Source organism: Ambystoma mexicanum, chromosome 10 (genome assembly GCF_040938575.1).
Source record: "Ambystoma mexicanum isolate Mex_15411 chromosome 10, UKY_AmexF1_1, whole genome shotgun sequence".
In the NCBI taxonomy this organism is placed as follows: domain Eukaryota; kingdom Metazoa; phylum Chordata; class Amphibia; order Caudata; family Ambystomatidae; genus Ambystoma; species Ambystoma mexicanum.
Genome location: NC_090932.1, coordinates 133,938,775 through 134,082,953, shown reverse-complemented (window position 1 = coordinate 134,082,953; position 144,179 = coordinate 133,938,775).

Here is a 144,179-nt window from a genome sequence, read left to right as displayed (position 1 = left end):
GAAGGTTTTGAATGAATCATAACCACGGGCAAAGCTCTGGGCAACCCTCCAGACCATCGTTTTTCAGCCTGCCAAGCCATTACAGAAGGGGAAAAACCTTATGCAAATCAGGCTTGGTCCTATCCCAAAAGGGGCAGTCCAGCCCGAACTGCTAGGTCACATCCCTTCTGCACGAGACCACAAGCATCCCCAGACATGTTTCAGCCTTGTTGGGCGTCATCAGTGAGGAGTAGCTTGGGTCTCTAGGCCCGGCAGACTCGGGACCCACGTCTGGGCATACCCGTCCCACTCGGGGTGACTTTAGCAAAACAGAAAGTTGATGGCTGGAAGGTTTTGAATGAATCATAACCACGGGCAAAGCTCTGGGCAACCCTCCAGACCATCGTTTTTCAGCCTGCCAAGCCATTACAGAAGGGGAAAAACCTTATGCAAATCAGGCTTGGTCCTATCCCAAAAGGGGCAGTCCAGCCCGAACTGCTAGGTCACATCCCTTCTGCACGAGACCACAAGCATCCCCAGACATGTTTCAGCCTTGTTGGGCGTCATCAGTGAGGAGTAGCTTGGGTCTCTAGGCCCGGCAGACTCGGGACCCACGTCTGGGCATACCCGTCCCACTCGGGGTGACTTTAGCAAAACAGAAAGTTGATGGCTGGAAGGTTTTGAATGAATCATAACCACGGGCAAAGCTCTGGGCAACCCTCCAGACCATCGTTTTTCAGCCTGCCAAGCCATTACAGAAGGGGAAAAACCTTATGCAAATCAGGCTTGGTCCTACCCCAAAAGGGGCAGTCCAGCCCGAACTGCTAGGTCACATCCCTTCTGCACGAGACCACCAGCATCCCCAGACATGTTTCAGCCTTGTTGGGCGTCATCAGTGAGGAGTAGCTTCGGGCTGGACTGCCCCTTTTGGGGTGGGGCCAAGCCTGATTTGCATATGGTCTTTCCCCTTCTGTAATGGCTTGGCAGGCGAAGAACGATGGTCTGGAGGGTTGCCCCGAGCAATGCCAGTGGTTAAGATTCAGTCTAAACCTTCCAGCCATCACCTCTTTGTTTTTGCTTTGTCACCCCGAGTGGGACGGGTATGCCCAGACGTGGGTCCCGTGCCTGCTGGGCCTAGAGACCCAAGCTACTCCTCACTGATGAGCCCCAACAAGGGTGAAACATGTTTGGGGATGCTTGTGGTCTCGTGCAGAAGGGATGTGACCGAGCAGTTCGGGCTGGACTGCCCCTTTTGGGGTGGGGCCAAGCCTGATTTGCATATGGTCTTTCCCCTTCTGTAATGGCTTGGCAGGCGAAGAACGATGGTCTGGAGGGCTGCCCCGAGCAATGTCAGTGGTTAAGATTCAGTCTAAACCTTCCAGCCATCACCTCTTTGTTTTTGCTTTGTCACCCCGAGTGGGACGGGTATGCCCAGACGTGGGTCCCGTGCCTGCTGGGCCTAGAGACCCAAGCTACTCCTCACTGATGAGCCCCAACAAGGGTGAAACATGTTTGGGGATGCTTGTGGTCTCGTGCAGAAGGGATGTGACCTAGCAGTTCGGGCTGGACTGCCCCTTTTGGGGTGGGGCCAAGCCTGATTTGCATATGGTCTTTCCCCTTCTGTTATGGCTTGGCAGGCGAAGAACGATGGTCTGGAGGGTTGCCCCGAGCAATGCCAGTGGTTAAGATTCAGTCTAAACCTTCCAGCCATCACCTCTTTGTTTTTGCTTTGTCACCCCGAGTGGGACGGGTATGCCCAGACGTGGGTCCCGTGCCTGCTGGGCCTAGAGACCCAAGCTACTCCTCACTGATGAGCCCCAACAAGGGTGAAACATGTTTGGGGATGCTTGTGGTCTCGTGCAGAAGGGATGTGACCTAGCAGTTGGGCTGGACTGCCCCTTTTGGGCTGGGGCCAAGCCTGATTTGCATATGGTCTTTCCCCTTCTGTAATGGCTTGGCAGGCGAAGAACGATGGTCTGGAGGGTTGCCCCGAGCAATGCCAGTGGTTAAGATTCAGTCTAAACCTTCCAGCCATCACCTCTTTGTTTTTGCTTTGTCACCCCGAGTGGGACGGGTATGCCCAGACGTGGGTCCCGTGCCTGCTGGGCCTAGAGACCCAAGCTACTCCTCACTGATCAGCCCCAACAAGGGTGAAACATGTTTGGGGATGCTTGTGGTCTCGTGCAGAAGGGATGTGACCTAGCAGTTCGGGCTGGACTGCCCCTTTTGGGGTGGGGCCAAGCCTGATTTGCATATGGTCTTTCCCCTTCTGTAATGGCTTGGCAGGCGAAGAACGATGGTCTGGAGGGTTGCCCCGAGCAATGCCAGTGGTTAAGATTCAGTCTAAACCTTCCAGCCATCACCTCTTTGTTTTTGCTTTGTCACCCCGAGTGGGACGGGTATGCCCAGACGTGGGTCCCGTGCCTGCTGGGCCTAGAGGCCCAAGCTACTCCTCACTGATGAGCCCCAACAAGGGTGAAACATGTTTGGGGATGCTTGTGGTCTCGTGCAGAAGGGATGTGACCTAGCAGTTCGGGCTGGACTGCCCCTTTTGGGGTGGGGCCAAGCCTGATTTGCATATGGTCTTTCCCCTTCTGTAATGGCTTGGCAGGCGAAGAACGATGGTCTGGAGGGTTGCCCCGAGCAAAGCCAGTGGTTAAGATTCAGTCTAAACCTTCCAGCCATCACCTCTTTGTTTTTGCTTTGTCACCCCGAGTGGGACGGGTATGCCCAGACGTGGGTCCCGTGCCTGCTGGGCCTAGAGACCCAAGCTACTCCTCACTGATGAGCCCCAACAAGGGTGAAACATGTTTGGGGATGCTTGTGGTCTCGTGCAGAAGGGATGTGACCTAGCAGTTCGGGCTGGACTGCCCCTTTTGGGGTGGGGCCAAGCCTGATTTGCATATGGTCTTTCCCCTTCTGTAATGGCTTGGCAGGCGAAGAACGATGGTCTGGAGGGTTGCCCCGAGCAATGCCAGTGGTTAAGATTCAGTCTAAACCTTCCAGCCATCACCTCTTTGTTTTTGCTTTGTCACCCCGAGTGGGACGGGTATGCCCAGACGTGGGTCCCGTGCCTGCTGGGCCTAGAGACCCAAGCTACTCCTCACTGATGAGCCCCAACAAGGGTGAAACATGTTTGGGGATGCTTGTGGTCTCGTGCAGAAGGGATGTGACCTAGCAGTTGGGCTGGACTGCCCCTTTTGGGGTGGGGCCAAGCCTGATTTGCATATGGTCTTTCCCCTTCTGTAATGGCTTGGCAGGCGAAGAACGATGGTCTGGAGGGTTGCCCCGAGCAATGCCAGTGGTTAAGATTCAGTCTAAACCTTCCAGCCATCACCTCTTTGTTTTTGCTTTGTCACCCCGAGTGGGACGGGTATGCCCAGACGTGGGTCCCGTGCCTGCTGGGCCTAGAGACCCAAGCTACTCCTCACTGATGAGCCCCAACAAGGGTGAAACATGTTTGGGGATGCTTGTGGTCTCGTGCAGAAGGGATGTGACCTAGCAGTTCGGGCTGGACTGCCCCTTTTGGGGTGGGGCCAAGCCTGATTTGCATATGGTCTTTCCCCTTCTGTAATGGCTTGGCAGGCGAAGAACGATGGTCTGGAGGGTTGCCCCGAGCAAAGCCAGTGGTTAAGATTCAGTCTAAACCTTCCAGCCATCACCTCTTTGTTTTTGCTTTGTCACCCCGAGTGGGACGGGTATGCCCAGACGTGGGTCCCGTGCCTGCTGGGCCTAGAGACCCAAGCTACTCCTCACTGATGAGCCCCAACAAGGGTGAAACATGTTTGGGGATGCTTGTGGTCTCGTGCAGAAGGGATGTGACCTAGCAGTTCGGGCTGGACTGCCCCTTTTGGGGTGGGGCCAAGCCTGATTTGCATATGGTCTTTCCCCTTCTGTAATGGCTTGGCAGGCGAAGAACGATGGTCTGGAGGGTTGCCCCGAGCAATGCCAGTGGTTAAGATTCAGTCTAAACCTTCCAGCCATCACCTCTTTGTTTTTGCTTTGTCACCCCGAGTGGGACGGGTATGCCCAGACGTGGGTCCCGTGCCTGCTGGGCCTAGAGACCCAAGCTACTCCTCACTGATGAGCCCCAACAAGGGTGAAACATGTTTGGGGATGCTTGTGGTCTCGTGCAGAAGGGATGTGACCTAGCAGTTGGGCTGGACTGCCCCTTTTGGGGTGGGGCCAAGCCTGATTTGCATATGGTCTTTCCCCTTCTGTAATGGCTTGGCAGGCGAAGAACGATGGTCTGGAGGGTTGCCCCGAGCAATGCCAGTGGTTAAGATTCAGTCTAAACCTTCCAGCCATCACCTCTTTGTTTTTGCTTTGTCACCCCGAGTGGGACGGGTATGCCCAGACGTGGGTCCCGTGCCTGCTGGGCCTAGAGACCCAAGCTACTCCTCACTGATGAGCCCCAACAAGGGTGAAACATGTTTGGGGATGCTTGTGGTCTCGTGCAGAAGGGATGTGACCTAGCAGTTCGGGCTGGACTGCCCCTTTTGGGGTGGGGCCAAGCCTGATTTGCATATGGTCTTTCCCCTTCTGTAATGGCTTGGCAGGCGAAGAACGATGGTCTGGAGGGTTGCCCCGAGCAATGCCAGTGGTTAAGATTCAGTCTAAACCTTCCAGCCATCACCTCTTTGTTTTTGCCAACTAGAAGACTTGCAGTATTCTCACGGTATTTTAGGAAACAATGCCCAATAAATAATGCTAGCAAGAGTTTGATATAGTGCAAGAGACAGAATTGACAAATTGTTTGAGGATGAGTGATTGGATACTGTAGGGTGCATCTCACTTTGAATGTTTGGAGGTTTGTTTCTTGGGCTCTGGAAGGAAGGAAGAGCCATTACCCAGGAGTTCTCACTGCATTGATCAAGTGCAGGGTTTTGTTGCAGTTTATTACTCGGTCACACCCAAATCAGGGAGCTCCTTTCCTCACAATGACACAATGAATGTGGCACACAATAAAGCACTTTTGGTTTTTGTCTGGTTCACTTGGTAAGGCCTCCAACCCATCTCACACCCAACCCCAACAAGTACCCTGTACCACAATGGACTAGGAAACAGGCCAGTGTGTATTAAAAAAATATATATTTATTGATTTATTTCAACCAAATATCACAAATAGATTAACATAAGCAACCAGTGCTGTGGCAACACAAGAACAAAATGACTTTTGCAAAGTACCAACACAGAGATATGCAGTCACAATTAATTCCTTTTAAATCACCCACCAATACAGAAAAGAACAGTTAAAGACACACCGTGATTTCTGATTTAAAACACAATGTTATGATACCTTTCCCCAGCAACCCTCACCCTCCAAACATCAACTAGACTTGACTCCTCTGAATGGAAGGCAGTGGCAGAGAGTGGGAACAAAATGGGAAAATCGGATTTGGGGTTTGAATCACAGAGACAATATTAAAGAAAGAAAAGTAATGGGAAATTTGTTTTGCCACATCTATAAAGAACATGCAGGGCTTTGGGGTTTTGGTCAGAGCACAATGGGTACACAGGGGCAATTTTGTTTTGCACCTTGCATATGCAAATGCACTACCAGGCTTTCACTTCTGATTTAAAATGAAGGGAATCAGTGGGGAATTTAGTTTTTGCACCCTGCGCACACTTGTGGAAGCAGGTCTTTGGGGTTAATTCTTTTGGCAAATCTGTATGTCTATACCGGCTCACAACACACTGGGAAGAGTTTGTTAGTTTCGTATGCCAACAAACACCACCCGTGATTTCAATAGAGGAATTAATTGATTTACTTTGGTTAAATATTCTAGGGATCTACACAGACAAACAAGATATTTTTCTATGGGGTTATAACTGAAACAATGCTTGAAAAATATAGGGCGTTCACAATCTATGGCTTTGGGTGGGCTTACTTACAGGAGAGACCTGCAACTAGGCATCAGACAGCATCAGGGCACTGCTGGGACAGCAATGTAGTCAATCAAGGATCTTCTCTATTTGCTCCAAGGGGTTCTAGTCAGCTTTTACATCTCCTGGCTCCACTGCAAGAAGTATGCCTCTCTGCTGGGATGTTTCTCTCCAGATTTCGGCAGCAGGTTGCCTCTTGGAATTAGTGGAAGAGGTTCAGCTCTAATGCAAACTGATCTACTTATAGGGCAGATGACATCACTAACTTGTCATGATTCTCGCGAAAGGGATTGGCTGGTTTTCACTACCCACCTCCCCCCTGTGTACTGATAGGACAAGGAGATGGGGAGTGATTTGGGACAGCTGTGGGAGAAGAAAGCTTCATTATACCACTTTGACAAGTGGGCTCACCATGCCGTGGGCTCACAAAATCTCTCAACATGACAAGTACCCTACATTTTAAAATCTTTCCGTATATGAATATATTTTTAAGAACTACATTTTACGGCAAATCAGATAAGGCTAGTCTGAAGTCAGCATGCCCCTCCTATGCAGAGATACAGTTTTTCTTCATTTACTCAGGAACATATCAGTGAAAAATATGTCACTTTATAGTTGTCATGTTAATTATTACCGGCGTGCTCATTCCAACTTTCACATCTCTCAGAATCAAGGGAAGGCCCAAATCACATTTTCATTAATAACTTTAGTTATGTTTATCACCCCAAAATCGTTTTAGCATGGTTAAAAGGGGGTGACTGTCACCTTCAATAAAAGTCTGGAATGAACATTGTGGCATGTATGCTGTCTATTTTATGTGATAAAATGTATTTCTTCCATTTAATCAAACTGCAGTTTCACCTCCTCCTTCACTTGGCTCCCACCCTTGCTCTCCAAGTTTCGTTTCTCTTCAAGCATGTGACTAAGCTCATGTTTAGATTCTGCCTCCCCCTTAAATGCCTGATGGCCACACTAATGGAATTTTTTATGGGAATTGTGACCTGAAGGTCACTCCTGCTGCCAGAACATACCTGACTTTGGGCCTCATCACGAGTCTGGCGGTAAACCTTAAATGCTGCAGTAGCGCTATTACCACCACATTTAAGGGTCTGCCAGATCATGGCCTTGGTGGATTTCCCCCCAGCAGCTGGGGGGAAATACACTTGAAAATTGCCGATATTCGGCCCTATTACTGCCTGCGTGAAATCCGTCGGCGTTAATAGCGCAAATTTTCCCCATTGGTCCCAATGGGGAATGAGGAATTCTCAAATGGGCCCAATGGGGAATGGGGAATAACCCTTCCACCAAACCCGTGATCCGGCGCTAATAGCGCCGGGGGGTTTGGCGGTAGGGCTATTAGCGCTGGCGCTAATAGCGCCAGCGTTACCGCCCAACTCGTTATGAGGTCCTTTATCTGGTCTTCACTGTGTTTTCGATCTAAAAAGTATATTTCTTTCTTATTTTTTTTTTGTACTAGTCCTGATTGATGATGACACCCAGGGCCCTTGCTTCAGGGCGGCAGAGGAAAGGCCTTTGAGGTTACGTTTCATGTTCTGAAGAAATGACTGGCAGTGTACCCTGAAAGCAATGGCCTTTTAAACTCACACACAAGGCATTGGACATGACATCTTATAAGGCACACAATTTTAAAATATATAAGTTTCACTTCTAGATTGTCCATATGTATAAGGCGGCTATATGCAGAAACCATGTTCAAATTTTGAAAGTCTAGTGAGTATTTTGCTTACCATTCTGTCACTTTGCTTGAGAGAAAAATGAAAATGACATTCTTTCATTTCTTTTACATGCAAAGGGCTCTGGTTCACTTTAGCTGCTTGGAGCACAATCTGGTATTCCATTGAAGATACTGTATGCACTGCTGTTTCACATGTCTATCTTTTCCTTCCTAAAATGCATTGCACACATCTTAACACTTTCAGAATTAGGCCCACTTTCTTTCCTTTAAGATTTAGGTTCAATAGGCCGTATGTCTGACATCATTTCTGTGCTGGCATAATATTTCAGTGAGCATTCACAAATGACCCTGGACTCTTTATTTCTGCATCCAGGGGCTACATTTCACCACACAAGGTTCCATGGGTTACACTTTGCAATTCTCCAACTTGCTTAAGGCTCAGTGTGAGCCATAGCACACCGAGGTTGTGTCCACTGCACAGTCTAGGAAAGTCTTGTGGGGTTTTAACTAATGTCCAAGTTAGTGGTGGCAGAGAGTTACTTCCTAAGATCTCTCTGACTCTTGTGGACAGGCACCCAATGTTCCCACTTAGGCTACAACCTTAAGTTCCCTATGTGAGGCAGAGAAGGTTGTAAAAATAAGCCCTTAAAGCAAGCTAAGAAGCAGTCCAAGGAAGTGGGTGAGGTGTGCTGTACATTTTGAAACCTGTATGCCATGAAAGTCTATCTAGTAGAGTTGTCACCTGTCCCAGCACTTCACAGGTTAACAGTAGAGTGGTATAACCACTGCTAGGGATTGCAAACATATGATATTTTTTTAAATACATTTAATTTTGACAATACAAAATCAACAGAATACAACTGAACTAATTGATCAACATAACAAAAGCATGTATTAGCCAGTTACAACTCCTATTCAATGAGCGCTCAGCTAGACAACCTATTGCAACAGACAAGTAAGGTGGTCAGGATTTGGGATTACAGCAATTATTATTATTATTATTATTACTATTATTATTATTATTATTATTATTATTTATTTATTTATTTATGTTTATACTGCTTTTAACTGTTTATAGCAGTTTTTACAAGAGGCGATCATCATTCCTTTAGGTCAGTATTTTTCATTTATTGCTTCTCTTTCCGTTTTAGTTCATTTTAGCCTAGATGACAAGCTTTCTCCAGTAGTTAAGTTTATATTCTGGAGAAACTGCCCAGTACCCTGTGTTCTTGAACAAATGACCCATGTGGGACGTTCTTTTTGAACTCAGACCTGGACAGGACAGTAAAAGATGTCTGCAAGTTTTGTTTACTGTTATACCTCTAATTGCTAGTATTTCTTTGGTATTTAGAAGGTTCAACCTTGCCCTCAAGTACGTATGTCTGATTTTTTTGCTGGGGCCTTTTAGCCAGTAGCCCATGGGCTCGTTTGCTTTTTGAGAGTTGATGATTGGTAGATCAGAAGTTAGTTTGTTTTGGAAACAGTTTCTAATGTTTTGATCCAGTCGAATTCTTTGAGTTTCTTGGCCATTTTGTTTGGATTAGATTCTAGTTCCTCCCAGGAGCTTCCTATTTTCTCAAGGAGCAGCACATTTCTTTGTTCACAGGCGGCCAAGATTTTGTTGGACCCTGCATTTAATTCTTCTCGAATTGCCTTGAAGATTTTGTGGGTTGAAAGCATTATTTTCCTCTGTAGCATCAGAGCGTTCAACTGCACTCTTCCTTTTAGGGATGTTAAGGTCTCTGCGTGTGGAGTTCATGGTGGTTGATTGCGGGAGTGTCAGCACTTTCCTCCAGAAGAGCCCTTCTAGTTTGACCCAGGTGTTCTGGGGTATCAGAGGCATAGCTTCTGCTCTGTAAATAATGGCTGGCATTGCTTTTGCTTTATAAAAGTTCAGTGTGGGTTTCAGTGAGAATCTGCCACATTTTTTATCCAAGGTTCGCATTTGGGTTAACATGCTTTTGGTCTTGGCTAGCATGGTTTCTTGCATTGGTAGCTCGGTGCGGTTGGAATTAATTGTGACTCCCAGATATCTGAATGCATTTATTTTTTCCAGCAATTATTGTAAATCAGCAAAAGCTCACCACTTCCTTACCTTCTAATACTTAATATGGGGCAGGGCATTACTCTTTAGCTGTACTCCGGGGTAGGAAATGTGGCATACTTAGATGTATGTTATGGGTAGATGTTGTGTGGACTTAGATGTATTTTGGAAGCAGAAATTGTTTTGCATTAGAGGTATGTTCGGGGCAGGAAATGTGTTGAACTTGGATGCATAGTTGTTGCAGGAAATGTTTTACGATAGACACAATTGGGAAGATGAGCCATACATCACATTTAGATAGATTTGTGAACACCAGCCATGCGTCACATTAGGTAGAATTGTCAAGATTAGTCATGCGTCTCATCTAGATAGATTTGTGAATATTAGCAATGCGTCACATTAGCTGTTCCATCTTGCGGCACTCAGAAGCACACTTTGTGTCTGGTAATTCTTGCTCGGCAGAGAGGGGATAGTGGGAGTAGCCAATGTACTGTACTTAGAGAAGTTTGTGGGAGTGGCTAGTGTGTTGAGCTTGGAGGGGTGGTGAGGGCAGTCATTGTATTGCACTTGGAAAAACTGGAGGGTGTAATTGAGTAGCATCTGAATGAACTCTGAGGACACACTTGGAAGAACTTTCAGAGTAGCCATTGTAATAGACACCCTGCTCCTGCTCCTCTCCAACATACCTCCCAAGCACTATACACGCCTTATGGGCTAGCCAAACTGCATACAAACAAATACCCAACTTAACTAGCATTCACATACAACAAACAATACCAGGCACTGGGCCTTACCCCTATGGATACAACCAGGCAGTGCCCACAAACCATAATTACGAGCCAAACTGCACCTGAAACACACAAAACACACACCCAAAATAACGAACACTCACAAAAAACAAACAACCCAGACACCAGACCTTCCCCTTACAGATACAAGCCAGTGCGCATGATCAAACTACCAGCCAAATTAATATGAAACACACAAACACACACCCAACATAACACACATTTCCATACAACCAACAACCCAGGCATTGGGCCTTACTCTTATGGATACAAAAAGCCAGTGCACGCAATAAACCCTTCTGAAAGCCAGCACACACACACACCACTTTCACCTGGTTCTGCACCTATCCCACCATTCTCCCTGCACCAACCCACCCTCTTTATTGCAGAGCCACAGGAGCTCGGTATAAGACAACATAACAAAACATAACATGCAGATGAGTTTGCTTTCTTAAGACCATTGAACTACTGGAGAAGTCTCTGGCTGAACCTGCCTGTCAGAGTCTACCAAGAGCCTTTGACATAATCTGGTTAAGACACTCGTTTATCCATTTAGAGGTCCCGTACTTGTGTGAGCACATAAATAAAAAAAGAAATGAGCTAAGATTATAAGCTTGCATTGGACGGTACAATGTAGAAAGTACAGAGGAATACGTGGGCGTGGACCAAGCAGCATTCTACAGCTCCACGCCATACTTTGAAAATAAGGATCTCACAGTAACAGTGTACATGTAAACGGATGCTCTTTCTCTCTGGGGTGGTGCTCGTATTATTGTTTGGATTGCCTCGAAGGCCGCAGACATCCTATTTCCCATTGAACATAATTAACATTAAAACAACGTTCGGAAGGCGCTTTGTTGTACCATAAGTAGGTGTTATCAGCGACGATAATATCCACTCTGTCGGCTTTCAGCTTTCAGAAATGATGAAATCCACATGTGACTGGTGCTTGCTCGTTTAGCCAGAGGGGAGATCGTTATCTGACTGAGCTATCTAGAAAATCAGTTTCCTTGATTGGCTTAAGGTCAAGCATATGCAAACAAGGCACCCAAACAGATCCTGTGATTCATGGCACCAATATAAAAACATGTTATGCTGTGTTACGTGTGGCTATCCCTGAGCGCGGAAGCTTTTTTTTCTATTTTCCGTCAGACAGGGATTCCAGGAATTTCACTTAAGGGTTTACTGTTCACTTCAAATCAGCCCCATTCTCACATAAGATGCGGTGGGCGTCTGCTGAATGCCGTGGTTGGTTCCACCCGTTGGGTGTACTGCTAACACGCACGATGATAGGTTATTTATAACGCGTTTATTACCCAGAGGTTTCTAAGCGCGGAGCCGGGATCAAACCTGTGGCCCTTCTTAACATCTTGTTTCCAAAGTCAGAACGTTTCCCCTGAGCTATCCTCCCGACCGAATGATAGATAACATGTGGTTACTCACTTCGAAATTGAGCCGAGTTTAGTTTGGCAGACACTGCGTTAGTCCAATGTTAAAATCCAACTAAATACAGGTTTTGATTCCTTTTATTGTACTGACTGAACATGTTACGCTGAAATAGAAAAATGTATTAGCTTTCAAAATCATATTAATTAGCTTTCAAATTGTAGCGCCTTGATGCCTAGGGGCCTTAGTTGTGCTTTTTAAATGTGGTTACATTACATGATATTACATTACATACATACAACCTCTCCAGAGGATGTGCACATAGTAACATGAGCTGTGCAAAACACAGCATAGTTCTGAGGCCTTACATCACATTCATGATTAATACCAGCATTCTAGGCAATGTGGTAGGAGGCCTAGCTTTGGACCTCTCACTGATATTGCATACATTGGAGAGAAAACAGGTTTTATGGAAGAGTTGAGGACTCTAAATGTTAGCCGTGCCAACATAAAGCAACATTTACACTTCAGAACACTAAAAATATATCCTTGTTTTCAAACTACAAATGCAACCTTAACACAAAACACACAACACAACTGAAGAAATTCCCTAATACAAACAAAACACACCAGCCTCCAAACTAAAACCTTTAACCACGACTACAGCACTACTTCAATATTCATTTTAACTTTAGCACAGATATGAGCTACCTAATAGTTAAGACACTTGTTCTCAAGTAGTGGTGGACGTTGTATTAGAGAAATACATGTTTTGAAATTATTTATAATGGTGGAGTTTGTTTTCATTAGGAAAAACAAAATTTGTGCTTTTAACCTATCATTGGCATTCCAAACATTTGTAACCTTCACATTAACACTTTTTTTGTAAAACGTGTAATTTCCCCACTGTTTGCCTCTTTTCTTGTCTATGACTAATTTTCTATATTGTATTAAGTGTGTGTCATTCCTATGCATTGTGTTTCCCGTGAAGTGGAGTTCTAGGTAGTTCCTTGTGTGTGAGTATGTGCCTTTTGTGCTGAATTGGTGTCCTTGCATGTGCCTTAAATGTATTGTTCTCATGACCGTGATGTCTTGATGGTATTGTTTTCAGCACATTCTTGCTGGTCATCGCATGGTCATGCTGTAAGCAAGGTGCATTGTCTGTTGCGTATGTGTACTGTGCTGAATTGAATTCTGTCAATGTTCTTCGGAGTGTATTATTTTTGGCGTATTGTTTTGAGTGTATTTCTTTGAGAACATTGGTTTGAGAATGTTGTGGTCACGTTTATTTCAAGGTATGGGCTTGTACACAGTGTCTGTTGTGCATGACTATTGTGCATGTCATTTTGAGACTATTATGCCAAGTCTATTGCTTTGAGTGCATTGGATTGAGTGAGGAATTGGGGCTGAGGGAGACGGGTGCATGTGTGTTTGTGTTTTGCCTGTGTGTTTGTGCATGTGTGTATTTGTGTGTTGTAAGTCAATTTAACTGATTTCTAGAATATATCTTAACCGTACCATTCATTTTTCAGAACCAGCAGGTCTCATCTAACACCCCCTAGTACGCTGTTCCATCCCAAAATTCAGAGACCAAAAAAAGCTATCAGGGTAATTCATAGAATTTCGCACAAAAGTGGCGCACGCGGCTGGCGCACAGTGTCCGCGTGCGAATGTCTGTGCCAGCCGCGTGCACTAAAATCAATATCCGCGCACAGCGTTTTCATGGATTTTAGCCTCCAAAACGAGCCGTGGCGCAGAGTGGCGCAGCGACCCTGCAGCAGCGCCAGTTACTCCCCCAAGAACGCCCTCGCGCAAGGAAAAGCCATCAAAATTCCCAATTTAGCGCAAAGGGTTGCGCTAACCCTGGACCACTATATAGTATACAGGGCTGCCAAACAGCAAACGCCGAGCGGGGAACGTGTATTACTGGGGTGCGCGGGAAGTGCCACATGCGATTTCTGCAGGGTACGTGTATTTCTGGGGTGCGGGGAAGTTTAACACGCGTTTACAGCAGGGTACGTGTATTACAGGTGTGCGCGGGAAGTTCCACACGCGATTTCAGCAGGGTACGTGTATTTCTGAGGTGCGGGGAAGTTCAACAAGCGATTACAGCAGGGTACGTGTATTACAGGGGTGCGCAGGAAGTTCCACAGGCGATTTCAGCAGGGTACATGTTTTTCTGGGGTGCGGGGAAGTTTAACACGCAATTTCAGCAGGGTACGTGTATTTCTGGGGTGCGGGGAAGTTTAACACGCGATTACAGCAGGGTACGTGTATTACAGGGGTGCGCGGGAAGTTCCACACGTGATTTCAGCAGGGTACGTGTATTTCTGGGGTGCGGGGAAGTTTAACACGCAATTACAGCAGGGTACGTGTATTACAGGGGTGCGCAGGAAGTTCCACACGCGATTTCAGCAGGGTATCTGTATTTCTGGGGGGCGGGGAAGTTTAACAAGCGATTTCAGCAGGGTACATGTATTACTGGGGTGCGCGGCAAGTTCCACACGCGATTTCAGCAGGGTACGTTTATTTCTGGGGTGCGGGGAAGTTTAACACGCGATTACAGCAGGGTACGTGTATTACAGGGGTGCGCGGGAAGTTCCACACGCGATTTCAGCAGGTTACGTGTATTTCTGTGGTGCGGGGAAGTTTAACACGCGATTTCAGCAGAGTACGTGTATTACAGGGGTGCGCGGGAAGTTCCACACGTGATTTCAGCAGGGTACGTGTATTTCTGAGGTGCGGGGAAGTTTAAGACGCAATTTCAGCAGGGTGCGTCTATTACTAGGGTGCGCGGGAAGTTCCACAAGCGATTTCAGCAGGGTACGTCTATTTCTGGGGTGCAGGGAAGTTTAACACGCAATTTCAGCAGGGTATGTGTATTACTGGGGTGCGCGGGAAGTTCCACACACAATTTCAGCAGGGTACGTGTATTTCTGGGGTGCAGGGAAGTTTAACACGCAATTTCAGCAGGGTACGTGTATTACTGAGGTGTGGGGGAAGTTCCACACGCGATTTCAGCAGGATACGTGTATTTCTGGGGTGCATGGAAGTTTAACACGCGATTACAGCAGGGTACGTGTATTTCTGGGGTGCGGGGAAGTTTAACACGCGATTACAGCAGGGTACGCGTATTACAGGGGTGCGCGGGAAGTTCCACACGTGATTTCAGCAGGGTACGTGTATTTCTGGGGTGCGGGGAAGTTCCACAAGCGATTTCAGCAGGGTACGTCTATTTCTGGGGTGCAGGGAAGTTTAACACACAATTTCAGCAGGGTATGTGTATTACTGGGGTGCGCGGGAAGTTCCACACACAATTTCAGCAGGGTACGTGTATTTCTGGGGTGCAGGGAAGTTTAACACGCGATTACAGCAGGGTACGTGTATTACAGGGGTGCACGGGAAGTTCCACACGCGATTTCAGCAGGGTACGTGTATTTCTGGGGTGCAGGGAAGTTTAACACGCAATTTCAGCAGGGTACGTGTATTACTGAGGTGTGGGGGAAGTTCCACACGCGATTTCAGCAGGATACGTGTATTTCTGGGGTGCATGGAAGTTTAACACGCGATTACAGCAGGGTATGTGTATTACAGGGGTGCGCGGGAAGTTCCACACGCGATTTCAGCAGGGTACGTGTATTTCTGGGGTGCGGGGAAGTTTAACACGCAATTTCAGCAGGTTACGTGTATTACAGGGGTGCGCGGGAAGTTCCACACGCGATTTCAGCAGGGTACGTGTATTTCTGCGGTGCGGGGAAGTTTAACACGCGATTTCAGCAGGGTACGTGTATTACTGAGGTGCAGGGAAGTTTAACACGGGATTTCAGCAGGGTACGTGTATTACAGGGGTACGTGGGAATTTCCACACGTGATTTCAGCAGGGTACATGTATTTCTGGGGTGCGGGGAAGTTTAACACGCAATTTCAGTAGGGTACGTGTATTTCTGGGGTGCTGGGAAGTTTAACACGCGATTACAGCAGGGTACGTGTATTACAGGGGTGCGCGGGAAGTTCTGCATGCGATTTCAGCAGGGTACGTGTGTTTCAGGGGTGCGGGGAAGTTTAACACGCGATTTCAGCAGGGTACGTGTATTTCTGGGGTGCAGGGAAGTTTAACACGCGATTTCAGCAGGGTACATGTATTACAGGGGTGCGCAGGAAGTTCCACAAGCGATTTCAGCAGAGTACGTGTATTTCTGGGGTGAGGGGAAGTTTAACACGCGATTTCAGCAGGGTACGTGTATTACTGGGGTGCGCGGGAAGTTCCACACGCGATTTCAGCAGGGTACGTGTATTTCTGGGGTGCGGGGAAGTTTAACACGCGATTACAGCAGGGTACGTGTATTTCTGGGGTGCATCGAAGTTTAACACGCGATTTCAGCAGGGTACGTGTATTACAGGGGTGCGTGGGAAGTTCCACATGCAATTTCAGCAGGGTACATGTATTTCTGGGGTGCAGGGAAGTTTAACATGCGATTCCAGCAGGGTACATGTATTACAGGGCTGGGCGGGAAGTTCCACACGCGATTTCAGCAGGGTACGTGTATTTATGGGGTGCGGGGAAGTTTAACACGCGATTTCAGCAGGGTACGTGTATTACTGGGGTGCGCGGGAAGTTCCACACGCGATTTCAGCAGGGTACGTGTATTTATGGGGTGCGGGGAAGTTTAAACACTTGAAACACTGTGTATAGGCGCGTTACAAATGCCATATCATATCATAACATGCGATTTCAGCAGGGTACGTGTATTTCTGGGGTGCGGGGAAGTTTAAAACGCAATTTCAGCAGGTTACGTGTATTACAGGGGTGCGCCGGAAGTTCCACACGCGATTTCAGCAGGGTACGTGTATTTCTGGGGTGCGGGGAAGTTTAACACGCGATTTCAGCAGGGTACGTGTATTACAGGGGTGCGTGGGAATTTCCACACGTGATTTCAGCAGGGTACATGTATTTCTGGGGTGCGGGGAAGTTTAACACGCAATTTCAGTAGGGTACGTGTATTTCTGGGGTGCTGGGAAGTTTAACACGCGATTACAGCAGGGTACGTGTATTACAGGGGTGCGCGGGAAGTTCTGCATGCGATTTCAGCAGGGTACGTGTATTTCAGGGGTGCGGGGAAGTTTAACACGCGATTTCAGCAGGGTACGTGTATTTCTGGGGTGCAGGGAAGTTTAACACGCGATTTCAGCAGGGTACATGTATTACAGGGGTGCGCAGGAAGTTCCACAAGCGATTTCAGCAGAGTACGTGTATTTCTGGGGTGCGGGGAAGTTTAACACGCGATTTCAGCAGGGTACGTGTATTACTGGGGTGCGCGGGAAGTTCCACACGCGATTTCAGCAGGGTACGTGTATTTCTGGGGTGCGGGGAAGTTTAACACGCGATTACAGCAGGGTACGTGTATTTCTGGGGTGCAGGGAAGTTTAACACGCGATTTCAGCAGGGTACGTGTATTACAGGGGTGCGTGGGAAGTTCCACACGCAATTTCAGCAGGGTACATGTATTTCTGGGGTGCAGGGAAGTTTAACATGCGATTCCAGCAGGGTACATGTATTACAGGGGTGGGCGGGAAGTTCCACACGCGATTTCAGCAGGGTACGTGTATTTATGGGGTGCGGGGAAGTTTAACACGCGATTTCAGCAGGGTACGTGTATTACTGGGGTGCGCGGGAAGTTCCACACGCGATTTCAGCAGGGTACGTGTATTTATCGGGTGCGGGGAAGTTTAAACACTTGAAACACTGTGTATAGGCGCGTTACAAATGCCATATCATATCATAACATGCAATTTCAGCAGGGTACGTGTATTACTGGGGTGCGCGGGAAGTTCCACACGTGATTTCAGCAGGGTACGTGTATTTATGGGGTACGGCGAAGTTTAACATGAGATTACAGCAGGGTACGTGTATTACAGTGGTGTGCGGGAAGTTCCACACGTGATTTCAGCAGGGTACGTGTATTTCTGGGGTGCGGGGAAGTTTAACACGTGATTTCAGCAAGGTACGTGTATTACTGGGGTGCGTGGGAAGTTCCACACGTGATTTCAGCCTGGTACGTGTATTACAGGGGTGCGCGGGAAGTTCCACACACGATTTCAGCAGGGTACATGTATTTCTGGGGTACAGGGAAGTTTAAATGCGATTTCAGCAGGGTACGTGTATTACTGGGGTGCGCGGGAAGTTCCACACGCGATTTCAGCAGAGTATGTGTATTTCTGGTGTGCAGGGAAGTTTACCACGCAATTTCAGCAGGGTACGTTTATTACTGGGGTGCGCAGTAAGTTCCACACGCGATTTCAGCAGGGTACGTGTATTACTGGGGTCCGGGCAAGTTTCACACGCAATAGGCCCTGTGCGAGTGAGGTACTTGTATTTCGAGGTGCAGGGTAGTCCTACACGTGAATTGGCAGTGTGGGTCCTCCCAGGTGTTCCCTCTATACCCTCCACGGCCCCTGCAGGCAGACCACACCACAGGGGACTACCCTGCACCCCTGGTCATGTCCCGCAGGCAGCCCATCCACCATGGGCCTGCCCTCCTAGCCAAGCCACATGTCACCGTGCACTAGTGATCACCAACGCATTACCCCCTTGCCCCCCCACCCCCCAAGCAGTGCAGGGCACCTGCCTGCAGGCCCCCACTCATGTCCCCTTGCATCCCCACCCCCCAGCACTGAGGGGCACCTACCAGCAGGCCCCCACTCATGTCCTCTTGCACCCCCATCCCCCAGCAGTGCAGGGCACCTGACAGCAGGCCCCCACTCATGTCCCACTCATGTGCCCTTGCACCCCCACCCCCCAGCAGTGCAGGGCACCTGCCAGCAGACCCCCACTCATGTCCCACTCATGTCCCCTTGCACCCCCACCCCCAGCACTGAGGGACACCTGCCAGCAGGCCCCCACACATGTCCCCTGCACCCCCACCCCCAGCAGTGCGGGGCACCTGCCAGCAGGCCCCCACACATGTCCCCTGCACCCACACCCCCAGCAGTGCGGGGTACCTGCCAGCAGGCCCCCACACATGTCCCCTGCACCCCCACCCCCCAGCAGTGCAGGGCACCTGCCAGCAGGCCCCGACACATGTGCCCCAGCCAACACGTCATCGCAATCTAAATCCCTGGCCCTTATGGCCAGCCTCCACATGCCAAAGACCCACCCAAGTATAGCATCCACCCACATATAAATGCCAATTACATGATACAACCCCAATGGCAAGTATGTAAATGAACACCTGTCCGTCACACACACACAATGGGTGCAAGTGAATGTCAAAACCCATATCATGACATGCATGAAACCAATGAGATGATACCACAAATGGAAGTATAAAAAAATATATATTAAAGATAACATGAACGTAAATCAAATTACACACACAACAATGGGAATAACAAAAGAAATGGTCCATGTCCGATAAATTATGAAAATCCAGAAAACATAAGCAAAAGAAATTCAAAAAGAAATGTTGTCCAAAGTCACAGTTCAAAAAATCAAATCCAAGGGAAAATAAAAAGTAAAAACCATTGCTCCATGGTGAACACAAAAAAAATATTATAAAAGATGAATCCAGTGTAGAACTATGTACAATTGAAGAATCCAGGGTCCATGAGCCCAATTTAAGAAATGAAACCTACCAAAAACTACTACCTAATAAAAAAAACTATATACAAAAATGTGGTCCATTGTCCAAGCGGTCCAAAATAAAGAAAAAACTAAAGGAAACCTAATACTAACTAACTAACTATTTACAAGGGCAGCGGGCAAGTCCAACGGCTCACATGTTGATGTCCCGGGCCAGGGCATCATCGATCTCCTGCTCGATGTCCCGGAGGCGGCCCTCTTCCATGGCCCCTAGGGTTCGCAGGGACGATGACATCTGGAACTCCATGTCCCTGAGAATGGCCTCGAGGCACTCGGCCCGCCTCAGGGCCCTACGCATGGAGTTCTCTGCCCTGACCATCGTGAGCGGTGCCTCTTCCGCCCGCTGCCGCTCCGCATTTATCGCATGGCCCAACCGCTGCCACATGGAAGACACTTCCCGTCCAGGGTCCTCCTGCCCTCCGGCCGATGCCTGGCCCTCTGATGATGAAGGCCCCGAGCCATCATGGCTCCCACCTTGTTGCTGCTGCTGCTGTGCCGCTGCCTGTGCCCTGGCTCCTGCTGCCTGCACATCCTCCTCCAGCTGGGGTGCAGTTGTTGAGGTGGCCACCCCTGCTGGACATCCGACTCCCGACTGTGGCAGGGATGTGTCCTCCACCTCCTGGCCGCAGGGTCAGAGGCAGCTCCACAGGGCACCCAGGTGACACATGGATGGGAAGATGGCACAGAGGACGACTGGCGCATAGGGGGTTCAGTTGAGGAGAGGGTCGGAACAAGGTACAGAAAACGGAGGAATCCGGCCCTGGTGAGCTGTCCCAGTGGGTCAACGCGGTCAAAGAGCCATGCGAGAAGACGTGCAGTCTCCTCATGAAAAGACTGCAGGTCAGCTCGCATGGCACGTTGACGCAACGCCACCCCATCCAGGACAGGCTCAACCCGGTGCCGGATAGCCACATCCGCAGGGAGAGGAAGGCCAGTTGGTGTAAGCCAATCCCCTCCCTGAGAACGGGTCTGGACGTAGGTATCCCTGCTGGTGCAAGATCATGCAGTCACAGGATCGGGGACAGGATTACGCACAGGCACCTCCGCGGCGGTCTGTGCTGCCTCCTGTCCCTGCCCCTGCACTGCACCACTAGCACCAGTGGAATCCCCACCTCCAGATTCCGTCTCTGTCCCTTGCACGGCCACCTCCTCCACCAAATCCCCCACTAACCTGGATGACTCCGTGCCATCTTCCTCCGTCGGGCCCTGTGGGGTCTCAGCTGCCCCTTCGCCTGCCGAGGAGTCCAACTCCAACCTCTGCTTCTTGGACCTCCCCTTGGCAGCTGCGACCTGGGACGCAGCACCGGACTCCTCCCTCCCCGACGAGATGACAACCTGGGAGGGGTGACGGGCCTTGCATCTCCGGCTGGCGGTGCGATCCCTGCCGCTGTGCTCCACAGCACCGTCTCCGCCCTCTTCATCAGTTGACGCTGCAGACAGTGAGAGATAGGAGACAGGCATCAGGGCACTGTACAATAGACTCATACACACATGACAGTTGTACATGAGTGGCATTGTCAAACTTCAGACATGGCATCACAATCCCCAACACACATGTCATTGCAACTCACACACATGAGCTATTCCACAGCCATATTGCAACAGCCAGCACCATCCATACACATACAACAGCATGAGCAGCCAAAGGTGAGCCAGACATCACATGAAACACAGGGAGTGCACTAGACATGCACACACACCACCACACTTACATGCATGTGTACACCTCTGCCAACTGTTTCAGTGATGAGATTGGCATCCATGTCACATCTGGCAATCGGTCTTCTACATATCAGTCTCACATGCATCCATGTTGCATGACTGTTGCACCCATGTCAAATACACACACATGCACATGTACACGGTGCAGATACATGCAGCTGGAACCAACATCCATGTGTGACACCACAACCATGCCAAATTACATACACAGTAATCCAAACATGTGTGCTCACACATCTGCATTTGGCCTGCATGCTTACCCACACATACACCATCCATGTGTCTCACACATGAAAGGATTTGCATGTGTCAGCCTCACAGCCCTGTACATACACATCCATACATGGCCCTACAAAACCACATGTACAACCTGCACACTACTGGCACACCACCACATGCACAGCTTCCAATCAGTATGCATGTACACTTACCGCTCGACTCCAGACGGGTCTGCCTCTCAAGGACCTGGTCGTGGAGCGCTGGGCTTATGCGATCCAGGACCCTCATCTGATGTTCCGACAGGTGGCCCCGGCGCCCCTTAGCATCCGCTGCCTTCAAGAGTGGCCGGGCCTTGTTGAGGGTCCTGGACCTGAAGTACTCCCAGCGCTTCTTGACATGTTGGAAGTCGCGGACTGCCACCCCCTCTGCGTTGATGGCAGTCACAATGTCCGTCCAGATCTGAGTCCGTCCTTCCATGTCGGCGCGCAAACTTCCGAAGAGGGCATCATACTGCCCCAGGACTTGCTCCAGGACACCAACTTGGGTGGCAGTGAAGCTGGTGCCCCTCTGCCTCTCTGGCTGGGGGTTGCCAGTGGTGCCAGATGGTGTAGTGCCCGACATGGCAACCCCAGAGGCAGGAGTGGGTGGGCAACTGGGTCCTGGGGCTGGGCCGTGGAGCGATGGAATAGCAGTCGGGAGTCTTCGGTTCCAGCAGGGGTGGTCACAGCAACAGTACCCCTTGCTGACGTGCAGGCAGCAAATGGCAGGGCACGTGGGCAGGCAGCAGCAGATGGCAAGTGGGAGCGTGCGCGGGGCCCTGGGGGCAGTAATTCGGCCTTCTGGGCAAGAGCGTGGTCTTCCGTGTGTGAACGCGTGGCCAGCTTGACATGGAATGATTTGGCACGTGAAAATCTAGCCCGTAAGTGCCTCAGCGCACGTATGCAATTTCATTGAACCAAAGGCCCTTAGCGTGAAAGCGTGTCTGTGACGTGACACGCGTGGGTGTTTCCCTCATAGCACGTGATGACAGAGCACACGTGGAAAAGCTGCGCATCCGAGTGTCAGCGCGTGTAATTGGAGGAAAGGACGCGTACACGCGTAAGTGACGTGTACGTGTGGGCCGGTTTAAAAGGTACGTGTAGAATGCCATTTTCTTCTACGTGCTTTTCGTGGAGAGCGAGTGGGTGAATTCTGTACTTCTTGTCGGTTCACATGCGATTACTTCACAGCGTTTCAAGTTCATACTCCCTGTTACCTACTTTTTTTGGGCCTGTTTCCTCAAACAGTGTTCACTTCTCCTTTTGTCCTGTCTCCTCAGACAGCGTACAATTCTTCTTTTGGCGGGGGTGTTGCCAACGCTCGCACACGCATATTTTTCACGTTCTTATTCCTGGCAGACGGTGAGTTCCGCACGTACTTAGCAACTGTGCTTGCCCCGTGTGTCGCAATCCCCTTCAGAGGTCATTGTAGGCTGCGTGTATTACGTGTACGCTTATTTTTGTGTTTCTGGGTGCCACAGCGTAGTGCGGGTTCATTTTTCCACCCACGTGGTCTACGAGGGGTTGCGTGCACGTTTATTTTTGTTTTTGGGCTGCCTGTGCGTTGTGTGACCCGTCATCTTCCCCCAGGGATCACAGACAGCCTTGTTAGAGCACTAGGGTACGAATTCCATCTAGTACCCTACCCTTTTGACCCCCAATTGCCCAGGACAATAGTTTACTGCTCCTCCCATACGCACAACATCAGTGCCATGGTTGGGAGGCGACCAAGTGGTAAGGGAGGCAAAGGTGGCCGACCTTCAAAAGGTGGACGTGGTGGGTGCGGTAGGGGACGTGGCCAGGATTTGCAGGGTGCCCCTAGACCCCCATGTGTGGAGGACCAATCAGGGACATCCATGCTCCCCCCCCATGGTTGAGGGAAACGTGGCTGAGACCATCCCAGCTCAGCCCCTGTTGGACCAGCCCATTGTGGCACCTGACCTGGCACAGGATGACTCCCTGGCTGACTTCAAGGTCAGCAAGTCTAGGCCACGTGTGGCGGTGCAAGTTGTCACCAAGGCACGTGGATCTGGGGCAGCTATGTCATCTGCTGCCCCAAGTATGCAGGGTGGTGAGGCTGCAGGGGCAGCTGCAGCTCCATCCGCCCCAGCTCTGATTCTCCCAACCAGGATAGTGTCGGTCCTGGTCCATCATACTGATGTCCCCCTGCCAACATCACACTTCAGACAATGCCTGCACCAAGTCCTATGGTCAATGTGCATTCGCACACTCCAACAACCCAGTCCACCGGTGATTCTGCCCCTACTGACCAGAACGGCGTTAGCCACTCTGGCTCCACTCCACCTTCTAAAAAGAGGAAGAAGGGTGCTCTGGCATGACAGGCTGAGACCCCAGGCACAGCTACACACTCCGGCACATCAAGGAAGCCTTGCTTTAATGACGCGGCGCTTAATGCACTTGTGAGCTATGTGTCGCAACATAGCCACGAAATGGTGGTGACTGCAGGGTGCAAGACCACACCTGGTCAACGTAAGGCACACTGGCAGACCATCGCCAACCACATAAGTGGGCTTGGATTTGTGAGGCGCTCAGCTGATGATTGCAACAAGCGGTGGAACGACCTGAAACGCAGAGCAAAGGACAAGCTGGCCTCAAATCATGCCGCTACTCTGGTGACTGGCGGTGGGTCTCCACAAGAGGACAACAAACTCACTGAACATGAGTCTGTTGCTGGGACCTTCGTCACAGAGGAACAGATCCGAGGTGTGGGAGAACTACCTGATTACGAAGCATTGTCCGGTGAGTGCCCATGCGTGTGTGTGTAGTGCATGTGTATGTATTTTGGGTGACGGGTTCTGATTGAGTGCCAGGTGAGGGTGTGTACTCCAGAGTGTTATGGGTCACCCATTTCCTTCCTCACATGGGATCACGTGCCTTGTATTTGGCTATGACTACATCCCTTCTGCCCACAGTATCCTATTAGGTCCACAATTGTGCAGTTGACCTTGTACTGCCATCTTCAACTACATTGGTCAGAATTTGTAAGTGTGCCTTCAGGATAATATTTTCCACTCTCCCCTTTTTTGCTAGACATTTATCAATGATATTGTGACATATGTGATATGCTTCGGTCATTGTTTACTGGCCACACTGGGGCAATGCTTTACCTGGCTATGTACACAATGAGACCATTCAGGCTGATGGAGTATTGGCCAGCACAAATGTTTAGATGAGTGCCTGTTTGCATGTGGAAAATGACAGATGTTTCCTGCGATGTCAATGTGACAAAAAATAGATCAGCCAACTATTACTGTATTCTTGTACCTTGCATGTGTTGCAGTGAGTGGCACATGTGTACTTAGTCCCAGTATGCAGCATTTTTCATGTCATCATGTCCATCTCACATGGATGGGTGACAGTACTCAATCACTGACATATGACTGTACTTGTCAAATGTACCATGGCTATTCTAAATGCCATCTGCGTGCTGCCATGTTTCATGTATGTGTATTGGACATGCCACTCACAGGCCAATATGTGATGGCAGTGCTACCCAGCATGCAGCAAATGTGTTGCTCTCCCATATTGGTGTCATCAGTGTCTGCCTTTTGCCTCCCCTTACTACTCAGTGACAGTGCAGGCATGGGAGGGTTATAGTCATGTGGGACATGTGTGAATCATGTACTGGTTCTGTAGCTTGACAGTCCTATTTGTGTGTTATGGTGCTAATGCCTGTTTCCATTTTTTCTCTTTCATGTTTTTGCAGGGGATGACGCACTTGCCTTCAAGTGGTGCCGGGCCTTGTTGAGGGTCCTGGACCTGAAGTACTCCCAGCACTTCTTGACTTGTTGGAAGTCGCGGACTGCCACCCCCGCCGCGTTGATGGCAGTCACGATGTCCTTCCAGATCTGAGTCCGTCCTTCCTTGTCGGCGCGCAAACTTCCGAAGAGGGCATCATACTGCCCCAGGACTTGTTCCACCAGGACACCAACTTGGGTGGCAGTGAAGCTGGTGCCCCTCTGCCTCTCTGGCTGGGGGTTGCCATGGTGCCAGATGGTGTAGTCAAAAAAAATTGACAGTGTGTTGCGTTGTGTGGCTCCCGTGGGCATCCACTGTATTCCGGCTGGGCACATGCAGGCTTGTCCTGAGTTTGGGTTAGATGTTTGGGTTCATGAGACACCCACCCCTCCTGCTTGCCGTTTCCATGGGCTTGCAAAGGGTGTGACCAAGTGACAGTGATGTACACAGTGACGTTGGGCTCCCATGAGCTGTGTGGGCAGTCTGTAGTCAATACTGTGTAGACCTTCCTTGTGTATATTGTTGTTGTATTGTACACTGCATGGTGTATTAATGTATGATTTTGCTTCAATGTCTCCCTCTGAATTTGCAGGTTCATTCCTCATGTCTTCACAAGGCTGTCTACTTTGGAGATGGAGTTCATGTTGTATGCAGTACACAGACCAGTTTTGAAGGATGCAAGACTACAGTTTGAAGGGGGCGATGTGGTGGCATATTCAGGTTGTATGACTACGACTACTTTAACTTAGTACTGTCATGTTTTAGAAATGTTTGAACTTGTCTAGATGCATTGTTTAGTTGGTAAGTATTTGGTCATGTGTGTTGTTAGTTCAACATTACTAGGAGCATATTGTGTGTGGCCAGTTTCCATTAGGGACACTGTACTTTGTGACACTTGTGTCAGGTTTTTGGGATTGCTTTGTTTGCTCTCACATACCATGACATGCCATGGTGTGTTGGGTGGCTGTGGTGGGGAGGGGTTGGGTGAAATGGCACTGTTCTCATGTTGTATTTTGCAAGGGGGTCATGCATTTAGCAGCATATGTGTCTTTTGATGACACAGCATTGGTGGTGTTTCTGTAGGTAGGGATGCACACATTGTGACACTTCCAGGTGACCAATCTCAGGATGGTATGGTTGTGACAGTTTACTGTCCCTCATGTCATCATCATTGATTGTCAGCTGGTATGTGGCAGGGCTGTGTGCACTCCACAGGGGTGTGATTCTAAGTGAAGTAATTAGCCACCAGCTGCCTCACCCCGTGCCCTTTCCCCTCCCATGCGCAGCAGGCGCGCATGTGGTTGGGGATGTGGGGGCACCACCATGTCCATCGGCAGGCCCCGGCATGTTGCAACGTTGTGCAGGACACATGCTGCCACTATGATCCTGCACACTACTGGGGGAGCGTATAACAGCTGCCCACCAGAACAGTCAAGGGAGCGAAAGCATGACTTGAGCACTCCGAATGTGTGCTCCACTATGCCCCGGGTTGCAATACGGGCTGTGTTGTATCTTACCTCTGGTGGCGTGGTGGGGTTCCGAATTGGCGTCATCATGTGGGTGCTCAGAGGGTAGGCACTGTCCCCTGGGGAGGTGGTGATGGGTATCATTAGTGGGGTTGTGACATTACTCAGTATCTGGCATGCATGCATGTGCTGCGGCATTTGTACTCACCAAGCAGCCATGTATCGCCATGCCGCCCAGCTTCTAGGTCCCGGTTTAGGGTTGACATTCTGTAAATGAAACTGTTGTGGGTGGACCCTGGATAGTTGGCATATACTGAGGTGATGATTCCCTTGGCATCACATACTACCTGCACGTTGATGGAATGCCAGTGCTTGCGGTTTCTATAGATGTGCTCTGATGCCCTGGGGGGACGTAGGGCCACATGGGTGCAATCAATGGCACCTAGGACTTTGGGGAATTGTGCCACCCCGTAGAAATCCTGGACGACAGCCTGCCTTTCTGCAGGTGTTCTGGGCAGATATATGTGCCTGCGCACTGATTGGCGTGCAGTCATGATGGCCAAGACCTGGTGTAGGCAGCGTGACTGCGTGGCCTGTGACACCCCCCCCCCACTATGGCACTTGTCCGCTGAAATGATCCGGTGACCAAAAAGTGCAGTACATTGAGGACCTTCTCCAGGGGGCTGAGTGCTTGGGAGCAGAGGGTGGGTGATGTGAGGTCATCCTCCCACTCACTGACCAGTATTATGTGAGGTGGAAACATGTACCTCCCATACACCTGGTCATCAGGCATGCCAAAAAGGCTGGTTCTGGGTGTGAAAATTCTGAGCCTGACTATCCTCCTCCTCCTCCTGCGGTATCCCACGACCACTGCTGCGAGGAACGGTATGTTCATCCTAGCGTCTGAGCTTGCTTGTTGTTTGCGCGCACTTTTATGCTGCGCGGCTCCACGTATGCCTGCTTCCTGCTGGCGTACGTGTTTCTGGATTAGCGGATCTTTTTTGGCACGTGCGTGTGGGCGTTGCGCGCATTTGCCTCCTGTACTTCCCCGCCCACCCCAGATTTACACGTACCCCGCTCGCACAGGCCCAATCACGTGTAAAACTTCACGCGAGCCCAACTTCCCACGAGCCCCTGAAGTACACGTACCCCACTCGCCCAGGCACAATCGCGTGTGAAACTTCCTGCGCACCCACGAAATACACGCTATTGTTGACACAGCGGATGTCTGTGTTTGTCGCGTACCCCTTTGCACGTCATTTGTCCTAGAGGGCCACAGTATGGGAAATTAATCAGAGCTGTATATACGTGCTTTTTGATAGCGCACATTTTTTTAATGCGCAGGGACGCTACCGCCTGCCTTTGTGTGGCGGACATGTGTTGATGTACATAGTTGACTTTTGGTTTGTGTCATGTAATCGCGATTTCACTGCTGGGGGTGGGGTGCAAGGGGACATGAGTGGGGGCCTGCTGGCAGGTTCCCCTGCACTGCTGGGGGTGTGGGGATGCAGGGGGACATGAGTGGGACATGAGTGGGGGCCTGCTGGCAGGTGCCCCTGACTGCTGGGGGGTGGGGGTGCATGGGGACATGAGTGGGACATGAGTGGGGGCCTGCTGCCAGGTGCCCCTGACTGCTGGGGGGTGGGGGTGCAGGGGGACATGAGTGGGACATGAGTGGGGGCATGCTGCCAGGGGACCTGCACTGCTGGGGGTTGGGGGTGCAGGGGGACATGAGTGGGACATGAGTGGGGGCCTGCTGGCAGAGGCCCCTGACTGCTGGGGGGTGGGGGTGCAAGGGGACATGAGTGGGGGCCTGCTGACAGGTGCCCCTGACTGCTGGGGGGAGGGGGTGCAGGGGGACATGAGTGGGGGCCTGCTGGCAGGGGCCCCTGACTGCTGGGGGGTGGGGGTGCATGGGGACATGAGTTGTTGGTCATATTGCAAGGTGACATGTGCCTTGGCAAGGGGGCATGCCCATGGTGGATGGGCTGCCTGTGGGACATGACCAGTGGTGCAGGGTAGTCCCCTGTGGTGTGGGCTGCCTGCAGGTGTCGTGGAGGGGGTAGAGGGGACACCTGGGGGGACCCACACTGCCAATTCACGTGTAGGACTCCCCGTGCACCCCCGAAATACACGTTCCCCGCTCTGACAGCAAAATCGCATGTGAAACTTCCCGCGCACCCCTGAAATACACGTACCCAGGCCAAATGCGTGTGAAACTTCCCGCGCACCCCAGATTTACATGTACCCCGCTCGCACAAGGCCAATCGCGTGTGAAACTTCACGCGAACCCCTGAAATACACGTACCCCGCTCGCCCAAGGCCTATTGCGTGTGAAACTTCACGCGAACCCCTGAAATACACGTACCCCGCTCACCCAAGGCCTATCGCGTGTGAAACTTCCCGCGCACCCACGAAATACACGCACACGCTATTTTTCACACATCGGGTGTCAGTGTTTGTCGCGTACCCCTTTGCACGTCATTTGTCCTACAGGGCCACAGTATGGGACATTCATCATGGCTGTATATACGTCCTTTTTGTTAGTGCACATTTTGGCGCACATTTCTTTCATGCACAGGGACGCTACCGCCTGCCTTCGTGTGGCGGACAAGTTTAGGCCTGTGCGCGTCTTTGCCCGTGCGCTGGTTTGCCCAATTCGATTCCATGAATACGTGTTGTAGGCGAGCGTATGGGCGTTCTGCGCACTTGCCTCCTGTACTTCCCCCGTGACGTCCTTATTTTCACGCGTTGTTCCCCATTCCGCGTGTCACGCCCCGTGTTACGCCTACTTTTGCGGTTTGAAGACGTGTGCGCCAGCGTGCGCCACGCAGTGTTTTGGCGCACATCCTGGAATTTCCTCACGCACGGACTTCCATGAATCGCTGTGCGCGGGTTTCGCTGCGATTTTCGCACTGGCACCGCGATTCGCACGCTTTCGCACGCTTGCGCCGAAAATTTCAGCGCACATTATTTCCATGAATCGACTATCTCGGATCAATATATGATATATACAAAGCCGCAGCTTATCCATAGAAAAGATTGTAACAACGTGGCTGCTAATTTACAAAATGCATACATTCCTTTGCATGAATCAAGCCTATATATATTTAAAATATTCCTAAACAGCAATATGCAGTTGAGTCGCAGCTACATTGACACTTGTCGGCCAGTGCGTGTTAAGAATTTACATAAACAATAGGCATCTTATTTTAAAGCGTTTTATTTTCACCAAAATCAACAGCACATGTTGCTATCAGAGAAAATGTTTCACAAGAATATTCAAATTCAGATTATCTTATGCCATTGATACGTAATGGCATGAGAGAAATTAAACATCACACATACACGACATTTAAAATACAATTCCTCATTTCTATAATATTCTTGTATATGCATATGGTGCTGTTGGCTTCTACTGTATGCAGGTATGTAAAATACAAGCCATGGCGGGTTGCAATAAACATCTCTAGACTTGGTTGTAAGGAAACTGTACTGTCAGTTTTAGAGCACACAGAATACTGGTTCAATTAGACAACATAGGAGCATGTCATTATGATTTTATGAAAATATAATAATTATGACCCCAACTTGACTTTGCAGATCAGGTCTATTTAATACTGCGTCCTTTCCCCTCTATGTAAAGTCAATCTAAATGTGAGAATCGTCATATTTAATTGTATCAATTTCTAATGATTAAATTGCATCAATGTATAGGGAATGTAAGGGTACCAGCAAAGGTCCCTCTTTCCTAAATTAAACAATGTGTTTTTCAATATTTATCTGTTTAAATAACTATGGCTTCCACAGGTCAAAAATGTTGTAAATGCACAGTGAAAACATTGGGTTTTATAATTTGACTACTGTTAAAAAACAATGTGCTTTCTACATAGAAAGTGCTATCCTTTTAGTTTGAATCAGTTCGCCATGTACTGTGGATAACAGAAAGCGAGGTTTGCTTTGTGCTGAAAAATGCTACAGCATTCTATTTTCCCCAGTGATTTACCTCTCGGTGCCACCCCCTTCAATGGGCCTACTGATAAATGATTCATGAGAACATATATCCAGTTGCACTGGGGCTCTTATGCCTACTTCCTTTTATTTGTTTCTTTTAAGGCACAGAAATGGCATGGCATCTCACATCTCCATGAAGTTTTTCCCCATTCAGCTATGCACACCGGTTTCTGTGCAGGAGTTCTTCTGAGGGAATATGGTCCTATTTAGTGAAAGTAGGCGTCCCCCAATAAGGCAATAACCCCCCTTAGTGAGAGGCAATGAAGGACACACCCCAGAAGGGAATGAGACCATGACCAAGTGCGGGTGAAGGTAAAAGGGTTTTATATAAATAGATATAGGGCATGCAAAGGACTCTGCAAACTCCGAAAGCGCTCTGTCTGACAATAGCAAAGACAGTCATATTTATTACAATAATACTTCATGCATGATGTAAGCTATAGGGGGCACGTAGTCTCAGGGATTGGGTGGCGTTGGCTTAACTATAAACGATGTGTAGAGGTGCTGCTCCAGGATTGGTGAACGTCTGCGTGGTGCCAACGTGGGGTAGACGGGTCAGCTGGGCTCTTCGGGGTGGAGCTTCCAGGCCAGACGCGGTCTGTATCGATGATTGGTGGCCGCACTAACACTTTGCCCTTGTGGCCACACATACTCATCATACTATACAGTTTCAGTTGTCCTGTAAATCCTACAAATACATTAATCTGAGATCAAGTGGGAGTCAGAGAGAAACAGTATACAACGTGAAGTTTCACCAATACATCAGTATACAGTTACCCTTAACATAAGGGCGTGGTCTCATTAGTCCAGGTGTCTGGTCAGGGGGCACGGGGTAAACTGTTTTGTCATTCTATTCTGTTAGATGCAGAGAGGGATGGTTTTACGAAATGTTAGTACAGGGGTGAATAACTATCTCCATGGCCCGTTAAACTTGGAGTGAACTGGAATACCATTTGCTCAATAAGGGCACATAACTGGCCCCTCAAGGCGGTGGGATTTAGTACCAGGTAGCTCATAATTCACTTGGCCAGGCCATAGCGGCCTCTGACATGGGGGAGGTAAACAGTTCAAGAGGAACCAGCAGGAATGTGGGGAGGTGAGGCTGTGCTGCTCGGCACCAGCGAGCCCTGGCGGGCTTTGGCGGGAGGAGGGGGAGATGGCCTTGTAACTCCAAGCAATTCTCTATTCACTGGGCTGCACAGTATACCATTAGAGAGGACAGATATTAAGGCTGGGAGCATTAGGATAATTACACATTTCTGTCGTTTACATATGCGTACATTTCTACATTCATAACAATGGAGGTTTCCAGTGGCATATGTAGTACATAACTTTAGTCGATCAAATAGTTGTAATTCATGAGACAGGCAACATTTCATCTGGGGGAAACTGGGCAGGGGGTCGTGGACACCATATATCACAGGCGCTGGGGGTTAGGTGCAGGGTCGGGGCATACTTGATTGGGATGGTATTTGTTATTTTCCAGACTCCAACTACAAGTCCGGTCACTTCTAGGGCAATGATGTAGTGCGGAAGGTAAATAATGCAGTGTTTGTTCTGTTACTTGTTCGCGTCTAGTTGCTCGTGAGAGCGGCCTTCAGCGGATCTGCCATGAGGTGGAGGCTGGGGGGAGCTCAGGCCTTGCAGCGTGCGGTCAAGTGGGGGTCGAGCTGCGGCTCTGTACGCAGGCTATTCTGCATGGGCCAGGGTTTAGCACACTTAAAATGGAGTCTGGCTGATTACAAAATGGAGTCTATGTTATACTAGGCTACTGGTCGTGCAGCCTCACGTGTTGATCCGCAGTCACCCTGCCTCCTGGGCCCGGGTTCATGGGGGCTGCCGACGAGTCATGAGTGTCACGTAGGTGGGCAATGTGGGGGGTCCTACAGAGCTGTCCTCCCATACATTTCCCCCCTTTCATTACTTAAGTAACAAATACTGTAACTTGCCCAACATCTGGCATTCCTTCTCGTTGGCAACTGCTTAATCCCACGCCAGTGTCCCCTTTATTGGCATCCAAGCACTACACACCCCTCGGATGCTTTCCCCCCTCCTAGCATACTCGTCTGGTGTGCAAGTCATATATATACATCCCCCATCTCCTCCAGGTCTACCCATACCTCTGTATACCATTCTCGTTCCCCGGGCTCTTTTATTGTGGTATGGTATAATCTGTCCACTATGTCCCCATCATAGTATAATGGCACCATTCTATACTTGGGTTCAGGGTCCTCACCTGTTTGTATTTGCAGCTCTTGCATGATCTGCGTTGCTCCTCTGGCGTTGACCATTGTCACATCATCATTGCACCGTTGGGGACTGCGTTTGCACAGCATCGAAGACCCAGCTGGCACACAGAAAAAATCAAGAGTAAAAATACAATGATGGGTATTAGCATCTTGATAGTAAATCCAAGCCAGGAGGGTACCCAGGAAAAAATGTTGTCAAACCAAGTGCTTGGGTCCACTCCACCTTCTTTCTTCATTCGTTCCCCCATATTGTGCACCGCTGCGATAACGTGTGATAGTGTCCCATTATCCGCGTCCTCAGAAGGCGTGAATGTGCAGCACGTGCTCCCGATTTTTCAGCAAACACCTCGCTGTTCCATTGCTGTTAACTGGTCTAGGACATACCTGTTCTGCATTGTCATTAGCCTTAGGGCCCTTAGCTCCACCTTGATCACGTTGAACCCTTCTTCAGTGTCGTTGGTCAGTTGGATCAACTCCCAGCACGTGATTTGGAGCCATTTTCCGTTGGCTCGCGCCTGGATACTTGGGACTAGGGGGCAAATAATGTTTCAGCGGAATTAAACTGCCGGTACTTGTCGGGAATCTGTGCCAACAGGTCTGAGGAGGCTTTGGACATGTAGTTGGACAATCTCCGCTTCCTTGATATCGCATTGTGCGCATTGCCCAAGGATAGGGCATACAGTGGCGGTTCTTCTGTTGGTTGTGCATTTTCTGGACGATGGGCGACTGGCACTCCTTTTCCTCTGTCGATGTGACTCTCCGGGATCACCATCAATGCCGAGTGCAGCATTGCCAGAGAACATGTGCCCCTCCAGGATTGTGGGAGGTGCAAGTATGCCTGTTTACCACAAACCCAGTAAGTGTCCATAAGCGCTGCTGTCCCTTTCTTCATATCTGGGATAATGAGTGTTCTCTTGCAGTTCTTATTTACACCCATGTTGTTTTTCCCCTCACCATGGAAGCATAGTTTGTACGATATTTCTTTCTGCAGCTTGAATGGTTTTTCTATTGCTGTAACCCATGTTAGCTTTGTGATATGCTCCTTCCAAACTGGTGTACAGGTCTTTTCGATCCATTGCAGTTTCTTTTCTGGCAATCCTCATAGTGCTTCGGCTTTACATGTTATTACTTCATCCTTCCATTTATTGTCTGAGAACAATGTTCCTTTAATCACGAAAAAAGGTTATTTTAAACATATTACTCCTTTTGTTCGCGAGTAACACATTTTCTCGTTTTGCAGCATTTCAAAAGACACTGCGTATGCCTGGAAGGTTTTCTTGATTCTACATGAGATGAAGGAGGCACTGGGCATCTGCAAGAGGTAATTCTTTAGGCAGCAAGACCTTAGGTGTGCCTGAGGCATGGGGAATAAGGGAACATACATAACAACTCTCTTTAGTTGTCTGTTTTGCAGTGGAGCTCATATCCGCCTACCATTTATTTGACTGATGTGGATGTCTAGGGTCTTCTATGGTGTCTAGCCCCAGGCCGGAATACTCGTCATATTTTTTCCTCCCTGCCTCCCTTCTCCTTCTGCTGCTTTTATGGTAGCTTTTTCGCATCTCTTGCTGCTTGTGGTATTGTGCCCTCTTTCCCCGCCCCCCTTTCGCCACTCATCGTATAACGCCAGAAACCTTTCTGCCATCTCTGCATTTTCTTCTTTCCTATCTGCGGGAGGTCCAGGGTCTGCGGATGGGTTAACTGTTGGTGTGGGCAGGGTGGCAGTAGTGTCATAGCCATGATATAGCTGGGGGTGTCATAACCGCATATGAGCTGGAAACAGTCCCAAATTAAATAGGCCCCCTCTTTAATGATTTTTGTTCCATTCCCCATGTTGGTTCCATTCCTTCCCCCCTCATTCATCTCGATAGAGAGGAATGCAATAGCCCAGTAAATAACAAGGCCAAACATCATTGTAAAAAATAGAACAGCACATACAAAGAACCCACACTCATACGAGTATCTACGTAAATCAAAGTTCTCATTGACATTTTTAACTGCCCTAACATTATTCGTTGCGGGCTGCCCGTTCGTTGCCAAGGTTAATCCTATACATTAAAACATAAAAGTGCATTAAGCATACTTAAACAGTTGTATATTTCATTTTCATCAAAGAACGAGATTCAGGGAGAGAGAGAGAGAGAGCGAGAGAGAGAGAGAGAGAGCGAGAGAGAGAGTTTTCAATATTCGCAGTTGCAAACATTATTTACATGCCCATTATGTACACATATGATATAGCTATGTCTCTTCTTTTCATCTATTGTGACACCTCTGCTGTGCTTTGTACTTCTTCGTCTTGTTCTTGTGTGACACTATCATAGGCTTTTCATACGTCTGTTAAATGTATCCAATATCTCAGGCCCTTTAGCTTCACCGCCGTCGGCGTGCAGTACACTACCTCGTATTGGCCATTAAATCTTGGGGCATTCCACCTACACACGAAACTCCTGACATATACCATTTCACCTGGCATTATCTGACTTGTTGGGTTCTCTTCTCTGAATTTTATTGCCTCATTTCCTTCCTCCCCTGTAAATGGTGGCGCAAGCTGTCTTGCTATCATGCGAGCTGCTCTGGTGAGTTTTTTCAGGTATTCATTGAATTCTTCTCTTAATACAGTGGTGCTTATGTGGGCGTCTGAATATCTGTGGAGCGGGGAGTGTGCTGTGTGCATGCGCCTCCCTGTCACTATTTTGTGTGGTGACAGTTGGTGGTCCTTGCTGGACTGATTTCTCAGCTCAAACAAGCACAAGGGCGGACAGTGTACCGAATTCTTTTTTAGTGAGAAACACAATTTTGACAATCTCCCCTTCAGGAGGTGTTCATTTTCTCAACCACACCGTTGCTTTGCGGATGATAAATCAAGCATAGTTTGTGTTTTATGCCTAACAATGCTGTTACTTCCTTGAAGAGATCATTGACAAAGTGTGTGCCAACATTCCATCACCAACTTCGACAGTTTCTCCTGTAACCCTGGAGTGAACCAGTTTTCTTGTATTTCTGCAGCGATATGCTGTTTTCGCATTGTGTGCTGGAAAGTGTAATTGTTGGAAAGCTATTTCCAATAATTTGACTGGCATCACCACCTTTCCGGTGTTGTTTTGATGCCATAAGAGATATGTTGCTGAGTTACTACATCCCCTCTTTTCCCACAACTCTTTTTCTTCTTTTGCTGCTCCTTCTTGTAACTCTATTATTTGTGACATAGGCATGGCATTATAGCCATCCGGGAGATCTTTTTCTACCTGTTTGTGTATCAAGTACTCACCTGTCCTTTCTTTCACTAGGTAAGAGGCTTCCTTGGCAGCAGTATCCGCAGCCTCATTTCCCAAAAATATAACATCTGTGTTGGTTGTGTGGGTCTGGCACTTCACTATAGCTACCATGGTGGAGACTTTCAAGGCCTCAATAAGTTCTTTTAAAAGCTCTGCGTATTGTACAGGTATTGTACAGGTGACCCGTCGGCCCTATGGAATCCCCTCCGTCCCCACCTTGCCAATCCTCCATGCACTGTGGTAGTCATATAAGCTGAATCTGTGTAAATAGTAACTGCACACCCTTTTGCTGCATGCAGTACTTCAATGAGCGCTATTAGCTCTGTGGCTTGTGCACAATAATGGGTAGGTAGGCGCTGTTTTACTAGCACTTCATACTCACCTTCTTTTAATCGTACAACAGCTATTCCCACATGCTTTTCACCTGTCTCTGAATTTATGGATGCTGACCCATCTATAAAGAATACCTCTCCTTCGGTCAATGCATTTTCCCTCACCATGGTGCATTCTCCCTCCTTACCCTTGTATGTTGCACAGTTGTGTGCTTGCATGTCTTCCACTGTGCACGGTTCTGTAATTAATCTTGCCGGATTCACTGTTTTGCATCTTACTATGTGTATCTTACTATGTGTATGTTTGCACTAGACTCTAGACAGAATTATTTGTCTAGTGGTTCTTTGTGTTGTGAGTGTGCTTTTTGACCTTTCCAGGATCGCGCATAGGGAGTGCTCCATGTATAGTGTCATGGAGCACCCCATCACTATGATTGCACTTTTTTCAATGGCGAACGCTGCGGCTGCAAGAGATTGCTCGCAAGCGAAGTGTCCTTGCATTACTGCATCCAGTGTGCCACTGTAATATGGCAGGGGTTTGTGTCCCAGAGATTTCTTTTGTGTCAATAGTGCTGTCATAAGGGACCCTTTACAATGTGAAAACAGGTAGAAATCGCGCTCATAATCTGGGTTCACAAGTACTGGCGCACTTGAGATCAGTTCTTTGAGTGATGTGAAAGCATTATCTAGTTCCACGGACCACTCTATCTCTGTATTTTCTTGTTGGGCTTCTTTGAGTCCTTGCAAAATGGTCTTGTATATGCTGCGTAATCTAATATCCATGCTCGGCAATAGTTGCACATTGTGAGAAATGTTTGCATTTCCTTCACTGTCTTTGGTCTTCTTACTGCTGTGATGCCAGCTACTCTGTTCGGTATTATTTTCTTACTGTCTTTGGAAATTAATTGTCCCGGTACAACACCTCCTGTTGGCAGTACTGCAACTTCCCTCTGTCAACCTTATAGCCTTTGTGGGCCAACAATGTCAGGAGAGCAATTGAGTCTTTCCTACACTCCAGATGAGCAAATCGTCTACATATTGAATGATCGTACTATCTGCAGTCATATTCCCTAGATCTTCATGTAGGATTCTGTTGAATATGCTTGGGCTTTCACAGTACACCTGGGGTAATCTGCAGTGCTCGTATTTTCTTCCCCCCAAGGTAAATGCTGTTAAATATCCACACTCTTCTGCAAGTGGTATTAAAAAAAAGGTATTTTTAAAATCCATTACTGTGAAATGGGACACATCCTTTGGGGTGCTGCACAGGATGGATGCAGGATTAGGGACCAAAGGGGACTCTTTTTGGATGACGTCAGTGATCATCCTCCCTCCCCTCCTTTCACTTTTTTAATGGGGGAAATGCAAGTATTGCATGGTGAGTTTGAAGGCACTATTATTCCTTGGGCTAATAATGCACTAATTGTCTCCTTTATCCCTTCTTCTGCTTCCCGGGACAGGGGGTACTTTTTCACCCTGGGTAGTATGGCTCCTGGTTTGAGTTTTATTTTAACTGGTGTAACCCCATGCAGTAGTCCTACATCATGGGGACCTGTGGTCCACAAGTTACTGGGCGCTGATTTAATGTAATTATCAAAAAAGGAAGGCGGGGCTCCTACTACCGCCATTAGCTGCACTGGCACTTGTCTTTCCTGTATCATGATATCACAGGGTATAGCTATTTCCATTATTATTTGCCCATCACTCTCTGAATCTGTGAAGAGGTCTTCATCTGATAGATCTCGTAGTGCAATGTCGCATTGATGCACAACACTGTGCGCCACTCGCAGCCTTGTTTGTCCATTGCAATTATTGCTATTCTTTTTTCTGAGATCTGAACTGCATGCAAATCCAATGACATCACTGTCCCGGGCACTATCTCCGGGCGTGCTATTCGTCAAAAAATAAACTCTCCATTCTAGTTTTTTCAATTCTGGGACCACCCGTGCCAGTGTTTTTAACCCTTGAATGAACATGTCAGGGTCCACCGGTATGCCGCACACTTCTGGTGCGGTCGCTCCCGCGTGCACCACTAACATTATGCGCATAGGGCAAATCCCCGGGGTCGAGCAAATTATTCCTCTTTCTGTGAAGGATATGGTCATTTTAAGCTTACTGAGAAGGTCCTTTCCCAATAAATTAATTCGGGACTATTTGCAGTACAATAAGGGTGCCCTTACTGTTTTTCCCCCCACCATGACATCTAAATCTTCTGTGTTATGGAACTTCGACAACTGCCCCCCTGCGTCTCCAACCGACCTTCATGCAAACATGATTTCTCAGCTCCCGAATCCACCATAAAAATGAATTGTTTGTTCCCTATCTGCGCCCATATCAATGGTTCCTCTGCTGCATTGAGGGTCATAGATAGTACTGGACATGCAAGTGCTCTCTGCGGGCTGTTCTATGCTGGGAGTATCGTGGTCCCACCCCTGGCTAAAGACACACTCCTCTGTATGGTGCAGGTGCACCGTTTGCTGTTGTGGCAAAGGGATTACTTTGTGTATATGATATATGTTCACGGCATTGTGGGTGCTGTTGGACATTATGTGGTTGTTCCCTGTGTTGTTCTGTGTACCCTTGCTCTTGCTGTCCTTGTCCCTCTCCCATGGGCAACCCATATGGACTTCCCGGGTGTGGGTGACCGTAAGGTTGATCATCTTGGTAATTGTTATTTGGCCTGATCCTACATTCCAGTGAGAAGTATCCCCACCTCCCACAGTTCCAACAGTTCCCTTGCCCTCCCGTAGGTCCTTGCCCCCATATCCACCATTTCCCCCGTACCCTTGTCCGCCCCCTCTGCACCCTCTGTACCCACCTCTTACTACACGGGGAGCCCACACTTGCCACTGCTGTCCTCCATACTGCTCCTGTCAATTCCACTGTGTCTGCCCATTGCCTGCCCAATTCGCTGCCGTCCTCCCTTGTATCGCTACCCGTCCCTCCTCCCCCTCTGCATCCCTATCTGGGGGCAGTGCTGCTAAAGCTGCAGCGACCTTCACCAGTTTCATTTGTATTAACTTCGCCTCATCTGCCAACCTTTTTTTGTGCTACTTCCTTCTCTCTTTCCTTTATTCTTTTGCATTGGTGAACTATTATGCTTTGAATTTCTGGCCAACCCTTTGCTTCAATCCATGCTATTTTGTTGAGTGCTTTCTGCACTTCTTTTGGGAGCCCTCTCTTTATTATAAAATAGAATAGGGACGTTGATTGATCCCAGGCCGTACCTGTCTCTGTTGTCCACATCTCCTGCACTCAAAAAATGAAATCCATAGCATCTTCCCCATCATTCATCGTACATTGCATTACTGACTGTAAATCTGGTGTGTCTGGATAGGTTTCTCTTAAAGCATCCTATACTCTTGCACTTACTGTATTGAAAGAGGTTCCATCATGGAGATCACAGTCCCGTGTTACCCCCGGGAACCCAGCCTTTGCCCAAACTCTATCCGCTTGGTCACCCACTGCTGATACCAATAAACTTTTGACATCACCCACTGCTAATGGCACTCCTGCAATATGATTCTCAAATGCATATATCCACTTACCTGCTCCTCCCGATAGCGGGGGCAGTGATTTTAATAAGTTTGCCTTGTCCATCTGAGCCCAGGGTATGTAGTTTGGCCTCTCACCTCCTCTATGTATCAAGGGGAGTTGTAGTTTACTTTTGCTTCCTTTTCTAATACTCGCCTTTGACCCTTTCCTCCCCAATGTGGCCATTCTTCCCATCCTGTTCCTTAACCTCCCTGTCCACTCCTCTTCCATTGCTCTCCCCAGTGGGGTATCATTGCAACCTTTCTGACCTTTCTCCTACTGCTGCCCCCAACCTTCCATTTTCCTGCTCATGGTCCTCTAGATCACACCACAGCTCTTCCATTCCCCCAGTGGCCATTCCTTCCATGACTGTGTTTTCTCTAAGATCATGTGGCTCCAATTCTATTATCCTAGTTTTTTCTTCCTGTATTCTGAATAGTATTTACCCCTTCTTCCACCCTTCCTCTGAGAACCTGTCGAGAGTTTGTGCCCTAGGCGTTTGTTCTGTTCTTGACATGCTTGTCCCATTCTTTTCACACATGTTTCGTGTTCTAGATAGCTTATCTCTGGCCATTGAGAGCCTGGAATCTAAGTCTTCTGTTAGTTTTTCTATGCCCACTGTAGGGGTACTTACCTGTCCACTAGGTCTGGGGCACTCATAGGGTGGTGGTGCAGTTGGTCGTGGGGCAGCTGTTGGGGCAGTGGTGGGCACATACGTGCGATCACTATACCCTTCTGCGGGCACTGGTTTGTTTAGTAGGGGGTACAGCCGTGTTACCTCTATTGACCCTTCTTTCCCCCTACTCTCCTCTTCACTTTCATTTGCTGCCAAGGGTGTGGTGGTAGTGGTGGGCTGGTCAGGCGCAATATCTTTCTTTTGGAGTGGGGGCACCTCTTCAAACAATCTCCACCGATCCAGTATCTCTCTTCCATTATGAAATTGTTTTCCCTTGTATTTTATGAATATGCAAGTGGCTACCATGTCCAGGACACTTTTATCAAATGACCCTCCTTGTGGCCATACCTGGGGTAGCCCCTCTCCTTTTAATTCCGTGACCCATAGGTCATGGTATTTGTTTATACGTTCTGCATAACAAGGTCGATTTTTACAGATATGAGCAGGGGTGTTTCCGCCCCCATGTTATATTCTTGTCGCTCAGCTTCCTGTGTTGGTTTTGTCCTTCTCTGTAACTCACGTGCGTGTATATGTTTTATCACTAATAATTTCTAACTGTCAAAAATACTTTTTCACAATGCTACTGTCTTGAATTTGACTGGGTCACACTTACAATGACCATATCATAGAAAGCTTCTAGTACCATTAGTTCGACATCATTTCTTTACAATGTAATTTTGAAACATGAATAGCATAGTGTAGGCAACACAGAACGGACATTCAATAAACTTTTAACATACAACACATAACAACGACCCTCCCTTTTGTTTTTTTTGACAAGACCGTCTGATCTTTTCCCAATTCTCCCCTTGACCCTTAAAGGTTATGGAGCTTATCCTAGTATTTATTCACCCAGAACAAAGAAGAAGAAGAAGAAGAAGAAGAAGAAGAAGAAGAAGAAGAAGAAGAAGAAGAAGAAGAAGAAGAAGAAGAAGAAGAAGAAGAAGAAGAAGAAGAAGAAGCAATTTCTAATGTATACAGCGTGTCACCTTTTTCTCAGACACCCTTATTTTTATTTTACATATTTCAACTTATCCCCAGTACTAGTCAAAATAGCACTATGCAGCGCCGCCTTCTACCCCCTTGCAGAGCTAGGCTCCCATCTTTATCTTCCCATTTTCACCTTATTATCCTAATGGCCATATGCAAAGGAAGAGAATAGTATTGATATTTGAAAGTACCCGTTAGTTTTACCTCTACCTGATCTTGTGTAATCTGGATTCCCCTCCCCTACTCCTTTTATTGTCGCTTGCACTTAATACTCACGTGCCCGTCTTGATCCGAGAGTCTCCGGACTGGGTCCGTCCAGGCGGCGCAGCCTCACACTCAATGGCCGCCCCGGGATCCAGCGGGTGGTACTAAGGGTTTTTTGGAGCAGGACCCTTACCCTTTCGGCCTACTGCGTGCGCACGTCTAAGCATACCAGTTGCCATAGGTGGGCAGCTCTCTTGAGCGGGCGGACCGTGCGTCTCCACTGTGGCACGAAGCGTCTCGTGCCAAAAGGGGATAATATAGACAAATCACATCTTTGGGGTCACCACTGAAAGTAAGCGTCCCCCAATAAGGCAATAACCCCCCTTAGTGAGAGGCAATGAAGGTCACACCCCAGGAGGGAATGAGACACGACGAAGTGTGGGTGAAGTTAAAAGGGTTTTATATAAATAGATATAGGACAATAGCAAAGACAGTCATGTTTATTACAAAAATACGTCATGCATGATGTAAACTATAGGGGGCACATAGTCTCAGGGATTGGGTGGCATTGGCTAAACTATAAATGATGTGTAGAGGTGCTGCTCCAGGATTGGTTAACATCTGCGTGGTGCCAACGTGGGGTAGACGGGTCAGCTGGGCTCTTCGGGGTGGAGCTGCCAGGCCGGACGTGGTCTGTATCGGTGATTGGTGGCCGCACTAACACTTTGCCCTTGTGGCCACACATACTCATCATACTTTACAGTTTCAGTTGTCCTGTAAATCCTACAAATACATTAATCTGAGATCAAGTGGGAAACATAGAGAAACAGGATACAACGTGAAGTTTCACCAATTTATCAGCATACAGTTACCCTTAACATAAGGGCCTGGTCTCATGAGTCCAGGTGTCTGGTCAGGGGGCACGGGGAAAACTGTTTTGTCATTCTATTCTGTTAGATGTAGTGAGGGATGGTTTTACGATATGTTAGTACAAGGGTGAATAACTATCTCCATGGCCCGTTAAACTTGGAGTGAACTGGAATACCATTGGCTCAATAAGGGCACATAACTGGCCCCTCAAGGCGGTGGGATTTAGTACCAGGTAGCTCATAATTCACTTGGCCAGGCCATAGCGGCCTCTGACATGGGGGAGGTAAAACAGTTGAAGCAGGTCCAGCAGGAATGTGGGGAGGTGAGGCTGTGCTGCTCAGGCACTAGCGAGCCCCGGCGGGCCTTGGTGGGAGGAGGGGGAGATGGCCTTGTAACTCCAAGGAATTCTCTATTCACTGGGCTGCACAGTATACATATTACACGTATATATATTAGAGAGGACGGATGCTTAGGCTAAGTGCATTAGGATAATTACACATATCTTTCGTTTACATATGCGTACATTTCTACATTCATAACAATGGAGGTTTCCAGTGGCATATGTAGTACATACATTTAGTCGATCAAATACTTGTAATTCATGAGACAGGCAGATGAATAACAAACGTGAGGTAGTATTAGGTTGGGTCGTGTACTCAGGTACATGGAAGCAATATGTTAATCTAACATTTTTTGTTTATAGTAAAAACTGGCTTAATGTCCTAGGTGGCCTGCATGCTATTCAAGCGTGTTTCATCACATCATACACAAGCATTCTATATATTGCTTTTCACTTATCCTTTGTACATTAGTAGCAAACATTAGTGGGCACAAGGTAGGTTTTTAAATGATCATTCATAGGCATTTAGGGCACATAATGTCGTGGGGTGGGGTTTAGTAACATTACACGTTTTAACTCTTTTCCAGCACATGTTTTAGTATCGTGAATAAGAATGTGAAACGCAGGGATTTAGTATGTATGGTTAACATTTCATCTGGGGGAAACTGGGCAGGGGGTCGTGAACACCATATATCACAGGCACTGGGGGTTAGGCGCAGGGTCGGGGCATACTTGATTGGGATGGTTTTTGTTATTTTCCAGACTCCAACTACAAGTCGGGTCACTTCTAGGGCAATGATGTCCTGCGTAAGGTAAATAATACAGTGTTTTTGCTGTTATTTGTTCGCGTCTATTTGCTCGTGAGAACGGGCCTTCAGAGGATCTGCCATGAGGTGGAGGCTGGGGGAAGCGCAGGCCTTCCAGCGTGCGGTCAAGTGGGGGTCGAGCTGTGGCTCTGTATGCAGACTATTCTGCATGGGCCAGGGTTTAGCACACTTCAAATGGAGTTTGGCTTATTACAAAATGGTGTCTATGTTATACCAGACTACTGGATGTGCAGCTTCACGTGTCGATCTGCAGCCACCCTGCCTCCCGGGCCCAGGTGCATGGGGGGCTGCCGACAAGTCATGAGTGTCACATAGGTGGACAATGTGGGGGAGGGGGGTCCATCAGACCTGTACTATACATTAGCCACAGTCTGCACCACGCTTCCTCTTTACAGGCCATAGGGAGGTCTCCCATCATCTCAAGGTATTATTATTATTATTATTATTATTATTATTATTATTATTATTATTATTATTATTATAAGTATTATTATTATTAGTATTATTATTATTATTATTATTATTATTATTATTATTTTATTAGGGCATTTATTGAGTGCTGGCCTATTGTTGGGAAGCAATGGAGTGCTTTACAATCATAGGGGGAAAACACAGTAAGGGAAGCAGAGAAAAAAGCACCAGGGAGCTAACAGGGGATGGTGGGCAATCGGCAGTATGGGAGGAAGACAGTGGGGAGAAGATCACAGAGCATCAGTTAGGGTTGGGATTGCAGGTTATGTGGACCTAGGTGTTAAGGAGGATCCATTCCTTGAAGTGGAAGGTCTTGAGCTCTTTCCTGAATTGAAGAAGTAATGGGGAAAGTCTGATGTTGACAGGGAGGAGGTTCCTGAGTCTTGGAGTGTAGACAGAGAAGGCCTGTCTTCTGTTTTTTTTTGCTTCCTGCACTGTCGTAATTCAAGTGCACATGTCCTTACTTCTGGTGGATCGTAGGCCTCTGGGGATGCTGAGTTTCTCAGTGAGGTAGCTTGGGGAATTCAGGATGACAGCCTTGTAGATGCTATAACATGATCTGAAGATGATACAGGCTGCAGTGGGAGCCAGTGCAGTTTGATGAGGGTCGGGGGTGGGGGTTTCTTTTTGCACTGTCCTTTAATGAGTCTTGCTGTAGCATGCAGGACACATTTCAGGGGTGCCAGGGTAGACACCAGAAGGCCTTCCAAGAGGGCATTGCCAGAATCCTGGTGGAATAGTACCAAGGCTTGGACAGCGGATCTGAAGTTGTTTTCTGGGATGAAGGGCTTGATTTTCTGAAGGAGAGAAAGTTGGTACCAGGTTGTTTGTGTCTTCCGTTCTACGTGCTGTTTGAATGTGAGTTGTCTGTAGATGTTCAACCCAAGGGTACTTGGCAAAGGGGCCAGGTCTGGATGTGAGAGTGTTCTGTGTTTTTGATCAGAAATAGGAATTCATTGATGGAGGAGTTGAGCTTCAAGTAAGCACTGTACATCCAGGACTGGATAAATGTAAGACATGCCTTGAGCCTGTGGATGTCTTTGATGTAGGATGTCTTTAGGGTGATCTGCGTGTCATCTTCATATTGGTGAATGTGGATGTTGTGTGGAGAGAGGAGGGTTCTGAGCAGTTCCATGTAAAGATTGAAGATCACAAGGGACAAAGGTGATGGGTACAGTTGATGATCTGGAAGAATCCATGTGTACGAATTGTTGCTGGTTCGCACGGTAGGATTGAAACCAGCTCAGGATGATCCTGCTGATCCCCATGCAGCAGCGTAGATTGTTGATGAGTGCCTGATGGTCTATTGTATAAATGCTTTTGAAAGGTCAAGGAGAAGTAGGAGGCAAGGAAAGCATCATCGAGGATTATAAAGGCATTGTTGGTCACCTTGATGGTAGACATCTCTGCGCTGCATCTGGTAAGACTGAAGAAGGTTATTGGCTTCAATGTGTTGGAGGAGTTGTGTTTCTAATGCTTTCTCAAGGATATTACCTAGAAAGGGAAGATGGGTAGTGGTGAGGTAGTTATGAGGTCGTCAGCGTCCAACGTTGGTTTCTCAAGAAATGGAAGGATGTGTCCAGTCTTGAGGGTCAAGGGAACGGTACCTTGTTTTAGGGAGATGTTGATAATTGTCAGGTAAGAGAGCAGTGCTTCAGTCGGAAGGGTCTTGAGCACAGAGGCAAGGAGGATGATGTCTTGAGCAATGCTAATGTGGCAATGAGGTCTTCCATACTTAGTGTCTTGAAAGTTGTCCATGTAGTTGTGGTGATGTGTAGTGTGCTGTCAGTTGTGGCGTTGGTGTCTGTGTGTTGGTGGATCATGTTGATCTTACTGATGAAGAAAGAATTGATGCTGTTGGATGTTTCGATGGAGTGTGCTACGGTGGTACATGCAGAGGGTTGATGCAGTGCTTCATGGCTTTGAAAAAGGCTCTGCTTTCGTTGTTGCCCTAGGCTATGGTGTATCGGTAGTAGTTGGCCTTGACAGTATTGATCAGTCACCTGTGTGCAGAATTCAGTTCCTTGAGCAGGGTGAGGTCTTATCTGCTACAGATTTTTTACCCATTTTTCTCTTGTTTTCTTATGGTTCATTTGTTGAGGTTGAGTTCTTGAGTGTGCCAGGGTGCTGAAGGTTTAGGCTAGAGGGTGCACCAATGTCACTGGGGCAGGATGGTTAATGTTTGTGAGGTTGGTGTTGAGTTCTTGGAGAAGCGAGTTGAAGTCCTGAAACATCAGAATTATATCATCCCAATTCCGTACTCATCCCTTCAAGCAGGGTTAATCTATTTGAAGACTTTACAGAATCCCAGAGCTCTCTCTACGTTCAGTGGGTTTGGACTTAAATACAGTCCATATTTACCCAAACTGTGTCATCTTTTTTGATTGGTTATGTCTTCCCATTGGTTTAACTTAAGAAGTTTATACCCCCAAAGAAAGCTACCCCTTATTTTACAGGTCCAACATATTTATAGACATGTGACATGCTGTTCAGTACCATTTTAGAGTCAACTCCATAGATTTTTCGTACCTTTTGGTAGGAACATATCCCACTATTGACATATTGATTTTCATAATTGTCAGCCAAACAAACCTGGATTCAGCCATACGCATCATGTCCCCATATCATCAAAAATGACAATGTTATTACAATTATGTAATTCATTAACTATTAATAAATATTAATATGTCATGTTTAGTCTTATACCTGGGGCATGATCTCCTGACACCAGAGCTGTTTTCCCTTTCTCAAAGATGTTGTGAAGACATAGGAAGAAAAGTGTTTTTTATCACAGTGCAGATATAAAGTTACATTGTTTAATTTATTGATGATTTTGGACATGGCTATGTGATTTCAGTTTAATTATTAACTAAAGGCTGTCTTGTTTTTCAAAGCATCCATTAACTGGTAGATTGTATTTTATTACTGACCTAAGTTCTAGGTTCAAATTGAAATGAAATCAAGTTATTTGAAGATGAGTGCTCAAAAAAACAAAACCCCTCATACACTGAAAGAGGGACTGCATGTTGAATTTTATTTGAATATAGTAGATTTGTTTCTTTGGTATTTTTCTTGACATAAGCATATGCCTGTGTGGGTGCTGCCCAATTATCACAGGCCATGATCTGCCAGGGAGCTCACTCATGAATTTAAAAGACAGTGGCCTTCCAAGCTTAGAAAATATTTTTCAATCATCTGATTCTTAAATGGGTCATATATTTGAGATACAATTGCAAATGGCAATGATTTTCTCACACTGTGTGACACAAGCAATATGCAGTTCAATAAGTGGTTTGTTTATCAGTGAAAGGATTGGACCAGAAACCTACAGGAACCATGGTAATCTCTGTGATGAATTATAATCTGACAAGGGCCTGAATGCTGTAGATATTTATTAATTTGTATTAAATAATAAAATGATGTGGGCAATTCCATTTTTGAAAGGGTAATCTGCTGATCAGATTCAACTTTCATAATCTGCTTGCCAAAATTATAGTGTGTATATCCCACCTCCTGATGGAATGTACTGCACTCACAGAAAAACGTATTGCAATTGCGCAGCTATATCTAACTTCCACAAGACTCTTGGACCCAGACGAATGATGGTCAATTATATTAACTGGAAACAATCGAAGAATGATCACTGCTGTAATTCGCTTTTGGATTGACATCATATCTCAACTCTAGTTTAAACTAGTCCTCCCGTTTTGAGGATCCCAATGCTCTTAATTTGCATTTTCTTTTTTCCCTTCTTTTATTTTCTTTTATCTTTTTCTCTTTTATTGTTGTTTTTGTATCTTTTTTTAGACGAACATAAATGTAAGGTTTAATTATATAAACCAATGACATTTTAAATAATAAAAAAAGTGTGTATCTGTATCCTGCTGCATCAGTATACTGATTTTCAGTGCCTGCAATACCAGTGGCACAAACAGGTTCAAAGGCACATCTGCCCATTTGATATCTGCAGTGACAGCCACAATTCTGCAGCACATGAGCTGCATTTAAGATATACACACCTGTGCTGAAACTATAATGATCATAAGTAGCCCAAGCTGATAGCAGGAACAACTCTAAATATAGACTATGCCTGAATTAGGCATGGTGCATGATACTAGTAAAAATCATTACAGCCACATCCAATTTGATATCACACTTGTGTTATTTCCTGTGAGCCAAGCTCTGCTGTGGAAGGTGAGGTGTATTCTGGCCAGAGAGGCTGATCCTGTTAAATGACAAGACAAGCACCTGAATGGCTATGTGTCTTCTTTGATGTTTATGTCAGGGTAGGAAATGCCCTCCACCAGAGACAGCTGCACAACAGGCAGCTGTCCTGGTTTCAAGCATTAATGGACCACACCCATTCAAAGGGAGCAGCCTCACACCAGGGTGATGCATTTCTAATGGCCTTTGTTCCTAGTGAGCATGGAAAGGGAGGTGTTAGAGTCAACAGCAGGGTTCTGGACAGTGGAGGAAGACATGTACCTTCTTGTTTCTCTCTGCCTCTCTCTTACTCCTTCCTGTCCGATCCACTTCCTCTGGAGTAAAAGATTTTAGGTGTGGTGTCAGAAGGACAAAGTCCACTCCTTCCAGAACAGGAATTTCAACCCTAAATCAATCTAGCTGTAGTACAATCAACAGTGGACTTTTATCTTTAAAAGAAGGGGTCTCACCCCACTTCTTGCAATCATCTTTTGGACGCCAACCCTTGAAGAAGATTTGTTTTTGGACCCTGCTGGGACAGTAGCCCTTTCCAGAGTCTTCCAGCTGTAAGGTGAAGGTAGGTGTTCCAAGGCAGAGGCAAGCTCTGTCCCCTAACCATTCTCTGGGACTATTGGGGGTGAACCTGCTGCTGGAGCAAGATGTGCCTCTCTGCTAGCCACAGTGGTACAGAGGGTATCCCCATGCTGAAGGGCCCTTGCCGTTGTGTGCCAGCCTTTGCTGTGTTATTTATTTATATGATTTAGTTTGTTACAAACATTTCATTAATTCCACTCACATTCCTAGAAAATTGAAACAGAAAAAACTTCTCAGCGTCATTCCGTTGAATAATCCTAAAAGAAATAAAATAAAAAACGTGATAAAAACTCTATCCCACATATCACGCTATCGAGTGACAAACTCTAAAGATGAGTCTTTTATGGTCTCTGATGATCAAAGTAGCCCAACAATCTTGTAGGGATAAGGGAGAAACTTCTAAAGGTAGCATGGCAGCATATCTCTTTCTTATGGGTGATAACACGTTGCAGACCATCATTAAGTGATGTAATGTTTCTTGTTGTGTGATGTCTTTACAGAACCATCAAGTACGCAGTTGGTCCGTCAGTTGTTTTGCATGTGCTAAGACCTCTCGCATTGGTAGGATATTGAGTCTCATGCGAAGGAACATATCACGCGCCCGCGAACATGGGAAGAGCTGTATATATACAGGTAATTGGTTCAATGCCCTGCTTTCTTGGTCACAGTTGAGTGCCAATGTGTACTGGCTTTTTTGTTGTTGGGTTTTGATCCTTTTTTTTATATTCATAGCCTGGGGCTGCTGGATTAGCACTTCGAGTGAGCAGTCAACATTTTCAATCCATTGTTCACATATTGTTTTGCATTCGTTCAGGACTACGTTCTGAGGCGCTAGAGATCTTGTTCCCAATATGTCAATCAACAGTATTTTATCTGTAAGTACGGTTTTCCTAAAGAGATCTGAAAATCCCATAAGATAACCGAATGAATGGATTGCAGTGCCAGTTTGAATCTTATTTGTTGCACTTTGTACATTTTTGGAAGAGATAGTACTTTCCAATTTCGCCAGGTCAAGTTGAGCATTATTATTATTTTTTTTGTTGGTTGATACAATCAACCTTTCAAATTTCAACAAAACAAGAAATAATTATCCAAAAACAAATACAAATACTTTTCATGTGTATGAGTTGAGCATTGTTTTGGCTCCAGAGTTTAAAGTTGGAACTACTTTTTGTCGGTAGTATGCAACAAGTGGACGGAGTTAGAACTTTCCATATTTTTTGTGCAACATCAAGCCTTGTCGGGCTAGGGAAATCACTTTTATTCTGAGATGTTTCTCCCATCCATGCTCACAAATACTGGGGTTCAGCCACACTCCAAGATATTAGATTGTTTCGACGTGTTCCAGTTTTTTGGAGTCAAGGTAGATGGAGAAAGTGTTCTTCTTTCGGCCTCTCTGTCCTACGAGGGTCATAGTTTGGTACTTTCCAATATTTTTAATCGAATTATTGGCTTCGACATATGTTACCAGTGCATTTACTTTTCATTGGAGACCGACTTTCTTTTTATCTTGTAGGACAAGATCGTCCGGATAGATGATCCACAGGACAGTCATCCCATTCAAAATTGGAGGGAAAGCTCTTACTCCCTCTTGGTGTTACGCTCACCTGGTCCCTGCGGGGGCGTTGGGGCACTGTTGGGGCCCTCCCTCAACTTGGCTCCCCTGTATCGGCTGTCTTCCCCAGCTGCTGTGGAGTATGTTGTTCTGGATGCTGGTATTGCCCCTGGGAGAAGGGGAGAGGCAATGAGGATGGCGCTGAGGTGTTAAGAATTCCCTTGCCCATTTTGTGCCAAAACGGAGTGTTCAAGAGCCTTCCCATGCAAGATCACCTGTTTTTCTGTAATGCTGGGCTCTCTGTCCTGCTTCCTTCAGCAGGGGCACATAGAATGGGCCTAGTTGCTTCACTGGCCCGCGAAGTGGCGATCCAGACCGGCTGTGACCAATCCACTTGGAGGGTAAGTCTTTGGTTATGGTTATGGTTATTGTTCGTATTTTAATAATGTCTTTAGCAATGAGTCTTGACTTGATGGTAAGTAAAAATGATTTCTTGCAATGTCTCTGCTCTTCCCTATAGGTGTGAAGATGATAGATCGGAAGCGTGGAGCAGATGCTGGGATTCCCCTGAGGATGATGGACTCTCCAGGTCAACAGGTAAACTCGCCGTTATAATGGAAGCCAAGACTCAGGTATGATGCGGCCAAGAGTTTGTTATATGGGTTTGCAACCTGTTGTGTTCTTTTCCCCTTGTAGGAGCAGTCTGACGGCGTGGAGCAGAGTCTGGATGCTTGAAGACGGTTCAGCGGCTCTGGAAGAAGATACTGCGTTGAAGTGGGAAAGAAGCGAAGGCTCCCGCGTCGCTGGAAGTCCGAATCGGGAGAAAAAAGGCCCTGACTCAGATGGAGTGCAGGTGAGTGTGCGCGCACAACAATGGAGTAGCTGAAGTCAGGTAAGCGCGTCTTCAGCGATGGAGCAGCTGGAATCAGGTAGGTAAGATGGTCTTCAGAGATGGAGTAACCGGAATCAAGATGGAGAACAGCGGTAAGCATCACACTGCCAGTAGTAACGCGAAGCGTGGGCATGAGGTTGGGCCGGCCTTATATAGGCTGGCTCCAGCCCCTTCCTTTAGCCATGCCTTGTGGATCCACCTTGCCCCGCCCAAGGGCTCCAGCACGTGCCTCCCAATGCTGTTCTATTGGCCTCCCAATGCTGTTCTGATGCACGTGCCTTAGGCACAGATTGTGCAAAGCACACATTTCCATGAGCCTGGCTACAGAGGCACCAGGACTGGGTCCATGTGGACCCTGGAGGTTATGAAGGCCTGTACATTTGCCCAATGGCCATGATGCTTAGCTGTCTCCGGTGTTTGATAATTAGATTGAAAAGGGTAGCTGGTAAAGGGCAGCCCTGCTTCAGCCCATTCCACGTGGGTATATATTTTGTGGTTGCTCCCCTTGTCGATAGCTTGACACGTACTGAAGTGTTGGAGTACAAAGCTTGGATTCCTGCAAGCAGGTCTGGTGGACAATTCCTAGTTTGCAATTTCTTCCACAACTTGACGCGATTTACACTATTGAACATAAGTTTGAGGTCCAAAAAGACAGCATATACTTTAGATTTCGATCTTATAGCCTCTAGTTTGAGCAAGTTCAGGATCATCAAGTTGATGTTTGTGCCCACTCCATTGATGAATCCAGTCTGACGTGGATCTCTTCTGTTTGATTGCATTGACCATGCAACGAGCCATCGTAGGAGGAGAGTGGCAATAACTTTTCCTATCCGATCCAGGAAGGCTAACGGTCGATAGTTGGCAGCAGAAGTCCTCTTGCCTTTTTTAAAGATAGGTATAAGAACAGAGGTTTTCCATGAACTCGGTATCTGTCTAGATTCCATAATTAAGTGGAATATCAGATGGCAAAGGTCAGCCCATGTCCCTGGATTTGTTTTTAGAATTGTGTTTGTTAGCCCATCATGGCCTGGGGCTTGAGACGTGTTTAGTTTTCTTATATAATTGTATATCTCGTCAAAATCCCATTCAATATCCCATTTGTATGTCATTGGATTTCCACTTAAATTAGTTGAATTTCCTGTTAGTTCATGGCTGTCAGGTTTTTTTTTCTCCATAAACAGTAGTGAAATAAATCACCCAAGCTGCTTCTGTTACATTCAACATTAAGAGATCAGCATGTTGTGAAGAGACTCGAGAGATTTCGAGTGTTATGCTGGGATAGGGCATTCAACATACACTCAGCGTCTTTTTGGCAACAAAGGGAACATGATCTAGACAGCCAGTTTCTATAAGTTTATTTGAGTTTTTTTACTCTCTTCAATAGCTCTTCCAGCGGTAAGAAGCTCAGAGCCTTCTGTTGTTTTTCGCAAACGTTGTTTCCTGTCTACAAGTTCTGCATTATAGGCATGACCGTGTTTTGCTAGCCTATTTGATGGATTAGAATTCCTTTTTTTTTTTAGGGGGACAGGAGCCAATCATAGTTAAGCTTCTCGCTCCCAACTCTCAAAGTATTTGCAACATTTTTTGTCAGTAGTTGGGCTTGCTTGGAAGAGATGCATAACCTGTTTTTACCATTGTTCAGATGGAGTGCTGGTAAGCTAAACCCCATTGCTCTTTCTTGTTGTTCCTTCCAGGTTAGGTAAGCATATAATGGTCACTGTTGGTAGTAGGAATGATCTTCATTGAGTCCAGAGTTCTGGCTATTGATTGTGAGGAAAAAATGTAGTTAAGATACACTTGCAAATACCCCTTCTGCCAAGTTGGTTTGGGTGGGATATCTTTCTTTATCTGCCCATTTAGTAATAGAATATCTCTTGACTGTAGTTCTTTCAGCCATGTGTTGGCATTACTTGGGAGCAAAGCTATTGGTATTGGTGTTCCTGTTTTTGTAAATAGATGAAGGTTTAGATATCCACATTTTAGGAAATGTATGGATTTGTGACGGCAAATCATCAATTGCTGAATGTAAATCATCCTAAAAATTATGGTCGTTAATACCTGCGGGGTTCCAATATAAGTTGCAAATTCTTAGAATGTTTTGAGATGAAGAAAGTGAGGGAGCAAGAACCTTGGTCTCTTCAATTACCATCACCTGTACAAAAGGGTTGGGATTTAGTGACTCAATAACTGAAAGGTTTGCTGCAGCTTTGATTAGAATCAACAGCCCAGAATAAGGGCATCCAGTTGCTGTTGTGATCCCTGGATTCAAGTATCATGTGTATCCGTCACAAAGAGGTTTGTTGCAGAGCCAGGTTTCTTGCAGACATATAATGTCGTTGTTTAGTAGAACTTGATTTCCTTCCTTAAAAAAGATGTGTGAAGCCTCATGTGTTCCATGAGCAGAGCTTCCACTGGTAAGTATCTGGTGGACATAATGGCTAGTGTATCTTAGCCACCCATAGGTCTGATTCTATCTGATTGATAGATTTTGTCTTCCGTCTAAGTGAAGTCTGCCTCTACATAGTTTTTACTTCTCTGGGGATACTTAAATCATTGGAGTCAAATTTTACTTCTATTTTTCCAGGATATAGTTCTTTGTCCCCATGATTAACTATATATGTAATTTGTAGCCTATTTGCCGTGTTTGGAATCCTGAGATCAAGTACCAATGAGCCCCTGGAGTGGAACTCACAGCAACCTTAGGAGTAACCTGCTGCTGGAGCAAGACCTACCTCTCTGTCAGCCACAGTGGTACTCGGGACCTCATCGTTTTAAAGGAACCCTGCAGTTGTGTGCCAGCCTCTCCTGTATTTTGGACTCATCTTGTCCCTGAGCCCCTGGATTGGGACTCACAAGACCATGAGCGCTAAAACGTCCAGAAACCTATTGTTTTTCACCATTGAACTGCTTGGAGCCATGTTTCAAGAGCCATTCAACACATTTGAACCCTTCCTTTTCCACCCTTCCAATCTTCAAATTGCTTGCACAGCACCAAACAGTCGATTCGGTGCTGACGGATGACCAAGAACTGCAGAAAAGTACTATTGTCTGGTAACTGCCCCCCTTGGTCGATGCTTGGGCCCTAGAGACTGGTTAGGTGATTTTAATCACTTTTGCAACCTCAATAAATATCTGTTCTGAGTATTGTTGTCTTTTAATTGCCTTTTCTCCGCCGTTTCATTACCCAGAGTGCTGCATCTATTCTATCTTTGCATAATCTGTGTCCCTTATGCAGGGGTGGGTTTCTACAGTATTTTCTAGTTCTTATTGTTCAAGGTGTGTATGATTAAAATACATATATGTATAGAACCTTGATTGGACATTCCTTTATTGTGAACTATTATACTTTGCTGTTTGGGTTGCTATGGAACCACATTCACACCCCTCTTTAGAGTATAGCCTTCACTCAGCCCACATTGCCTAAAACCTCAAAGCAGGTATTTCTCATAACTGTGCCTATTTTACCTTTATGAATGTGTAGGCACTTGGTTTGTAGATGTGTGGGGCTCAGTATGCGCTTTAGGCTGCAGGGCATGAGTCAATTTGTCACAATCTCTTCAAATGATTAGGGAGTCCCTAATAGCAAAAGTGTTGGGTAAGACTCAACAGAACATTAAATATGTCTTAGGTTATCCAATACCATCAGTGGAGTTCCTCCAAAACATTAAGTTCAAATCTAGTCTTACAAGTCCTTGTCCTACTAGAGACACAAATAATTCTATAAAACAATGCCCAAAGAATGTCACAAACAGAAGGTTTCAAACCTATATTTAACCAACCCCCAGCATCCTTGCCATTCTAAACTAAAACACACATATTGCAAGGTTTGGCCAACAGAAGATTTCACAAACCCTATTCTATAATGTTTAGCCATCCCGTATTACAAAAAAGTAAGGAATTTCTTCTAGGATTTATATACAGTTTGGATCCTTATTTGGTCGTCATGCTGTCAAGCTGTCGCTCTAGACTGCTCTCAGGTCTCTGATTCCCCAGACCTCTCTTTAGGCTTCACCGTGACTTATTATTGCTGGAATTAATCTTGTTTTCTGCATTAATTGCTGAACTGCTGGATTTCTCTCCAACCTCTGGTATTTCAGTCTACCAGGTAGGTATCTTCTAGACCTGGCCCTCACCTTATATGTCCTTCATAGCCCTCTGGTTTCTCTGCATTCTAAGATCTTCAAAGTATGTGTTTCTATCCGACTACTGGATTTTCATCTCCTGCCTTTTTCAGGTCTCTCCACTCAGCCATGAGCTTCCTTGTCAGTCGTACAGTGGTCTTGGTACACCCAACATTTCTAGATATCTTTTTTGTAAACCTTGTTTTTTATTAATATTCACATACACAGGCTTTCTCTTAGATCTTAGTGCTCAATACTCTCCTGTCTAGACCGTCAGACAGACTTGGGTTCTTAGCATTCAGAGGTTCAGGTATCTTGAAGCTCAATCTGCAACATTCCTTTGTATAGTTCTCTCCCTAGAACTCGTGATTCACCATTCAGCACTGATCAAATCTCTGAAAAAGCTTGATTTCACACTATATTCTTGATTACGGCTTTCCTTGCCCTTAGTTTCACAGAGACCACTTTCCAGGTCTCTACACAACATTTGTTTCACAGAGTTAACTTATTAGGTCCCACTTCGACCGTGGCTTTACAGATATTGCTTGTCTGGTCTCTCCATGGCATGGTTTCACAACATTCCCATGGCAATGCTCTGCACTCCCTTGGCTTCACATAATTCACCATTTCACTCCTCTCCACATCATTCATTTGGTAGAACTCTCAGTAACCTTGAGTTTACAGCATTCACTTGTCAGTTATCTACACAAACTTGGTTTCAAAGCATTCACTTTCAGGTCTATAGATGACTTTGTTTCCCAGTATTTACTTTTCAGGACCCTCCATTGCCAGTTTGTTCAGAATTAAGCATGAATCCCCTTCTTAGACCTTTAGTAGGATTCACACCTTTGTATCAGGGTCCATGTAGTAAGTACCTTCTCTTGCAATGTAGCCACCTTGTACAAAGTGGAAATCTCCCTGTCTCAGCAAGAAGCATCAAGGTACACATCTTTCTGCTCCCCATCTTCTTCCCCCCTCTCTAGGCTCACTAGCCCTTTACATATTGCCTAAGGGATGTTATTGACTGTGTATGGACTTGTGTTTAACTGGGGGATTTGTTTCATGGTTTTTTCTTTGGACTCTTTGTTTGGTGTTTCCTAATGGTTCTTTGAATTCATAATGATGAGCTTTTCCGTATTGGTGAATCACAGAATTTCTCACACAGAGTTTGGTGGTGTGATGTCAGCACCATATTGGATTCCAGTCTGTAGCAGCTCTTTGGTCTAAAGTATTACCTGTCGTCTCGAGAATGTAAACAGGATTTAAGTGGCAGCTCAGCCTATCCTCCCGGTTTGCTGTTGGTTTATTTCTTCTTACTGTGCAATGGGCACGTTTGGGATCCATTGGATATTTATTTCTTTCTTTAATTAATATATTTATAACAAATGGTTTTTGTATATAAATCTGAAACATATCACACATTTAACAATGGATTAAAAACATAGCATGACTTAAAATTTTAAATTATCGGAGTGACCATACATAAATAGGTAAAATATTATAAAGACAAACATACATTTACAATATAAAACAAGAGGCAACCATACCAGGCATCAAGAGACTCTAAACAAACTCACAACACTATTTCACTTCTATTTCTATGTACAACACTCTTTCAGACAGGTGGTTTAAAATATTCATACATTTCCAATAATACAGTATGATAAAATATATAAAATTAATATCTTGTCCTTCCATCAGAAGGTCCCAACATTGCGAAATATTATCATGATTAAACTGGTTATCATAATGTTTTAGGTACGACATTCTGTGTTCAAAAAGGCTTTTGCATTCAATTAATATGTGTTTCACTGTTTCCAATACCATACTACCACAAAGTCGACACCACCTATTCACGCTTGGCACACCAATAAAGGCATCCCTTTGCTCCCAGGTTATACTGGTATTAAATTTCAGCAATAAATAATGACATATAACATTAGGTTGCCAGATTTATGATATAAGTTTCCAAGCTGTCTTCCTTGCTTTCTCTTTTTACCCACATTTTGAAGCATCTCAGCATGTGCCTGGGAGTGATAAGGGTATTTTTATCCCTCCATATTTTATGAACACTCATCATCTTACCTAGTGAGCCTATCTTCATACAACTCTCGACACACTTGAATGCAGTCAAAAATGGAACACCAATTGTGTTGTTATCCAGTATTGACAGTTTATCATTGGTCATTATCATTCTTTTGGCAACATCTGTAGTAATGCTCTTAATCTCAAATTCTAGCAAGATATCTTCAATCGAGACACTTTGCGGCAGACTCACCAATTTCAGTAGTATCAATGCTTCTAGCCTTTGAACTTGAGGCAGATATTTATATCACCAGATGTCTGCTCAATAAAGTATTATCAATGTTGTTCTTGTATTATATAGGAGTAGTGTTGTCTCAATTGAATACCCCATGCTTTTACCGATAAAACTGCTGATGGCTGTAGTTACTTTCAAACATTTGAATTTTAGATCGATCCAGTGTTTTTTCCAATATCTGTCATCTACAAGTAGCCCTAGGTATTTGTATGTATTTACTTGTTCAAGGATCTTGCCATCCAATGTCCAGACATGTTTTATCCGGGCAGATTTATTTTTATTTTCGAATAGCATTATTTTACTTTTGTCATTATTTATCTTCAAGTTGTTTTTAGTAGCAAATTCTCCTAACGCATTCAGTAAAATGTGTAAAACACGTGGAATTTGGTCTAGTAGGAGCATGTCGTTAGCATAAGCCAACCAATGAAAACTAAAAGCTCCTACTTTTGCAGGACACCATAGAGGACTGGACATGTAATCTGGGAGATCTGCAAGGTAAACATTGAATAATGTAGCAGCGACTATACAGCCCTGTTTAACACCGAGATAAGTGGTAAATAATTTAGAAAGCTTTCCTTGGGCATCTAGACAAATTTGCACATTAGTTTCTGAATATAATAGCATGCACATTTTTAACAGCCCTCTTGGTATATTCCAATTATTCCAGAGTCTGTTTCTGTTCACAGAATCAAAGGCTCCGCTGAAGTCTATGTATGCGCAATACATATTGGTCTTCTGCCGTTTCCAAGAATATTTATTTATTTGTTTATTTATTTATTCACATTAATATGGCACGCAGCAGCCCAAAGGCATTGTGGCGTGACTGCTGTAGTTAAAATCATTGTCTGAGGTGCCAGATTTTTTAATGAAGCAAGTCTGATTAGGTGGGAGAATCTTGTTTGCATGTATCCATTCATTAAGTTCTATCAGTAGGACATGCACAAAACGTTTAGCCGGGATGTTCAGCATAGCGAGAAGATGATAATTTGCTGGATCATTCAGAAAGGCAACATATTGCTACTCTTCCACATAGATGGGATAAAACCAGTCCGACCAATTTAATTAAATAAGAGAAACAAGGCGCATGCCCATTCCTCCAGAGTGGCTTTTATTAACTTGTTACATATTCCATCTGCTCTAGAATTATTAACACGAAGTATCATATTATATATGTTGTTCACTGTTGCTCAACATATCCATTGACCTTCCGGTAAAGGAACCCTTTCTTCTAATGGTTCAAAGGTACCCAAGGTCGCCTCTATGGATATTTCCAATGCTGATTCTATTACACAATTAATTGGAAGGTCCCTAGTTTTTGTATGCCCTATAACCTGCCAAAAGTTAGTCAAATATTTTTGAGTGGCTAAAAACGCTATTTTTTTCCACAGGTTGACTTCACATGATCTTTTGTATGTGGACAACCATTGACGGTATGTGAGTTTAATAGTTTTTATTTGCATATTTATATCAGGACTTTAACAACCTATTGTTGGATACAATCTCATTGCAATATCTCAACCAATCTTCTTTTTTGCAGTAGCAATATCTTTATCAAAATTAAAGGCATGGTCTAGTAAAAAATGTTATTGTCCCTACGGGTCGGCCATGTTTTTTTAAGCCTAAGTTGCTCGATTTTAGAAAACTTTCCTATGGACCTTACCCGAGTTTTCGTCCATTAAACACACGCGAAAACAAGCACCAGGAAGCCGCCATTTTCTGATAATCCTATCTTTTCCCCGATCGCCCTGGCTGACCTGCTTTTGCGGCACTAAATCAATTCCCCCACCCCTGAGCCTGACATTATCAAAACATTCATATTCCCCGCCTCTCCCCGTGACGTTACTGTGCTGCGTAGGCAAACGCGCCCAGTCGTCTTCTGCGCGACTCCACACAGAACCCGGAAACTAACACAGATCAACTCACAACACAGCGCGCCACAATTCGGAATATGAAACTGTACTTTAAAATGAAACAGCATCACGGTACATTTGGTAAAGTACATTTATTTGACATTAAATGTTTAGAGAATATTCAGCAATTGCCATATGAACTCCGGAAGCCATTTATTTTCTTTTATCTGTATCCGCAATAACTGTTCCGTTTCATCTTGAGTCACGCACTGTTCCTTTATGGTACACAGGGTGTTCATTTTCGTAAAAAGAATCACTTTGGAAGCACGGCGAACCGCAAGGCTGTTCCATCAACTAGGCACTAGTCCAGCCTAAAGGTTGATATGTTGCTTCTAGCCACTAGTACAGCGTAAGGGCATTTGGGCCCTTGGCGATCGTCCCATAATATGGTGATCGTGCTCCAGTTGTTGACACGAAGCTGCAGGTGTCTGCTGAAGAATCCATCCGCCGGTGTCTCAAACAAATGGCAGTGGCAGAATGGGATCAAATACCTGTTATGAAAACAAAAAACTTATAATTAGTCTCGCTAGCCGAACTTCATTAATATTACTCATTTTATTTATTACGGCCGATCAGCAACTATTTGCTTGCAAGGATAGTTCAATGGAGTATGTTCGTCTCTAAAACCAATGCGAAAAGTAACGAGATAAATCGAGTCCAACACACAATGATAAACGACAGTTAGTCTACATGCGTGAGGAATGATATGATATATGATATGGCATTTGTAACGCGCCTAAACTCAAGTGTTTCTAGGCGTGACGAGGCAGGTGGGGAACAAGGGCAGACAGACAACGATCCTACTAGGCCAGGTGTCTTTCTGATCGCGCACGGGGAAGGGCTGTTCATGGTTAGTTGAATACAAATTAAATAATAGGGCTAGCTGGTGGCAAGTGCAAGGTAAATGCCGGGAGAAGGGGCTGAAGGATATAGAGACAGTCCCCTAGTGCAGGTAGGCAGTGCAGGGAAAAGTGGCTGGGCCAAGGACCGAGATCGGTGAGACCAGTGGACCTGCATGCCCATGTGCCCACTACGAACAGTTTTACTTGCTTTTCCTAGCTCTTCATTCATTCATTTATTCATGCATCCATTCATTAAATCTTCATTCCGGTATAAAAGCGTGTAAAGATTTCCTTACATTATATTTGAAATTTCCATTGTGTCTCTTCGTAATGCAGTCTGTAAAACGGACCGTGCTCTTGACAACGATTTTTCGTATACTGACCTAAAATGAAACTCGGTCTAGTTTCTGAATTTTCTGCCTTATCGTCTCTTACGTTATTGCGCACTCCCTTCAAATGTAGTTCTTTCGACATGGTCCTTGTCTCAAGGTCAAAAAACAATAGACCCTTATACTTCCAGTGCGACTTGTGGGCCTCATAGGGGCGCTGTCCTTCGCATTCTTTATTTGCAACATCACGTAGTATAGGCATCTGTGAGAACTTGAAGTTTAGAATCCGTCTATGTTGTGCGCCTCAATGTGCAAATGCGAACTGGCTTCTCTCCCAAATGCCACGGCCCGCTTGGCTGGCGCGTTCTAAGTGCCCCAATTTTGTCCCCGTTGTCTGCGAGCTTTGCAGCCCAAATTGAGACATTTAATTTTTGGCGGAAGGTCAGGGAAAGTATAAAGTACCACAGGAGTTGAGTTAAAAGTGAGATTTATTGTTTGTTTGTTTGTTTTCTTATTTGCAATACGCAAGCCTCCCCTCCGTTAACAGTGCGCAGCATTTACATTTACATGAGATGAGACATGAGAAAAATATATACATACACATATGTGAGGTGAATAGAGAGAATTCAAAGATGACACCCAGCTTGTTCGCCACCCATGATGGTGAAGGTAGGGGTTAGGTTTACAGGTACACTGTACAATAACATTTATTTACAAAAAGACAATCGTATTGCAATTATTTAAACCAGGATTTGTACTTCACAATCAGCTGTGCTTCGGGTGGGCATGGCACAGTCGCAATGTTCGGTGGCAATGGATCACTGCTCTGCACAGAAACGTCCAAAATTCCATATCTGTGCTTCTCTAACACAGCAACAATAAGGCCTTTCACAAAGTCGAACTGCATTTCATCATAGACTGGTTTGATCACCCATTGCTTACTTCATTTTGAAAACACCTTAGTGTAGCGAGGCATCCTTACTTTACCCCTAGTCCTAGATTGTTCACGTCCGACATTGCTGTTATTGGCCAAGACCGCTAGTAGAGTGCAATGTTTCATGCCCCGAAAGCTAAAATGCAAGCGCTTTGGCCTGTAATTTAGGCACATATTGTGGAACACCTCCAAATCTCCTGTGTGACAGAATTCTGTCAGTCCTCTCAAATCTCTTGATAGAGTTTTGTCGAAAACAATCTTCTCAATGGCTTTGTGTGTCGGTGAAGATGGAATCAACCACTTCTTCTTCCGTGCCTCCTCTGGGGACAAAGGGCCATGTTCACATTGGTGGAAATGTTCATTTGCTGTCCAGCGGTGAACGTTGGTACAGTGGTGCATCAGTGACTGCCATTTTTCAAGTAGTATTTGCACTGACCCCTCACAAGTTTTTGAGCTCCACCAAAGATGGTTGGTGATAGAATGTGACCACTGCAAAATACTTTCAAAACCATTTTTTTCCCTGCAGCCGAGATTTTCTTATTGATTGATTTAGCAAGATGCCATAAGTCAAATTGATGTTTAATATGTGGGAACTGCTCTCTCATTGTCTTGGCAATTGAAACGTGTCTATCCGTGGCTATGAGGTCGATGTGCATTCCCCTCGATTGTAGATATTCCACTGATTTTATTAAACCTAGTTTCTCCATGGCCACTGAGGATGTACATTGTGTTACCTGCACGACCACCGAACTCACAATTTTCTTACTATCCATGTCCTGAAAGTGGTAGGTGCAGTACTTGGCAGAAAATCCAGGGCTGTTGCACTGTCCATCGCCGGCTAGCCTGAATCGTTTGCCTTCGAATGTACTTGCTAGAGACAATTGTTCAATTTTCCAAGCATCACTAATGGCCGTAAACAGATAATCACGTTGGTATATCTAGTACAGCGCTTTAGAAATTAAATGGAGTCCCACAAACTGAAAGAAAGCCTCTAACTTTCTAAAACTGGAGCCACTAAAAAGTGATGCAGCTGCACACAGTAGATTGCCTGCTGGCAGTTTCCCCAGCATCGGTTGTGCAGACCATGAGAACCTATGATTTAATCTACAGGCGGCATTTATTTTGAAGTTACTGCCTTTTATTTGACGAGTCACATTAATCAATGGCTTCCCACATACTTTCCCTCTAATGGAATGCACACATTTCAGCATACTTATAATTTCCATCAAACAACTGTCGAATACAATGTATTTGCTCTCTTTCATCAGACTGTCATCCTGCGTCAACGTTGTTTTGGCCTTTGACGTTGTGGAGATTTCAACACATTGGAAAGTAATATCGCTGATATCATGTTCTGATGCATCTATGGATGCTGCGGCTGGTTCATTCTCTGTCATTTCAACATCTATTACTTCAACATTGATGGGAGAACACAACAATGTCGACAGGTTTTTTGGTGGCAAATTTTTGGCGGGTGTAGATTGTGTAAATTGATCTGCAACCACTTCAGAGCTATCTTCAATACATTCAATAACATCTTCTTGTGGTGGTGCGGTTGCACTGTAGCTATGGTCCAATGTAACTTTGCTGTAGTCTCCAAACACAGTTAATTCATGTTCTGGCCATTGGACATGAGCATCTCGAGCCTGAACACGCCTCGCCTCAATTAATAGTTCCTTCATAGTGTACACGGTCTGGCAAGCCACATCTCTCATTCGCTTCACTGTCTGTGTGTGTATAGTTCTGACACCCACGTGTAACTGGAGGAGAGATTGAAAAAGGGATGTTCAGTTTAAACACAAGATGGAGTGTAGTAGAATTGACTGGAAAAAAACATAAAATAGTCCCCAGCACAAACATTTTTTTAAAGTTATGGACTGTTTGTAACTAACCTTTTTTTGTTTTATTTTCTTTGCAACTTTTTTGACTCGACCTTCAACATCTGCACGCTGTAGCTCTGATTCGTTTCCACATGTCCTCCCTTCCTCTTGCGCTGCAACGACTATATTTTCTGTATCCGCATAGACAGCACAGAATGAGGCTCCATCGTCTCCCTGAAACATAGTACTTTCATTACTATGTATCAAAATATTGTTAGCATAAAACACACGTGAGGATGAACACACAGGTACATCTCAATAGCCAAACACGATTTAAACATTGTGTGCAACAATCAAACGACAAGTATTCGACCATTGATGATCTATTTCGATGGAACTGTCAGTATCCATACCTCTGGCTCTGCATGGACTGCTATGAATGGTTGTATTGGAGAGGAGGCATCCTCATCTCCCTGAAACACAGTACCTGCATTAGTATGCTTTTCAATATTGGAAACACAACACACACTTGGGGTCGACGGCACAGGTACATATAAAGAGATAACCACAAATGATGCATTGTCCAAAAGAATCAAGGAAAATCCAAATATGATCACATTTCATCGACTTATTTCAACGATTCCTTTACATCTGCATCATCTAAATGAGATGTTGTGATTGTGGTGGAAGCTCCGTCGTCTCCCTGAAACACAGTACTTGGATTAGTATGGTTTTCAATATTGGAAACATAACACACACTTGGGGTCGAACGCACAGGTACATATAAAGAGATAACCGCAAATGATGCATTGTCCAAAAGAATCAAGGAAAATCTAAATATGATCACATTTCATCGACTTTTTTCAACGATTCCTTTACATCTGCATCATCTGAATGAGATGTTGTGATTGTGGTGGAAGCTTCGTCGTCTCCCTGAAACAAAGCACTTGCGTTAATAGGGAAGAAAGTATAGCAAATGGAATCACGTTATATGATCATGCATGATGGAGCTGTCATTATCCATACCTCGTGCTGCTGAAGAATATCTATGGATGTTGCAAATGTAGTGCGCACTTCCGAAAGCTGTTGCGCCGATTCGTATACTTGAATGTCAGGCTCTGCATCAAGTGTAGGGGTTGACGCTCCATCAACTGCCTGAAACATAGTACTTGCATTAGTGAGGATTACAATTGTGAAAACATAACACACACCTGGGGTCGACAGCACAGGTACATATCAACGGCTAAACACGAATGAAACATTGTGTAGAACAATCAAACGACAAGAATTCCAGCTCTGATGATGACGCTCGATGGAGCTGTCAGTATCCATACCTCCTGCTGTTGAAGAACATCTAGAAATGTTGTAGATGTGGTGGACGCTTCAGCATCTCCCTGAAAGACAGTACTTGCATTAGTATGGATAACACTAATTAGAACTGAAAACAAACACCAGTGGACGATAACTAAGGTGTATATCAATTGGAAAGCAGTAGCCAAACATTCGGTAAAGTAATTAAACGACAGAATAAAACTATTACTTGACATGCATAAAACAAGTATGTAGCGGATTAGCCTAGTAAGATTACCTGATACGCGCTAGAAGTGGTTGATAACTGCGACCACGTCAAGGATGTAGAATGTTCTTGCTTCAGATTGAAGGGATAGTCAAGAAGTTGTAAAGGTCAATTAATGATTGATAATGAAATGCCAATATTAAAAATAGCCATGTAAGCCGACAGAATACTTGAAAAATGCTCAATACAGCACAGTTCCCTGTCCCCATATATATATACATTGCGTTTGTGGGTTATGAATTCGAAAAAAAGAATATATTGATAAATGTCATTATTCAAAAAACTATACACTCATATCAATATCGAAATTATTACAAGGGATAGAACACCTACAATATCAATTAATCCGTTCGGCTACCTACACACTACCGCAAGGCCTAAAGCTAAATCCGGACACTTGACTCACCGGTGGCGGAATGTGGACGAATAGAGTGGGAATAGCGTTTTCGCGCAATTTCCGTGTCGTTCGCCGTTTATTCTTCTTTGTTACCCAAAAAGTTGTGTACATGTGTAAGGAAAAGTGCCGGCTGCAGATGCGCTATCGATCACCCCTCTTGTCCTGTAAGACTTGTTGCACTCTACTTTCCAGCTCATCCAGTGGATATCCGCAATGTCTGACCCATTCTCTTATTCGATCAACAGTTTTCGGGAATACATGCATTGTAGTGCCTTCAGATTTAGCATGGGTCTTCGAAGGGCAACCGCTAATCGAACAGGCAGGCATTGTTGATAAATCTGAAAAGTAAATATCGACATTATTATACAATCTTCAAGAATAAAGATTTGATACAAAAGTAAATGAATCATACAATGATCAATGCAGGGTTTGTTTTGGTCGCAGGAACTATACCAGTTCATTATGTGCGGCTTAGTATTTGCATAAGTTGCAGAAATGTATAAATGATGTGACTAAAAACTGAACATGTGACTCATCCCTTGGATGTTCTGTATTGCACGAGAAGGAAACATGCTTACATTATAGACTGGACCCCCGAAGGGTGCAATTCGATGACAATAGACACAGATGAAAATAAATAGATCTATTGATGGCGTAGCAATGGAAACTCAAGTCAATATCAATGAGACCAATGAACCTAGCACTATTGTGTACTCAACTCGTAAATAGATAGAAATTTAAAAATCTGCGAAATATGACCAAGAAACATGGCCTTACCTTGACCAACAAACAGTTGGATTCAGCAAGCAGAGCAGTATGTTGCAGGAGAATAGGTGGGTGGCCACGGGTAGCACACTGATGGGTTTGCTCTAAGCGGTCACAGAAGTTCACGGATAGCACGACGACGAGCAGATTAGCGTAGATCTCAGTGGTTGCCAGGTAACACGTTCAGGAGTTGACTTGCAAAGCACAAAGATGTTCTCATGACACATATCAAGTGGTTTATAAAGTATTAGAAACAGGGGTGTGTTTGTGAATGAATGACGTATGTATGTTGTGGTCTTAGGGGGGCGGCCTGCTTCAAGGGGAGGACTGGCTGGAGACATGGGGTCTGAGGAGGCCATGTGACCGATGGCCCCTGAGCGTGGGACACCTTTTGAAGTGTACATGTAGTTTGGCACCTTGGCCTTTCGTGCCCCTGACAGCCCCCCATGCCAGCGGGCATCCACCGGCGCGAACCGTCTTTGATACAGGGTGGTGGGATGGATGGGCCTGGGGTGTGCAGATAAGGCACAGGAAGACTGCTGAATGGAGACACACTTATGTGGATTGCAGGGGGGCGGCCTGCCTCAGGGGAGGCCTGCCTGGAGACACGGGGTCTGAGGAGACCATGTGAACAATGGCCCCTTGGCGTGGGACACCTTTTGAAGTGTACATGTAGTTTGGCACCTTGGCCTTTCGTGCCCCTGACAGCCCCCTATGCCAGCGGGCATCCACCGGCGCGAACCGCCTTTGATAGAGGGGGGTGGGATGGATGGGCCTGGGGCGTACAGATAAGGCACAGGAAGACTGCTGAATGGAGACACACTTATGTGGATTGCAGGGGGGCGGCCTGCCTCAGGGGATGCCTGCCTGGAGAGACGGGGTCTGAGGAGACCATGTGAACAATGGCCCCTTGGCGTGGGACACCTTTTGAAGTGTACATGTAGTTTGGCACCTTGGCCGTTTGCGCCCGTCACAGCCCCCCATGCCAGCGCGCATCCACCGGCGCGAACCGCCTTTGATACAGGGGGGTGGGATGGATGGGCCTGGGGCGTGCAGATAAGGCACAGGAAGACTGCTGAATGGAGACACACTTATGTGGATTGCAGGGGGGCGGCCTGCCTCAGGGGAGGCCTGCCTGGAGACACGGGGTCTGAGGAGACCATGTGAACAATGGCCCCTTGGCGTGGGACACCTTTTGAAGTGTACATGTAGTTTGGCACCTTGGCCTTTCGCGCCCCTGACAGCCCCCCATGCTAGCGGGCATCCACCGGCACGAACCGCCTTTGATACAGGGGGGTGGGATGGATGGGCCTGGGGCGTGCAGATAAGGCACAGAAAGACTGCTGAATGGAGACACACTTATGTGGATTGCAGGGGGGCGGCCTGCCTCAGGGGAGGCCTGCCTGGAGAGAAGGGGTCTGAGGAGACCATGTGAACAATGGCCCCTTGGCGTGGGACACCTTTTAAAGTGTACATGTAGTTTGGCACCTTGGCCGTTTGCGCCCGTCACAGCCCCCCATGCCAGCGCGCATCCACCGGCACGAACCGCCTTTGATACAGGGGGGTGGGATGGATGGGCCTGGGGCGTGTAGATAAGGCACAGGAAGACTGCTGAATGGAGACCCACTTATGTGGATTGCAGGGGGGCGGCCTGCCTCAGGGGAGGCCTGCCTGGAGACACTGGGTCTGAGGAGACCATGTGAACAATGGCCCCTTGGCGTGGGACACCTTTTGAAGTTTACATTTAGTTTGGCACCTTGGCCGTTTGTGCCCGTCACAGCCCCCCATGCCAGAGTGCATTCACCGGCGCGAACCGCCTTTGATACAGGGGGGTGGGATGGATGGCCCTGGGGCGTGCAGATAAGGCACAGGAAGACTGCTGAATGGAGACACACTTATGTGGATAGCAGGGGGGCGGCCTGCTTCAAGGGGAGGCCTGGCTGGAGACACGGGGTCTGAGGAGGCCATGTGACCGATGGCCCCTTGGCGTGGGACACCTTTTGAAGTGTACATGTAGTTTGGCACCTTGGCCTTTCGCGCCCCTGACAGCCCCCCATGCCAGCGCGCATCCACCGGCGCGAACCGCCTTTATATCAATATACAGTATATCGCCTTTATATCAATGATAGTATATCGTTGCTTATCAATAACAAATGCCACAAACCGGAGATTCTTGTGAGCACAGACCCACACTTCAACCTGTGTATTATAGTGGTCAAGACCGTAAGGCCTGTATAATCCATTGGTAATTGTTAGTATAGATATATGTGTGACTTTTATAGAGACATAACCTACTGAAAGACTTTGAACAAGTGTTATTTAGTGCATGCATTATCGAGAATATGTTATGTTAGCTTAGATAGATAGTGACCACCCTGCTTCACAGCGACCAGACCTTCACCCATTCGGAGCACAGATGTCTGACGTCCATCCTTGAATGGAGACACACTTGATTCATTTAAAAAATCGAGACAACCATTTTTAAAATATATGTGGTGTTTTGTTTTGTATCTTATTTTCATGACACAAAAATACAAGACTTTAAAGATTATACAGGTCAGGTTGCAGCACAGCGAGAGAAAATCCCCTGTACTGACCGTTGTCACTCGGGAACGTTTCTCTAATGGCACGAACGGCACAGGCGGGTATCACTCTTCGAACGCGGTGTCCAAGCCTCCCGTGAAGCCACCATGTAAAGGAACGATAGGCCACCAGCCTGTACTAGCTGTGAAAAGGAATGAAACAAACTGTTTTTAAATGACCAAGATAAGTTTAATAACCTGTTTGTTGTCAATGACAATTCTTGTAACTAATGGCATTTTACACGGACAAATGCTATCTAGACAATGCACACTATTGAACAACTTACATGCGTTACAATGATATGTAGATGTAATTTTGGATATAGTAGAAGAACATGAAATAGGAGTGGCATGACCAGCAGAGTATACTTACTCGTTACTCGGATTACGAGGACGAACAGTCGCTCGAAGTTCGTGCATAAGCACCATCATTATTCTCAACACGGCCCGTGTGAGGCAGGCTACCCTGAAGTCTGGCAGCTCGGTGATGCATTGCGGTCGTGGCTCGCCTTCCGAAATGTAGGCCAGGCATCCCGAGTTTTCTCGGCAGCAGCAGTTCTCATCCTCAGTTGGCATTAGCTCGCACCGATTGCATGTGCACCAGGTGGAGACGCCGTCCATTCGACTAGGCCCAGGCTCTTCATCTGTTGATTCGTCCTGCCAACTGCCGTCCGAATCCCCATCGTTTTAGCGTGCTTCCCTTTCCAGTAGTTCCTCCTCGGTATACTCGGGCTCGTACATGTAGGGCATTATTGTAGCCATTGTGTGTTAAACAAACTAAAATAATTTATAGCGCTGGTACTGGTATCTGTTCACACGGGCTACAAGCGGCAAAGGTAGCTGACCAGAGCACTGAAACGAGTCACAGAATACTCAAAGTAACACAGAGAGAGGAATGGAATCGAAAATCTGCTGCTGTGTGTTGTGAAACGGTCTGTTTATACTTATTGAGGAAAGAGGCGTCCTGCCATTTCCATGGCGACACGTCATTAGCTGAAGCGCAGCGAATGTTGACACGAGATGTGCTTTGGCGTTGGGAAATGGGCGGTACGAGTCTGCTGATGACAGGCTCAGGGGCGGGGGAATTGATTTAGTGCCGCAAAAGCAGGTCAGCCAGGGCGATCGGGGAAAATATAGGATTATCAGAAAATGGCGGCTCCCTGGTGCTTGTTTTCGCGTGCGTTTAATGGACGAAAACTCGGGTAAGGTCCATAGGAAAGTTTTCTAAAATCGAGCCACTTAGGCTTAAAAAACATGGCCGACCCGTAGGGACAATAACAATTTTTACTAGACCATGCCTTTAACTCGTTTAGTCACTACATAGTTGGAACGTTCCACAGGATTTATATGCTTGCGTTTATTACAACAATTCTCAACAATTTGAGCTACCATCTCTGAAAAATCTAAGATAATCTTATTATGTATCACATGATTACTGAATTGATTTTGTATGATAAAGGCTGGAAATAATTCTTGGGCACACATTTTTCCCTTTTCAACAGTATTGTTATTCCATACAATCCGATTTTGTGCCATCTTCAATGAGAGATCACCATTCGTGTTAAAGGTGGCTGACTGAGACACAGGAGGCAGTAGTTTGGTAAGAACACATAAAGGGTAATCATCACTCTCTGCTCTGGACATGATACCCATGTCCAGAATCAAAGCAAGACTTGCTGGTTCACCATAAAATAATCTATTTTTGAAGCACTTTTACCTGCAGTACGTGTGACACTCATTCTCACATCTCCCGGGCAGAGGCCATTAAGTATGGTAAGTTCAGTATCCTTGAGAAAGGTAATCCAAAATGTACTCTGTCAGTTAGTCAACATGTCTATTACTGTTGAAGAGATCCTGGTTTCATTAGGGCTAGATTTATTAAGCTTGATTTTAGCATTGCAATCGCCCATAATCCATAGAGGATATCTATGGGAGTATTTCTTTATCAATTGTTTAAGCAAGGAGATAGTTGTTTCAGTTACTACACAATTTGGGGCGGTGTCAAACATGTTTATCACCAGTATCTTCCAGTTACCTTGGATGAAATAGGCTACTTGTACATATGGAGTGCTTTCATTGAGGCCTATTAAATTCCATGGGTGTTTCACAGTCAGGAGAAGGCCACCCTTTGGCCGACCACATACTCCTTGCATGGCAACTTGTTCAAGTGTAGCACGAACATCAAATTCAATTTCTTTCACCAGCCATGTCTCCTGTATGGCTACCATCACGAAACTTGGCAAGTTAGCTGCAAGCCTTTCCTCAAAAAATATGTGTGAGAACCGACGAGAGTTCCACGATAGCAACAGATTCTCAACATCGAGACTGTGAAGAAAAGTGTGCTTTGGAGGCAACAGTCAACCATTGCCAATATCCATCCAGCATTGCATACTCTGTAACACGTTTAACTAATTTCTGATTATCATCTTTATTTAGTCCTTCATTCAGAGTATTCTCACTAATTTGTTGCTTAGTTATAGTTTGAGTTGGAATGGGTCCTGATTTTTTCACAGGCAAGTTGTTTACAAAAGGAAGGGTAGGCCTAGCATTCGTAGTACTAGCAGTATGATGCTTCTCTATTAAGACTGTGCCTAACGTCCGAGTATTCATCGTGGAAACCATCACCAGTGCTACTAAATAACCCAATTTGAAAAAGTCTGCTTCAAAATGTAAGATATATTCTAAAGTAGACAGAAGAGTAAACCAATTATTCAATATGTATTCAGAGGTATGTTCAGTCTGGTCGACAATCTTGATATCCTCTGTACTTATCCCTCTTAATGGAACAATCAATTTGAATAACTGTAATACCGCTGTACGATTTTAAGGTGTGACATCAGCGTCACTAGAAATTGATTTCAATTGCATTGATTTGTGCACTATGATTGGTTGCTCTACCGTAGATCGCGTAGACGCAAGAAAATTGGTTAAATTAGCTTTTTTAGCTGTCCACATATCAATGAGATTGTTATGTTTAGACAAGCCAGATTTTATATTTGCAGTTTCTGATGTTAGACCCATATTTACATTAGATGATGGATTTTTTATTCGTCTACCTTACGGTTACTGTCAATTTGTGGAATGAGGCAAGAATGAATATCCAAGGGTACAGGTTGTACAATATTGGGAATCATAACATCAGTCATTGTTGAACCATCACTGAGTGCCTTAGACAAGGGTAGTGTGGTAAGGGGAAATAGTCCCACATTCAATGGTTCATCTAGGTTGCTAGGATTTTGAATAATTTTTACGTCCCTATAACGCTGATTTTTTTTAGTTTTTCCATACAATTGTTTATGTGCCGGAGGCTTCTTGGAATACATGTAGGCTCGTGAGATCATCTTTTTTCTCTTCTTCATAGAACCCTTCTCTCCTTTATTATTCTCAAGAGAATTAAGCATCATTACACTCATAGTTAGCAACAACATCAGCAGCAGCTTTGGACATATGTAGATGTATTTCACATTGTTCAGTTTCAGTACTGACCACTTTTTTTGTTGTATGCGTCCTATTAATAATTTTCATCAATAGTACTGACTGCACATCAATTTTCTTTTCTAAGCTTTCACAATTGCCCACTAATATAGTAAGAAGATTACCAAGAGCCCAGAATATGTCAGTGGATGTCATACTTAACATGCTCATCTCAGAGACATTATCCATAGGCTTCTTCATTGAAGAGTCCATGCCATCATTCATGTCAGATGTTTTTTCACTTTTACATTTAGATATGTCAAACGTGAACACTTCTGGGAATTTTAGGGCAGGGGTTACTACATTATGACTTGCGGAAAAGAATAACTCTGGTTCTATATTCATTACGCCTGGTGTTGATGTACTATCCTGTTCATCCCCAGGATATACAACCTGAGATATCTCTATATTCAGATCCAAATTAGTAACAACATTCTTTCAAAGGTACCCAAGGTCACCTGTTCTTTTCACTCATCTCCAGCAACGGGGGAATTGAGTGTACCAATATGGATGCAAGTGAGGCAGGACCAACCCGGGCTATCTGACCAGTCGCCCCATGACCATTCATTCTGGAAGAGGCTAGTTGTATGGGTTCAGTAGAGTATTCTGTTATTTCATATACACACTCCAATACATTTGGGGTTACTGTTTTCAGTGTCTATTCAGATTTGGATAATAATAGGGGTTGTGTTATCACTATTTCAATTAACTTTGACCCAATACAACTCAGTGACTCACTCAATTCCTTAGCTATTTCTCTAGCAGCCATGTCTTTATCCAACAGTTCCTATCGAGATGTTTTTGGAAAAAAACATTGTTAGCTTCTTTGTCTTTAACAATGCATCAGATTTAGATATCATTTTTTGGGTACACATCCTACGGCATCACCTGACAGCCGGAGGGATATGTATTTGTTCCACTTATGCAGTGGGCAAATTACTCATGGCACTGTTGGATATTTTGTGTAAATTTGGGGCCTGGCAGTATTTTTTTACCGCCAAAAATAATGGTAATTTGGCGATGGCATTTAGATTGGGTTTGGCCTTATTTCCTTTCAGGGACCATTCTTTATTACATTATATAGGATCAGTTAGTGGTATACATTACTGTTGGTGATATTTTGGTGAGCATAATTTTTCTGTTTTATTTGTGCCCCCAATATACACAAACTCTTCTTTTTCTTAGACTGTTCTTGTGATCTATAGAGGCCTCGGACTTACATTCAGAAACACCACAGCTTCATATATATAGCATTCTCAATAACCTGTGGTATTATCACTAATTTATATACATTGATGAACTATGTTTCCATAGGCCTCTTTTCTGATTCATGTACGCCCAGCAATATCTATTGTATTAGATTCCACTCAGACACCACACTGAGTGAAAACACGCACACAGCTATTTTTCATTGCTAATGATATTACTCCATCTGTATGGGAAACATGTATTACCTAAAAATATTCCCCTTCTCCTGAAATATTATTGTAGATGCACCAAAGAGAAAGACAAAAGCAAAAACACTCTACACGGTTTGTGTACATTATACTTGTATTATAAACAGTTGCATCTCCAAACAACATCTTACCCTTTTGTGTTACAGTATTCTCTGAAACAAACAGAAGAAAAAATATACAGCAACAGAACGAAATTCACTTTGCATCATCTGTAACAAGAAGAAGATAAAAATACAGCGACAGCATGGCATTCACTTTGAAACATTATAACGTGGCAATTAAACACAGGGATTCCCTATTGCTATTCTCCCTGCCTGATATTTATAGAAGGTCATCCGTACCGCACACAATAACCTCAGTTCACTTGGATATTTACCAGCTATCTTTAGTTCTCCCACACGCGTCCTTTCCCCGCTCGCCTCCGAAGAATGGGCCCAGGGTTGTCTTTGTAATATTGAAAGCTTGGAGTGTAAAGCGAGAACATGCAGTAATCTGCAGTTCTCAAGCAAGTGCCAAGTGAGACTGGACCTGCCTCACATCCCAGTTTCAGATCCTCCATCTCAGCAGCTCAGCCAAAGCGATCTGAGTTTAGTTCTGTCAGACTTTCTCCAGCAGAACTCTGTTGCATCCCCCTATGCTTACGTGGAATCACTGCCGACACTCTGCACCAAACAAATTCAAAAGACAGTATCTTCCCTCCTTGCACAATAGCTTAATTTTTAGAGTAAGGAACTGTATCTAAACTAATTTCCTGGCATGCAGATTTTGCTTCCAGCTAACACAGTCAACAGAGAGAGAAGAAAAAAATGCATGTTTAAAATGAATCTCAGATCATGTCTTTCTGCCTCTTTTCCACATAGAGATTACATTATAATGTTATTGAGTTAGTATTAGTATTAGTAGTTGTTAATTAAGTCAGTCAATTAGACAGCTAATGTAGTCTCCTGTGAATGAGGCATTTCAAGTAAGATAAAAAGAGAAAAACACATATATATCCTGGTGTACTTTTAAATCTGCAGCCTGTCTCCATTTGCATACCCATATGTTATGCTAGCAACATAGGCTGGATATATGTGTACCACATTATTGCTGGCAATAATATGATCACATTCAGTGGTGCTGTACTCCAAAACACAATAAATTATACTACAGCACGGAATGAGAGCATATTGTCAAATGAACACTGCAATAAAGATTAACACTAAAATATAACACAAACACAAACGCAATCACAGATTGCACTATTATGTCTATACTCTGAATACAATTGAAGACTGCTTCGCCTGCAATCTTAGCTAAATATGCACAGAAGTGGTCAATTACAGTAAATGGTCGAGATTATAGTGCTAGAAACTCGGGGGACATCACTCGTGAATATTTCAACAGCTTCAACAACCCCAATATTCTGCAGCCACTACCTGCTACCTGCTGCAGCTACTACTAACGTAGTGATAATTCAGACTAGTGTCAAATCTTTACACAACACTATTATGGTCACGAGAGGGAGCACGGCAAGGCACAGCCAAAATTGCAAGAGTAATGGAACCAGTACAACGACTAATGCAGGTAAGTTAAAATGAGGTAAAAGTTATGAGATCAGGTGAGTTAGTAAGGCTTACATCTACAGGATTCCTTTAGATTCGAGGGTGACCGGAACACTACACCATCATTGCTCACAGGCAACTATCACAGATTTCTTTTTTTACAAGATTAACGGGAAACAAGATATCACAATTAGACAATGCTACAAGAAGTTGTTACTTACGAGGCGGTTCAGGCAATTTACAATTAATGTGCAGCACTTATACTCTGCATAGGTGGAAGCGACTTTTAAGAATAGCATAGAGGTAATACCATTCTATGGTAGCTCATTGATAATATTTAACAATATTGCCATAGGGAGGTACAAGGGGGATTGCCGGCGGCATGACTACACCAAGCAGCGAACAGCAAACATCTACTTAAAAATTCTGGTTCAAAAGGTTTAGAATTTGGAGGGATAGTCGGTGCCCTGCGCAGTTGAGGTTTTTTAGTGGTTGGTCGTAGTATGGCCTGCAGCCTGGCACATGGTTTGTCGAGGAACTTAAATATACTATTTGCCAAAGCGCATACGCCAATGGCTCGTGCCTTCTGGGTAATGTAGTATGCAGATAGATGTGAGAGGAGCCCTGTTCAGCTTCTCCTAAAAGTGAAAAAATAAGTAGATTAGACTCAGTGTTACTAGTGCAGCTATATAACATAGTCCTAGAGGTACTGGTAGTATAGGTCCATACCACTGCTGTTGAATTAAAGTCCATAAAGTTCCACGTTTAAATCCAGCAAAGTTCAGCTGCCAGCATTTTTACAGCCTACACAGCAAACAGCTATTTAAAAATTCTACTTGCCTAAGCATGCGTGCCAATGGCGCATGTCTTCTGGGTAATGTAGTCTGCAGATAGATGTGGGGGGAGCCCTGTTCAGCTACTCCAGTGCTGTTGAAATAAAGTCCATAAAGTTCCATGTTTAAATTCAGCGAAGTTCAGCTGCCAGTGTTTTCACAGCATACACAGCAAACAGCTATTTAAAAATGCCACTTAGGATGTTGAAGAATATGCATGTTTGTGAACAAATGCAGAGCACTTATTGACAGCTTTCTGTTTCAGCAGATGAAGTGGTCATTCAGTTTCACATATGATTTCACACTATATTCCAGGTTTAGAGTTGTGGTCCTTGACCAGCTGGATGGCATCACAACAAGCCTTGATGGGGGTGGTGAGCCTTCAGGATTTCACTCCATCCACCTTCGGTGAAGCACATCATGCAGTGGGAAACCCCAAACCAATATCTTTTGGCTCACCAACCTCACCCAAAATATTGGTGAGTGCTGTCAAATCACCACTCTCCTTTTCTCTTTCTGTGGAGCTACCTCTTCTAGGTACTGCACTCTACTCCTTAAAATCTTGGGGCTTAATTAAACAGGATTCAGCTGTGTTATTCTTGTCATTATTTCCCAATAATGTTCCTTTCCTCTATCGCCTGGAATCGGGTCAGCTTGTTGAGTGATCTGCATCCTTCAGCAGAATTGGAGAATATTGGTACCAAATATGACAAATTCTGAGAGATCTCACATCATGGCTGCTGGAACTAGAGTAGTCTCTCTATTGATCTGGATTTGCACACAAGACTTCTGATATATGGACGAATCTCCATGTACAGAGGTGATGTTTGCTTGTGCACCTCAAACCAGATCTGCAGGTTTGTGTGGCTAGCAGTATTATTTACACATCGAGCAAAGCCTCAATGTTTCTCTTGTTGTTGATGGCCACAGGAATCTGATAAGTGGGTGAACCGATTTGGGACAATATGTATGTATGTGCCTCCTCTGCATTATTCTGAAAAAGTCCATCCTGCCAATCGTAAGTGGGACGTAGCCAGTGTATCTCCATTGGCTCTTCCGGTAGGTTATTTGGGCATTTATGGTTCAAACCAGATCCAGTGTCCTTAGCTGGAGATTGAGAACCTGGTTAGGGGCTACAACTGTGGAGTTCCCAAAGGCTTCCCTAGAGGATTAATTACACAATGTTGGGCAAGGTGCTGGCATTTCTCACCAGAAGAGGTTTGGCATGGGTTCTCGTATTTTGTATTCTGAATTCTCCCTATGCAATGAAATATTCCCTAAACGGGGTGGTACTTTTTTATTTTTTATTGATACAGCTGAATTAAATCAACGTTTCAATATATATACATAATATCATTTTAGAAAAGAGCAAAGCTAAGAAAACATGTGTTAGTTTTTGTTAAAACAAAGTGAAGAACTTAAAAAGAAAAGGAACACAGTTAAATTGAGTGTGAATTGATTTGACAAAGCCATACAGTTTTGTGTCTAAAGCATTTAGAAAACCAATAAGTGCAATCTGGATAGACATGGAAACTGAATATAAAAGTACAGTCCAACGGTCGTGGTCCTCAAGCAGACCCAAGGTATAACAATGTTTTGAAAAATGAGTTCTTCGTAAAACAACGAGTGCAGGACAGGGTGATATTAGGTGTTCCACTGTCTCATGGCATGTTTGGTCCAGACATATCTACAGAAATTCTCTTCTTGAGGTATTATTTTACGAATGGCCCAAAGCTCACGAGTAGGTCACAAATTGAATCGAAGATGTAACATAGCAGAACGATGGTTTGGAGATGGTGCTTTACGTGGATAACTTGCCATAACATGCATTTTTTTAGGGGCAAATCTCAGTCGAGCAGATTGTTGATACGAAAAGCATTTTTCAGAGTTCTTAATCCAGTCAAATTCGTATAACAGTGTTTTGGCTTTAGTTGGATTCAATATCAGCAGGTCAATGGATATGTCTGCACATACAAGTATATGAATAGCTCCTAAGGTCCACTTTTGAACAAACTGATGTGTTGATGAAAATAAGTATGAGGCCAGAACTTTCAGCATTACATTATAAGGGGTTGAAATAAGACATTTCCTAAATAATCTACATATTCGTCATTGGTAAAGGGCATATAACGAGGTCAGTCCCAGTTCGTACCGCAGCCAAGAGATGTGAATACATTGTGGAAGGCATAAAATTTGTTTCCAAAATTTGGCCTCAAGTTTGTCAAAACAAGATTGCGGTAAATGCACAATAGTCTCAAGACCATAGAGCAAACATGGTGTAGTGTTTTGGTTTCAAAAAAGTAAAGCTGGAATAATGGAATATTTACTGTAGCGTCTCATAATGATTTTGGTCGATGAGATAGCAGTAGTCAATTTGCTATCAACATACTCCATCTGACCTTTGGCTGCAAATATCGCCCGCAAAAACCATGCCTAGATATTTGTAACGATTAACTGTAGTTAATTTGACATTGTTAATCAACCAGGTATATTGAGAGTTCTGGGATCTGACCAGAGCATAGACCACTATTTGGCTTTTGTTTGGATTTACCTTGAGTTCATTTGTTTTAATATAAGCATCAAATGCAGATAATAATTTCTGAAGGCCAATTTGAGTTTTAGATATTAAAACAAGGTCATCTGCATAGAACAGTGCCTTAATCGGCTGATTGTTAAGTTTTGGTGAGTCTGAGCAAACATTACAGAAGATCTCTTTCGAATCATGCAAAAAGTAGTTAAAAATAGATGAAGCAAGCAGACAGCCTTGTTTGAGGCCCCGATAAATTGGAATTAGGGCAGAAAGAAGACCTGCTAGATTTAACCGAATTTGAATTGACATATTAGAATGGAAAGCATAAATTATGTCATACAGGGTGTCATGACAGTTATCTCTTTGCAATTTGTTGAACAATAATGTGCAGGACACAGTCAAAGGCACAGTTTAGGTCAACAAATGCAAAGTAGATTGGTTGTTTAGAGGTACAACATTGAGCTTTTAATGCATTTAAGCACATTAAATTAATTGCAGTGCCCATGCCGTCAACAAACTCAGATTGGTTGGGATCTCGGTAGTTTTTTTAGAGTGTCCGTCCAGCAGTTGAAATCACAGAGCAAATCAAACTCGCAAATAGTTTTCCCAGAGCATCAAGAATCACTATAGGGTGATAATTCTGCGGACATAACCTGTCCCCTTTTTTGAAGATAGGGACAGTGATGGAAGAAGTCCAAGAGGAGGGTAATTTTTTAGTCAATAGAATGTGTTGAAATAATTTATACAGAATTTTCGCCCACCATGAAGGATTTGATTTGAACATATAATTATTAAGGCCGTCAGGTCCTGCAGCTCGAGAAGAGCTTAGTTTCTTAATTAGTTCTTCTAGGAGTGATACAGAGCACTCAACAGTCCATGGTTCAGCGCATTTGATAGGGCTAACAGTTTCCTGGAAAGTTTCATCAGTATAAAGATTTGTAAAATATTCAACCCATTGATGTTCTTGGATACCCGAGATTTGAGCCAATGGTTGAGTATGAGATTAATGATTATTTAATAGCGACCAAATTTGTGAAGAATTTTTTGTGCTTATGTTACAAAGCATGGATTTGCTATCTTGTTGAAAGAGGCAAGCTCTTTGGCTCAGGTGATTCTCCCTTGCTTCTCCACCCCCATGGTCAGGATTCAAAAGCCATGACCTTTCCCTGGCCACCTGAGACAAGGATCCATGGGGAGTGGGAGCGAGAATACCCTCAGGTATCTCACAGAAGTCCAGGACTTATTTACAAGGTTGCCGCAGTGACTGAGAACGCAAGGCCACCCAGCAAGGCCCGATGATACTGTGGGACCTGATGAAGAACTACATCTTGAAATCACAAAGTATGAGAAGGAAGATAGGGGCAGAATTTAGATTGAAGATATTCCGTCCATAGACAATAAAAAGCACAATGTACCAGACAGAGTGACTTAAACTCGATCTGGCTCTGTAGAGACAGCCAGGACACCTCACGAAGGAGGTGTGTAACATGATCTCAATAGGATGATCGAGTAACAACTTAAGCTGCCCGATTCTGAAGAATCATAAGGCTCTCGATCAAATATGCAATCTGTGTGAGATAAAGGGAATTGCAGTTGTCTAAATTACCAGAGATCAGCGAGGCGACTACAAGAGATTGCATGGAGTTTGATAAACAAGAAAGAATCTTATAAAGCAATTTCAGATTAAAATGGCCAGATTTGCAGATAACATTAACCTGGGCTTCCACTGACAAAGATGCAGAGATCTTAAAACTGCAGCCTTTGACTGTGGAAACATGCCTAGGGAGGGGACCTAACAAAGGGGGACAGAACAAAGAAGACCAGAAGGATGTACTGAAGGGGGACCAGCTGTAAGCATCTCTGTCTTGTCCCCATTGAGATTAAGCCAATTATGGCTCAACCATCTGCTAATTTATTACAGGCAAATCATAAGCTGAGACACCATGTCCTGCTGACAAAGGTCAAGCCTGATGATGATCTAAGTGTCATCAGTGTAGGAATAGCACAGGAAGCCGCAGGACCGGATTAGTTTGGCAAAAAGTTGAACATAAACATTAAACAAAAAGGGGTAAATAGCAGAGCCTTGAGGGACTCCACAGGTCAGTGGGACTGCGGATGAATGGTAGGGACCCACAGAGAGTGAGTGGACTTGGTCCAATATAAAGGATTGAAACCTGGACAGCACTCAGCCAGTGATACCTGCCATTCAAAATGATCGGGGAGTATTAGCCGTAGGAGTCTTTCATGGACTAGGGTGTTATTTGTCTGCATGGTAAGAACTGTGTCCCAATGGGTCCTTGTATATTATTTGCATGTTCTCCAGGTGGTGACAATTGGCACCATAATTGATAACCTGACAATCCATGTGAAGGCAATAAGACAATAGTTGTTCTTGAGAGAGGGTTGTACTTTCATTGTTTCCTCTCCTGTTGAAGTGTTCATTTTCTAATTGCTTGAATACTTATCTTGATACTTATGCTCCTTATTTATGAAATGCTCCACCATCAGGGTACTTATTTTTATTTTCTAACACAGGAACAGTGGTCAATTATTCTTTTTATCAATATTATATATGTTATACATTTGCAACAAAGGTCTTTAGGGCAGGTGGTTAGGTACATGACATTGTCTCTATTACAATTAGTAACTGCTTTCTAGACCTAAATGGTATAAATCCTGCATTTGTTTCTTTGGACCTGCTGGTAAGGTTGTGGACCATACATAAGTATTCTGGACTATGTCCAGCCCCTCCCTCTATGCCTCAGAAAGTTGTTTGCTGTATATGAGTGTTCAGCACCAAGCTAGTGAGTACCAATGTGTCTCTTAATAACTTGATATATACTTTCAGAGTATATCCTATTGGCCAACATGCCAAGTTGAGCACACAGGTGAATGTTTCTGAAGTTGTTTTCTCTTGTGTTAAAAATATTGTCACTCGTGTGATGTTCCTAGTTCAAAACATGATTCATTAAACATTTCAGACAGACCTCATTTCCCAAATGGTTCATAGGATGATGTGCTTGTTCTTCATATTCATTGAGGGATGACCAACCTCTGTGATAACACAGAAACGTTCTATATGGCAACTAATAATAATCAAGCATGATACCTGCCAAATTGGAGAGAAGTGTTCTTCTAACCAAACTCTCAATATCTTTTACTACTTGTAACTCCAGCAAATAAACAGAATTGCTTTTTTATTCCAGCGTAAGTTTCATTTGAAGTTGCTGTTCAGCCTATTTAACTAGTAAAAGAAAACTGTCTCAGTTTCTGTTCCATCCCTGTCTATTCCATGAGAACATCATCTATATATATATATATATATATATATATATATATATATACTGCTCAGGTAGGCAAATGACATCCAAAAGGAATTGAAGTTTCATCTATGTTTTTTATTTCAAACCATTCCATAAGTAGATTGGCCATGCTTCGCATCAATATTTATTTATTTATTTATTACAAATTTGTGGATACCCCACCACATGCCTATGGGCCTCAGAGCACGCCCATACAATGGATGAACAGACAAGACAGAAAACAGTTAACAGTAAGAGAAGGCAGTCAGTAAGAACATGGGAGCTGGCAGAAGAGAAGAATAGAACCGTTAGTCAGGCGGCAGGTCAAAAAGAGAGTTTTCAACTTTCTCTTGAACTCAGCCTGAGTCAAAGTGGCTCTGAGGCAGAGGGGCAGCAGATTCCAGGCCATAGGGCTTTGAACATTGAAACAGCATCCTCTGGCCTTCACCAATTTGAATCTGGGTTGAACAAATTTAAGTAGGTTCTGAGACCTAAGTGTACAGGCAGGAGCATATGGCTGAAGACGTACCGACAAACACTTGGGAGCCAGGTTGAGGAGACAATTGTGAGTCAGGTTGAGAACATTATGTCTGATTCTGAGCTTGACTGGCAGCCAATGTAAGTCCCGCCTGGATGCAGTAATGTGAGTTTGTCTTGATAGACCAAAAACCACCCGCACTGCTCCATTCTGCATGACCTACAGGGCAGATATATTAGACTGTGAGCAGCCACTAAAAAGGCTGTTGCAGTAGTCTAAACAAGAATTAATGACAGTGGCCAGGGTTGCTATGGTCTTGTTGGTCAGGAATGGTCGGATGTTACACAGACGTTTATTATTCAGGCCACAGGAGGATCTAATATGGGTAACATTGTGACTCATGGTAAGCTCGGCGTCCAGGACTACACCAAGGGTCTTAACCTTCTTGGGCCTCCATTTCATGCTACCCTTGTTAGATGAACATTTTTTGTTATTGCTTTCGCCACCAATTTCATGATAAAATAAATGGGCATATCTATGTTCCCTTTTCGGCCCCTTATTGTCCTATCAATTGCCTGTGAAATGTATTTTCAAGGTATATTAATATACAGTGCTTCAATGTTCAAGGGAACCACACAGTTTAGAACTGCTAAATAAGATGTTCAACTGATATAAGAGCACATTCCTTCTATACACACTTTCCCTCAAAATAAACACATTCAGATTGCGGGAACAATACTCAATATTTGTCCAAGGCTATTTTTTTTCCTGTAGGGTAGTACCAGGCGTATGTGAATGATCGGACCTACATTAAATGTTTGTTGCCGAAATGGACAGAGCGGAAAAGCACAAAGTGTAAAACTTTGCATAACTGTGTCCGTGTGTTTACTTTTTATTTTTACTTTCTGTTTCCCCCCTCTTTCCCTATTATAGAAGCAGGGGACTCCCCTGCAATCCCTGAATTCCCATAATGTCAAACAAGGGAAGCTGGGCACACTCCTGTAACCCCAGCTCCACTCTTTCAACATTATGGGAATTCGTGATTTTTTTCCAATGCCTAATGTGCAGAAAACACACATTCACCATTTTATTTTACATTTCAGCTAAAACAGAATCTTCAGTAAGGCATTCAAAATGGGAGTTCCATGGCATATGTGAAGCAAACATTATGCCTCTTTCCTTGAAATTCAATCCTATGATGTTGGCTATTTCACCACTGTTCTGATCAAACATAGTTTCCTCTGTGAGGTACCCTAGAAGTGGTAGGTAGCTATTTCTATTGTTCAATATATGTCTCTCAATTAGATCCTAGTCTGTCATATTCATTTGAAAAGGTGCTCCTAAACCCTTGCCACCAGACTGGTTACCAGTTGAGTATCTGCTTCCAAGTCCATAAGTGCGCACTGCTCAGTTGTTGATATGCTTTGAAAGGCAAGTCATACCTGTTTTTCAGATGGTCTAGATTTTTCAAGAAAATCTTCTCAAAGGTGCTTGGTTCTATTGCAGTCCCGCTGGAAGGGCAAATATACAACAGTGCAATGGTGCACTCTGGATAGAAATATTCCCAAGGAGAAACAGAAGGGTTAATTTATAGAACCAAATTTACTCTAAAGAAAATACTGTGAGTTGATTGTTGATCCTAATGAATGCCACAATTAAACATGTTTCTTAAACTGGACAACCATGATTATCTGTGAATATCTGCAATGGGGGACACCGGATTGGAATTTTGTTTAAAGTAATTTAAGTGTGCTATCTCCAGTCTTCCACCTATACAATTATTTAGGGGACTGAGACATCAGTTTCATTGAATGCAGCATTAAATGGGTTATGACCACCGGGGAAAGTCCTTACCCACTTTGACAAATCCAAACAAATACAATAGGCACTGTGGCACACCCGGTACTGGAAAAGATTTAGAAAATGTGTAAGTCAATTAATGATGGATTTGGGTGTGGGGGAGGCAACCAACCCTGACACGGAGTTGGACAACACATGAGAACAGAAAATGGTGCCCGAAAGTAATCAGACACTCCCATCCCCTTCACATCTGTGTGCTGTATGACAGACAATATAATCTTTTAGACAAGTTTTACTACATTGTATATACACATCTTAAATTCAAGAATAATATATCCACAGGAAAGTTTATTTTGTCCAGTTCTTCTTTATAAAAATAGAGAGCACAACTCGTTTGTGGATACAAGATTTCCTTCATCAGGTGCAGTTAAGCCAATCTGTAGAATAATAAATATGTTCAAATTCGTAATGGTTCAAAACATTTCTGCAGTTAAGCATCGCATTTTATAAAGAGTAATTATGTAGAGGCTGCAAAATCTTATCAACATAAATGGCCAGTGGATCGAAGACACTCTCAGTCCCTGTAACTATTGGTCTGAAGGGTGGTCTGGTGGTGTGCTTATGGATTTTAGGCAAAGCATAAAATAAAGGAGTAATCAGGAACTGATTAGTCAAAAAGTCTTAAATTTTTTGGGAGATCCAGTCATTAGCTTCAATTCTGTCCAGAGTAGTCTTGATTAGAGCTTTGATTTCAATGATAGGGTCCCTTTCAAGTCTCAAGTATGTGTTTTTATTGGTGACAAATCGCCATAGTTGAATTAACAGTGAATGTATTTGTCAAAGAAAAGTGAAACGTCGACCCCCCTTAAAAAAAACGGACCCACAAAGACAGATCTCACTCAGGTGATACAGAATATGGTTAACTTTGCAAACCTGAGAGAACTATCCCACCATAACATTCACATACATATATGATGTTTGACAGATTAGTAACAACGTACCAGAGGGCGAAGAGAGAAGCTCTATGACAGTAATACTGGTTCATGAATGAAAGCATGTTGACAATAAATATGTTTTAAAGATTTTACTGTTGTTAACTTTCACAGAACCTACAACAATAGCAAGAGGGTTTGCTTCTATTTCTAATAGCTAAAATTTTGTGTGTCGAAACCAGATTTAATTTTAGGCATACTAATTGCTATCTTAAAGGCATATTAAGAAATCTTTTAAGAGAAACAGGTATGCACTCCTACTTGTTCTGCTCTAATGATACAGCTTGATGCAATCTTTACACCAAGTTAATCCGGCTCTCATTCGCATTAGACCTAGATCGTATCTTATAACCGCTCCAGTTAGGTAGGCACAGCACTCCTCACAATAAACAGGCTTTGACTGTCTGGATCTCAGTACAGTCTTTCCAAAAGATAGTTTCAAGGGCATAAGTAATTTTTCAGATTGCCTTTCATTATAATATTTTATGACTGGCTCCAGTGAAACAGTTCATATCTAGCTAGAACTTTCTGATCTTTGGTCTTATTATCTCTGCTTTTTCACGTAGGTCGACTGTTATGGCTGTTTTGTTTGGATGACTAAAAATCGGTATTCGCAAAAAAGTAAAATGGTCAGTGACTTTCAGAGGTATCTTGTTGAGGCTTCATTGTAATTTAATTGGTTTTACTCTGTGCAGTACTCTCAACATCTTTGTTTTATGTTTATTAATTATTAAATCATGTGTTACTGCATATTCACTCAACCCCTCTATCAGCCTCTGTAAACCAAATGGAGTATAGTCAATAGATAAAACATTGTCAACATATGCAAACCAATTTAGGAGTTGTGATCCTATTCTTGGAGACACTAACATGTGGTCCACAAGATATTCACAGATATCAGATACGTAGATATTAAATAAGGCAAGGGCAAATATGCAGCCTCGTCAAAGTAACAATGTCTTTGGACAAAGTCCCTTTTTGATCAAATTGCACTCTGATACTAGTATTTGTGTGTAGATAGTTTAAAATATTAATTAAACCACTAGGGAGGGCCCACTTAAGTAGTTTATCCTACAATGTACCCCTATTTACTAAATAGAACACTGAGCCGAAGTCAACAAAGCTTACAAAATACCTGGGCAATCTCCCTTACCTGCCCTATTGTAAAGCAGATTTGGAATTGTTCCATTTAGGGAAGTACTGAATGACCTTTTAAAACTAGACTGAAATGTATGTCTATGTCCCAAAGTGGTGGACCAATTTTCTTAATCCCTAAGAACTAAGGATGCAAACATATTACTGTCTACACCCAAGCAGTTGATAGGTCTGTAATTAGACAGATCTTCCTGGTTCCCTTTTTTGTATATTTAGACAACATCTGATTGTTTCCAGGAAGTTGGCATTTTCCTCTGAGCAATAATGTTAACAAGTAGAACATATACAACCTTTTCCACACATTTCCAGTGCTTTTTTCAAAACTACATTTCAAAGACCATTTGGGCCAATAGCATGAGATTTGCTGGCATTTTTAATAGAGGACAAAACATCCTCATAATCATAAAGAAGCACCCATTTAGCTTCAATTGCTCTTCCTCCCATATTATGCATAACTGTTTGTATAAATGTTGGACCTAAACAGCTTCCAAGATAGGATTGGTCTGCACATCACCTTCCAGGCAGGAGTTTAAGGCTAATAATTAGCATCCACAAATTACAATCTTGTTTGGACATTCTATTTTTGACATATTTTTAGCTTCTTTCTGTGACATTAAGGGCTCGATTCCTATGGGATTGTGCCATTATAAAACACTTCTGTGAATCCGGCCTTAAGTATTTACACTGCTTCATTCGATTTTTGAAGTTTGTCACATTTGCTTAGACAGTTGGATTGCTGATTAAGGATTTTAAATAATAATAATAGATTGACCAGACGGCAGTGGGCCTTCAGAGACAGTTAACAAATTTGGCCAAATACATGGAAGAAAATAACCTGCAAATAAACAAAAGCAAAACTAAAATCCTGTTCTTTTCAAAAAGCAAAAAAAAGACAAAGAAGTGTCCGACATGGTTCCTCGATGAAGAAAAAATCGAAGTAGTAGATGAGTTTAAGTACCTGGGCATCCAACTAGACAACACTCTAAACGACTCTTCACTTCAAGCCTCGCTATGGGCAAAAATTAAGAACCTGACAGCCCAATCTCGAGCTGTCGATAGTAAATTCGGCAAGTTCTCTTGGACCCCGGTACTGCAATTTTACAAAACAAAGGTAGTACCGGCCATAACATACGGAATGGCAGCCAACTTAACTCTACCTGCTGAATTTTGGCTGAGACTGGAAGGATTTCTATGGAAATCGGTCTTGGGACTTCCTATCGCAGCCCCCATGCCAGCCATTCGGCGTGACCTTGGCCTTCCTTCACTAGCCTCAGTTGTCATGCAAAGCGCGATTCTACTTTATAGGAAAATACGAACCCCCGACTCTCTGCCGATTTTTCGGATATTAGAAAACGAACTGGAAAACGGGAAGTGCACACCATTCACCAACTGGGCGAAGAAAATCGGACAAAAATTAGAAGAAGTCCACTGCACGGACGACCTCCTCATCTTAAATCCTGGGCGTGTGAAACAAAAACTTTTGGAACAAGACTGGATACGTACCAACGAGAAAATCCTAACGTATACATCTCTAAAAGATCTCCCACCTACTTACAACCGCCCAAAGATTCCGCTGAAATACTGCGAAAAATTTCCCGAAAAAAGGCTGAGGAAAATTCTTCTTCGAGCCCGCCTGAATCTTCTGCATACGAGAGAAATTTTGGCTAAAAGGGCACTGGCAAATTCTCCTCACTGCCGGGTCTGTGGACTAGTTGATCAAATAGAATCTGTTCGTCATCTACTCACCTCATGTCCTGGCTTGGCGCACGAAAGAAGGGCTTACTTGACACCACTCATCACGTGCCCGCTCACACTCGACGAAGAGACAATATGGTTTCGGTTAATTGCAGGCGATTCCACCAGATGGTCCAGAGCTGCAGCTAAGTTTCTGGAAGTAGCTCTGGTAAAAGCCAGTGAGAGCACTTTGCCGCCCGCAACACCAATGCCAGCAAGAGACCTTCGAGGAAATTCGAGAGTGGTGTCGTAAGTTCTGGGCAAAAACTTCTTGGAAGCAGCACAAACCCAATTCAACACAGCACAGATTTGTAAAAAACCTTAAACAGGTTAAACACAAAAAAAAAAAAAAAAAAAAAAAAAAAAAAAAAATAGTTTTAGCTTTTTGGAAACATTTTCTGGATTTTTAAGAGTCTATATGTGAAGAAAAATCGATTATACTATGTATATATTTTTCTATTTTTCGTAATTGTTTCTCCATTCTTTTAACATGTATTTTTATCGTCGATTCGATTAGTTTAATGTCTGAAAAGTCCAGTTTTTAACTATAACACATGAATATAAATAAGAAAACATAGACAGTTGGATTTTAATTTCTGGAGTTTCTGCAAACATTTACAGAATGAGCATTCTTTTCTAAATCACTAAATGCGGCATCTGCCCCGTGCCGCTCACACTGCTGTCGAAATGATGTGGGAAACTGTTTGAGGTTTCCTTTTCATTTTAACCCTAAAACAAAAGCAAACGCAGCAAGGTACATCCAGTAACTTGGCCTCCATGCAGATTTACACTTTAGCATTGTTTAGCCTGGAGGGGAGTCTAAGATAAAGTTCTATGTTTCTTTTGAGAGAAATGTCAATGCTGTTTTGCAAATAAAGAAAACAGTTCGGAATTTCAGTATTTATTTTTGAAATGTCTGTGTTTTAATCATCTGGAACATTAAATAAATAATCTGACTCGAGAGTGAAGCAATGAGACACTGAGAACCTTTGGAGTGGCCAGTTATGAGAAGACTCTGAAGGGGCAGTAACGGCACATTCATTTAGCCTGTAATATGTCTGCCTATTGCAAAAATATTGCGATGCCCTTGTAATATGAGCGTGTCAGATATTTGTGTCTTGTCTACAAAAACACATTGAAAAAAGCTTGGCCATGAATGGATTTTCATTTCATAAATTCATTCACCAAAGGTCCCGTATATTCGCTCAAGAAAAACAATCGAAGCACAGGGCCATTCATTGGCCAACACCAATTTTGGGACGAGAATTCCATGTGTATACAAGAGATATGATAGATTTACAAAATAAAAGATAAAATAAAAACTGCAGCTCAAGATGTTTAAGCTGATTTTACAGTCATAAAAATGCTATTTATCTCTCTTATTGTTGTATGGGTTTCAGAAACTCCGATGATAGACGTTTCCGGATTCGTCAAGCAATTAAACATTTTGAAAGCTGCCCAGCAAGGGGCACACCCTCTGTGTTGTGTAGAGAGAGGCATGTGCAAGTTCGCCGATTGTCCCTTTACTTTTAAGTGAGTGAGGGAATGTGTTAGTGACAAAGTGGGTGAATTAGTGAGTGTAAGCATTTAGGCGAGTGAGTAAATTAGTACACAAACAACAAATGATTAGACTCAACATGCGCTTTTCACCTAGTTTAGCTAGCAACCTCAAAGCTCGGATAACGAAGATATATGCCCTCATGCCCACCAATCCTGGTTCATAACTTTGCCTTCTGGGACTTGTAGCCCAGGCGTAACCCATTATTAAACCAGGACTACAAGTGCCAGGAGGCAAAGGTATGAACAGGACTAGAATGGCATTCCTCACTGGAATGGGTCACGTTGGCTTGTATTTATGAGCCATTGCTTGACAAGAAAAGGGTGTCGTGGCCTATTTCTCTCCACATTACTCAGAGTCAGTTTCAAATTCAGAAAACACAGATAATATCTGAAATCCGTCCTCAGAATAGATTTTGAACATTTTACATTTTCTCAGATCGGATGTTTTCAGTAAGGGTTGATATATTTTTGCTTTTTGCAGGCAGACTTTTGGATATACTTTCAGGGCATTGGTGGTTAGCCATGTCAAGTTGTACAAAAGCAGGCAGCAGCCTTTTTCTGACTACACCCTTTTACCCTTTGTGAGAGGAGTCTTTAAAGGTATTCAAAACGAGCATCCCCAGAATGGGAATGATGGGCAGATGGGGCGACAACAATTTACACATTCATAAAGCTTCTGCTCTTTTTCTGAACCCCACTCTCCCTTGAATGTTTCATTTAGTCAAGAATTTTTGGGGATCATTGCTTTTCAAGGCAGCCATGTTCACTTCAGCTTCCTTTCTTCCTGCCTTACCAAATCTAAATGTATGATTGACTCCCCCAACACCTGATTCCCCTATTAATGTCAAAAGCAAATCTCTGTTTCCTTCCTTCTCTAACTCCCTCTTCCCCCATGCCAATCTCCAAACAACAGTTTAAACTCGAAACGCAGGCCCCTTTAAGTGGTCGATTTGGAATCCTCAGCCATGTCCCTCTCACTAGTCTTCCATTAAACATATCAAGCAGGACTTTCATGACTTCAACCTCACACTTAAACCAAGATTCGTGAGCCAGTACCCCAGATCCAACTTCCATCCCTCTACCCATCACCCCCAGCACTTGATTACCACTGACATCTGCCAGTTTAAGAGTAACATTCATGTTTACCTTTGCTGGTGGCACAAATGTCATACCCCTTCACTTCTTAAAGTCCATAACTCTGGACAATTCCAATTCCAACCATTTCACTAACCTATTTTCCTCTCTTCACTCTAACATCTGTAAACTGTCTTCTATTCCTTCAGCCATGATGGCTCCACCTGTAAGTCAAACTATACATTCCTTCCTTTCAGCAAATTACTTTGTCATCTAATTCTTAGCTAAGATTCATGGCACTTAGTCACCCTCCTCTTGCCTCCTCCCTCCTATCTCCTTCTCCCCTGCTCCACTTACCTTAAACATTTCCAACCTTTTCTCCTTCTCCCACACATCACCTGCAATGTTGACTCCCATATTCGCTCATCCCACTTTATCATCTCCTTCTCTGCCTATCCTTGACAAGCCATCTATGGAGCCTCGCTGGCCTCTCCTTCAGTGTTCCAAAATACTGTTGAGTATGTGGCATTCAGCAGGACCATAATCCCTGCAACCCTCTTCGATGTGTTTTCCGCAGCTTGCACGCTACCGAAATAGCACTGGCACACGTGTCCACCTCTCCATCTTCTGCTCACCACTTCATGCTCTCCTCTATCTCTCTGCTGAATGCAAAGCTGTTGACCACCCTTCTTTCATGTTCACCCTCTTTCTTCATCTTGAAGTCTTAGACATTGCCCTCATCTTGATGGTCTCCTACCTTGCCAGTTATTTCTTATGAATATCCTCGAACAATACATTGACTGATTACCCACATTTGTATGGCATACCAAAACCTTATAGAAGATCTCTGGGTTCTGGTCATCAAACTGTTTATGGAAAAGAAACGTTTTAAGGTCAGTCTTAAAGGAGGGCAGTCATTAGATTTTGAAGCTTGTCATGGAGGCCATTGCGTACCAGGGCAGTTTGTACAGCAAAGTGCACACCTCCAATAGAAGAATGTTTGAACTATCGGACATTTAATGTCTGGAGAACGGACCTTCTAAGGAGGTGAGAATATGGATGCTGAACCAAACTGACCGTTGACAAAGGAGGGGCAATCTCATGCAAACATTGGAATTCCAAACAAACCACTTTGAATGTTATGCAAACAGAAACAGTTACCCAATGTAAAGACCGTCCAACAACAGATATATGGTCCCATTTATGGAGGTCACAGACAAGTAAAAAAAATGTAATCTGGATACTTTGAAATGTATGAATGTATCCAAAGGAGTACCCAGAATAAAGTCTAATGGCAAAATCATCTGGAGGGGGTATCCGTAGTCCTGCTCTCTATATGCAAGAGTAGAGGCACAGAGCAAATCAGCCAAGATTCTCTATGCGGTAGTGAAGTGCTAGCAATCAAGGCTTAAGCTCTCAGGAGGTGATGCAGGCTGGTTCTTAAGTACAGAGTAGTCCCCAAGCACCCACAAAGGAATGTCCACACACTATGTTAGTGAACACACAGTTTGTATATAAATAAGGTTGATAGTTCTATACACAATCACAATAACACACTTTGTACTCTGGCAATACTATAATGGCAAATATATACAGGTCTATGTGGTACCACTCTTGACTATCGATTCCTATGAAATGCTAACAGTTCAAAATGGCATACGAATCAGATTATAGGATGAAATTAATGATAGACACAGAAAGAAAGCAAGGTTAATCAAGCAATGGCATAATACTGGGTCCCTACCAACTAGACACAATTTTGTGTGCAGATCCTCTCACCTGGGCAAACTGTAAATAAAGCGTATTTGACAAGCCCAGTTCAATTATGTACAATATAGTCTTGATTCCTCCTAAAAGGTTCTACATCCCCAAAGTACCTGGTTTCGTAGAGTTCTTCGATGATTTGTTTAGACATCAAAATCCCCCTTTTTTTGTTTCTAAATTTACAGGCACCTAATCCAGGTACATGCCGATCATCCAAAGATAGGCCCTTGATCGACAGCGGCACTAATTCATGCAGACTTGTTGTTAAACCGCCATATATTCATATCAACTTCGTGGCTTGTACAGGTAAGCCCTCCCTTTGGTGCATGACATGACGTGGCACTATTATGACACCATCGAATATGTTAGACTTTACTGACACAAGTTATTGATTCATAGAGTGGACTGTAGGATATTTTTTGTAGATTTGGGGTCTGGCTGTATTTTCTTACCACCAAAAATAATGGTAATTTGGTGATGACTACTACTTGCATATAGATTGGGTTTGGCCTTATTTCCTTTCGGTGACCATCCCTTATTACATTATATGGGATAATTTAGTGGTATACATTATTGTCGGTAGTTTAGTGGTGAGCATGATTTTTCTGTTTTATTTGTGGCCCCAACATACACAATAATTTCCTTATTCTTATAACGTTCTTGTGATCTATAGAGGCCTTGGACCTACATTCAGAAACACCACAATTTCACATTTAGCATTCTCAATAACCTGTGGTATTATCACTAATTTATATACATCAGTGAACTATGCTTCTGTTTGTGCCCTCCCTGTCTCACACGTGCAAGAAAATAAAACAGACACTCCCCAGACAGGGAATAAGGCAAAAGAGAGCGGGCTGGAGAGTTCAAGGAAAAGTTTATTTAGATCTCTGAGAGCGATCTGGCAAAATTAATGTTACAGTACATTTTATAGGTACAATGATGCGTCTAACATATGATACCACGTTGGACCCGGATTGGACGTCAGACATCTGTGCTCCGGATGGGTAAAGGTCAGGTCGCTGTGAAGTAGGGTGGTCACTATCTAAGCTAACATAATACATTCTCTATAATGCATGCACTAAATAATAGTGATTCAAAGACTCTCAATAATTTGTCATGTCTCTATAAAAGTCACACAGGTATTTATATCATCTGTAACCTTTGGATTATACAAGTCATAGGTTAAGCATCTTCACCACTATAATACAATGACCAGAGTGTAGGTTTATGCTTACAAGAATCTTAGGTATGTGGCGTTTGTTAGTACTGGGCACGATATACTGCAGCAGGGGTCTAATGTTAGTTGGGGGTCTGCTGGGTGGGCATCATGGTGTGGTCAGTGGCCTGGTACATGAACGGAATACCTTGCAGGGACACAGGGTCAGAATGGCAGTAAGTTTCCACTGGCGAGGGTGTGGGGGCGAGGACACATTTGTGCAGATGACCAAGCCATGGGCTTAGTTCATGCCGGTTCACATGCAGGTCAGTGATCTCAGAGGAAGAGTGATGTGTTACATTTATTAGTTGTTGCAAATACCTCCGGCTTCAGCGTGAGAATTGAGCCGCAGAGTTTTCCAGTCAGAGTGGGAACGAGGGTGGGGGCCATGTGCCCTGCGCCTTGGTGCTGCAAGGAAAGGGAGAGAAGCGTTTCGTATTATCGCAGTGAGGCCTAGTCACCAAGATGGAGTTGAAAGGGGGTACAAAAATGGATGCCTTGTGGCCTGCTCAGTGGTCCCATCTACGCGAATGTAACCCAAAGTTAACATTGCATAAGGGCAAGGGGCGAACCCACTACTGGAGGCACTTGGTCCGAGTCTTGTAATGAGAAGTGAAGGATGAGAGGGGCCTGCTGGACCTTCGCTCCCACACACTTCCATAGGCCTCATTACAAATTTATTACTGGTTCATGGACCCCCAGTAATCTATATTTTGTATTAAATTCCACTCAGACACCATGCACTGAGTGAACACACGCACACAGCTATTTATCACTGCTAGTTCTATCTTCCATCTGCATGGGAAACATGACACATGTATTACCTAAAAATGTTCCCCCTTTTCCGAGATATTATTCTAAATGCACCAAGAAAAGACAAAAATAAAAACACTGTACACGATCTGCATATATCATTTGTATGATAACAGTTGCATTTCAAAGTAAAGCTCTTACCCTTTTGTACAATGGGGTTACAGCATTATCTGTGACAAAAAGTAGAGAAAAAATACAGCGACAGAACAACATTCACTTTGCAACATTACAGCGTGGCAACTAAACGCAGGGGTTTCCCTTTTTCTAATCTGTCTGCCTGATATTTTTAGAAGGTCATTCGTACAGCAGCATGCAGTAACCTCAATTCACTTTGGATATTTACCAATTATCTGTCCCCCACGCGACCTCCCTTCGATCGCCTCCGAAGAATGGGCCCAGGGTTGTCTTTGTAATCTTGAAAGCTTGAAGTGCACAGTGAGAACATGGAATTCTCAAGCCAGTGCTAAGTGGGACTGGGCATTCCTCCTCACAGTCCAGTCTCAGATGGTCCGTGTTAGCAGCTCAGCAAAAAACAATCTGAATTTTTTTCTGTCAGTCTTTGCCCAGCAGAACTCTGTTGCTTATGCAGCCTATCTGCAGATATGCTTTCCTCCAATCATATTAGCAGAAAGTGTATTAGGTTGCCACCCCTGTGTCACAAACAGTGGGTTCTTCATACTGTAATAACTGTTTCTGTTTGATTTCCTGTTGCCTTCATGTCCTTCACATTCAGTGCAGCCAGAGAAAATCAGAGAAAAATGCACGTTTAAATTCGAATTTCAAAACATGTATTTCCACCTCATTTCCACATAGAGATTACATTATAATGTTACTGAGTTAGTACCAGTGATTAGTATTTGTTAATTAAGTCAGTCAATTAGATACCTAATGTAGTCTCCTGTGAATGAGGCCTTTCAAGTAAGAGAAAAATAAATAAAATTGGTGCACATTTAAACCTGCAGCCTGTCCCCATCTGCATACCCATATGTTATGCTAGCAACATAGGGCTAGCTATATGTGTGCCAAATTTTTGCTGGCAATAGAATGCTATCATATTCAGTGAAGCGCTATACTTCAAAACACTATAAATTATACTACAAGACTCCAGCATTTGAAAGTCCAGCCAAGAGGACATCTAACACGTTATAGATCTCCATCCACTTTAAATTTGAACCGTGCAGAGAAATGCACCACAGCACTGTAAGACAAATCAAACATTAATAGATTATAAATAAGAAATAAAGATACTTTCTTGCCTTCTTGACAATTTTTAAAATATGGAAACTATCCCTTGTCTTTCTTTTTGTAGGCAGCACAACCATTGAACAGGCTTTTTCCTCAAGTCTCTTTTTGTCCTGATGAAGGCCTGTGTAAGATAAGCCCATTCAATAGCCTTCGAGGGCTGAAACACACATGTGCATACCACTTTACCCTTTGTGTGTCATTTGTCCACACTGTTTCACTATTATCTCAATGCCTTGTTTTGAAATTGCACTAATTGTTGTAACCCCTGTTCTCTATAACAGTATGTGTTCAACCAGTCAATGTTAATATGTACCAAAACATTTTGAGTCAAGTTTCTCGAATATGTATTCTGTACAACACCATGCATTTGGTTCATGTTCAGCCAACAATGAGATGTTCTGTGTATTGTGTGTGCCATTAGGCCAATAGGCATTTTCCTTTTGAATATAAACATCTATTGAATAAAGGTGTGTCTAAAATGTTATGTCAATGATTCCCTTGGGATGTTCAATTAAGCAAGACTGACCCTTTTCATTTGTTTACTTATCATACCAGAAACCAGACACCCATAACAATAAGTGCATATTGGTCACAGACTCCATTCGCCCAAGTCCCACCGCAAGGGCGTACCCGTAACATACAGTCATTGGGAAGGCTCCAGCCAGTCTGGCCTGGACTTCCCCACGATACCATATATGAAACGTCCACCCAACAGCCAGTCAGGGGGAAGGGACAGAGTAAGGGCTTCCCAGGACTTTGGGAAAAACAAGGTTACAGGTGATAGTAAGCAGGGGGCCACAGGGGCCATCTTGTTTCCTATGAGGAATCACTAGATTCCAATGGCAGGGCCAGGGTGTCCCAAAATGGAGGATACTCAGAGCACTTGTCAAAGTCAACATGGAGCTGTCACCAGCCCATACCCTGCTATGTGGGCCACACAAAGGTGCCCAAAACATGCACTAGGAGTACAGGGTCATACTCCCACCCATGGGTGCCATAAGGGTATCACAAGGGTTTGTTCCCCAAACCGAAAAGAGGAAAAGCTGCACTGCCAGGAGTCCCCCATGAACTACTGCGCGGAAAACAAGACAGAACATACAAGATAAAGGCATAAAGAACAAGGATATGGAGGCCCTGTCCCTTCAATGAATTTCCAGCATCACTGTGATGACTGACATCACAAAGAACTACTGAGGAGGAGGAACAAAAAGGACCAACCCTGACTCCCTGTATCCTATCAAGGAAACACGGTCTAAATGAGTAAAGGGAGGGAGCAGAGGTGTTAATGATTGATGGAGAAGGGTAGATTGGCACATTGTATTGAAAGCATTGGGGAGATCTAACATTACCACAAGTGCTCCACTGCCTCAATCCTGTCCTTCAGAGTATCATCCCAAATCCCCAGAAGGGCCATCTCTATGCCACGCCCAGCACACAAAGCAAATTGTAGCAGAGACACACACTTATGTTGGCAAATATAGGGCTGCAATTGCGGCACAACAACTTTCTACATACGTTTGGAAATCAAGCGAAGATTAGTGATAGTGTGGAAATCTAATTCCTCCTTTCAGAGAGCAGGTAACAAAACCTCCTACAGAGCTTGTCATAACTATTTGAATAAATATAATGTTTCTCATTAAAGAATATGCAGTCCTTTCATAAAGGACTTCACATATTTATATTGTGTAACTTAATGTCAAACCTAACAGGAACTGTTTATATTTCAATAAATGAAAATACTTGATGAAAAAAGTTGTTCTGTTTCTTCAGCCGTGTGTATGAAAAATGAGTAGACTCGTGTAGTGGCGGATGGTCTTTTCGCACTGAGTAGGAGATGGGCAGGCCGGCATAGCTATACACATTTTCTGACACTTTACTTACTTTTGAATACTTAACCCGCCTCTTACCTGTCTCCATCATCCCCTGCTTACCAGAGCTTTGGTTCACTCTGGTGTACCTCTGAGGGAAATGGACGTGCATAGTAAAGTCGAAAGTTATGATTCCATTAACCCATAGAAAATACAAACTAACTTATAACGTTAAACTAATAAGGTTTAGCTATCAAACAGAGAGGCAAACACAGAAATGCTGGTGTGCAGTTCCTTTAGTTGATATATAAATATTTCCTTTCACGTAGTACACCAGCAGGTTTTTACTTTTGTTTTACATAAAGTGAATCACAAAAAAAACTATTTACAAATTCTGTATTCTATACCCAAGCAGCTGTCTAACCAAAAAAGGTAAGAGTTCCTAACACTAAAAATAGACATATTAGAGTTATGATAGTTCTTTAAAAAAAAATGTAAAAAAAAGTCTTTCAAACAATATACAAACATTCTTACGAATATGAAGAGTTTATATAAAGTGCACTTTAACTACATAAAACATTTTACTTGCTGGGACTGTCTCATGGTCTCTTCTTGCTACTGCAGTTTTTTAATGCTCCTAGGTCATCAGCTGGCCATCGGGGAAGCAGCAGGGTTTTAGAGTGCCCCAAAGTCATTGTAGACTGGGATACATTTGCCAGAAACAGCCTGACAACTCATTAGCAGCATGGGGGGTTGTGGTATCTCTTTGTGGCTGGACTGCTTATGCCAGGTACTGCACAGAGTTGATTGTAGCAGCATGGGGGGCCTAAGTTAATTGCTCAACCTGGACCATGTCTGCCAACAGTGGCCTTCAGAGCCTATGCGGTCTGCCCAAGGAGGGCAATATTTACAGATTCACCTGGCATGCTCCTTCCTAGCCATGGGGTGCTGTGTAGTGCAGGAGCAGCCTTGGGTGTGCAAAGGAGACAATCACAGGGAGCACTAATTAATGTGTGCCCGGCTCATTAAGTGAGAAGCAGAAGCAGGATGCAGCAGTGAATGTTGGGTGCTGCCCTTCCTTTTTGCGGTGAGCGCCACCTTCGAGCCCAGACTGCAATAGTGAACACAGGGAAGGCTCTCTTCTTGGCAGTGAGTTCCGCATCTGTAAGCAGGCAGAATTACCAAGATAATTGTGTTCTTTTTAGCTTGAAGTTGAGTGGAATCTCGATTCTCCACACAGAGGGTCAGACTAACACGTGTTTAAATGCGCTCAGCTTGCATGTTTCCCAGCATTCCTTTTTTTTTTTTTTTAATGGTCCCCCACATCCTCTCAAGTGCTGGGGATGCTTCTTTTGTTTCCTTTCTATTTTCTCTCCCCTTATACCCCCAGCAGGGGAATACACTTATACACATTATAATATGGCATTCTGCAGCAGTATTACATGCTGATCTGCTTTTTAAGGTATATGCAATGAGTTAATCTTGTTCAGAAAGACTATAATTCTTACATTGTCATTATCAATAAGAATTACACTGCAATGTTCCTTTCTACATGTAACTTTGACATTATCCATTTGACTGAACTCTAGATGCCTGGGTTATGCATATCCAGGTCTCAACTCTCAAAGCAATAAGTGCAGAGGTCAGCTGTCTGTAAAAACCTACCCATTAATCAATGATTCACCCATTTACAGGGATGAATAGGGACAGATGCACATTCTCAGGACGAAAGCCTTGCTTCGAAAGTACAAGAAAGTGAGATAATTATATTCTAAATTCAAGAGTTGTTATAGACATACAAAGTTTATGAAAGCTAGGTAAGAGATCAGGATACATGGCCAGTCACTAATGGCCACTTCAGAAGAACAGATGTACACACAAAACCCTGAAACCTGACCAGCTGAGCTGTAAGAAGTAATACATTATGTGCCTGCTTCATGAACAGCACTATAGTAAATGAAGCCTTTGTTCTGTGGACATCTGTTTAACATTTTTGATTATCATTTCAAAACTGTTAAAGGACATATAATGTATAGATTACAGAAAAATTGCATTTAAAGTCTCAAATAAGGACATACATTATCACCTTTTAGCATTTTATCCATTTGCTTGATTATAAAACCAAGACTATAATCGGATTGAGTTTAGTTATTGCATACATATAAAAATGATAAATTAATATGTATAAATTAGCAATCAATCCATATATTTTAATGAATCTGCTTTGCCTGCACCCACAGAGATCTGCTAAATTTTACAGGGATTGTGAATATTTAGGCCACACATCTGTGGTAAATCTGCCCAGATACCTCCAAATGGTATTACCATTACAGCCACTTGGTCTGTCATTACTACCGCTGGATTACAAGTGGTGGTAGGTGGTGTTAGTCCCCATTTATTTGAGTCTGTTGGACTCAATGGGGGATTTCGGCAGAATTAGTGCAGCTGTAATTCCACTTTGGTAATTATACCAAAATTGTACCAAATGTTGGCAGATTTACCTCCAGCTCATAGCTGGAGGTGAATCCACCAATTTTCCATCACATTTATATTTGGGTGGGGCAGCAATGTGGCAGTATATGGTAATACCGCCACATTTTTCCTGCACTAACAGTTTCCTTTTTGCCCTTGTGAAAACATGTTTAGATAATACAAATTGGGACTAAATCTGTTCGCTCTAGTCACAATAATCTAAGCAGCAAAATCGGTACTAAATTTGTTTGCTCCATTTTTTTGCACCACTGCAATGCTTATATAATCTGACCAGTGGGTGCTTTGCTCATGACAATGTAGTGGATGTAGAATAACAGCAGAAAAAAATACAGATATGGTCAAGGGGGTGAGTGCACTAGCACCTTAATAGTTGAGATAGGCATCCGACAAGGGTGAGTTTTAGCACTGTTACTGTGTTTAACGTACATCAAAATCCTGCAGACTATATTGATGAGTGCTAAGGTGTAGGAGGGAAGACAATTGTACTATTATATCCATAGATGATGCTGTTTTTGTATCAAAATCAGACATGTGTATTTAGAAATAGCTTGACTGCTAATCAGTGCTGATCTGTTACAATACACGGAAGATAAAAAAAGGCTTTTGCATATGCTAGAGAGAAGATTTGTTAGGTTTCTAAGTTCAATTACCTTGGGGCTACGATAACAGAAAATACATCTTGGTCTATACATTGGGAGTTGCAACAGTCATTACTTTCTCAAAGACCAGCACAATCAGATTGTTTGCAGCAAGACATACATCTAATTCCATTTTCCCAGTAAATAATATATTATTTCTAAATGTTAATTCTCCCTAAAAATGCATCAACTGTACCATTGTTCATTGAGCTGGGTTTAAGACTACTATGTTATGTAACAAAGCTAAAACCATTGCTTCTCTGGCTTAGAATACATAGAACAGAGGATCTGGAAGTGTGCAGGACAATGTATAGAACACCTTAATAAATGTTTGGGGAGGATGGGCATGGACTAGACTTGTGAAGTCAATGCTGCATCGGTTTGGTTTTCAGAATGTGTTTTAAACAGAAGAGAGATTAACCCCAAGAGAATGAAAGTTGTTAAAGAGGCCGATGGGTGGGCATTACATTATTTCTAACAATTGGTGGAGTAGGTGCCCTAGCATTGTAATACATGGCTTTAAATACTAGCTTGGACCTGGCACACTATTTGAAATGACTTCCTGACCCATGTACAAGTGCATTATATGTAATAAAATGTTGTCTAAATATTACGCCATTGGCATGTCAAACCGGAAATTGACAATCTGAACATTATGAATGCTACCCATTTTGTCAATAGGTGCAGGAATCGGAGATCTGTTTCATACTTATTTGTCTATTTTAAGCCAAAGTAGACCGGTGATAGATTCTAAGGGAATAAACAATCTGAAATGTTAATTAGGATCTTGGAACGTGTTGATATGGTGTTATGTGTTGCACCTTTTTTAATATAACATATAGACAACTTAGAAATAGGTATATGAAAGTAACTGATGTTCAATGATATTCCTTATGTTTCTCTTTTTTTTGAAAGCTGTGTTTTAGATGATAGGTTTTATTAATTGTATATCTTATCAATGTATTGTATCTTTGTTATATTTATATGTTGTAATAAATGTTTGGAAATGTGTAATTTCCAAATAAAGTTTTTTGATGATGATGATGATGATGAATGTTAACTCTTTGGTTACAGCTGGCAAAAAACAATATTCTGTAAAAAGAAACACAAATGCACAGGACTCCATTTCCTCTTGGTAACCCCTCAGTCAGTCTCACCCAGCTCCTCCCCTGCCTCTAACCATTCTATACCTACCTTCCTTAAGCCTTTTAGGTTATTTTGTATATGTGTGTTTTTCCCACAAATCAGTCTAAACCTGCCCAAACTTCTCTGAAGTTGTAAAGCCCTAAAAGGAGATTCATTCAGAATTCTGGAGGGAAGGAAAATCTCAGAGAACCCGCAAACCTACCTGAACATCACTAAGAGATTGGATGGAGTCCTCAGGTCACTTATAAGAACATTTGCTCTGGCTTACATATAATTGCAGTTGTCAAACATGACAAGATCAAGGCCAAAACCAGATCCACCATGTATTGTAAGGTGAATGTTGTTTGTGACATTGCATGGTGCTCACACCCACTGTTTTGAAGCGTGGGGTGAATGATGCATTAAAGTAAAAATAACATTTGAATCCCTAACTTTGGACACAGGAGTTGTGGTTGCCCAGTGCACCTGCCCATTGAAATTGAAGCTCTTTTGATGGCCCCATACTAAATGGTAGTAGGTTGCTTTTGAATCTGCTGATGCCACTTTGTCTACATCCATTCCAGTATATAGAATCTGTAGGTTAACTTTTACTTTACTTTACTTTACATTTCTACCGTGCAACAGGTACTCGAGGGCTTAAGGGCACTAACATGACACAAACAGAACAGACATATACAAGAGTGGAAGATTGCATTCACACGCATGAAGAATCGGTGGAGAAACCACAGTAAGGTGGAATAACTAACAGAATAAGAAAGTTTTCAGTTTCTTTTTTAAGATATCCGTGGACTTAATGTCTCCGAGATCAGATGGAAGGGCATTCCAAACTATCAGAGCTACTATATTAAAAGCTCCCTTGAGAGCTTTACTTGTTTTACATCATAGTGTTCTCAGAAGGTTAGTGTTGTTGGATCTTAGAGATCTCATGCTCTGTTTTCTCATTATAGCCTCCAATAGGTAGGCTCGCATGTGACCCGTGACTCATTTGTGATTGATTAGTGGCATTCTAAACTGCACTCTGGCTTTGATGGGGAGCCAATGCAAGCTCTGCCTTGCCTCTGAAACATGGTCCCTCCACCTCAAACCCTTCACAACCCTGACAGTGCCATTCTGAATGACCTTTAAACCGATGAGGAGGCTACAACAATAATCAATTTTGGAGCCAACAATGGCTCTGGCTATAGGCTCTGCGTTACTTTCTGATATGAGTGGGTGGAGATGCCCAAGCAGCTTGATGTAGTAAATTGATGTAGAAATCAGGTTGCTCACCTGAGCTTTCATGTTCAGGTTGCGGTCAAGAATAATACCTAATGTTTTCACTTTTTTCTGTACCTCGAACTTACAATTTGCGATGTTGAACTATTAAACATCAGATCTAACTTGGCAACCATATTGTCCGTTCCTACAACCATAAGTTACATTTTTTCACTTTAGAGGGCCATGCAATTCAGTACCATCCTGTAACGCTCACCTGGTATCCACGGGGACTTCACTCAGCCTGTTCTGACCTCTTACGACCTAGAACCCTCCCCTGGAGTCTACTCGACTGGAGACTGGGCCTGAAACACAGGATTGGTAGAGTTTAACTCCCTATTGTCTCTGTGTGCTTGAACACCTTCTTCCCCAGGGTCCAAACCCTCCCTTTGATCCACAGCTCACCTTGTTTTCTTGGAAAGTGTGCTCTCCATCCTGCTTTCAGCGCAGGGGCGCATTGATTGATGCGGGCTCGTTGATGCCTAGTTACTTCACTGGCAAGAGTCCGACAGGTAAGTATAATGAGTCTTTTGAAGAGTTCTCTAACTTCGTTCCTTTCCTTCCTTAGATGATGGCCGGCGACCGGGGATGGTGACGTGCTGCTGAGATGAGTAGCACTGAAGGTGAGTGAGAGCGCGATGCGCAATGCGCGATGCGACCCTTTCGTATTTGTATTGAACTGAGTTCTTTTTCTGTGTCTTTTAGGTGCTGCAACGTTTTCAGCCTGGATGCCGGTTATGAAGAAGAAATGCGGTGAGTAAGCACGGTATGCGGCGCCTCTAGATGTCTCCACACTAACCTGGAGTGTCTTTTCCCTCTTGCAGATGGATGAGAAGTTCCGGAGACAGAGTTCCCCCAGAGCGGCTGGGATTCAGGTAAGTGTTTGAAGCTCGTACAGTCTTTAAAAAATAAGCAAAGATTTGCTGAATGCTTACTAATGCCTTTTTTCTGTTCTTTTCCCTTTTAGGAAGGGGTGTGCCAGGATGGGATTGACACTGCCGAAGATGCCCGCAGAACAGAAGGAGTGATGAATGATGGGCAGAAACGCTGCAAGGTAAGGCTGTTCCTAACAGTGTTCTGGTTCTTGCAGGAGCTGAGCGCAGAAGAAAGATGCAGGCCTATTGGAGACCGATCCGAACACGGTGAGTGTCACGCTGCAGGTGCAGAAAACACAAAGCATGTTTCTCAGCCTGGGCATGGCTTAAATAGTCTCTGGGTATCCCAGGTGTCTCTGGGCTGAACCACACCCAAAAGACTAGACTGCACATGCAGTTCTGGGAACCGAAATATGTGGGGGCATCCATCTTGTCCCCATCAATGCACTACAAGTCCAATCCCCAATGTTATCCTATGGGAGTGAGTGAGTCTGGTGCCACAAGCACCAAGTCTGACTCCAAGTGGGTCTTTGGAGGGATGGAGAGGCCCTTGGGGGCCATGTAGGTGATCGTGGTCTGGCTCCAGCCTGACATCTTGGAGGGCTGGGGACATAAGGGGCAGGAATCATGACAGCACTCCCCCCCAAGCCCCTGTCAAGGTGGCTCTTCTGTCTGGTCCTGGTTTGTTTGGATGGTTTTGATGAAATCGTCTAAGCAAGCGAGGTGCATGGATGTACTCACAAGGCTCCCATGTCCTGTCTTGTGGACCATACCCCTTCCAGTCCTCTAGGTATAATTTGGATCTGAAGTACTTTGAGTCCAGGATGTCCTCGACTTTGAATTCTGAGTCCCCGGCGACTACTACTGGCTGCGGTGCCGTTGCTACCTCGGGTCCCAGGTTGAACAGGTTTAAGGAGAGACACGTGGAACACAGGATGTATCTGCATTTTTGACGGCAAAGCTAGTCTGACCGCCACAGGATTTATCACGGAGGTGATGGTGAATGGACCCAGGTATCTTGGACGGAATGTTCGGGTTCCTTTAATGGACACGTGTTTAGACATCAGCCAGACTTTGTCCCCCACTTGGTAGTTTGGGGCCTTTGCTTGGTGTTGATCAGCAAACTTCTTTTGGCGATTCTTAGCTTGAAGTAGGTGTTCAGCTGCCCTTTTAAAGGTTTGAGAAATTATTGTGTGCAAGGTTTTGACTGCTGGCATTTCCAGGGTTGTAGGAACGTCCAACTCAGAAGTATGCGGGTGCCTGCCATACATGGTATAAAAGTGTGTCTGCTCAGTGCTGGTGTGTAGGGAATTATTATAAGCATATTCAGCTATCCATAATAGGTCGAACCAGCTTCCTTCAGCTTGGTGTAACATGCATTGCAGATACTGCTCGAGTGTCTGATTTGTCCTCTCAGTTTGACCATCCGTTTGGGGATGGTGACTGGTGGATAGCCGGATATAGATCTGGGCCATAGAGCAGCTTTTTCTCCAGAAGTTAGATACAAATTGAGTACCTCGGTCTGAGACCAAAACTAAAGGAAACCCATGAAGCCGTACGATGCCTTCAAGAAATACCTTCGCCAGAGTGGAAGCATTTGGGAGCACCTTAAAACGAATGAAATGTGCCATTTTTGAAAATAGGTCCATGACCACAAGAATAGTGTTAAACACTTGACTGGGTGGTAAGTCAGTAATAAAATCGAGGGACAATGTGTGCCAGGGTGCTGTTGGGATTTCCAATGGTTGTAATAGCCCAGCCGTTTCTGCTTGGATGACTTGTTTTGAGCACACACTCCACAAGATAGGATGAATTGGATAATGTCTTTACGCCACGTGTGCCACCAATTATTTCGTTTTACCTTGGCTAGGGTTTTAGCGATTCCGGGGTGGCCCTCGATCAAGGAATCATGATAACCTGACATGACTTGTTCTCATAGTTCTTGGTTTGGTAAGAATAAATTATTCCTAAAGTAGGGCAACTGATCTTTTATCATGTAATGTTCTCCTTGTGCACTCCACGCTTGTAATTGCTCCGGACTCATCAGGTTTTGGATTTCTTCATGTAATTCTTTTTGAGTTATGGTTGCTGTGATTCCTAGGAGCTTGTCACTCGGGATGATTGTTATTGGGTCAGGGGTCTGATACCCTTGCTCTTCCACCCCCTTACGGGAAAGGGCATTGGCCTTCCCGTTTTTCACCCCTGGTCGAAATGTAATCACGTAGTCATATTCAGCCAAAAAAAAGAGCCCAACGTAGTTGTCGTGAGGATTGGGCCTTTGCCGTTTTTAGGTACTGGAGGTTCCGATGGTCAGTCAGAGGCGTTGCTAGGGGGTGGCTAAGGGGGCTATAGGCCCTGATCTTTTGGTTGTAGCCCCGGATAGAATCTCAGGAGCTACAACCAAAAGGCTGGCTAGCCCCCAGTCCTGACAGTTTTGACATCAGCGTAGCCCCAGGTCTTTTCCAGACCTAGCAACGCCCCTGTGGTCAGTTATTACAGTGATTGTGTGTCTGGTGCCCAAGAGGTAGTGCCGCCATGCCTTAAAGTCTGACTTAATGGCCAGGAGTTCTTTGTCTGTGATAGCGTAATTGAGTTCAGGGGGTGTGAATTTACACAACTAGAAGGCAACAGGGTGTAACTGGCCTGTTTTGGGGTCCTTTTGTGAGAGGACGGCTCTCATAGCCATGCTTGAGACGTCCGTTTCCACCGGATATGGGAGATCAGGGCGACGGTGGCGTAAGATTGGGGCAGATGTGAATCTTGCTTTGAGTTCCTGGAAAGCTTCCTCGGCTTCTGTTGTCCACTGGAAATTTATGTTGCTTTTCCTTAGCAATGACGTGATGGGATGCACGATTTGTGAAAATCCTGGGATGAACCGGCGGTAGAAGTTTGCAAAACACAGCATACTTTGAAACCCCTTGAAAGAATTTGGGGATGGCCATTTCAGGACAGCATCTACCTTGTGTACATCCATTCGGATTCCATTCGGGCTGAGAATAAAGCCCATCAATTCCACCCCGGAGACGTGGAATGAGCACTTTTCGAGCTTGGCGTAGAGCTGGTGTTGACAGAGTTTCTCCAATATGGATCGGATGTGTTTAACGTGGTCCTGCTTTGATGCGGAATATACTAGCATATCGTCGATGTACACTAGAGCAAGACATCAATCAATTCCTGTAGTACATCGTTCATGAAGTATTGAAATACTGCAGGCGCGTTGCAAAGGCCAAAGGGCATTACTTGATATTCGTACAAGCCGTATTTGGTGCGAAAAGCGGTTTTCAAGGTGATATGCCCCCCTCAGGTCTAGTTTTGTGTAGATTTGGGCATCTTTTACTTGATCAAGCAATTCAGAGATCAGTGGCAGGGGGTAGCAGTTTTTTACGGTAATCTGGTTCAGTGCGCGATAGTCGATGCACTTTCTCAAGTCCCCCTCCTTTTTCGGTATGAAGAATAGAGGACTGGCTGCTGGAGACTTCGAGGGACGGATGAACCCGTTGGCCAGGTATTGGTCAAGATAGTCCTTGAGGTGCTGGTTTTCTGTTTCCGTGAGTGCGTAAATTCGCCCACAAGGGATTTGTGTGCCGGGTATCTGGTCGATTTGGCAATCGTATGGTCGAGGTGGTGGCAGGGTATTAGCCTGTTCTTTCTGAAAGTCATCTTGAAAGTCCTGCTATTCACTTGGTAGGGTGCCGATTGCCACATTTGCAAGCGTGGAGGTTCTGGTGTCTATTGGTTGTTTCTCTTGGCGATAACATGTGTGGGCGCAAGTCTCGGGAAAGGCCAATTCTTTTGCTTGCCAATCGATTTGAGGATTGTGAGCTACCAACCATGGCATTCCCAACATCAACCAGAACTGTGGTGCCTTAATGAGGTAAAAAATGATAGATTCTTGGTGTCCATCCTGTCACAGAAGGGTTAGAGCTGCAGTGCATTGGGATACTGGACCAGAAGCAATTTCCGTGCCGTCAACAGTGGTAACAGTGTCGGTGGTTGATTTAGGGCATAACAGAAGCCCCATCTTGCCGCAAGATCCTGGTCGATGTAATTCCCAACGGCTCCACTGTCAATGTACGCTCTTACTGCGTTCATCCGAGATGGTTGTGGCTCCACTTCACTCTTTGAGAAGGTGACAACTGATTTTGCCAGGACGATCTGTTCAGGGATGCTGAAGTTTGTGGTCCCCTAAGACTGGGCCCACTAACCAAAACTCTTCACTTGCTTGCATGGGAAAGAGGAACACCCATCATTTTGGCACCCATCCTTACCTTCGTCTTGTGAACCGGCAGTGGTGGAAATGGAAAAAAATGTGAAGGGGGCTCCCACAAGGGCCAGGATGGGGTGGGGTTTGGGGGAGGGGGCAGAGTTTGCATTTGAACTCCGCTCAAATGAAATTTTCAAAAGAACATTTAAAAATGGGCAATTTCTTTCATGATGCTTCTTTCCAAACTCCACAGTGTACATCAATTACACTTTAAATCACTTCCCTGCCAGTGGTGCACCCAAAATACTGTTGGTAATGCAGTGGATTTTAGTACAATAAGGGATCCGTAGACACGCTCTACAGTAGAAGGTTACCAGGGTTGCTCAGCAGGTTGAGAGACCATTGCTCAGATGTTATATATTAAAACTGCTAGTTAATCATAAGACTTTTTGCAATTCCTTATAAAAAAACAAGTGCTATATAATGTGTTTGGATAGAGCATGGGTCAGGCTTGTCACTTGCTCATATTCAGGGCAGAGGTGGGGGTATTTCAAAAGTTGGCACCCACAGTTTAATTTCCTAATAACTGCTGTCAGCACAACAGAAGCATTTACTTGTGGTTAAGCAGTTTGACAATCTTATAACATATTTATAAATATAACCTATGGTAAAACACAAAGGAAGGGGCACAAAAACGACAGGGTATTTTGTGTGTAGTCTGACAAAATAGAAACCCATTTCAGAGAAAACTCGTGGATGCAAGTTTAAGCATCATTCTTGAGTACAGAAATTACTTTATTTTCCAACAAAGTGTAAGATGCACATTTGGAAAACAATAGTGTGCCTAGCATGTAGAAAGCCTGCTTTTAACAGTGATGGACCCCACCCCAGTGAAGGCATGGCCCATTAATTCCAGGGGTATCCCTTTCAGACCAGAAGAAAGAAACATGTTGAGCAAATAGAGCCTGCAGACACGCAAGTGACAGCAGAATAAAGGAGGACAGCACAGATTAGAGTGTTGAGCCCCCGGTTTTCCTCGGCGTAGCTGGGGGCTCGGTAAAGCCTTGTCAGGGCTGAGGCAGGTCGGGTATGAGATCCGGCCAGACATCTGATGCCCGATCTCGGACCCGGCAAGAGCCCGCCCATTGACAAGTACTGGGAAACGGCCATATCTGAATAACTGACAGCCAGCTCTACCATGGATCAGGGCATTTTCATGCTTTATCTGGAGAACAGCCAAGGCTTCTAGGCGCTCCTTCACTTTGCCATTGGGTTTTTCAGAGCCATTGCTGCCAAGGTTCCCAGTTCCCTGTGTGTCATATCAAGCCACGTCTCTTGTTTTCCCACTGCATGCTGGGGATTGTAGTTGTGTTTTTCCATTTTAAGCATGGGCGTACAAATCCCAGCATGCAGTGGAAAAAAGTAGGACTCGTTCTAGGTATCACGCATGGAACTGGGAAACTTGGCATCTTTGAAGATGCAGGCAGCATGTCTTGTTCCTTCCTATGTGGATGGATATCCATCTTTTGTCAGCTCCTCGTACCTGAGTTTACCACGTGCTTGGAAGTGTTCAGTCAGCTTGTTGGCACTGCATTAAGTGGCTTCCCCGCTCACACCCTCCAAATTATCTTCAATTGCACTTTTATCCATCCACATTATCCCTTCAACTGAAGTGCGTGCCAAGGGCATATTGCGCAATAAGTCTCCTGCCCCCATACTCAAGATTTGGCACCCCTTCTGCAGTTCTGGTAGGGAAGAAGGCACAGGACTGGTGATTTTTTGGTGTAAATTAAGCTATCACCCACCAGCGTTACCTGCATCCTTGCTTCTTGTGCTTCTGTTTGCATACTTGAAAGCTTTGAAATAATGAGAAAAGACCAATGGTTTATACTTGTGCTAGACTAGAGTATGGCATCATGAGAGTTAATGCAGTCACATACACAGCTATGTCTGAGATGAGGGACAATCAAACGAGGTTAGGAAACAGGATGAATAATTCCAGGTTACAAAACTGGTCAACAGTTCTAGGGCAGTGGGGAGCCAAGACAACAACAAAGTCTATGGGGGAGCAACAACCAGGGAAAAACAGAGCATAGCAGACAGTGAATCTGGAATAATGTTTCCAGCTAGTGCTAGTCATGTACCTCAGTGAATTATTGAAAGTACTGTTGGCATAGGTGTGCGCACAGTGTTTGCAAAAGACTTGGATTTTTAATATCAGCCTTTCTGACTTGATATTAAAAGGTAAGCACCAGAAAGGGGTTGCTAGCCTTGCCTTCAATTTACAGCACTGCAAGGCAGGACGACTCTGGCTACAATCATGACATAACAAAGAAAACACGCTTTTGATCTCCTCAACAAGCATCATTTACTGAGTATGCAAGTCCACCTCCAACTCCATCAACTAGTCTCAGCAATACCTTGTCTTGTTTACCTGATGCTATCGCTGAACTCTCTCTCTGCTCAACACCAGGCAAGAGTACTATCCGCTGGGTTTATCTGCATTAGCACCTTGTTGACAGAGCAATTACACATTTTTTCAGCAGCAATTTAGTGTTTAATATCCCCTCTGGATGCCTGTCCCGTGAGTTTAAGGAGCATTCACTTGTAACCATTTTTATTTAAGTAGCAACCCAACCCAAGGGTGCCACAGACTGAATCCAGCCTCCCTCAACTGACTACTTGTATAATACCTGTCAAACACTGCATCACTATGGTCACTGTTATATATTTATGGAACAATACTATTAGTGAGGATTTTTTAATAGTGCCATACAGTGTGACTCGATGTTGTGCCTATATTGAAACCACAACATTATTACTTAATAATAGTACAACTAAGTTTGAATTATTTTTAATGTTATGGAACTGTGTCACAGTAGTTTTCATAGGAGTAAATGTAATCATGGACACAGGGCGGACCCAACAATTGAAGGTTGGCGAATCAGAAGAAACATTGATGCTGAATGTCGTATTTTCAAGGATAGTTGGACCAAGGATTTCTTTGTGTTTGAAAAAAACGGGAACATCCTGTGTCTGATTTGCCAGGAAAACATAGCTGTCTGCAAAGTATACAGCGTTAAGCGGCATTATTCTACAAAACATGCAATCGAATTTGGCAACCTGATTGGCCAGATTAGGATTGATTGGGTTAACTCACTAAATCAGAGTATGATCGGTCAACAATCTTTCTTCAAAGCTGCCAGGCCAAACTCAAAGGCAGCAACCAAGATAAGTTACTTGATATCCAGGGCCACAGCTAGGAGAGGGAAACCATTGTCTGACAGAGAATTTGTCAAAGATTGCTTGTGAATATTTACCTCCATGGCATTTCCTGACAAACAAGCCATGGTGGAGAAAAAAAAACAGTCTTTCACATCAGACAATTGCTCGAAGAGTAGATGACCTATCATCAAACCTTGCAGACACATTGATGGAAAGACTGAGTGCCTGTCAGTTTTACAGCTTGAGGACTGATTAAAGAACAGATTTGATTGATACTGCTGAACTGCCGATCTTTGAACAAGGAGTCACCAAACAATTCCATATTGATGGGAAACTACTTGACCTAAGTCCAATGAAAGGCAAAACAACAGGACAAGACATTTTCATTGAAGTCAAACATATCTTGCTGAAATTCAATCTGCCAGAGGACAAACTCTGGGGTCTGACAACTGATGGGGCCCCTGCTATGATCGGTAAACACAACAGATTTTTCAATTTACTGGCAAAGTCAGTTCCCCAGAATGTCATCACAGATCACTGCATCATTCACCAGGAACAACTGTGTGCAAAGATCCTGGAGATGAAGCTTGTGATGGAAAAAGCAGTTTCTACAGTCAACTTCATAAGGTCAAAATGGCTTAATCATAGACAGTTGCAAACATCTCTTGCAGAAATAGGAGCAGACCATGATGAAGTTATTTTCTTCTGCCAAGTGCGTTGGCTTAGCAGGGAAGCCACACTATCCAGATTCTGGTCACTGTGTAATGAAATTAAAACATTTATGACCAACAAAGGCAAAGGTGTCTGTAAAGACTGGAGGGGGGTTTCTGTACTCCTGCCCTCTATGTGGCAGAGTAGAAGCACTGAGTACCCCAGCCAAGATTCTCTATAGGGTAGTTATGGATGAGCAATCAAGGCTTAAGCTTAGGAGGTGATGTTGGCTGGTTCTTAAGTACAGTGTAGTCCCTAATTCCCACAAAGGAATGTCCTCACACTATGTTATGTGATAACATAGTTCTTTATATAAATAAGGTTCAAATATATGTACACAGTCAATAACACACTTTGTACTCTGGCAATTCTAAAATGGTAAATATATCTGCTGCTATCATGTAAATGTATATGTATGCAAATGTTATTAGTACTCTGTGTAAACTGTCTAACTATGTATACTATGCACATATATACACACAAATGTAAATTGTATTTTTTGTAATGTATCTAATTTTGCACAAATGTTCCCCTGTTAACCTGAAATATGCAATTGTCAGAAATGTATAATATGTAACTGCAAGAAAAGTGCACAGATGCCTCAGGGTCGGGAGCGCTATATAAATCAAATACAATCCAATACAATGTACCATGGTACCACAGTCCACTCTTGACTTGTTTAAAATGCACCAACTGCTGACAGTTCAAATGGCATACAAATCAAACAGTAATGTGCTTCAGCATCAGACTTAGGAAGGAGGACACATTAGGTTAAACAATGGCAGAATAGTTCTCTCGCTACCAAGACACAGTTCTGTGTCAGGATCCCCCCACATGGGCAACCTGTAAACAAAGTGTATCAACAAGCCCAGTCCATGTATGTTTTAGATAGTCTTGTTTCCTGCTAAAAATGTTCTACTACCCCAATGTACCTGGCTTAGCAGAGTTTCTTCGACAGTTTGTCAACTGATCCTCTTGGGTGAACTCCCCTTAAAGCAGTAGCCGCAAGGTGTCGAGTATCCACAATGAAAATGTGAACACTGTCATCAGGACAGCAGCTTCGACCTTCGCAGTACTCTTCGACGATCGTTCATGGATGTCCTGTGAAGATGAGGCATGCGTTGCACCTCAATGACAAGAGTTTGTTGCCACAAAGAAATCTTGATGAAAAACATAGGCCCGGCAGTGGGCAGCGGGTGTCAGGGTTTGCGTCGACGATCCTCGACCACGGTTGGCTTTCGGAGTTTTGCTGGTCTTTGTGGACTTCGGGTGGTGGGAAACCCACCAATGGATTCTTCTCGGCACGTCGATGACCTCGACTTTCTCCAGCGGGACAAAGCCATCCATGGTGATGGCAAGGGAGTCCTTCACTTCAAATGTCTTAGGCAATGGTGGAGCATCGTGGATCCAGTCAATGAGGTAACAGCGTTACTCTGAACCTCAGTCGACGTGATAGTTGTCGATGGCCTCAACATCCTGGTGCTTACTTCAATGTTTTCGGAAAACCCTGTCTCCGGTCTTCCAGGGATCAGCTACTGCACAATGTTCCCTCGTAGCTCGGGGAGTGGTCTCCTTACCAGGTCCTCTCTTGGTTCAGTCCTTGACAGACAAGACAGGTTACGGATTTCGCTGATGGCAAGCAGCAGCAAAAGCTTATTCTTCCAGCTGGGCTTCAAGGTTAAGTATAAAGTTCAACTTCAGCTTCTGAACAATTCTGATAAGTGAGAGGTCCCCAGGTATACTGTTCTGTCTCTCATTCACACTGCCAAGCCACGCTCAGGCAGTCAATCATTCAGAAGGGCATTCAGGAGGCAGGAAGACAATCAGGCTCACAGTGCATTCAGGCCATTCACTTCTATCCAGACACTCACAACAAGGAATGTGGATTGGGGCAAGCACCCTGCCTTTCAGCAAAACACACTGCATTGATACCAGTTTCAAGCAGGGCTGTCTCATTCATTGTGTCACACACCAGAAACCAGACACCCATTTCATGAAATGTATATTGGACACACACCCCATTAACCCAGGTCCCACCCCAAGGGTGTACCCACAACATACAGACACTGAGAGTCTCCAGCCAGTCTGGCCTGGACTGCCCCACAATACCATATATGGAACTGCCACCCAACTGTAAGTCAGGGGAAGGGACAGAGTCAGGGCTTCCCAGGACGTTGGGAAAACAAGGTGACAGGAAATAGAAAGCAAGAGGCCACAGGAGCCATCTCGTCTCTTATCAGGAATCCACTGATTCCTATGGCAGGGCCTGAGTATCCCGAAAATGGAGGATACTCAAGCACCTGTCAAATTCAGAATGGAGCTGCCACAAGCCCATACCCTGCTCTGTGGGCCACACACAGGTGCCCAAAAACATTCACTAGGGTTACAGGGTTGTACCACCACCCATGGGTGCCATAAGGGTACCCCAAGGGTCTGTTCAACACCACCAAAAAGAGGAAGATCTGCACTCCCAGGACTCCCACATGGACTCCTGTGCAGAAAACAACACAGAACACACATGATAAAGGAGTACAGGACAAGGCCATGGAGGCCCTGTCCCTCCAATGCATTTCCAACATCACAGTGTCCGCTTCTTGGGTGATGATAACTGGTTAAATGACTTGGCATTCTTTGCTGACCAAACAAAATATCTTTCGAACCTGAATATGAAAGGAAGCTGGAATTGTTTCAGAAACTGTTAACAAGATCTGCTCACAGCATCACCCATCAGAAGTATTCTGCACTGGTTGGTAATCTTTTGGATGCATTTAAAAACAGATTTTCCGATTTCAGGCAGCACAGTGATTAGCTGAAGATTTTTGCAGATTCATTTGGTACTAATGTCACCGATGCTCCAGACATGTTCCAAATGTAATTAATTGACATCCAAAATAATGGCAACCTGAAGATAGCCTTTTCAGAACATAACTTTCATACATTTTATAGTCAATACATTACAAGGGTCTCTTTCCCAAATCTGTCAAATCATGCACCTTGGTTCATTGCACTTTTTGGCAGCACGTATTGCTGTGAACAGCTTTTCTCAAGATTTAAGAACAGAAAAACAAAATCAAGAACACTTTTGACATATGGACACCTATCTGGAATAGTTTTTCTGCTGTAAAATGCACCATTTTAACCCCATATTTGAAAACAGTGGGCCTCATCACGAGTTGGGTGGTAACGCCAGTGGTATTACCGCCAGTGCTATTAGCCCTACCGCCAACCCCCCCGGCGCTATTAGCGTCGTATCACGGGTTTGACGGAACGGTTAGTGCCCATTCCCCATTGGGCCCATACAGGAATTCCTCATTCACATTGGGCTGAATGGGAAAAAATCACGTTATTACCGCTGGCGGATTTCCCATCGGCGTTAATAGCACTGAAAATCTGCAAATTTGCTGCAGATTTCAACCCAGCTCAGAGCTGGGGGGAAATCCGCCGAGGCCATTATCTGGCGGACCCTTAAATGCGGCAGTAATAGCGCTACACCCGCATTTAAGGGTTACCGCCAAACTTGTGATGAGGCCCACTGTCTTGGGGGGAAACCCCCCTAAACCCGCCCTAGATCCTTATAGCTCCCTTGCTGCGTCTGGTTGCTCTGTACTATTTCATGAGAATATTAACACCTACACACTGAAAGAATTCACAAGCCACTGACCTTTGATAATTTATGATGGAGGGGCCCCCACTTAGAACTCCTTAACACCAAAAGCTATCTTTGGGACTGGATGACACATCACTGCCTGTGATGCTATTCTATTGTGTCAAAGGTCACACAATATCGCTGTCTAATGTGATACTGCTTTAAGGAGGTCGTTGAATTTTGGTTTGCAGGCCCACTCATTGACAAAACGTTAATGCTACAGCTCCACATCCAAAAAGGTTGGACAAGCCTGTAAACCCTTGCGTATGAGAAATGCCAGTACACGGCAGACTCTGAGAGAAGAACTTAGACTTTGGGAAGGCACTAAAAGCCCACTTATTCCAGAGATTCATCAACTGGCAAACAACCTGAGGAAACCCAAAGGTCCCTCAGACCACCATCTATGAGGCTTCTAAAAATGCTGCACACCTGTCTGATATTCAAGCACTAGACCTACCTCAGGATTGCAGTTACTGACAAACTGTCATTGTTGTGCTCTTTCACTTTGTTCCTCCCTCCCTGTTTACTTTTAGTTCACCTGGCCTCACAGAATATCATCCCAGCACTGTGAAGCATTTCACAGTAACCCCAATCGTGACACCACCTGTAACAGACCCCCATGAAACTTGCTGAAAATTTGCTAACAGTCCAATGGTTTTTATTGTAGGTCGCACAATCGCTAGCCCAGAAGGTTATTGGGGACAAATTGTGCTAGGGCTGTCCCTTTCTCTTGCTTGTCTCTGTTTTAATGCCCACTCTAACCCAGGCACCCCTGACCCCTGGTTAGTTCTACAGACTGGTAAACCAAACTATCTCATTTCCAGGACTTGGGTTGGTGAAGGTAACCTTGAATGCAGGCTCACTGACTTCCTCTAGGAGTTTGTAACTATTCCGACTCTAGTCACTCTATGTGGGTTTGGTGATAGTGCCAGAACGTACTTTGTTGGATCTGGCATGACCAATCACGCATACTCTCCACTTGCCCTTCTCCTCTGCCCCCTCCTCCATTACTCCCTCCATTGCTCTTCTCTCCCTCTGATATTCACTCTGCCTATGGTCTACTGCCATCCTTTGATATTGCCACTTCTCTATCTCAACTCTCTTCACACTACCAGTCCCTTTCTGCTCTTCTACATTTTTACAGCACTCCTCCGACCCCTACTACCTATTCTCCTACTACGACTCCTTCTACTGCTACTACAACTCCTACAGCTACTCCTCCCCTACTGCTGCTTCCACTCCTCCTACTACAGCTACAATTCCTCGTACTCCTACTCCCACAGTAGGCTACTGTTCTTCTCACCCCATCATTATCCCTCAAACGCTCTCTTATCACCACCTCATTCAGTTCTCACTCATTCCCTACACTCATACCCTCCTAGGCTCATTTCACGGGCACACACATTCACACTGCAAATCCTCTTCCATTTTCTCTCCAGTATCACAGTCGCTCCTACCCTATTCCACCCACTGCCTCTGTCCTGGTCTCTTGGTCTTCACCCGTCTCCTTCATCGACATCACCCAAATGATCTGCTTCAAAATGTTTCCAACCCCCTCTTAAATGCCTCTACCCTGTCTGGCCCTAGCCAATCATAACGTCTCTCCCACACCATGGAGTGTACAGGTATTAGCAGAGCCTAGCCATCAAGCCTCTCATTGACATCAGACCTACAAGATTGGTCCATTCTCTAAAACGGACTGACAACATCACAACCTTGCTGATAAGCCTCTACTGGCACCCAAGCAAGGCCAGAGTAGAATTTAAGCTACTGTGCATCATTATGGGCCAATCTGGAACAAAGGCTCAACATATCCATCCTACAGGGATCTCTGGTCATGAAAACTAGCTGTAGCCAGGCCTCTCTCGAGAATAAATAGCTCATCAGAGGGCTGCAGCTCATAGGCCCTTGCGTATGGAAAGACCTGCCAGTACACAGCACACTCTCACAGAAGCAGTCATACTTTGGGAAGACGCAAAAGGTCCACTTATTCCAGAGCTTTGTCAACAGCCAAACAACCCGAGGAACCCTCAGACCAGCATCCCCGAGACTTCTAAAAATGCTGCACACCTGTGTCATATTCCAGTACTAGAACCTCAGGAAGTAGTCACTGACGAACTGTGGTTGTGCTCTTTCACTTTGTTCCATCATCCCAGCGTTTCCACACTGCGAAGGGCCATAGAACAAAACCCCAAAATAAACAGTTTAATCAATATATGGTAGTCTAAAAAAAAGACCTAGTCAACAGGGGGTTCTTTTCATAACTATTGAAAAATTTGAGTCAAATTATTGAATGCAAAATCACATATCTATTGTTTAATAAGGCGGTACCCATGACCCGCCTTAGGGCAAGGGCGCCCGGGCGACCGCCCGGGCGCCATTAGCACCCTCCCGCCTCTCCACCGGCCACACCAGCTCAGGGCGAGTCTCTTGAGGTCTCCTCTGAGCTGGCGTGCTGGGAGAAGCCCTATTGAAATGTAATGGTTTCTGCTTTAATTAGTGCTTGTGGCAGAACGCTTCTGCCTCTCACTATAGAACCGAGCAAACACAGGCACTCCATATAGCCTCCTCTTCCAAACCAGAAAACAGTGATTCAAATCTATGTTTTTCATTCCTTATAAAGTCAACCTTAAAACTGCAGAACAGGCAATTGCGGAACAGGCAATTGCGGAACAGGCAATTTGCGCTGTGTCGCTCAGTGAATGCTGCGTTAACCAAGCGTGGCCTACACGTACATTTGCAATAGGGCAGATGTTGCCACTTAACAAGGCCTCTCGATACTTATGGACAACTGAACATGTTTTCCTCAACAAAAAAAATCAAACAAATCGGTGTGCGCTTGTTTTCCTGGATGGCCGTAGTGCTATTATAAAGCTCACCGCGATTCTTTGCGAGTTCTTCCTTTCGGGGGGGCATTAGGGCGCTGATGCTTTCGCATCGGCGCACATTGAAAGGTGAGTTGCCCTGCATGACCTGGTGCGAGTGGGGGGAGGCAAGGGCCACATTTTTGTTTTGCTGCCCGGCCTGACGATACCATGAGATTATCGTCACATTATTTTAGATAACGATTGTTTTATAGCATCCTTGATCACTCTATAGCTACCCTTGCCAACTCCCCCAGGCTGCAGAGGATATCTAGAAGGAATAATGGATTAAACTATTCACATCTGGGTGTGATATAATGTGGACATATGATTACAATGTGTGAGAACGCGTTTTTGGTGTAGCTGAATAGCGCGCGCAGGCTGTAGTCCCCCATTCAACGCCCCACCTTGCCCACATAGACCCCTCACTGAGGATACTTAATCTGACCCATTCTAAGTAGGGTAAACTCGGGCTCTTACCAGCTAGAGGTATGCGAGGCCCGTCCTGTTCTGATTAAGACCTAAATTTGCTCTCACAATAACAGACAATGTACCGATTTCTTGCCCATGTGTTCCTTGCACGAGGATATGCTCCCGGCTTGAACATTATTGCATGGTTTAAAAAAAAAAAATAGACACGTTCTATAATGAAATACAGTGATTGCTTACTTGCACTTAGTGTATTGTTTGCATTCCTCCCGAAATGTCGATCAGCTGGTGCCGCTAAAAAGTATGGCTTTTTGTCTAAAGTCTGTATCTCATGAATACATAAAGCGCCAAAGGACATCTGTTGTGTGTCTGGCTCTTTCGAAACGCAAGAGAGGAGGGAGTCAATTCTGTTCATACATATTTATTTCAGATGCACGCGCTCAAAAAAAAAATACATTCTAAGACAACATACAGATCCTAAAACGTATTCTCATATCATAAACGTTAAGTGGATTGGAGGTCATGTTCTTGAGAGGCGTAATGTGCATGGAAGGCGTAGAAACCTTGAGTAAGCTGTTAAAACCTTCCACTCGCCCCATGCCACATAAACCATCCTCTGTATGGTGGAGAGGAGGGGCGGTAAGCAACTTGCACTTCTGCCACTTTCCTTCCTCTTCTCCACACAAATGCTCCAGCACGTATCTGTCACTACCTGTGATGAACTACCGTTCCCTAATGTTCTAAAAAAACCTTCTTGGGGTCATTTTACAATGTGCCAGAGGGTAACAGTAAAGCATAACACGCGTGTATGGTTTACTTTGAACTCCAGATGCCGTTAGGAGGCATAGGAGGGCAGCACAGATGGCATCTCTGCTTGGCTGTCCTCCTACGCCTCGGGAGAGCCTTTGGTTTTACGCCTGCATGAGATTTTCATGCAAGCTTAAACAAAAGAATTCCAATGAAATACACCTCTCAGGTCCTGCTAATGAGCGGCCAGTTTATGTTGGAATCCGTTGCATGCAAAGTGTATTTGCAGGCAGTATTTTTTTTCTCCCAAAGTGATGAGTAAATGTAAAGAGTCACCTGTACTCGCACGTGGTGGTGGGAAATAGCTGTATCACCTGGGGCGGGAGGGGGAGGGGGGCCTGGGGGGCAGGGGAGGTGGTCAGGGGGAGGGGGTGTTTGCCAACAGAAAATGAGACTCGAAGCAGGCTGGTAAACGAGGGTACCGAGGGAAGAAATACATCTTCGAAGGAGTGCGACAAGCTAAATACAAAAAGGTAGGAAATGACACTGATACAATTAAAGAAAAACAACTGGATGACTCTTCTGGGTGCGTCCCCTCGTTCAAGCACCTTTGTAAAGATGCAGAGGGCATTACAAAGCGTACATATTGCTTGAGGAGATGGGAGTGGGAAACTGGATCTGGCTACATAACGGGGCCGAGCAATTAACAGAAGATTGTACTTCCAGATGCATGGTAAATTGCCTTCACAGTCCATATAGTCCACAAGAACAACGAACCTTAGGCAGACCAAGGCCAATTTTGAAAAAGGTGACAAATGAAAACTATTTCACGGCCAGAAACATCACCATGCAGCGTGAATCTAATATCCTGCTGCAGGAGGGCTCACTGGGGCCAGCCTCAATTTCGGCATTACACCTTGTGTTAGAGTCACTGCTCAGAATTTACGATAACATTAAAGAAGCAGTACAGGAAATGCAACAAATCTGAACTCAGTGGATCAAAATGTAAAATGACTCTTGGAAGAATCGATGGAATGGCAACAACTGGGTAAAATCAACTCCATGACATGCAGCAGGAGAAACTGCAACATGGTGCACATGGACTTGATTAGTAACATGGATGTGGCACACAAACCACAGGAAATTGTGTTGGTTGACTCACAAACACACTTAAGTGACTCACCCGACAGTCCCTCCCCTTTAACAGCTCTGTTGTCTGCGGAAAATCATGAAAACAAAGCAAAAGAAGTGGATGAAGTAAATTTGGCAGCCACAAGTGTAGAACATGAAGAAACTCCAAGGGCCCATTAGGAACCTCTCAGGGACTCTTCACTAATAAGTGAGGAGCAAGCAGGACGGACAAGAATAAATAGAAAACAAAAACAAAAGGGACACTCATATGAAAAGAAAAAGATCGAAAACATACCAGCCCAAAATGGGAATCGTAAGAACAACTCAAACACATTTATCAATGCACCGACTGACAAAGAGCAAGACCACGAATTGGGACGAATCCTTACCAATGAGGAAGGCTCGAATCCAAATCTGGAAAGCATAGCCAAGGCCTTAAAGAAAAATTGAAATAGGAAATGAAGTACAATTACCAGATTTCTGGGAGATCCACCCACAATAATTGCAGAGGCTGTTAAATCATCAACCGAGACACAGAAATAATGACAACAAATAATGAAAGTGCAGAACATAACACATCACTGACAAATTCATGTGAAGCCCAGGCACCCTCTGCTAAGAAAAACCACGAGTTGGCCAAAGAGAAAACTCCAGAAATTTGGGAGCCATGTACAAATGTAAAAGCAGATCAATCGACAAATTCAAGATATCACAATAGGTTGGATAATAAACCTTCAAATCTGTAGTCAGTTACACATGAATAGGGGTCAATTGATTAAAGAATTTCAAGAAATACCGACCTTGCAGGCCTTCGCTCAGATGATATAGAAAGGGTTGCCTTCCCAAAAAAAGGAGCAGAGAAAGCAGTATGCTACTACAGCTCTAATCTGATTGGACAAATTGTCTGGAAAGAGAGGGAAGTCCTTAAAACTATGGGTTACAAGCTGTTGGAACTTTGTGACCCAAAACACCAGAGCGAGATGTTGGAGCAAGTAACGTAAACACAGCAGACGGTGCCCACTGTCAACAACTTAATGGGCACTAGTGCTGCAGCAAAAATGTGAGTTGAGGACTGGCCGTGGCTTGAGGCTGCATCAGAAATGTTTAAAAAGTCAAAATTGAGCAAAAATAGCCTTTAACACAGAAGCACTTAAAATCGTTTTGTGTAATATATGTGGATTTCAGAAATTGAGTGGGTTCCTCTCTAAATGTCTGACTGATGAGAATATAATCCTCATACAGGAATCAATGTCACTAGAGAAAGTTGAACTAGAGGGCTACCACATATGCTGTAAAAAGGCTACAAAAAGTATTAAAAGTTCCCTAAGGATGGTCTAGTTATTGCAATTGACCAAAACCTAAATTGCCCTCACACAGTGTTAACAACACATACAAACGACCTACTTGCAATTAAGATATTTTCTCTAGTTTGCATGCTAATATTCTGCTGGTAACTGTCTACTGGAACAGTGAAAATCTGTCTCTGGTGGACATACATGCTGAAATAGAGCACCTGCCCTTGGGATGGTTGGGGAAAAAACAAAAACTGCACGTCATCTTGGGGGAGATCTAAATGCAAAATGTGTAAAGTTTCAGAGCAAAAGAGGTAGGGAAGTAGAGAAGATGTCTAAATACACAAGGGGCGTGGAATTCGGAGCCGTGTGGATTAAATATTTGGAGTGTTGGGATCTAACCAATGCCTGCCTGTGGAGGAGGAGATAGGAAATGGTTTCTTCACTTGCTGCAGAGAACAAAATAAAACTTGGATTCACCATTTCTATGTCTCATCTGAACTAGGCAAAATCTGTGAACCACTGACTAAGGGTGCAGCTTTAGGCAGAGACCATTTTCCACTAATACTGACCCTACGTTTACCACTCTTCATTGCATGTTGTGATCCCTGTACTGTCTTTTTGGCCCCAGAAAGGCGCAGTCTCACGATAAAATAGAATGCTGCAGCTTGCAGAAATGTCATGTTGAACTGGGAGCTTCTTTTGGGTAACATGTGCAGCCATGCTGAGTGCTTCCTTGCTAATCATGTTAACCACACCCTATTACATTGCATGAAACAGCTCACTAACAGAGGCCAAGGTAGCTCCAATAGGGAGCACTTACATACGTCTGATCAAAGGGCGAGGGATGCAAAGAGAATACAAAGAAATGCGCTATAGGCTTTAGCCTCCAAAGAAATTGTAAGCCTTGACTTTCTTGAATCCAAGAGGCAAATTGTGGGAACCCAAAAGCGACTTATTAAGTTGCTTAGACAGAAAGTCCATGTAAGAGAAAACCAAGGTATCCTAAAAACGGTACTTGAGAACAATGGTTTGAAATTTTGGTCACTGATAGGAGGAAAACTTAGGGGTCCAAAAGTTAGCCTGGAGTATCCGACTGCATAGCCTTTTTGAGTGCTAAATATATTCTGCCAAGAGAGGAAGGTAAGAGCAATGCTAATCATGAGGAAATAGATGATAAAACAAAATACCCCTGGTACAAGGAGGACCTAATGTGGGCAATTCGCCACTGGAGTCTTCCCCTCACCCTGAAGCACTCCCTTGTGCACCCTCTTCTTAAGAAACCCTCTGCCATCCCTTCCTGCCTGGCTAACTATCGGCCAATCTCCATCACTCCTTTCCTGGGCAACCTCCTGGAAAAGCTGTCCATCTCCCAGCTTAATCTTCACACTGAATCTGTTGGCTGTCTCCATGACCATTAGTCTGGCTTCAGAGCTGCCAGAAGCATGGAAACTGCTCTCCTGAACATTTGTGAAGACCTGCTCTCTAACCTCGATTCCAACACCCCCTGTGTCCTCATCTTACTTTATCTCTCCTCTGCCTTTGACATTGTCAACCATGCCATTCTGCTCAACCATCTCTGTGATAATCTGGGTATCATTGATCAGGCCCTGGCTTGGCAGACCTCCTTCCTCTCTGATCGACCCTCCCAAGTCCAACTTGGATCGTTCCTCTCCTCTATCTCTATCCCTGGTGTTCCCCAGGACTCTAACCTCTCTCCCTGGCTGTTCAACCAATATCTGGCACTTCTTGCCCACCGGATTGCCACTCTCTGCTCCAACTTTCAGTGCTATGCGGATGACAGTCAACTCATTTTCAGGCTCCCTTTCACCACCTCTTCTCCTTCTTTCATCTCTGACTGTCTGTCCGCCATCCAGGAGTGGTGTGCCGCCAATAATCTTTGCCTTAATGCCAGTAAGACCAACATTCTCCTCATCGCTACACCTGTTCCTTCCTTTCCTGTCACTCTCTGGCTGGCCTCTCTTGCTGTTCCCACCTGTGAGGCTAAAAACCTTGGAGTCATCTTCATCTCCACACTTTCCTTCTCTCCTCACATCTCTAACGTCTCTAAGAAGTCACACTACCAGCTGCACCTCCTCAGAGGTAGTCTTCCTTTCCTCTCCTTCCCCCAGAATCTCACTGTTTACAGAGCTCTGGTTTGCTCTAGGCTGGACTACTGCAATAGCCTCTTTCTAAATCTGCCTGCTTCTATTCTCCACCCTCTGCAACAGGGACGTCATTTCACCAAAATGCCAGGGGTAGCGGAAGTGACATCACATGACCCTTGACCCCCTGATGACATCACAGGAAGTGATGTCATTTGACCCTAAACCAAAGTGATATGGTGGGAAGTGATGGAACACGACCTTTCACCCGTTGACAAAACAGGAAGTGGCATCACATAGCATTGTACACTACGAAAAATATGGTTACGATATCACTATAATGTGATGTACATTTCATACAAGAATGGAACACCATATGTATCGTTAAGATCAGTGTGTATAGGCCCATATTACCAAATTACTGTGAATGCAAGCAGACGTCCAAGGCCAAATAATAATGATGTGTTATTAGATAGCACTTACGCTTTAGCGCTTTATATAGAAAAAATATACACCCAATATCACCCAACCTGTGTTGGTACTCATTTATCGACCTCAGAAGGATGAAAGTTGAGGCGTTTAAGAACAGACTAAATACTCGCCCCCTGAAGTGTGCCTGAAATAAACCTTTACTGAGTGTAGCAATTATTGTATAGAATTCCAGACAGACACATTATTTGGTATTCCTATTCTTTCTTATTTAGGGTCAGTGCTGAAAGCGTTAGACTTGTGGCACTCCTGTTCTCATTTTTTTTTTTAAGGGTCCTGCACAAGAAAGCCAGCCACTCCAGAAGTGAAAAAGCCACATGGTGCTGGCTACAGGAGAGAAGCTTGCATTACAAAAGAAAAAGAAAAAAAACGTTTTTTTCTTTCTAATTTTTTTAGAGGTTGCAAGGGAGACTACAGAAGTCGCATGGGAGACCTCAGAGGTCGCAGTTGCGACCTCTGGTGACCCCCAAATGACATCCCTGCTCTGCAACTCATCCAAACCAGGACTGCAAGACTTGTCCTTGGCCTCAAGCCCAGGGATCGCATCCCTCGCGGACTGAAACTTCTGCACTGGCTCACAGTGGCAGCGAGGATTAAGTTAACAACCCTCTGCACTGTCCACAAGCCTTCTGGGGCCTGGGACCTCAATATCTTCAACTCTCTCTTCCTAAATATCTTCCTTCTCAAGCTCTTTGCTCATCCTCCTCTAAATCCCTCAGGGTCAGTTGCTTCTCAAAGCAGCAAGTTGGTGGTAGATCTCTTTCTTCTGCTGGGGCCTCCCACTGGAACAGCCTCCCTGCCTCTCTGAAACTTGAGGAGAACCATCTCCGGTTCTGGAAGCACCTCAAGACCTTCCCCTTTGCTTCTGCTTTCTCTCCTCCTCTCCCCTGCTGATCTCCTGGCTGAATCTGAAATTGCACTGGTTACCTGGCTACACTCTGATCTTGGGCCCTGGACCCATCCCCACCAGTTGCACACCTGCACTGCCCCCTGGCAACCCTTGCACTCGGGGACTGTTTCTGTATCCCTACAGCCCCTACTAGCACTTGACACCTGATGTCTGCACTACCTTTGAACTTGCCACCAGCTGGCTGCACTCTTATTTATTGTCTTATTTATTTTACTGTTTTCCAATGTATTGCACTGCCCCCTTCACTTTCCCCACACTTCCCCCCTTTTCCCCTCCCCTGCACTTGCGCGATCTCAATACCACCTGGCCGGGTAGAATTGTTGTCTCTGTCTTCCCTCTGTTTGCCCCTTCCTTGCCTCGTCGCACCTTGAAACACTTGTGTATAGGCATGTTATAAATGCCATATCATATCCTATCATAGCATATCAATTGATAGAGCTAAACCATCTAGGGTACCAGGTCCTGACTGCATTCCACCAATGTTGAAAAAAAAGATCTGGGAGATTGGTTGCGCCCACTGGGAGACCTCATTAGGGATATCTACACTACACATAGGGTTCCACACGCATGGCAATAATCCAATATTATACCTATATATAGGCATGGAGATACTGCTGAACCTAAAATTTATAGACCAATTGCCTTGCCAACATTGTTGCTACTTTACTATTGAAAGGTCTCAAGACTTAAATTTCGTCAAAACATCTACTCTCATGCTATCAAGTGGGCTTTCGCTCAGGTATGGGGACCACATGGAATGCTTTTACCATGTTGCATCTTCTGGCTGCTGTCAAAAATGGGGTTGTGGGGACTGTATATATGGCCTCTATTGACATGTCAAGTGTGTTTGACACAGTTAGCAGGCATACCCTCTAGACAAAGCTGCTTGCTTGGAAGGTGCCAGTAAAGATGGTGCAGCTTTTGGCATTATTTCACACCAGCACCTCTGTGATGGTTAGGTTAAGCTGGGAAGGAGCCTTGACCGATCAAATGCCTACGTATGTGGGGTTGAGCTACTGATGTGTCTTGGCTGCAACCCAATACAATCTTTATACTTCTGATATTGGCAGACTATGGGAGATAGGTACAACAATTCCAGTAAAATTTGGTACAGTCACACTGGACTGGATTGCATTTGCAGATGACATTGTACTGATTGACAAACCCCAATCTGTCTGCAGAGGAATATTTCTCTTTTTCATAGCTACGCAGTAGATAACAACTCAAAGGTAATTGGACAAAAGTCCAAGGTCATGATATTCACCACCAAAAGACGGCCAAAGACCTTTAACTGGAGAGTGGGAGACCAATCCCTGTGAAATCCCTAAGACACTTGGGCTACTGTTTGGCAAACAGTAGTGCAATGGCGGGATTGAAGCTGTTTCTAAAGGGGAAATACACCCCGCTCTAGGCAAAGAGGAAGAGAATCTACTCTCAGTTGTGTCGGTACTCCTTGCAGCCACTCGTTAAGTTGTACCTATTTACGGTGGAACCAACGTTACTGTACGGGTTAGACATCTCAACGTTTGATATGGGGTCTTATTTGAATACGCTACAAAAGGGCTGTTATGGAAAAAAACTCTGGGATTGGCAAACTCGACTCCAAATGCAGTCTTCAGGCATGAGTTTGGTCTGATCTCATTTGCTGCTATAGCAAAATGGAGGAAACTTGCAGCGTTTTCCAGATTGCTAAATGCTCCAATAAACTCTCTTTATCAACAGTGGGGTCGTTATCAGACTTCAAACACAGCAGCCACAATAAACGACTTCAAAACATCTATGAATGAAATGTTACTACAAATTGGCTCCACAAAGAAGGAGCTAATTAACAACATGTGCAATGTTAAAAAGAAGCTGTTTAAATGTGACTGGTGTGAGACATCGGATCTGCTGCCATATTACATTCTCTACATAGAATACGCAAAGTTTATAAGGTAAAGGGAGGATATTATGAAATACATATCCCTTTTTCCATGTCCCATTACTCAAATACAATGCCTATGCTCCCATCTGAACCAATTTTTAACGTTGGGGCGGGTAGGCAAATGGGACAGGTTTAGAACTGACTTGAACTGTAGGCTCTGTAATAATGGTGATGTGGAAAGTCTAAAGCACCTGGTTTTGGAATGCTATGCGCTGAGAGAGTCAAGGATGCGCTTTCTGGGGTCAACGCAGCTTTCAGAGCTCACATGGGTTAGGCTAATGTGGGGCGATTCCTAAACCATGATATGATCATTGTGTGCCTTTTTAAGAATTTTAAGAATAAGGCTGGAGGCCCTTTAGGCATCATTAGGCAATATACCTTGTCCTCCCAAAATGTGACTCCTGCCCTACTGAATGGCCAGATACAACAGTGGGTGGAATTGCAATTAGCTATCTTGGGGCTGAGGTGTACTTGCCGAACAGAAATTTAGCTGGCATAAGTAAACTATGGACATGTGATCTTAACTTGGAGTTCACATTGTTCACAATGAGAACATTAAGTTCATGGAGAATTTATGCCATGTCATATTTCTTTTACTAATTGTAAGAGTTTAAAATTGTATCTTATTCTTTTTTTCTTTTTATGTAATTTAATTTAACTTGTTTCTTTCTTCTTTCTACTATATGTATGATGTGAAAGGTTTATAATTTGTTTTAGAAATCAAAACACAATAAGAAAAATAAAAGAAATAAAGTAAAGAGTTAAAGCGATTTCACCTTCATTTACTCTTTACATTTACCCTACGCTTTGGGAGTGTTTAAAATTGCATGCAGGAACTCAGCAACACGTATGGGCAAGTATTGGTGGTACTCTTCATGTAATTTCCATGTTTTAGAAAATTACCCGTTTTGATTGGCTCCTTGCGCGTAAAAAAGAGTGCTGCAAAAAAGGATGCATGTGTTACTCAAGCTCAATATTCTACAGAATGCAGCATTTTATCCCATGTTAGAGGTAGGCATTGTAAGAATATTAAACACATGCCACACAAATACAAAGGGCCTGAATTACAAAGCCTTTTTCAATGGGGTTTTCCCATTCAAAAGTGTTTTTGTAAATCCGGCACACAATCTGTTCTCTAAGGAAACTCAGGTAAAATTAATGAACAGAATGCCTCAGTCATTGCAATGATCTCTATACATATACAAGGGAAATGTGTGGATATGTGTGTGCCTGTCCGAAATGTTCAGCATACTTCACAGCATGCGACAAACTACCTGACATTTTGCATGTGGGTTGGTTCCCTGGTGTTAACAGTGTAATCAGTATAACACATAAATATACCTTTGTCTATTTTTTTGGTGAGGAAATGTGTGGATATGTGTGTGTGTCTGTTCGATATGTTGAGCATACTTCCCAACATGCTACACACCTGAAATGTGGCATATGGGTAGATTCCATGGTGTAGACAATGTAAAAAGTATGACATATAAATGTGTCTATTTTTTTTAAGCTGTCTTTTTTTTAAGCAGTCTGCAATGCTTACCCCTGCCATATGTGGATATGTGTGTGTGTCTGTTCAAAATGTTCAGCATACTTCTAAACATGCTACAAACCTAAAAGTTGGCATGTGCGTAGCTTCCATGGTTTAGACAATGATAAAAGTATACAATATAAATATACCTTTGCCTAACTTAATTGTTTTGTAGGAACTACTGTGCAAAGCATGAGTACAACTGCTAGTTGTGAGTAAGTCATAGTATCAAGCAGCAGACACAGACACAATGAATACCTTTATTTAAAGTTTAAGTTTGGTTGGTAGAATTTCAAACTAGCCCTAACGCTTGACCATTGAACAAGTAACAAATACGTGCAAGTCAGTCTGGTCAAAATAAAAAAGGCCTAAACTAAGAACACCTAAACTCGCTCTCCTTCTCAAAATGACAAATGTGTTATGGGAACACCAAAGGAAAATAGTGTCTCAAAAAGAAATGCCAGAATGGCTTCAGTAACAACTCCCTTCACCAGGTTCTACCCCAAGGGGTCTAGAGAGTTTCTTAAAAAACAATGGATAAGTGGATGGCACAATTCTATCAGTCTTGCACACTTTGGATTACTGGCACTATTCAACAGTTCAATATTAGGCTTCGTCTTCTGTTAGTTCAAACACTTCCTTTAGGCTTCACCCGCCTTGCCATCAATATTCAGTTTGCATTCTCTTTCTCAATTTCTCACAGTTCTGCACAGGCTTCCCTCTGCCGGGCTCAAGAAAGACTCTCTTTCGTGGGGGTCCCCTTACCCACATTTTATCTAAGGTATCCTTATCACTGTCAAAAACTTTCAAAACTGCAAGGAATTTACCTAGAAATCTGCATGACCATTTTGACTACACTTTCAACCATTTTTTAGTTCACATTCATTGCTCGTCTTGTGACACCAATACTTCTTGGTACTTGTTGTTCTCACTCTTTTTAGTCTGCCCTCTTGGCCGTTTCAAAAAGTTCATGTGTAACACCAATACCTCTTGGTATTTCTGTTCCCACAATGCCTCTCGCTACTTGTAGATCTTATTCTCTTTAGTCTGCCTTCTTGGCTTTTTCGAAGTTCATATGCAACACCAATAATTCTTGGCATTTCTTTTCCATCAATGCCTCTTGGTACTTGTTCTTGCTCTGTTTAATTTGCCCTCTTGGCCTTTGCCCTCTTGGAATATTCACAGTTTACACAGTTTACTTTCCTCTTATTCAACTTTCTTTCTTTTTCGTGGTTACTTTCTTTTGTTTGATCTCCGCTGTAATATCTTTAAAAACACATAACATTTCTCAGAGTCTAATGAATGTGCAACTTCACCTCACAGGACCACTATGTTACTTTGTATCCTTTCCCTTCAATAATTGTCCTCTTCATTCACTTTTTATCGGCACACGGGCAACCTTCAACTTTCAAATTACAGTCACTTTCCCAACCAGACTTTTGTTCGCTTCGATAGCTCACCGGTCGTGTTAAATGGATTTCTTTAATATTTTTCCTGCAGCTCCGGCCATTACCAATGCCTGCTCTGCTCCTTCCCAACCTGGCCATTCACCCGGGAGGGTTGCAATCCACTTTCTGGCAACTTGAACATTTGTTTCCTCCTCTCACTCGGCTTTACTATTCGAATGCTCACGGTTTCCCAAAACCATATAAATGTTGCCTGGCTTTCTCTTGATCCTCTCAACAGGTGATCAGCCTGTTGGCCTTCCAACTTCCACAATCTGATTTGCATCGCCCCAGAAGAACTGTTCCTTCTCGTACCCAGCCTCGCTCAAAGTGTGCTTGTGTCCGCCACCTTTTATCTTCATAGGGAGTGTTAATAAATGTCAGATGTACATTGTTACGTGCCTGACTCTGCCTGGCCTCATTACTTTCGGTTTTACTTGGAACGATAACGTCCCTTTAACAAAGTTTTTTTACCGAATTTCATAAGTTTTTAGTAGCGCAAATTAACCATAACGTCCCTTTAACAAAGTTTTTTTACTGAATTTCATAGATTTTTATTAGTGCAACTTAACCACAATGACTACGAACATCTGACTTCATTGCAGACCTTCCGGAGAGTGCCACATGACATATGCTGACGCGCAGCATGATGACGTGTCCGAGAACCTGTACGCACTTCACAATAAGATCTGTGCTTCGTGGACAGTTTGGAACTGCATTTTCTACTGATCTAGGAACTTTCAACTTCAACTTTTCCCTTGCACAGCTCCAACACCTATTCCTACTCATCCATTAACAATCTAGTACACAGTACATGCTTTTAGCAAAACTGCTATTTATCTTAAAATGGCATCAGCTAAGGCCATCCCTCCTCCCCAAGAGACACCACCACTGCTGTTATCAAGGAACATAACAAACACTGCCCCCTACCTTAGAAATAACAAACGTGCAATATTTTCCCCTGTCCACCTGCACCTCCATATTAGTTTTGGTGCCTCTTCCCTCATTTCCCTCACCACCTTTCGTTCTTAGCTCTCCTGCCAAAAAAAAAAATACATCCAAAAACAACAAAAGAAATGTTCCTTTAGGAACCAGCTTTCACAGTTAAAAAATAGAACAAAAAAAATGTATATACTCCATCTACTTTATATTTCTCTGTAAAGTGCATAGCCTCAATAAGATTTTCCAACATTTCCAATTGCATTTTGTGTTATGCTAATGGCAATATTGGGGCGGTCATCCTCCGTTCCAGGGACTGGAATGTTGGATACCGGCCCAGCAGCCCAAGTTATCAGCCCAAGCGAAGCGAGGGTGGATAACGAGGTCTCTGGACCATTATCCCCCCATTCCAGCACCTGTAATGGGGAATGAAGGCCATTAGCAGCCTAGGTTCGCAAACGGGAACACGTGGTACTAAAAAAGAGGATTTTTCATCCTACACCGGGATGCCTGTGGTGTCCCGGTTTAGGAAGGAAAATACTTTTCCAAGATGGCCACCATGGAAAGGGAAAGTGGGGGTTACATACAGGGCCCCTCTTCACTTTCCATGGCAGCCTGCAGAAGGCAAAAAGAACATCCTATGACGATATTACCACAAGCACATTTTTCTTCCCTTTCAAATCTATCCTAATTTCGAATAACTTTACCACAAAGCCAGTCCCAGGTGGACATGGCCACTTTATTCCTATGTTGTGTCCCTTCTGTTCATGGCCAGTAGCCAGATTGTCCATATCATGACCTTATATAATGAACCAGACATTCTGGCCACTGCCCATGGCCACAGGCTAACCCTCAGTCACTAAAGCTATACAGCTATTTTTTTTAACTACATAATGACACTTGTCAAATAAGAAAAGACTGCCACATTTACAAAACCATGCTTGTAGATCCTTGCCAATGCGCGTTACGCAAGTATGCTGGAAATCCACCCAAGTTTTATTTTTACAAAAGTGTCAAATGAATGCACATACAGTCGTCATATAAGCTACCCCCTCTGCACAAAATCCCATCAAACTTTGTAAACTCATTCGAAATCAGGCAGAAATATCCTGCCCATCTTCATCACCCCTCAACTCCCCAGACATTATTTCAGAAGTTTCACAAGTGCAATGGTCAGAAAATATTATTGTCTCGAGGGTTCGGCCATGTATTTTTATACATACGTCGATCTATCGCAAACATTTCCAATTCACCTTACCTCACTTTTCCTCTTTTAAAAACAAACAAAATCTGGCAGCAGCACACGTCCATATTCTGCTATTTTTATCCATTGCTGCATCTGCCTAAGGTAAACTGCCCTGACGTCATTAAATCATATGCCCCGCCCCTGAACCTTACATCACCAAACCTAGTGATATTCTACACCTTTTCGGTGAAGTTCCTCGTCAGCGTAGCCAAACGCACCCATAATCACCTACGTGACGTGACGCAGAACCCGAAAATCAACACACATCGACTAACAACAAAGCACGTCACAATTCGCAATATTAATCTGTACTTTAAAAGAAAACAATAACACTGTACAATTTGTTAAGTACTTTTATTTCACAAGAAATGCTCCGAGAACATCCGACTATTGCCATATTCAATCAAATTGCAAATTTGTTTCTTCGCTCGCAATCCAAAATGTTTATCGTGAGGCACACGTTGTTCTTTTTGCGTACACAACTTGTTCGTTTTTGGTAAAAGAACCGCTTGGGTCGCACAGTGAATTGCAGTGCTTCTGCATCAACTTGGGGCTAGACACCATAAAGGATGTTATGTTACTCCTAATCGCTAGTACAGCGTAAGAGCATATGGGCCCTGGCCGATCGTCCCAAAAAAGTGTCACTGCAATCCAGGCGTTGACAGCTACGTTCAGCTGCCGATTGAAGAAGCCGTCAGTTGGCATCTGGAATCTATGACAATCGCAGAAAGGCAGAATATATCTGTTTTGAAAACATAACAGAAAATGTGTCTCAATACCCGATCTTTATTACAATGTATCTATTGACTTATTAATTTGGCATAGAGTTTAAACTAACGATTAGCATGGACATCAAACAATCTCAACAAAGAGAAAACAACGTGGAAACTGATACACAATTCGATATGGTAATACATGCACCTCGATGCTGCACTCCCCATAACCACGGCAAAAAGACATCTACACACAAAGATAGTACTTGTGATTCATTGCAATAAGCAACACAGAACAGACAAATAGAATATAACCCAAAAATAATCTTCAGATAATAATAAGGTAATGCCCGTTCCCGTATACAATCGTCGAAAATCAAACTTACATTATATTCACCATTTCCATTCTCTTGGCGTAAGTCAGACCGTAACGCTCACTGCGTTCGCACCAAAGATTCTTCATAAACTGAATTTACATGTTCCTTACACACTTTTGGAATGCATAACCTTATCAAATCTTCATTATTACAAACCTCCTCTCATTGCATTCCTTACGGAATGGTCCCTTTCTCTCAAGGTAAAAAAAAAAATGGAACCTTATACTGTTTGTCCCATGCGTGGGCTTCCTTGGCTTGCAACCAAAAATTCAAAGCTGGTGACCTTCACTCAGAATCAAAATACATTCTCACTTTGCAACAACTTGCTCACCGCATCCATGACAACTGTTATTCTCATACACGTGCAGGGCCGCTCTTTGCATCAGACACTGCACGTGGCTGCCTCAGTTACCAGACTCTAGGGGGCGCCAGTCTGACTCCATTATTATTTTAATTACATTTTAACACAGACACATTAGTCCTTTATTTGCCACGCTCTGATTGTACCACCAGCACATCAATTTATAAACATCAAGTGTTTTAATTAAGAGTGTAAAATAACCTGAAATTGCTTCTATTTAACATTAATAAAGATTCAGCAACCAATATAAACAATATAGAGTAACAGGCATTCGGAATGTAGTATTACTCTGTAATACCACAAGATAAAGTTGAGGTTGCAGACTACAGAAGCAACAATCTATATTTACAAGTCCAGAATTCCATGATTATACATCTCCATCCCTTGAATGCCAAAATGCAATCTCTTTCGCCTGTACTTTAGGCACATTATATTGTGGAACACCTCCAAATGTACCGTGTGACTTCTGTAACAAAAAAACACCAGTTTTTTGCTTCTTGCAGCCATATTCCATCCCATCCTCATCAACCCTCACCTCCCCAGAGATGATTTGATACGTTTAACCAGTGCAATGCTGCATTTTTTAATATGTTTTTGCCGCAATGTCAGCAGACACCAAAACACGGATCAAAGATGGCGGGCGCATCAGAACAATCTGACGCACTTCACGCTCTTCACCATCCAATCAATGAACGTGTCACATGTCTGCGGACATGACGCAAGCCAATCAACCAATCGGTGTCCTGTCCGCGGAGCGAATATGGAAGTGTGTCCGCGGAGCGGACATAAATATCACACATTTTTTGAGACCTACCTTTTGATCGCTTAAAAAACAACTACTGGACAGATTTTCACCAAATTTACAAAAGCACGCTTTCAGGACAAAGCCGCTGGTCCTGCCGCAAATTTGGTGAAAATCCGTCCAGAGGTTTGGGCTCTAGGCGTGCGCAAAGTTTTTTCCCCATTCACTCTATTGGAAACAAAGACATTTTGGGACCCCCCTACAACTCCCCCCCCCTGACCAAACCTCACCAAACTTTGCAGAGTGGCCCATATACTTTTTTTGCAAAGTTTGGTGAGGATTCGTCCAGGGATGGCAAAGTTATAAGCCGCCCAAAAAGTGCTCTTCCTATGGGATTAGCAACTTAACCATAATTACACAGCCACTATCATGGCTGTGTAATATATATTCAGTAAAAACAACTTTGTTAAAGGGACATTATGGGTAAGCTGCGCTATTAAAAACCTATGAAATTCAGTGAAAAAAAGTGTTAAAGAGACGTTATGGTACAAAGTAAAACCGAAAAAACCTGAAATTTGCCAGTTATGGTAAGCTAAGCAACCATAACTCACGCCACCACCGTGCACTGCTAAGACTAGCACCCAGGACATCAAAGATGACAACAGAAATGTCATTGATGACATCACTTATGACATCACATGTCTGGCTTCCTCTTTTTTCCTTTACTGACATATCTAGGCCAGTAACAGTCAGGAACAAAAAATTCGAAAAGTACTTTATTTGTAGACTTATACTTCAAATATGTTCTTACAGTAATTCACTTGGGGTTCACTCACAGCATATGAAACATATACACAGGGGAAACACAGACTTGGAAGACAGCAATGCTTTCTATGTATGAAGATGATCAGTAAGGTTTTTATTACTGTACTTTCCCTGGATTTGCTCATATTTGTATACATTGTACTAACACTACTTTCCTTAGGGTCCAGTCACATTATGTGATAGTTATCCATAGGGAAGTAGTAGCTTTGAAGCAGAGCAATCATTTCTGTGCATGAATATAATCAGTTAGGTTATGAAGATTGTCTGGTAATACTGCTGTTTTTTTTGTTTACTTTATTTTCCCTGTACGTGCTCATATTTGTATGTGTTGTTGTCTGTGTTTTGTTTGTAATAATGCAATTATGTAGTAAGTGGGTTTCATTAGGTAATTATTAAATGTTTACAGTATGCAGAACTCTAATAAGAAAGCATTTATAATTTTAGTATTTAACATAGCAAGATTATTAATATTGCACCTACATCATGTCTGCTGCACACTATACCTATGTTTCTACATATGTACCATAGTATACTGGAAAAAAACTTCATAATAGAATGCTATTTGGATGAATCCATTGCTTAATGCACGACGTACCTCATGATATTTCTTCCAATGGTCCTTGACACTTTTTTATTAACATCACAATAAGAATCCCTTGTACAGTCTTTTCATGAAAAGTAAATGCACATGTGATGTCATCAGTGATGTCATCAATGACATTTGTGAGATCATCTTTGATGTCCTGGGTGTTAGTCTTAGCAGTGCACGGTGGTGGCGCGAGTTATGGTTGCTTAGCTTACCATAACTGGCGATTTTCAGGGTTTTACTTGGAACCATAACATCCCTTTAACAAAGTTTTTTACTGAATTTCATAGGTTTTTAGTAGCTCAACCGAACCATAACACCACTTTAACAAACTTTTTTCACTGAATTTAGATATAGATAATATAAATTTAATAAATGTTTACTAGGATTCCCTTAGTTTATATACATATAACATAGAGCATACTGTACCCCTTACCCGCGCTAGTGATTTTGATGTCAGCGGACTGTGCGCTTGTTTGCGGACAGACTCGGTCAACATCAACACTTTCCAAAAACTCAGGGGGTATCTTACATTGTTGTATCATGCAATAAAAACACTGATCATGTTCAAAAAGCAGCACATAAATACATTACATGTAATGATAAATAAGAAGTGTAAACTGTATATGTAAGACAACAACCGTCCAATTACATAGCACATGCAACATAATGGAATATACGAAAACAAAATAAATATGCCTCCAACAGAATTATCTCACAGAAACTGCACAGCAAAAATCAACATGCCTCCTACGCAGCAGTAACAGCAAAGTTTAGCAAGAAACTAGTAATTATACTACATTTGTGTTATATATTTATAAACTTTCTGTATTAGGTACACTAAAAGTAATATATATTTTTTTTTTACACAGAAATATCTAGTACTTTGGAATGGCTGAAAGAAAATTTTCCTTGGGATGAAATGAGTGAAAACAGTGATATTAATGGTAGACACTACACTATTCTATATAAGCCGATTAATAACCATTACTTTATGTGTACTTAACACATTTTCTTTTTTAACAGACCGTACAGACATTAAAAATAATACAGAAACGGACACCTTAGAAAATCATCTGCAGGGAATGGAGCAAACATTTGATCTATTAATGTAAAATTTCATTCTTTTAAAAACTTTGTGGAGGACCATATAAAAGAAAAAAATAAATATCACTGTCCCACATGTACTTGTACCCGTTCTCCATGTCTCAGCCAACCATCCCCAAAAACTCCCCAGCAATAAAAACGTTATGATGAGACTTCAATCACTTCCTCCCCTACCATCCATCATGTACAAACCCCTAATTACCTTGTATTTGTATCGGTTTCTGCTTCCCCCTCTTTCATAATTTTTATATTTGTATACAATAATAAAATATTATGTGTGTTGTTACTATATTCGTCTGTGTCTTATTTTTTTTTAAAAAGGCTGTTAGGGTGTCTGCGGACAGCGCGGGTGCCCATAATATCTGCAATTAACCAAAATGGGGGTGTCCTAAGGACATTATACTTGTTCGCAATGTTCCCAATCAAAATGGAGGTGTCCTTAGGAAACACAAGATGTCTGTCTTGCAACAATTAACAAAAATGGGGGTGTCCTAAGGACACTATACCTGTTTGTACTGTCCGCAATCAAGATGGGAGTGTCCGCAGAACACTAAAGACGTCTGCATGTTCGTAGCTATGCAAATTAAGGTGTCCTAAGAACATTCCCCCTGTTTGCATTGTCCGCAACCAGAATAAATATGTCCATCGAACACATCTCCCGTCCGCCTGTCCACAATGTTGTGACACACATTTATTTTGTTTGGGGACCTAAACACTGTCCGTAGAACACCCGCCACATGCGTATCACACCCTTGGTTCCTACGGACATCGCTCCTGTCCGCAACTGTCCATAGAACACCCGCACGCATGCGCACAACTGTCCCCGTGCATTTGGTGTCCTAAAGACAGCTGTCACATTCGCGAATGTGTCTGCGACATCATCATGTGACCGCACCCGCGCTAAGCGTAACAAACACTGTCTGAGCCCCCGGACACCTAAAAAAGTGATTTTTTGAGCAATCCAAGGAATTATCCCGGGATGATTCACCAATGCACATGTCCCAGACCATGTCGCTGGCGATCTGCATACTTTTTGGACATTTTTTAGCACTTTCTTGGTGTTTGAAGTGTTTGCGGACAGCACAGGTTTCTGCAAAGTGTGCCCTGCACCCTTATAAAAGGCCACACCTCAGAGCTGATGCTCATTCTCTCTTTCTAGCACTACTGGAGATTGATCCTGCTTTTGCAATTTGGGATTGGAGATTTGTAACAGCTGTCCTGATGGCATCCATGGCTGCTGGTGCTACTGCTGTCTCAGCACCAACCCCAACCCTAACCCCTCCACCACCACCTCCACAAGGGCCTGCGGAGGGGAACAGGCTTGAGGATGCAGAGGAGAGTGCTGAAGAGGATGACGAGGATGAGGTAGTGGAAGTCCCTACTACTAGTTCTCACTGAGAGTCTTGGATGTGGAGGTTATTTACCACTCTTGATGGAGTACCGAAAGCTCGTGCAAACAAGGTGCGCTTCAATCAGTGCCAGTTGGTACTGAGTCGTGGCAAACTGGGTTTGTAGAGCTACGGTATTACCTCAAAGAAGTGACACCTAAAGTCGTTCCACGGTGGGGCTATTCGTAAGGTTGTACCTTGCAATAAACATAGTAGGTTGAGTTCCTCTGCAGCATCCTCCGTTTCTGCTCCTGCTAGCACAAGAGACACTCCTGTGGGACAGCGCATCCCTCCAGCTGCCTCGCAGGCCCTATGTGATTCTGTAGACCCTTAACTTTCGACGGTCACAGTATTATGTATGTACTGCGATGCATCACTCTGCAGGGGGGAGACCCATCAAAGTGCTTTTGAGCCTGAGGTCCGGGAGAATGAGAAGGACTGCCAACTACCTGAGTAAGGCCCACCCTACATCTTCCCCTCTCCACCTGCCCTTTCTTATCCCTGTGGTTGGTGTCCCTTCCTAACACTCCCTTCCATTCCTTTCCTTATGTGTCATGTTTGAAAAAGCAAAAAGAAAATACAAAACAACAAAAACCAAAAGAAAACATGCTCTTTTCAGAGCCACCTTTCACAGTTCAAAAATGGATGTGCCAATGAAATTCTGCAGGGCCCTGTGCATTTTTAAAGGTCCGCGGACAGGCCGTGGACAATCACATTTTTGGGCTGATGCCCTATCAAACCCACTGCACTCTTCTCCAGGAGGAAGTGGAGGATCTGAAAAGAGCCATTTGAAGGTGTTTTTTTGTGTTTCGAAAATTTCAAATGGTCAACACCTGGGAAAAGGATTGCTGTAATTCCAAAAATGGTTGCAATGCATTTTGTATATTTTTTCAGAAAAATCTGATTGCCAGCATAAGTAAGATGTACTCCATCTCTGCGAAAAATGTGCATACTACAAAACGTAGCATTTTCATTGTGAAAAGAGGACATGCCAACATCTCTCAAAAAAGCACAATCAGCCTTGTTGACATTGCGCCTCGCTTTCTCCATTTGTGGACCAAATGAAGAAGAATGCAGCCACATTTGTCTCTGCGTAATGCGATAAAAAAATTACTCAGGACTTTGGAAACATGTCCTTGACTTTCCCAAGTCTTTCTTTCATTGCAAATTGCAAAGAGATTCCAGAGACATGTCCTAAACGGTTCCCTCCACAATGAATAATAATAATGTCTGGATGACGCTGTGTCACCAAACTAGCACAAAGAGGTACCAAATCCAGCCACTTAATTCCATGCACTCCATGCCAGTGCACTTCCACATGAGGGAATCCAAGAAGTGCAGCCACTCCATAGCGATCTACAAGCACCTCCAACCAATTCATCCACGAGTCTCTCAAAATCAAGACAGCCTTCTGAAAGACACAGCCATAGCTATCTGCTCTCCTCTCAAGAAAAAGACTTTCTGCCAAAGTCTTTCCTTACACATCACACCCAGTAAAGCTTATTTACCAATCCCTTGCCCTGCTAAGTCTCATTTGCATGACTATCAGCCTCAAAATCCCTGTATGTAATACGCGCTGTCCCCAGACAACCGCGGTGTCTGTGGACAAATTGTAAAATCTGAGAGTGGGGAATGAAATGTAAACAGTGTGCCACATTTCCCCTTTGAGGGTGGCTCTGAAAATAGCCTTTTTTTTGTTTTTTTGAAGATGCTTCAGCAACACCTTTTATTTTGTACATATTTTGTTTTTTTCCCCCTCATTTTCCTCCAAATATCTTCACATCAGCTTCTCCAAAGCAATCCTTATATTCCAAAACAGCATGGCATTTCCCATAAAAGATAAAGACATGCCATCTGCTTTAAAGTAAACAACATTACAATGTTGTCATTATTGCAAAAGAACATGCCAGCTCTAATCATAAAAGCAAAAATGCCTTGGTTAATTAAACACCTAGCAACATTTTGCTGAGGACAACAAACAGAACAATTTCCCCATACTGCCCTAGGTAACAAAGAAGAAAAAATAACCTTGTCATTTGGAAGGACTTTCATGCCTGCCTGATCCAAGTTTTGCAGATCTTGCAACAAAGTAGGGGCACTGGCATAGCCCAAATGCACACCACCAAAGTGCAGGATAACTACATCTGGACTATTAAACCTAGGCATATCCTGACAAACTCCCAGCATTGCCTGCAAATTAAAACCAGGCACAGTGCACCACACCTCCCCCACTCCTTTTATGTCAAAATTGTTAGCCACATTCCTAGATTTAGCATACTTCTCCAAATCATTCACAAATATATCCCAACCACCAACACCCTGACTTCCTCCACCTCTGCCATCTTCACTACGCACAGCCTCTCTCAATACAAAGCAGAACGTCAACACCTGATTGGCTAATCCCCAAAATACACTCCCATTTCATGCTCAGAAGCCCTGGATGTGGCACGCCCTGTCCACGGACAGCTGCGGTGTCCGTGGAGCGCGTAACACTGGGACAGCCCTTCTACCCTTTCCACTTCACTCTCTGCACCATTCCCTCATTGGCCACTGTTGAGCAGTCACACAAACAATCACATCCAAGAACTCTACATCTAACTCCATCATCACAGTTCAACACTTTAGATGTACTGTTGATCCCTCTGAGTACAATTGGGCTGTGATTGCAAAGCACATACAGCAACAACTACTGTAAAACTCTCCAAGATTTCTGCTTCCAGATTCATGCACATCCACATGAATGAACACAAACTACAGGTATGAATATTTTCTGCACATTACATGTACAGCTCTTGTATAAATGCATATAAACAGGGTAACTGTCACTTACCCTGTATAACCTGTAAAAAAAGCTTACTTTCATTTCTGCCATCTGCTATGATCAAGTGCCGCTTGCAAAGCTGGCTGCTCTCCAAATGTGTATTTGCCCATATTACGAACTGAAATGTGCAAACTGTTATTCTCTTCATTCATTCTGTAATTTGTGTAACCACTGTCACCTATTTATCCACATTTTAACTATAATAGCATTTAATGCATTATAATGCATAGGATGTACATACACTTTCCTTTCTATACATTCTGGATATTTTACATACAATCTTTCATTTGAACTTCCTTTAGGAATGATTATAATAGTATGTCATTTCATGTTAAAAGATGTTAAAAATAACAGTATAATTGTGGGAGAAGGCTTTGTAGTGTGTTATAAAATGACACGCAGCCAGGATGAGTACATGCATCTTTATTCATTCACACAGATAGCCAATAACATTTGAAAGGCTCCCACCTGAAACAACACCACTGCCTCTACAACTGTTCTTCCAATCTAGACAGCTCTTTCATTCCAGCTGGTTGCCCATTCCGTTCTAGAATTTACCACAGCATTCAACTATACACAGGTGCAGTCATGTCTATCACATCATGTACAACTATGTACAAACAGTGTAGTAAACCAACACATACAACATCTCCCCCTACCCTTCAGTATGCAATGCAAGCACCACAACCTTCATTGCAACCCATACTCTATTTCAGACTCTCTCATATGCAAGCATCACAGGATCAGCCAGTAGTTTGCTAATCACCTGCAGTCTGGTAAACTTGCTTTGTCCCTTTACCACTTTTCCAGGTTTTCTTATTTGAACCTTCTCCCCTACAACTTTCCTGGAGAGTAATAAGCTGCTGAACCCATCAAATCCTTCTGCTTTATTTCCCACACCTTCACAAATGCATGCATTGCATGCTTTTCCCCACAGTCCCTGCCATTTACCCTGTATAAATAGCAAGAAAAGCATACAGTTGTTTCTCCTATCTCCTAAAATCCAATAACACTGCCTTAAAAAGCTAAGTGTGTTCTGTGTGCTTACTATTGTAATCATTTCTAAGGCATGTTCAACTCACAGATTCTAAGTAAAATATACAGAATGCACATAGACAAAGGAAAGTGCATCTACATGCTATGTACAGTTATCAGAAAGCACAACTACAGCAAAAACAAACAAAATAATGTCTACATTAGCAACAGTGCTATTAACAGACATATTTACTAACTTCTTTCTTTCACAATTGCAGTGAAGACCACTCTCCTGAAAACCAGCAGCATCAGAAGTATGCAGCAGAACTCAAAAGAAACCTACTCTTTCCATCCAAAAAAGTAAGTGCAGTACTGCCATAATGTTCTAACTGTTACTAAAACACTGTAGAATTCTAGTAATTGTAGAACAAACAACTGCATTTACCCTGCAGCATTAGATTCAGCATTACTGCTTGCCCCTCAGCTGCTGCATACTTTGTATTGTCATCTGAACACCAGTATAGTAACACACAGATACGAGAATAGCCTTCCCAACCTGAAGTAACAGCCCATTGCACAATCACACACCTCTACATACATGCTTACCATCATACTCAGACACTCATGCACAAAGCACACATACACCGCACAACATCCCAACCCACACTTTCTTTTTTTCTCCAACAGACCTCAAGAATGCCTTCCAAAAAGCAACTACATAGAACACAACGCAGAAGAAGACAAAATCAAAATAAAAGTGTCCAAAATAAGCATCCACTTCTAGCAGAGTGTGTACAAAAAGTTGAAACAAAACAGCTAACACAGTCAGCTAGCGAAACAAACCCAGCTTCCAGTAAAGAAACTTTGCCTCCTCTTTCAAAATGTAAAACAAAACAGAAAGTGATTAACAAGACTGCAGCTACCAGTAGTGCTAAACTGCACCTATAAATCTCGATTTAGCCACAAGTAAGCATACCAAAAAAAATATTTTACAAAAAATGTTCCACCACATAG